Here is a 144,179-nt window from a genome sequence, read left to right on the forward strand (position 1 = left end):
TTCAACCTAGAGCCGGCTCTAGGATCTTAGAGCCGGCTCCATGACACCTAAAGCCGGCTCTCCCCTTTGGGAGCCGGCTCTAAGAGGTTTGGAGCCTTCTCTCATTCCTCTTAGCAGCCCTCGTCCGTTTTAGCTTTAACTGCTTCAATTCTGGTGATTTACAGAACCCTCTGTGATGTTTTTAATCCTTATTCTAAGCTCTAACTCAGTCCTAGGTTCATCTTAAATCTCTTAGATCCAATCCTAACATGTATAGGATCTAATTTTTAAAGTCACGAACACAGAACCTCTGCTAGAAATTTTTAAGCAAGTTTTTACAGATTTAATTCCAATTAATTTTGTGCAATTAAATACTGTTCTATGGACTTGTTTTAGAGTTCAAACTCTGTCCTAGATTAATTACGAGGCATCCAATTATAATACTAAGCTCAATTAGAACAATGCTTAATTGTAAACACAGGAGGAACAGATTACAGAATTTCAAAGATTATGAAAAACGGTTAATACAATTAGACCAAATAAATTCATATATGCATGGAAGACATGTAATTATATTTGTTTCAATCTGTTTTAGCCTTTAATAAAACCCTGGAGTCTAACTAGGCATGCACAGAACACGAATTAAAGGGAATTCAAGAAGAACAGAGACTTGCCTGCAATTTCAGATTTTGAAACTGTAAACCACCGTCTCTGAGTTCTTCATCAACGTTGTTGACTACAGTTCTACACCTCCGGCACTCTTGGTTCAATCCAGAAGCAACCCCTTTCCCTTCTCCTTGAACCTCTCTATTAAACCCTCAAAGATCTCACACTCTGTTGCTCTCTGTTTCTAGGTACGTGAACAAAGGTTTATGTATTTGTTTTTCTAAACCCCTAAACCCACATGCGATATATATTTATAGAACCCTTTAACCTAATTCTAATACGTTTATAACCAAGAAAAAACAAAACCCTAAAATCCACTCCCTAACTATGTCGGCATGTAAAATAACCCTAATAATACAAACACAAATAACATTTAAATGCAGACCCACATAGGCACATAAATAATAAAAACTTAACAATACAATTCAGTAAATAAAACAAACCAAAAATACATTTTAATTTACCAATTAAAACAAAAACAATTAATACAATAAAATGAGCAATTAAACAGATAAAAACAAATAAACAGGTAATTAAAACAATTAACTTAATAAAAACGCAATTAAATACAATAACTAAATTTCAGAACTGTCCTTTTAAAATTAGGGGTATTACAGGTGAAGATTTGGGTGTGCAAAGTTTTTGCCCTTCTTCTTCCTAGTGATAGTTTGCCAATCTTGGGACATTTGTTTTGGGAAGGTTTAATTATGTGAAGTGTTGAGGATGGGCATGAAGACTCATTGTGGTAGAGGGCCTTACATTTGTTACAGTACTTTGGCAGCCATTCATATTTGACCCCAATGTCCACCACCTTGTCAGGCTCCATTTCAGTTCCACTCTTGTCTATAATGGTTTTGTCATATTAACCTCCATGCAAATCCTAGCATATTTTAGCTTACTCCTGCCCTCTGTTGCTTGGTTTGCATATAATAGAATTCCCACAGCACTGGTTAGATGACTTAATTCCTTTCCAGTCCAGAATCTGTGTGGCACATTATAAAACCTCACCCAAGTAGGGACACAACATGGAGAAAGGGTGGTACTGGGTGAGGAAACATTCCATTTTTTAAGAAAAATTGGCTTGCTTACAATTGTCTAAGGTCCATGAGAGAGGATGTTATCAACTACTCTTTGAGACATGAACCTGAAGATGAATTGCCCATTCTCCCCCATGATGGTTGCTTTAAGTCCATGATCACCCCAGATTTTCTGTGTTGCTGACTCCATTACTTTAAATGGGAGTTTCTTGTGAGGGTGGATTCCTAACAGGTGGTGTTTTGACCAGAATAATGATCCCTCCTGGGCAACCTCCATTGGGGGTTCTACAATACAGGAGTTCATTTTGACATATTCAAGTTTTATTTTGCCCTTTGATTGGTCTTGGACCACATCAGACCACCTCTTACTTTGGTTATCATTTTGAGAGTTGCTACAGGAAGTATTAGCATGGTGGTTTGAAGATGGTTCTGTGTGCTGTGTTGGAGATTGTAATGTTATAGGATGTATGTAAGATGGGTGTGTGTTAACCACTGCTTTTGATACCAGCGGATTGTATCAGAATTTTGTGGTAAATGAGGTAAGGGAGCTGCATGTATCTTGGGAATGTGATCTATGTGATTGGATGAGGCAAGGATAGGGTCATGTGGGTTGTGCAGGTTTTCCCCTAAAAAAAGGGGATGGGACAGTTTGAGTTGGTGAAAAGTGGTTCAGAGAAGTACTTGGAAAAGAAACCTTTGAGAAGTTTGAATTTGAATTCAAATTTGGTTGTTCCTCCCTTATGTTGCCATTGTGGTGGTGGCAATGGCAATGAGCTGCGGTGGTGCTATTCTAGAGTGGTAAGGAATCCATGCATTTTTGTGAAGAGGACTGCTCAACACCATCAATAATGGAGCTATGGAGCTGATATGTAAGCTGATCACTCAACATATTGACCCTTTCTCTAAGTTCTTTCTAACTCTACAAGCCCTTCCCTATGATTTCTCGAAGCCATTCCACTTCCTTAATAAGATAAATATATCTGTAGTTGCACTTGAACTCAGCCAACTCAACTCTTAGTCTGTAAATCTCATCAATCATCCCTTGGTTATTGGTAGGATCAACATCAGTCATGATATTGTTATGATTGGCTGTGGTCATTACTGGTGGAGAAGGTAACCCTCATTCCCTTCTGGTGCAGTGGGGCCTTAGTGGTGGAGAGATTGACTTTTGCATTTGGCTGGATTTCCTGATCTTTTGCTTGGCTAGTGGCTGGTCTTTTGAGTATGGATATAGGTGGGGGTGATGGTAAAATTAGATTCTGAGTAGGATTAGGAGGTAGAAATGGAGGCTTGAGATGATTTGGAACGGGGTTTCAAATGGAAGATTTGGTTGGGTGTTTGGTGGAGCTATTGTGGGGAGCTCTCATGGTGTTTCTTTACTTGGTGTGAAGTCTGTGATTTACTTTTAAATCCGTGAAGTAACTTTTTCACATTTGTACTTTTAAATATATGACAGGCCTCTTAGAGAATTTCAATTTTCTGTCTTACATACATGCACAAAGAAAATTCTCTGAGAATTTTGGACAATTTTTTTAATCAATTTTAATAGTACTATAAAGAAATGAGTTTGAAAAAAAAAAAAAATTGAAATTGTGATTAGAATAATTTTATTTTAGTAAAACACTTATATTGTTAATCTTATTATATATATATATATATATATATATATGAATTTGATGATACTAGGACAATATAATAGAATTATTTTATTATTATTATTATTATTATTATTTTTTTTTTTGGTAATTGTGGGTGTCCGGGCTACCTTGCGTGTACCGCGACTAATCTCACGAGACCCTGAAAATATATAATAGAATTATGTTCCTAGATAAGAATTCTTTTTCACTTTCCTTAATTTTTGTAACACATTTTTTAATATCCTACATAAATATTATGTAATTCAAAACACATATATTTTAAATTTTACTTTCTTTAATTTCTGTAACACTATACCTACATAAATGTTTTGTAATCCAAAACCCATAGATTTAAAATTTTCATCAATTATTTATATAATAGAATTTTATTCCTAAATAAGAATTCTTTTTCAAGTATTTTTTTTAACCTTTGTAACACCCTTTCCAATACCCTACCTAAATATTATTCAATCCAAAACTCATATATTTTAAATTTTACTTTCTTTAATCTTTATAACACCCTTTTCGATACCATACATAAATATTATGTAATACAAAATCCATATATTTTAAATTTTCATATTTATTTATTTCATTGAGTGAATGTGGTTGTTTTATTAATATTTTTGTATTATAAATATAAAACTGTTATGAGTATCAGATATTGAGGGCAAAAATGTAATATGTATAACTTTCAGACTTTAACATTTGTATACAACAAATAATCTTAATGAATTCAACAATTAAAATTAAAATGTTACCAAACAGGTTTTCAAATTAATATATTCAGTGCTTAAAGTTTCAGCGCTTAAAATTCAGTACTTGAAATTTTCAGTGCTTAATTTTCAGTTTTATCAAACAACACCTTAGACTCTTTAAATCATGCGTGAAGTCTTATTTTTAAAGATCTAACTAAAATGAACATTTAATAATTTTAATTTCATGAGACGACCATTCTAGTAATTTCAGAATCTTTAAATCAAGCGCAGAGCCTTATTTCTAAAGATCTAATTATAATGGTTATAATAACGAAGACCATGGGATGATGTATAAAAAATTTCGCTCCCACTCAATTTTTAATAATTTATAATTAGGGTTTTCCATTCATTTACGTACATGATATAATGCATGCAAAATGCTTTGATTTTAATTCAATTAAATTTAGAAAATATTTGAATTTTTAAATAATTTACTAATATTTAATTTGAGACACACTTTTAAAAATAATTTTCAAAAATAATTTTTCATTTAAGTGCCTTCTAATTAATTAGTAATCAAATCTAATTAATTTTCATAATTTAATTAATATAAATCAAGTCATTTAAATAAATATCATGGATCCAATGCATGAATAATAATAATTATCAATTATATATTCTATGCATTTCATACATCACATAAATAAATAAATACAGACAAAAACAAATAAATAAAATGGCCAATGAATTTAACTTTTAACATTTAAAAACTAAATAATTAGTAAGTACTACAATTATTGCACCCCTTAAACTCCCACTATTTTTAAGTAGTGGAAAATTACTTTAACATCCACTTAGGGGCTATAATTCACTATTTAATGAGTGAAAACAACACAAAATAATCATAAAAACAAGTCTGGAAGTCCCCATTAGGTTCTGTGCACAGGTAGAAGACAAAACCTGATCTAACACACCCCCCATGCGCCGTCATGCTCTCCCACGAGCCTGTGCAAGGTGGCAGCGCGTGGCATGCGCCTGATGACGCTGGCTTTGGCAGGATCGTGGTCCTTACACGTCTGATGGTTGGCTGTGCATGGAGTGCACGGTTATTGCGGCGCACCAGATCTCTTTACCCATCAGCACTGATCCAATGGTCTTGGATCTGGGGCGCACGGTACGCTGGTGTACCGCACTGCACCGAATCCCTCTTTTTCCCTCCGGCAGCATCATCGCCGTAGGAATCTCACCGGAAATTGTAGAAAAATTAAAAAAAGCCCCAAAAATTCTAGAAAAATTCTAAAAAATCCAGGAACCTTATTTAATACACTTAGACTTTCATCAAGCTTCATAGTACCCATTGATGAAGATTACATGGCTTTAAAATTAATTATACATATGAAATACAATGAAAAATAAATAAATTACATCGTTGAACTTTCAAATGGATAAATCAAAGCCTTAATTACACTCATCCAAAGATAAAATTACATTTAACCTATAAGCTTCATCCATGGCCCAAAAATACATCATCATCATCCATTCACAAATGTACATACATCGTTATCATATATCAATATATATCAACAAACATTAAAATATACATTTGCATATATAAATTGGATCCATGAATGATCATTTTCATAAAAAAAAAACATGATCTCTACTCATGAATCAAACCAAGCTCTGATACCATTGTTGGGAGAATTCGAGTCTTAAAACTTTTTGAGGGATTTTTATACATGTATCTTGATTTATCATATAGAGACCAATTTTATGCAAAAAATAAGACAATGAATCATTCAATTATTAGATTGAAAACTTACATTAAATGTTTGAGTAAATCTTAAATCTTTCCTCTAAAGTGAATGTTCTCACTTATTGTAGACCCTTAGCTGGATCCTTTCTCTTATGATCTCCTTCTTCTTGGTAATGATCTTCCTTTTATGAATCACCCATAAACCTTGACAAATGACCTTGGAGGCAAGACTTGTGGGAGCCTCCTTTAGATGAGAAAGTAAATCCTAAAAATCTAGAGAGAGAAAATATATTTTTCTGTCTTACAAAGGCGTAACCTAAAATATACATGGACCTATGTATATATAGGCAAAATAAAAATAAATATTGAAGACAATATATTTTTCTCAATCTCTCAAATTCACGTGATATCTCAAATCTAATGGCCTCCAATATCAAGTTGGGCTATGGGTGAAAATCCCTTGAATTTACTATTTTATTGGTTATTATGAATTAGTAATTAGACTGGTCCATTATATCATGGACCAAACTCAATTAATTCATAAATTAATTTCTACTCCACTAAAAAAATTAATTGCACTTTAATTAAATAGTAAATAACCTCTAAGTCAATGTTGTATTTTTACCCCTCTATGCATAATTATTTATCAGATTATAAAGCTATCAATCCGACAATATAATTAATATATTTATTTTGGTAACTTTGATTAATTCCGGCTTGATCACAATAAAAATTTGTTTAACAAAAATAATAATTTAGTAAATTAATATACATAAATTTTTTTGTCTAAAATATATGAAGGCCTTCGAATTTACTTTGTGATCAACCATAATCAATACAAAATAAATACAAATAGTAATGATGCAAATATTGAGAATATAATCCTCTAATTATTAATTACATAACTGCTCAAAGTATCGGTCTTTGGATCCCGAAATATCCGCCGAACAAATCAAAGTAATTATTAATTAATAAAAGAGTCTATACTTCTCTCATGCTTGAAGGTCAATTGCCATGACAGTGACAGAGAGCAATTGTATACGACGGCTCTTGCAATATATATCAACTTATCATGAATTCGGTTTAAGTTTTAGTTAATTAAATATCCAACCATAATTACCGATTTTGAATCATTTATGATTATTATTTATAATCTTGTATTAATTGTCATCACATATATATATAAATATATCTTGTAATCTATTGGATATAATTAATTCCATAATGAATAAAAAAATAATACATTATATTCACTAATTGTATAAATATAATGTATTAATAATAATATTTAGATAAGGGACAATGACTTTTATGATCCAAGCAAGAATGGTTATGCACACAAATCCCACCATTGCCAACCTAATACGTGTCCTCTTTATTTAATTATATTTTTATTTGTATTTGTATTTTTATAATGAGCTATCAGACAAAAACAAAGACTTCAAATTTTGAAACTTTAAATCGATAATAATAAAAGAATAGTGCTATTGCAAGTGCGTGCTCGCTAAAGCACTCACGCACTCTACATGTTTAGCCTGGATGTGTTATTCTTGAGATTCGGGAGCACTAAGGAAACTGATCCGTTAACCCTTTACCCAATTTTGTCTTTTTGCTTAACCCTCAACCCACTTTATCTTTCTCTCTCTTATTAGTTTAATTTTTTATTAATTCTTTCTGTGTCATTTGGCTCAGCAGTTCTTAGATTTACTCCCTCTCTCTTATCTCTGAGGCCTGTTTGGAAAAGTGTTCTCAACTGTTTTGTAATGTTTGCAGACCGCTAAGCTCATTTTGAGTCCATAACATATTTGACCTGCCTTATTTTGTTCCCAACAATAACAAAATATTTTCAAAACAAATCCGATTGTTCCAAAAGTTGGATTAATAATTTGGTGTTTTATGATTTTTTTACTGTAGCATAAATAATAATATTTCTTTTTTTTAGGGCAAATCATTTCAGCCACCCAATCGCCTCCGTCTCTATTCTCGTTCTCAACTCTGGAAGTTGCTCCCTCTCTCTCTCTCTGCAATCTCTCTCTCTGCAACTGCAAACACAAAATCTACAAGAATCAGAAGTTCAAAACCCGCCTCCATCTCTATTCTCGTTCTCAACTCTGAACTTGCCCTCTCTCTCTCTCTCTCTCTCTCTGCAACTGCAAACTACAAAATCTACAAGAATCAGAAGTTCAAAACCCATATATTTCAATTTATGCAAGAATCAAAAGTTCAAAGCCTATTACCTATATCAAAATCCCCATATCGGCATATCATTTCAGATTGTTCAAAAAATCAAAACCCATATCTTTCAGTTTCCATCGGCGGCTGTTCCAGTTATGGTTCGCCGTTCGCAAGCTTCAGCCGCTGTCTCTCAACTCTCAAGCTTGCCCCCTCTCTCTCTCTCTGCAACTGCTGTGTGTATGGGTTTTGTTTTAATTTTTTTTTGTAAATCAACTAATCAAGCTCTGTAATCGTATTTGGTGAAATTTTTTATTTGTGTATATTTTGCAAACTAAATCCTATTTGGTGAAATCAAGCCCTGAAATTTCAGATTGTTCAAAAAATCCTATCAGATCGTTGGAAAAACACTACAAAACACAACACTTCGCAAACGGGCCCTAACCTCACTGCAACTCATTTTCATTATTCTCCTTCTCCTTCCTCCCCGAGCGGCCCAACGCCTTTTTTCTCTGTCTAACCTTTTTCCATCTTTCATCTCTTATATATATATATATATATATATATATATATATATACACACACGTGTGTGTCTTCTTTTGCTGCTCAGAGGAAAAAAAAAACAGATTCAAACCAAATTGATTGAAGAAAAAAAAATCTACTACTACTTTAAAATTGTTAGATCGGGGAAAATAATCCATGCAATGGTGGTGTTGGATTTGTTGCTGTGGCTTTTTTTATTTTGATTTTTGATTTTTTTTTTTTTTGTGGGTTTTGATTGTGGTTGTTGTCGGGGTGGAGATTGTGGCGGTGGTTTGGGGTGACCGGCTGAGGATGGTGGTGGTTGGTCGCTGTTCATAGACAGGAGAAAGGGAGGCCAAAATTATTATCAGAAATACAGAGGATTTTTTTCACCCAAAGATAGGTGACTGAAGCAAAACAAAGAGAGAAAGAGAAAGGAGATTGGAAGTGGGTTTTGAACCCAGAAGTGCCATCCTTCAGCTTGTGCCTGACGGATTAATTCTCTCAAAATTTTCAGCTTTTAATCCACGTGCTTAAGCAAAGAAGAGACAGAGAGCTAGGAAGTGACTAGATGGTAAAAAATAGAAGGATTAAATTGGGTTAAGGGTTAACAAAGAGAAAGTTGGGTTAAGGGTTAACGGAGAAAGAACGTTGTGAGAAGAGAGAAAAACTTCTGTTTCGTTAGTGCTCCGAGTCTCAAAAATAATCCATCGTGCGGCTAAAAATAGGGAGCGCGTGAGTACCAGAGGAGAGAGAAAGACACAGACTTTATTGTTCATAGTCCATAAAGTCTGTGTCTTTTTTTTTTTTTTTTTAGGTAAAATAAAGTCTGTGTCCTTCTCTCGTAATATAGTCCATAAAGTCTGTGTCTTTCTTTCTCCTATATGAACAATAAAATAGTCCAAAAAGTCTGCGTCTTTCTCTCTCCTCCGAATCCAATATCAAAAGGGTCCATCCATCGAGGCAGCTCAAAAGAATTTGCTCTGTAGTCTGTAGAGAGAGCGAGAGAGAGAGAGAGAGAGAGAGAGAGACGGGATAGCATGAGCATGGAAGAGAGTTTGCTATTGAAAGATAAGGAGGAGGAAGAGAAGAGAGAGGTGGGTGGACTAAGTACTCTAACATGGAGAGTGTTTGGTCAGGAGGTGAAGAAGTTGGGTTACATAGCAGGACCCATGGTGGCTGTCACTCTATCACAGTACTTGTTGCAAATTATATCGGTGATGATGGTCGGTCACCTAGGTGAACTTTCTCTCTCTAGCACCGCCATCGCCATCTCTCTCTCTAATGTCACTGGCTTCAGTCTTCTTGTAAGTCTCTCCATATCTATATTTCTTGCTTCTTTTTTATTTTATTTTATTTTATTTTTATTTATTTATTTATTTTTTAACTTCTTATTTATAATCATAGTACACATAAATTTGTTGCAATTGAAGTGTTAATTTTCAAATTATTATTTATTATTTATTTTTATTTTTTATGTTACAGGGGATACTGTCTGTGTGTGGAGTATCTTTACTTGTAGTTTTGGTATCAAATTGTCTTTAGGGGGACTTACTCCAATAATGGTCTTGAATTGAAATAGATTGGTGACACTTAATTTTAGTAACCAAAAGCATATTACTTAATCAATTTATGTCCACTTAATTTGCTTCCGCCACTAATCTATCTGCTTTATGTCTGTTAATCAATTCATTTCTATTAAACGCACTTAATTTCCACCTACCATGCATTAAAATATTATCTGCTTTAGCCAAATACACTCAATAATTACAAGTACATCTCCGAACTTTTTAGGGTTAGCCACGTCTATCTTTTGTTGTGGTTTGCGGTAATTATTGTTATTTGCTTCCATTGTGCACCCAATACGGACTAAAAGTTAAGTATTAGAGGAGAGATGACTTATAATAAAAAGGACTGTAAAATGACAATTCATATGATCCACCCCATTCATATGATGAGATTAAGGCAATGATGATAAGGGTGATCAACGGACTAGAGATTTGGTTTGGGTAGCTTTTCTTTGCGATTGCTGTGATAGTTGTAGCTTAAAAACATGCACCGCTACATGATTTTGAGTAAGCCTTTGTCATTAGGTTGAAATAACTTGCATCATAATGAAGAAGGCGAGTAGGGAAGGTGTGGTCCAAAGCCAAAATGTGTAAGCAAATAGACACAGTAGTGTACTGTGTGTACATGTTTATGAATCTGTATTTCTCTGCTATTAGTAATTCTGACAAATTGTTGCGCGAGTAGATACAGTAGGGTCCATGATGTGTATGAATTCTCAATTGTATGCATGTGCTGTCTTAATTCAACTTTATTTATACAATTACCTCTCCGTCGGTCTACATACAACCAGGATTTCTCAAGGTATTCATGACATGAATGATGATTGTTACTCATTCAATTCACTCGAACATATTACTTGCTCAACTATCGAAATGATGAACAAACTTCTGTATCCATAATGGTATAAAATAAATGAAATGTAAGAGGAGAAGAGAGATATTATATTGGATTTGCAAGAAATAGTGGTAATTTAATATGGTTCGGAATTTATTTTATTTTTATTTTTATTTTTCCACAACTAACTAGATTTTGTACTTTCCAAACAGTTAGGAATGGCTAGTGGGTTGGAAACTTTGTGCGGGCAAGCTTATGGTGCTCTGCAATACCAAAAACTCGGTACTCAAACTTACACTGCCATTTTCTCTCTCGTCATCGTTTGTATCCCTCTCTCTGTCATATGGATATATATGGGAAAAATACTAAGTTTCATAGGCCAAGACCCTCTGATTTCCCACGAAGCCGGTAAATTCACAATGTGCCTTGTTCCTGCCCTTTTCGCTTATGCAACTCTTCAACCACTTGTTCGGTATTTTCAAACGCAGAGTTTGGTACTTCCTATGCTGTTAACCTCATGTGTCATTCTTTTTTTTCATATACCTCTTTGTTGGGTGCTAGTATTCAAGTCCGGGTTAGAAAACCTTGGAGCAGCACTAGCAATTAGTATTTCGTATTGGTTAAACGTAATCGTCCTTGGTTTATACATGAGGTTCTCGTCTGCCTGTGAAAAAACCCTTGCCCCATTTTCAATGGAGGTGTTCCAAGGAATTGGAGAATTCTTTCGCTTTGCTGTTCCCTCTGCTGTCATGGTTTGGTAATTTCTCTTCGGTTTTTTCTATTTTTTTCTGCCACGCCCTTAGAAGAATTTCAATATATATATACTAAAATGATACTAGTATTCATTAATGCGTTTTTCTTGATTGTTGTAGTCTTGAGTGGTGGTCATTTGAGCTGCTTATCTTGCTCTCTGGGCTCTTGCCTCATCCCCAACTCGAAGCTTCAGTATTGTCTGTATGGTATGTCTGTGTCGGCTTATTTGATTCTGAACAATCTGGATATCCTTGAAATACAAGATGGTGATTCTAATTTCTTCTGGTTTTTTGTGAACAGTCTTTCAACCATATCTACACTCTATACAATACCATATGGACTTGGTGCTGCTGTTAGGTTAGCTTGAAACCTAATGTATGAATCTTTGTGCATATGTTATATACTAGTTAGGACGGTTCATCTACTCATTGGTGTGGTAAAAATTTATTCACGAATTAAATCCTCATGATTGGATATACAAACATAAATTGCTTTTTTTAACTATCCAATGAAATCTAACGATCAATGAAATCTAACGATTAATATTTGAAGTGTGCCTACATCACGTTATGTGTGTAGTACGAGTTCTGGTGTTGTGACTTTCTTTCTTTTCAGCACTAGAGTTTCAAATGAGTTAGGAGCTGGGCACCCACAAGGGGCTCGTGTGGCTGTCTTTGCTGTGATGTTCCTTACAGTCGCGGAGACAACCATAGTAAGTGCAACGCTTTTTGCCAGCAGGCGTGTTTTCGGATACACTTTCAGCAATGAGAAGGAGGTCGTGGATTACGTCACAACCATGGCACCTTTGGTTTGTCTGTCTGTAATAATGGATAGCCTGCAAGGGGTCCTTTCAGGTTATATATTTTCCTTGCTACGTTTAATCTCTATTCAAGGAAAACAAAAAAAAAAAAAAAAAAAACACCTTTTTTGATGCATAATGCTACATTTTGTTTATTCAAATCAGGTGTTGCTAGGGGATGTGGATTGCAGCATTTAGGAGCTTATGTAAACCTCGGGGCCTTCTATCTTTTTGGAATTCCTATTGCTGCCATATTGGGTTTCTGGTTAGAGCTAAGAGGAAGAGGCCTCTGGATTGGGATACAAGCTGGTTCTATTCTACAAACAATTCTGCTGGCTGTAGTAACAAGTTGTACAAATTGGGAAAAACAGGTGCACTCTACATCTTACTTTATATTTATTTTTATTTTATTTTTTATCGTGGCAAGTAACACATGGTTCCACTTGCTTCTTTGTACTTCATTTGGTTGGAAGGATGAAAAAATTGAAAGGAGGGATGGATGAGGAATTCCTTAGGGAAGGTGTCTCCCCCATTTTTTGTTTGGTTGAAATAGAAAGAATAGTTGGAGTTAATACTTTTTTATATTTGGTTGGAAGTAAGGGAAAAAGAGTTTTTATATATTTTATACTAATATACCTTCACTGTATAAAATAATAAAAGGTAGAAATTCATTTAAATTTTTTTGAAAAGGTTAAAATTGAAAATTGTAGAAGTGTACGTAGTTATTCAGTTTCTCTCTCCTCCCTTTCCCCCCAAAATTGGCTCCCTCCTTGCTTCATCCCTATCTTCCCTTCCCTTCAACCAAAAACGAAAAGATTCATCCATCTATCTTCTCATCCATCCCTCCTCAATCATTCCCTCTAACCAAACATAGCATAATAAGAAATTAAACACAAAACACAAGAAGGAGATCAAACACATGCACAACAAAAACACACAAATTTATTTGGTTCACCCAAAATTCAGGGTTACGTCCAAGGATTGTAGGAATAACACTGTGATAATCAAAACAATAACAGATAAAGAGAGTTCGGAATGAATAAATATCCTTGTACTTGGGTAACTTAACAAGTGCAAAAATTACCAAAATAGCCCCCCCACAATCTGAGGGCCTTGATGTACAGTATCTATCAGACTCCACCCCATCAAACTCCCAACGCTCACCACTAAGCCACAACCTTTGGTCCACTGTACTTATCTCAAAGCCCTATTTGCAACTATCGAGTTCGGCTAGGTTATTAATTTGTTGGTCCATGTTACCTAATAGTGTTTTTTGTGGTGGAATTTTGTTTTGCAGGCAACAAAGGCAAGGGAGAGAATGTTTGAGGGAATATCTTCATCAGATAATTGTTCAATTTGAATGAGCAAAGATTTTCAATAACTAGTTTTGCAATGGTACAAGACAGTTACTACTAATCAAAGATTTGAGATTGTAGATCATCCATCTTGTTTCTTAGCATCAAAACTTCTTAAGCATTGCATTATATATATGTGAGATATATTTTGTAATTGGCTAATTTCGATGTCAAAACGAGTCCGATCGAGTTATAATTTTTGATGTAAAAATATCGAAGATTGAAAATCGGATGCGGATTTGAAGAAGGTTAAGTGTTCATGATAAATTATACTCCGAGATGATGAGAACAATGCTATAAGATGTTTTGAGAGGCAGTGAGAACATTTAGGAAGGGTTTTGAAAGGTTTTGAACAAGATTTTACATTCTGTCCATCTTGAACTGGTTCAAGATTTATCGAACAGGTTCAACTTGAACTGGTTCAAAATTTATCGAATAGGTTCAACTTCAGTAGAGTGGCGATTTTAGAGTCTGTCCATCTTGAACCGGTTCAAGATTAATCGAACAGGTTCAAGACGTCCTGGTACTATTCTAACTTCAGTTTCCTTTTTCTAAAAGTTTCCTTTTTTATCCCAACTTCCTTTTAAGTCCTATGCACGAAATTTATCATATTTTCTAAGGGATTAGGGCTTTCAAAACTCTATATAAACCATGTTATATACATTGGTTTATTTACGACTTGAGGGAAAATCAATTCTATATTTTGATAAAGCCTTTTAGAGAGAGAAAATTCAGAAAATCAAATCTGATTATTTTGAATTTATTTATGAGAGCATACACATATATTCATGAGTGATTTAGTGGTGTTGTTTTCTATCTTATCGGAATCGGAGTTATACTGAAGATTCAGATATTCCAGATGAGAAGCAGGATTTAATTCTTCTACAATTGAATTCAGACGATCGAAGAACAGAAGTAAATGCAGTCACACTTTGGAAGGATTAGAGCATTTGTGGAGTGCTATCTGATCTACCTGCTACTCTTCTACAAATATCAAGTGTAAGCCTGAGATCAAGTTGCTGTTAGACGGGGAGTCGCAAAGGCAGAGAATCGTCAGCGGTTGGTGTGGTGTAGAACAATAGGGTGTGAGCCAGAGTCAAAGTTCGGTATACTTTGTTTTAAACATAGTGGATTAGTTTACTTTAGACTGCATAATCCACGAGGTTTTTCCCATAACAGTTGACGTATTTTATCAATTGGGGTTTACTCGCTAAAAATCCTTGTGCAATCTCTCTAAACTTAACTTACTTTACTTTTCAGTATTTATATTTATGATTGTGGATGTTTAATTGATCATGCAATTTAATTTATCATAAACTAAGCAAGTTGACCTAATAATTAGATCTAGGTCATTAAAGGAGTTAATCACAATTAAAATCAACTGTTTCCACACCCCGCGTAACTCTTGTTTTCACATTTTGGTATCAGAGCGGGATACTCGATATACAGAGTAGATCATATTTGTTGATTGATTGTTGATTTTTTCATCATGTCTGAAAATTCCTCTGTTGTTGAAGTGTTGCCTTTATCTCCTATTTTTTATTCTGTCACAAGCATGCAAAGTGAATGGTCAAAATTTAAAAAGGATTTTGAAAATTTGTTAGAAAAATTGAATCTTGCTGAACTTGATAGAGATATTTATAAGTTAGAAGTTTCTGTTTCTAATAAGAATTTGAAAGAAATTGGCTTTAAGAATTTGAATCTTCTTTATAAGATTGATTTTCTAGAAAAGGAACTTAAGAAGGTAAATTTGTTTAATAAATTACTAGAACTTAAAATTGATAATTTGAGTAGTAAATTTGTTAAATCAAAACAGTCGTTTCAAAAAATTGATATTAACATTTGCAAAATAGATAAGTTGAAAGGTGTGGTTGAGAATATTAGTCATAACAAAGAATTTGTTTCAATTTCAAAGGATTTGTATTTTCAGAAATCTAAAGATATTTTTGTGAAAGTTGAAACCAAGCCTTGTGTTATTTCTAATTCTCTTAAACTTATTTCAACATGTCATTTTTGTAGTGAAAAAGGGCATATCAAGTTTAAGTGTCAGAAAAGGAAAATTGAACTAGGAAAGAAATTGAAAAATTTTGAGAGTTCAAATTTGAGAAAGAAGAGGATTAGGACTGTTGAGCCTTGTGACACTTTGCCTAGAATAATAGGGAAATCATTGCATAATGAATCTAAAATTGTTTGGGTAAAGAAAGAGAATTTTAAATGTCTTGCCATGCACATAGCACTTAGAGCACTTAGTCCATGTGGTTGGTACATTGATAGTGATTCCTCTAGGCATATGACAGGGGATAGAACATTATTTACCACGTTTAAGGAATGCTCAGTTGGTACTGTTACTTTTGGTGATGGTAAGGCTTCTACTGTAAGTGGTAAGGTAAGATCAAATTTTTACGAATTGGGGAGTTAAAAAATGTTCTATATGTTAAAGGTTTAGCTGCTAATCTGTTGAGTATTAGTCAAATATGTGATGAGGAGTTTCAAGTCAATTTTACTCAACAAGGGTGTTTTGTAACTAATGAAAAAGGTGAATGCATCTTGAAATGAACTAGAACTTCTGATAATTGTTATGTTGTGTTTTCAGATCCTTTACTTATGTGTTTTTCTACAGTTACTGATGAGGCTGTTTTATGGCATAAAAGACTTGGACATGTGAATTATAATGATTTAGTGAATTTGTCTAACAATAATCTTGTTCGAGGTTTGCCTATATTGAAAACGCCTAAGAATGAAATATATGGTCCATGTTAGTTAGGAAAACAAACTAGAGTGTCACATAAGAGACTTATTCATAAAGTCACTTCTCGACCTTTAGAGTTGATTCATATGGATTTGATGGGTCGCATAACACCTGATAGCATTGGAGGAAAAAGATATTTGCTTGTTACGGTTGATGATTTTTCTAGGTTTACTTTTGTTGCATATTTGAGAGAAAAATTTGACACTTTTGTGAATTTCAGGTCTATTTGCCAACTTATTCAAAATGAGAAAGGATATCGAATTAATCGGATTAGAAGCGACAATAGAAGTGAATTCGAACCTAATGAGTTTATTGAATATTGTGATAAGAATGGCATTAAGCATGAATTTTCAACACCTAAAACACCACAACAGAATGGTGTAGTGGAAAGGAAAAATAGGACAATTGCAAGTATGGCTCGTACTATGCTTCAGGAGAATAAGATTGTTAGTCACTTTTGGGCTGAATCGGTACGTACTGTTTGTCATATCCTAAATAGAGTTTATCTTAGGCCTGGAACTAACAAGACTTCATATGAATTGTGGTATGATAGAAAGCCCACTGTTAAATAAGAGGTTGAAGAAGATAAGGATGAGGAATTAAAGGTTACCACTGATGAACCTATAGGAGTTCCTGCATCGTCTCTAGATATTCCCACATCTAGCAATTCTAGAGTTAGATTGAGTCATCCAATTGATAATGTGATAGGTCCTTGGAATAAGCATGGTACTAGGAGTACAGTCCGTGATGATGTAAGACACTCATGCATTATAGATGATATAGTTCACTCATGTCACATGTCTCAGTTTGAACCTAAGAATGTTGATGAAGCTCTTCAAAATTCTGATTGGCTTATGGCTATGCAAGAAGAATTGCTTCAATTTGTGAAGAATGATGTTTGGGAATTAGTGCCTCAACCTAGTGATGTTAATATCATAGGGACCAAATGGATCTTTAAAAATAAATTTGATGAACATGGTCTTGTGATGAGGAATAAAGCTAGGTTAGTTGCATAAGGATACACTCAAGTTGAAGGAATTGATTTTGATGAGACTTTCGCACCTGTTGCTAGACTTGAGTCTATTCGACTTCTTTTTGTTCTAGCATGCCACTTTAAATTCAAATTGTTTCAAATGGTTGCTAAAAGTGATTTTCTTAATGGTATTTTTTAGGAAAAAGTTTATGTAGCACAACCAAAAGGTTTTATTGATTCACATAATCCTGATTTTGTTTTTCATCTTAAAAATGCTCTTTATGGTTTAAAGCAAGCACCTAGAGCATAGTATGAGAAGTTGACTTCTTATCTATTGCACAAGGGCTTCAGAAGAGGAGGAGCGGATAAAACGTTGTTTATTTCAAGAAAGGAAAAGATTTTTTTGTTGCTCAAATATATGTGGATGATATTGTTTTTGGTGCTCTTGTTATAACCTTGTTCATAATTTTTCTAAAGATATGAGGATTACTTTTGAAATGAGCATGGTTGGTGAACTAACTTTCTTTCAAGGTCTCCAAGTGAAACAACTTGTGATACCCCCGAATTTCCGAATGTGGGTTGGCCAGGCCCACGCCCGAATACCCGAGGATATCAAAACAAATTGATAATAAACGAACACAGAGTACAAAAGAATAAAGAAGAATAAATAAAATGCTGACAAGAAACTAAAATGATAATCTAATAATAAACCTCATAATATATTTCCATTAATTAATAAACTCTTCTGATAAAACTGATCCTCCAAAATACAACTCGGGAATCCATACTGTGTGGACCCCTAGAAAATCCAAACTAAACAAATGACAGTATTATAAAACAGGAAACTGAATCATAAAGGAACTCCTATGTAGCATCGGAAGAATGAAGTAGATTGATCCCCGCTCAGCACGAACAACCTCTACTCGTGACGAACACCTGAAAAACAATGGTGGGTCAGGCCCACAAACAAGTTCTACTCTACTACAGTCCAAGCAGAGATCCGATACACGTATACATCCTAGTCAATCCAACAGTAACTAGTAGTCCGTATATATATATATACACACTAAAGGAACCTCACTAGACTATAGGGTTGTCTCAACCTGAATAGTAGGCAACATGCAAAACGCACATATAGTGGGCATGAGTACCTAGACCTACCAGGGTACACAACTACACTATATCTAGCTACACATCCCTGGCGATATACGCACCCTAACCACTGATCCTGAGACTCAAGCTCATATCATGGCACCATACTTATATATATAAAATCTAGTGACCATCCTATCCAGTATAAATTAATCCTCCATAAGTCATTCAACTTGTTCAGCTGACCTGACTTGAATATAAGTAGGACTTAATATTTTAGTTAATCCATTCCCTTATATAATAAATTAATCCTCTATAAGTCATTCAACTTGTTCAGCTGACCTGACTTGAATATAAGTAGGACTTAACATTTTAGTTAATCCATTCCCTTATATAAAATAGGTAGGACTTAACTGATAAGTTAATCCGTCCCTAGAATGCCACCGTCCCATACCGGTGCATTAAACCACACAATCCAACAATTGATGTAATAATTAAAGAAATACATCAAACATTCCAGAAATAACTATGATAATATGATATCAAGTTATCACAGAATATGAATGACTTATTATTTATTTAAGCTCATATATCATATGTCCTACACAAACTGAATCTTATACATGATGATATTTTATTATATCGTCAAATAAGCATTCTCCATATCCAATTCATCCTACACATTTATTCTCAATTGCTAAAGCATTTTAAAAGATTAAATCCATTCGTTTGTGTAAACATTTAAATAGCAAGCATCGTTATGATTGAGTGTATTTAAATTTATTTAAACCCAAACCTAGTCCCTATTTAATGTTCAGGAATCCTAGGCATGTTTCTACGTTCCATCATTCCACATATATGAAAAATACATAATTCAAACATATAAAAATTCACACCAGAAATCAAATCAAAATCATGCATTTTTTAATTTATAACACAAGAACAGATATGACCCAATTTCACAAAAACCTATACTTTAATCCAATTAAACATGCATAATTATTTAATTTTCACTCATTTTTCAACCTATAGTTGTGTATTTATAGGCTAAATAATAACCTTATTCCTTTTCCCAATCCAAGTCAACTTAATAAAAAATAAATAAAAATGAAAATATTAAAAAGGTAACTTAAAATATGTTACGTATATAATCTATGTATATCCTTATTAATTAAATAAAATATATACATTAGATTATTTAGTAATACTAAAGTTACCATAATATTAAAAGGTAACTTAAAACATGTTAAGTATATAATCTATCTGTATTCTCATTAAATAAATAAAATATATACATCAGATTATTTATTTATACTAAAGTTACCATAATATTAAAAAGGTAACTTAAAACATGTTACGTATAAAATATATGTATATCCTTATTATATAAATATATAAAATATATACATCAGATTATTTATTAATACTAAAGTTACTATAATATTAATAAATTACTTTCCTTTTTATATATATGTATATACATATATATCTATATATATACATATACAACTATCCATGGATAATTATCCATACCCATCCAACCTCCTATCCAAGCAGTCCATGGGATCCAATTGGTTGGCCAATTACCACTAACCATAACCATAAAAGAAAAATAAAATAAAATAATAAAAGAAATGAAAACATTTAATTTACAATTAATTAACATTAATCAAATACATCATTTAAGCACACAATCTAATTAAACAAATAATACAAATAACACCTAGACAAAATACAAATAACACATAGATAAGTAGCCAATTAATCAAGTAACACTTAATTCAATTAAACACATAAACAATTAGTCAAATAATCAATTAAACAATTAAAAAATATATAATAAAAATAAATAAATAAATACCGAGACTATCCTTTTAAAATTAGGGGTATTACACAACTTGATGATGGGATTTTCATATCTCAATCAAAATATACAAAGGAGCTAGTTAAAAAGTTTGGTATGAAAGATTCAAAGCATATTCAAACTCCTATGAGTACTTCATCCAAATTGGAAAGAGACTTTGATCCTAACAAGCTTGATCATTTCTTGTATAAGAGTATGATTGGTAATTTGTTGTATTTGGTAGCAATTAGGCCAGATATTTCATTTAGTGTAGGTGTTTGTGCTAGGTATCAAGCTGATCCTAGAGAACAACACATCCTTGCAGTCAAGCGTATTATTCGTTATGTCAATAGTACATTGAATTATAGATTGCGTTATTCTTCTGAGTCTAACTCTGAGATTGCAGGCTATACTGATGCTGATTGGGCTAGAAACAAGGATGATAGAAAAAGTACTTCCGGTGGTTGTTTCTATGTTGGTACTAATCTTGTTTCATGGTACAGCAAGAAGCAAAATTGCGTATCTTTATCATCTTGCGAGCCTGAATACATTGCTGTTGGAAATTGTTGCACACAATTGCTTTGGATGAAACAGATGCTTTTGGATTATGGAGTTGATCAAGATATTATTTCTATCTTTTGTGATAATACTAGTACAATAAATATTTCAAAGAATCCAGTTTTGCATTCTAAGACTAAACACATTGACATTCGAAATCACTTTCTTAGGGAACTTGTTGAACAAAATGTCGCGTCTTTGGAAAAAGTGCATACTAATCAAAATTTGGCTGATATTCTCACTAAACCATTAGATGCTCATAAGTTCTCTCATTTTAGGAAATCTATTGGTATTTGTTGTCTTGATTAGATGCATTGCAAAGACATAGTCTAGAAAGGATTTTCATGCATATCTTGAGTGTCTAGATTATATTTTTGGGAAGTTAAGCAAACCATATTGATTGAGTATGTTGAACACAAGGAGTTTAATGACACATGGATTATCTGTGGAAAGCATATAATGGCTATGATTTGATGAAATTGGTTTTGCTTACTTATTTCGTATAGTAAATGAATCATTGATAATACATTTACTTGAGATTTCGTTATTTTGGTCGAAGATAATGTTGATATGATTGATCATTATCTTGGAATTTAAATTTGATTTATGTGTTTTAGACCAAAAGAGTAAAAAGAAAAAGAAAATTGAAAAACAACTTGGAATGAAAAAGTTTTTGAAAAAGAAAGACAAATATTTGCTGTTTTGAAAAAAAAAAGATGGAAAAGGCTACCTTTGGGAATTGTCCGAAAGCTACCTTGACTCGAAACAAATGGGAATAAAGGAAAGAGCTGGCTGCTCATAAGCGTGAATGCCGTCAATGTGCAAAAAGAAAAAAGAAGCACAGAGAGAGAAAAAAAAATGTCTTTTGCACATGTTGATTGTTTGATTTCTAAGGATATGTGATATCATTAATTTATTATCTGAAATTTGAATAATTGACATATCATTGTTTTTGGAACTTGGTGGTGATTTTACTACACTTACTAAGTTTGTGGAACTTAAAGAATTGATCTTGGTTATTTCTGTTGATACATATAATCTTGTGGAGTTTACATTCTCATTGGTTTTAATTTACAAGATTTATATGGTTGGTTTCTTCCTACTTCTAGGATTTTTCTTCCTTCTGACCCTTGTCAATTTGTGACAAAAAGAGGGAGAGAGTTGTGATACTTATCATTGAGAGGGAGATAACTTTTTGCATTGAGGGGGTGAACTATTGTTCAGTGCATTGACATTCAGGCATTATTAGCTTTGCTATTTTGTGCTTGTGTTTATTTTCTTGATTAAGCTTCACTGGTAATTGTGTTTGAGCTAATGTGCAGATTACAGGTTGCTACATGTGTTGAAGCTTCATAAGGTTCAAGAAACTTTCCGCATTTTTTTTCCTTTAACATTCAATGTAATTTACTTTCCTACTCGGGTAGATTGCTGAATTGTTTTAGAGTTTTGTCACGAAATTGCCAAAGGGGGAGATTGTGAGATATATTTTGTAATTGGCTAATTTCGATGTCAAAACAAGTCCGATCAAGTTGTAATTTTTGATGTAAAAATATCGAAGATTGAAGATCGGATGCGAATTTGAAGAAGGTTAAGTGTTCATGATAAACTATATTCCGAGATGATGAGAACAATGCTATAAGATGTTTTGAGAGGTAGTGAGAACATTTAGGAAGGGTTTTGAAAGGTTTTGAACAAGATTTTACATTCTGTCCATCTTGAACTGGTTCAAGATTTATCGAACATGTTCAACTTGAACTGGTTCAAAATTTATCGAACAGGTTCAACTTCAGCAGAGTGGCGATTTTAGAGTCTATCCATCTTGAACCGGTTCAAGATTAATCGAACAGGTTCAAGACGTCCTGGTACTATTCTAACTTCAGTTTCCTTCTTCTGAATGTTTCATTTTTTATCCCAACTTCCTTTTAAGTCCTATGCACGAAATTTATCATATTTTCTAAGGGATTAGGGCTTTCAAAACTCTATATAAACCATGTCATATACATTGGTTTATTTACGGCTTGAGGGAAAATCAATTCTATATTTTGATAAAGTCTTTTAGTGAGAGAAAATTCAGAAAATCAAATCTGATTATTTTGAATTTATTTATGAGAGCATACACATATATTCATAAATGATTTAGTGGTGTTGTTCTCTATCTCATCGGAATCGGAGTTATACTGAAGATTCAGATATTCCAGATGAAAAGCAGGATTTAATTCTTCTACAATCGAATTCAGACGATTGAAGAACAGAAGTAAACTCAGTCACACTTTGGAAGGATTGGAGCATTCGTGGAGTGCTGTCTGATCTACCTGCTACTCTTCTACAAATATCAAGTGTAAGCCTGAGATCAAGTTGCTGTTGAACGGGGAGTCGCAAAGCCAGAGGATCGTCAATAGAATGTGAGTCAGAGTCAAAATTCGGTATACTTTGTTTCAAACATAGTGGATTGGTTTACTTTGGACTGCATAGTCCACGAGATTTTTCCCATAACAGTCGACGTATTTTATCAATTGGAGTTTACTCGCTAAAAATCCTGGTGCAATCTCTCTGAACTTAACTTGCTTTACTTTTCAGTATTTATATTTATGATTGTGGATGTTTAATTGATCATGCAATTTAATTAATCATAAATTAAGTAAGTTAACCTAATAATCAGATTTAGGTCATTAAAGAAGTTAATCACAATTAAAATCAACTGTTACTGCACCCCCTGTAACTCTTGTTTTCACAATATACGCTTGTATTTTATTAGCATGTGTCTAAGGTAGTTGTATGTTCGTTTTTTGGGAAGCAGTCTTAGCTAATTGTGTCTATAAGTTTGTCCTATAAAAGAAAATTCCATATTCAACTCTAATAATGCCAAATATCCATTACAAACGCTACACCTAATGTAACTAACTTGTCAGTTTTAACTTTTTTTTTGGGAGGCAAACTCCACTTGCATTATAATTTTTTAAATGATATAATTGCCCTTTTAAATTTTTTCTCTCTAATTTTTAATATTTTTATTTTCTTTTGACAAGATTTTTTTTTTTTTTTTTTTTTTTACGAGACCAGCAAAAAAAAATATGTTGAATAAATTGTTTCTTTTGACCGGATCAAAAAAAAAAAAAAAAAAAAAAAAAAACTATTCAAAAAATTCTCTCTTTTGGCGTGAAAAAAAAAACCTCCCAAAATATATATTTATTAAAGAAATTATCTTTTTGTCAAGATCCAAAAAAAAAAAGTACGAAAAGAAGAGGATTAAAAAAAATAATTATCTCTAAGACAAAAAAAAAAAAAAAAAATCTTTTGACGAGTTACAGGACCCATCAAAAATTAGCAAAACAAAAAAAATTACCCTTTTTAACAAGACTGAAAAAGTTACCTCTTTTGACTTCTTTAAAAATTTCATAATTTACTACCGAACACAAGTTATCTTTTTGTCTTACATGCACAAAGCAATTGTCGAAAAAAAATTCGAAATTTTTGGACAATTTTTTTTAATCAATTTTAATAGTACTATAAAGAAATGCGTTTGGAAAAAAAAAATTGAAATTGTGATTGGAATAATTTTATTTTAGTAAAACACTTATTTTGTTAATTTTATAATAATGCTGAAATTTGATGATTGTAGGACAATATAAAATACTGATAAAATAATTATTTACGGAGTATAAAAGTAAAAAGATAAAATTGTCTAAATAAAAAATTACCAAAAATATAAGTCCAGAGACTACTCGATTTCATAAGCAATTAAGCAAACCTAAGAGGTAGGGGACTAGGGGTGTATAATGTATATAACGGGGACGATTATTGATCCTGCGTAAACCCAAACCCTTAACGCCTTCTTAGAACAGTTTAGAGAGAGAGAGAGATGGGTAGAGCAGCGAAAGAGCGTCTGAATCGAGCTTTGAGTGAACATCTGAATACCATCCATGAAACCTTTCAGGTTCAACTCTTTTCACTGTTTCAGACTTCAGATTTTATATATATATATATATGTATGTATAACTATGTTTATACATATGTATGCCTCTTTTTTGGGGCTGCTTGATGTAATATTTTTGTATATGTATGTAGGTGCTGGATCAAACACCTGCTTCATCTCTTACTAAAGTCAGCTGGAATGAGGTTATTCAATTGGGAGAACAACTTTCCAAACAAGCTACTACAGGTGTTCTTCTTTCCTTTCTATTTCTTTGGAATTCTTGCAATTTCAAGTTCTATCATTACTTTTTTTATGCTCTCTTATAGTTTTTGTGTGATGGGTTTTCTCAATTTCAACTGTTTATCGAAGATTCTTTATTAATTACATGTTACATGCTTGTTTATCGGTATAGTCTTGTTTGCAATGGGCAACTTGAAGAGACGGAACTTTACGAATTCTCGTGAGCTTTACATATTTTATTTACTAAACACCCAAATTTTGTTCCCAGAAGTGCATTGAAAGGCAATGATTTGTTCCCGAGCAGTGGTTTGAAAGCCAATGACTTACATTGTCAGGCCAAAAAAAAAGAAAAATGGAAAAAGCCAATGACTTTTTTGTTGGTTCTATCAATAATATGAAATAGTATTGGAGTGTTTTCTAATGCCTATCATATAGGGATGGGTGAATAATGTGTTTCCACATACGATGGGAGTTCACGATTGAAGCTTCATACTGCTAGTGAATGAACTTGTGTTGAAGAAATCATAAGCAATGCCAAGGAAAGAAAATGAGTAATCATATGAAATGCTTTGTTAGAAAAGGACAATATTTAAGAAACACGATACAATAAGCAAAACCGAAAAAGCTGAAATTTTGCATCTTTTGGTTGCAAAACCAGAAAAATTTAAGTTATATTTATGATAGGTTTAAGATTCCAATTTTCTTTTATTTTCCTCATTATTTTATAAAAATAAATAAAACATAGAAGAGATTACCTAATGCTGACTTTTGGATTTCCATTGGTAGCTTCCTGCTTGTCAGTCTTGATTTTTCTGGCCTTTGTCTTGCAATGTTTATATGGGGCGTGGCTGTGAAGTTTGGAAAAATTCTAGTGTAACTTAATGATTTTGTCTTCACAACCTTGAAAAATAATCCCAACAATCACAGTCAAGAAGTTTCTTTCCAGAATTAGGTGCTATAAAATCCAATCAATATAATATCTTGATATATTGTATAGATTGTCTCGACTCTAGGAAAGGCTTTTCATGGCCTTGCAGGGACATGGTAGTGTAGGGAACAAAAGGAAAGGTGCTTATGAATGTTTGCCAACTCATAGGAAGTTGAGACATCATTTGTTTATCCATTCTGTGGGGGATACCTTTTTATTATTTTTCAACTTATAGAGCTCCTATTTGTACTTGGTCACACTGACATGTAGTTTGCATGTTCATCTATTGAGCTATTCAACTCCTTGTTTTGTTAAAAATGACTTGAAGCTTTAACAACCAACCTAAGCACTATTTTGGTCGTAATTGTTTTAGATATTAATCACTGCAGCAAAGGTGTTTTTTTGTAACAACAGTGGACATTTGCAAACTCTGAATATTTGTTGAATAAATAGTCTCCCAATTGATAATTTATGCACTTCACAATAATTTAGTTGCATTTATGCATCTTTGAGATGGAAAAGAAGAAGGTAATTCTAAACTCAATGGTCTTTCTTCTTTGCTGTTATTAAAATGCCATATTGGTTTCCAAAAGTTTCTTTCTTTACATCAATGTTGCTTCCATTTGTTAGGGAAACATTAAAATGACAAACTTTTCCATAGTAAATTTGGAGAGCAGCATATTATTACATGAAGGGGGAAAAAAGGAGTCCAGTCCCCATTTTTTTTATCCCGATGGTAGTGTGGTGGATACCAATTACCCAGTGCCCATTTGTCCATGAAGCATGATGGGTGAGGTTCAAGTAATTAATCATGTATTTATATACCTTGCAGTTGGAATGCTTTGGACAGGAGAAACGCCAGAAATTAAGGCACTTGAGGAGAACATGGCAGCATATTTCAATACGCTACAGGGTTTCCTTTTGCTTTCCCATGGAAGTATAGTGGGTGCAGGTCCTACACTTTCTTCTTGCATCCATGCATCTGTGAAGCAAGTTGTTGATTGCAGTTTTATGCTATTTAAAGAGTGCGTCGCTTCTTATGGTACTCTCTCTCTCTCTCACACACACACGCGCGCGCACGACATTGGACATGCAATGCTTTGGATAGTGGGAATAGAAAAGCATTTACAAGTGATAAATGAACCCATAATGTTTTATGTGCATTAAGTTAGGACTTGGTTCTCTTGTAAGAAAGGATAAAGGATATTGAATTTGAATATGAAAGGATAAGACGAGGATTCTGGTTATTACAACATTTTGTCTCTTTTTTATAACTTTCTGAGTGTTTAATTGCTTCATTGCCACGTGGACAGTGAGGCATCAATTGTTGGGAGTTGGACAACTATTTGCTCAAAATAATGAAAATTCAGTAAGGCAAAGTTGGATCTTCTTTGGCCTTTGTCTTGATTTCCTAGCTTGAATTGTGTCTAGTAAATAGCAGGTTTGTAGGCCACAATTTTCTTGTCTTATACAAGTGTATTCGGAATCATTATAAACTCATAAGTAGTGGTAAAAATTTAATACTGTATTGAAATCTATCAGGAGTTAGGAAGCACGGAAACTTCTCCTAGAGACCTAGGAGTGCCGTGGCGGTGTTGGTCCTGTCGGACACTCAAACACACGGTCCGGACATGTGTCCAACACGGCTGTGTCCTAGAATATGAATATATAAATATATTCTGGTTGGATACGGCGGGGACATGTTTGGGACACTTTTAGGACACAATGTGGTAGTTTTGTACTTTGAGTCTAGTATACTCCTGTGCCAGAAATATATCATAGACTGGTTGAAATCCTGAGGACTATCATTCATTGTTGATGTAATTTCCCTTGGTGCAATTTTCTTCTACAAAGAAGAACCTTGTGTGAGGACCAAATAATATAAAATTTCACCGGACCACTGAGTTACTGTTAGGAACAAAAGTATGGTTCTTTAACTAAAATACCAATACAAACTGCTAGGGCTAGGATACAGCACTTTATGCATCTCAATTCAAAAGGACCAAAATGTTCTCACCCATATATTCAACTGCTTTTACAACCATTTCCTAGTACTACGTCCGTCCCAAAAAAAGTGTCCTTAATAGGGAATCGTGTCAATTCAATTTGTGTGAGTCACGGTTTTCCAAAAGTGACACTTTTTATGGGACGGAGGGAGTACATAATAATAAATCCTGATTTAGAATGCATGGAGACACGGTGATACGCAAATTTTTAAAAAATATATATTTATATATAGAGGACACGGATACAGCGGTGATACATAATATAACATATATATTTATAATTTTTGTTCAGTGATACATCAAAAGTAATAATATAACATATATATATAATTTTTGTTCATTTTATTATCACTCATTTGGAACTTAGAGCTAGATGTTTTTTGTTTTTAATTTCTAAAATTTTATATTATTTTTCTAATTTACCTATAATATATTTTAAATGCATCTGAATCACGTTCTTCAAAGAAAAAAGTACATCAAAACTAGGACTAGAATGCTGGAGTGTTTATGTTTACTAGCCTCCATAAAAACTAAGTTTAACAAGTTCAAGCCCTTTCCTTAACCCTAAAAATATCCTGAAAAATAGTTCTAATTCTCCCGGGAATATGTTTTGTCCTGAACAGCTAAATCGACAGTTGTATCCCCCTAACAAGAGCAAAGTACAGGAATGAATTCAAACTTATCAAGATAGATGTTTTGAAGGTGTAAATGAAGGAAAAGAATATGGCATTATAAGAGCTATATGTTCGCATGCTTTTAATTGATATCTATAAGAGCTAAATGTTGGCATGCTTTTAATTGATATCTAAAAAGTTTGTGAAGTTTAACATATTGTCATATGATCAGACCTCTTGGAATAGTACCCTAATAAAGATTGTATCTTTAGAAGTAGTTTCCCAGGTTCCAACTAATTAAATATAATGAATCGGAACATGTTAGTAGAGTATGTTGTGTTCGGCATATTTATTCCATTGAGTCTAAAAGCGAACCACATCCGGTTATATGTTCTGATTTTTAAGATTTCTTGACAATACATATATTACTTTTGCATATATATATTACTTTTGCATAAAGTATAGTCTTGCTAGTGCTTTTGCTTCTTGATTAGATCATTGGCTTCTTGTCACGTATTACAACTCTTTCTACCTAAATAGTTAAATAGGTCTATGCCTTCTTGCTTAATGATCTTTTGATTGCACATCCAGTTAAATCAGGGATTGATCCTGACATAGTTTATTTGTGTTTTAATTGGAATATAGTCTCTCCCTCTCTCATGTGCTAGGTTCTTATATTTAGGTTTTTCCCCGGGGAGCTGTAAAGCTATCAATTGCAAATTATTCATCTCTTATACTGATGTTATTTCAACTCAAAACCAATGTCATGTAATATTGCTTGAATTCTTAATCTTGTGCCGTTACAGAGAACAAAGGCCAAACCTTACACACCGATGGGGAAAGTGGTTGCCAGCTTTTAGACCAAGTTTGTTCACTATTATGCTTCATTAACTCTTCACCTTCACAAAAGTAACTGTCAAGTTCTCTAGTATCACACAGTAGTCTACAGTTTTAATGGCTGTAGCATGTAACAAGAAACAAATGCAATTGCTTCGTCCACTGCAAACACCAGAACCTTGCAACTGTAATTTGTCATAGTACCATCAATACAATCACGGATACTGGTGCCTAAAACAGCAAGATAGAAACAATAGGAAAATCCTAGTTATGTATTCGTAGCTCAGGCATGCTGTTAGGGATTCCTAATGACAAGGAGTAACTAATGAGCTTGGATATGATAATAAATGACATGCATTCGAAAATCTCTTCTCAATGTAAAAGAGAAGTAGATGAAAAGAGAGGGAACGAGGTGGGGGGGTGTTGTGGAGCAAGATCCCTGCAGAAGAGAGAATAACAGTTGTTTAACCTTGCTTCACATTAGTATGTCTACTGTAGCACGGAAAAGTTTGTTGAGAAATGGGTTGCTGGAACTTCAACAACTCCTGTTTGAGGCAAAACTTTCTTTTTTGTCATCAATAACTTTCTTTTCAGTGAACTGGTTTCCAGATATGTTTGGCTTATGCATTGTTCATTCATTTGAATCATTTCATCAATCCTGCATCTTTTAAAATTATCTATCTTGATTATATATTATCTTTTGCAATCTTAATGATGCATGCCTCACTTGAACCAGCAGATTTTTTTGAATCTCTTCTCGCAATGAATGTGCAGGATCTCGGATTAAAGACGGCAAATTATCTATACCGCAGTTAGTAGGCACGATCTGGGATGCTTGTTCTGCTCTTAAGAAGACTCCGGCCACAAATATCACGGCAATAGGTCGTGCAATGACACAAGTTGCAGTGTCCATGAAGGACGTTCTTCGTGAAATGAAGGAGCTCAAGCCAGCTTCTGATCCAGCAGATGAAACTTGTTACCAGGCTTCTGTTAAAGCTGAAAAAAGTCCCCATGACAGTGATGATTCATGTGAAGAAGACGATCTAGGCAATGACCTGTCACCTGAAGAGATGAAAATTGCTCAATTGGCTATGGTGGTGGTGTCTGAAATGCTTGTGCTCATAAAGGAACTTATCCGCTCCATCACGGGTTTGCTTAAACAGGAAAATCTAGATAATAGTAGTGATTCCGTGAATGCTCTAGAGAGATTGTTGAAGCTCTGTCAAGAAATTGGAGAACAGGTCGATGAGCTTGGAGCTTGTCTTTACCCCCCACAAGAAGCTCCTGTTATGAAGGCTGCTTCAGAAAAGATATCCAGCATTGTTGATGAAATGCAGGTAGATGTAGAAAATCTAAATGGCTCTTCGGAAGCTTTCTTTCAAGCATGCATTGCTCTAATGAATTCATTAGAACAATTCAAAACTGAAGTAGAAAGCTCCAGTCCTGCTGATGATCTGATACCCAAAATACAAAACCTTGATGTCAACAATTAGCGCTTGTAATGTTCCCAACTAATTCAGTATCGCAACCTGAAGTTGCTGAATTGATTGCATAGTTTTGGCATGAGGATTTTTTTTTTTTTTTTTGTGAACCATTGTTAATGACAAATATTCCATCTTTTAGTTCAGTAATGTTGCTAAATGGTACCTTTTGAAGAACTAATCTGAGATGGTTTCTTATTTATAATTTTTCTGCATTGTCACATGAATCTTTTTACGGCATCCAGTGCCCTTAGAAATCCTTTACAACCTGCTGTATTGATGACGAACATACCCAAAATCCAGATGGCTTGGCTGCGTTGTGTTCACAAGTTTAACCACCAATTCAAAAAGTGTAAACGTTGTATTCTAATCATACATAAAACAATACAGCACTTCTACAAAATGCAAAACCAGTATGAATAATTTCGTTTGCTTTGCTGTCTTCATAAATTTTATGATACATTGGAGGCATTCTGTATCTTGTCTCTTTTTCCCGAGCTATGGGAACTGCACGTGCTCAGAACTTCAGATGCATACGCCATAGAAAACATATCCCAGGTATTGACACATCAGAAAATCAATCACCGCCCTGTGAGCTTTACCATCCAGGCACCACCCAAGTAGAGACCCAAGAGGGGGCCTGCCAGGAGCACCTGGGTAAGAGGGTCAGTGGAAGGCGTGAGTACGGCAGCTGCAACCACGGCACCAACCACAACATATCTCCAAATTGACAGCATCTGGTCTCCGGACACTAAACCAACTTGTCCCAATAAAATTTGTATAACTGGAACCTGTAGAAGAATAAAAATATGTGATTCAGCTCAAAGACGGACGGCAAAATTGTCTAGATCTATTTAGAGCATTTGCACCGAGAAGTTTGTTGTGCAAATTCAAATATCACTGGAATCCTCGACTTTATTTTCCTACTCCTCTAAATATACCAAAAGGCAGGGGATAAAAGTAATGCAGAAAAGAAAATAAGGGCACTCCTTAGACTTGTGACATTATTGAACTATGCATTAGCTTTTACAAAGGCCACTACTAACCATGGGAAAGAAAACATTTTAAACTACCTCTAGCGATACACGTCCTTAAGAAGCCATACTGACATACACATGAATGCAGACAAGATAAAGAAAACTCATTTCATGCAGTAAAGTTGAAGAAGCTTTCGCTTTGGGAACCATTTGATAGGGTGAATATGAAGTTTACTTCCACAGAAGTCTTTAGAGATCATACTGCAGAACAATAAATTGACTGAACAAAAATCTCAAGAAAGGAAAAAAACAATTTAACAGTTGAAAAAGGCTTTGAATCTTATATAGATACGATATTAGAAATGAAATGCCATTTGTGCAGAACTTTTACCTGGAAAGACAGTCCAGTGCTAAACATGAGCACTAGAACAAACTCAAAGTATTGATCAATGGACCATAATGATTCCACAGCCCCTTCTGCATAACTAACAAAGAAATTCAAGGCTGCTGGAGTGAGAACCAAGTAGGAGAAGATAATCCCGGCATAGAAAAGTATTGAAGAGCCTAACACTATTGGACCCAGGAATCTTCTCTCTGCCCTCGTTAAACCAGGAAGAACAAAGGCTATTATCTCATATAGAATTATAGGGCTTCCTACAAGAAGGCCGCAGTATCCTGATACCTGCAGCACATTGTCAAGAGAAATATATTACCATAACCATCTACAATAGCTTTCTTATAATCATAAAAAGGATGAAGAGGCTCAAGGTTGAAAAGTAATGCACATGACAAAAAAAAACTTGAATGCTCCTGGTTCAGAAATTCTAGCCTTGATAACCCAACTTGATAAAAAATCTTGTCAATAATCTACTTAATATATAAGCTTTGGGGTATTTGAATTTTTTTTTTTTTTTTTTTTTTTCAATAATGCGACTGAATATATAAGCTTTATTGCCCAATATGGGAAAGTTGTGCCCCAGATCTGGGCACATAGGAGGGCAATCAATTAGTGAAAGTGATTCTAACTCTACACCAGAAGCACAATGGTGCAAGTACTATAGATAAGTGCTATCAAAACCATAGCTTTAAATTTCCATCAAACCTTCATGAGTTAGAAGTTCGACAAGAAATCTAAGAACTAAAGAGTTTTTAAGATGAGACTAAAGTGAATATATATTATGCAAGAACCAAAAGTTTTGTGTTCAACTCATGGGTGCATCAAGCCTCCGCTCTGTACAAACAGAATAGTTATGTCCCCACACTCCATAATTCCCAAAACAAAGTGAATATATGATACAGGTTTAACAGCACTAGAAATACAAATAAGGATACAGTGAGATAGAAGATCAAAAATACCAAAGAGTAAACAATTTTGCTAAGTTCAATGAAGGGATAGGAAGTAAGAGATTTTAGATGATGTTACTCAAAAAATTTAAGTAAGCCAGTTAAATGGAATAGTGCTTTTGGCAATGCATACCGCGTGATTGACGCATACTTATAAAGTTGAACGCAAAGTTCTCAAAACATATACTAGACTAGACATACACGATGGAAGAGATTGTCGGGCAACTATGTTCTTAAGTGAATGTGATTGAAATACAGATGTTAAGATCGATATGTGGTGAGACAAAAACGGGTCATATTGAAAATGAACAAATTTGTGAGGCAATAAGCTGGTATGACCCCTTATAACGAAGACTAACAAATTATACCAGAGAAGGAGTAGAATAGTCCAGTACTTAGTACAATTTCAGGAGAAAGGGAAGATCAAAATTTCTATGGAATGAGGTAATAAAGAAAGAGACAATAATTTGTGATTTAACTAAAATTACGACCCTCAAATTTCATAAAACCGCCCCCAAAGTTGACAAGCCTTTGTTGAGTTCAGTTGAGTTACCAAACCTTCAAAATCTAATTCTACTTCTGGTGGGAAGTTTTAGGACCAAGTAGAAGTTAAGGAAGCTTCCTATGATGCAATTTCATAAAATTTTCAAAACATCCACAGATTATCTACCGCAATTTACTGAGGAGAAAATTGCAGGCATTTCACATATAGATTCTTTGGGCAAGCCAGAAAGAAATTTATGATTAACCAACATATTTCCTTACAAGAACAGTACGCTCAGAAGGATTTAATTGCAAGCAAAGCATGAAGGAAAATAACGTACATTACACAAATCTATGACATTAAATATATGTTAGAAAAAAAATTAATAAAAAAAACATATGCCAAATACAAAAGAAAGAAAACTACCAAAGCATAATTGAAAATAATAATTATGCACATAAGTCTGTCACAAATTAAAGTTTGTTAATCTTAGCTTATTAACAATAGCTTCTTTTTTTATGAATAACATACCAGCTAGACATGATCATCGGTAATAATAAAAATTGTATGGTAAAGAAAAGTATAATACTATCTACTTGAAAAGCTAATTTTTAACAATAGTTAATCCAAATAGTATAAATTCTGTAATTTTTTTAACTAATTAATTTAAAAGAACAACTATATATAATCTGACCAATGCAATAATTTGCTTTCTTATATTGGTAAATCAAATAATTTAATCAAAATGAACTACTACGAACTAGTTCAACACATGTGCAAGAGAAGGGAGCTGCAAAAGTACCCATACCAATAGTTAGTATTAAATCAAATAATCTAATCAATGATGTTTCTGTCAGAACACATGTACCATGGAAGGAATGACAGAACTTGCACCTTCACCAATGAAAATAGAAACAATATGTGTGTTTGTGTGTTTATATATACACACATACATATATATTTAGAGACAGAGACTGTTTCTATTAAATCCAAAATGCAATGCGTTCAAATGTAGCAGCTGCAATTTCAATCAATCTGAGTAATCAGAGCAAAATTATACCACTATTTTGCATTTAAAATATTCGAAGTGATAAAATATTGAAATTGAGGATAGTGAACCATATATTATTGAAAAGACAGAAAAATTGTGTCTTTTAAATCAAAATGCAATGCACTACAAGATAGCAGCTGCAGTTTCAGTCAAACAGTGTAATTAGAGTGAACTTTGTCCATCGCATTTTAAAATATTCAAAGTAATAGAAATTGAAATTGAAGAATATGAAATGTATGATACAAAGACAGAATATAGTTTTATTAATTCATACCTTCAAAGTTGTAAAGAAAAACTCGCCAGGGGCTAATTGCAGAAACCGAACACCCTGTTCTTTAACAGGAGCTTCAAGAACAAATATCAGTTCCTTTGAAAATGCAAAGCATCCCATGATGGCAGCTCCAACCGCCAAAACTGACACAAAGATTCTCTGCCGTAGCTCCTCAAGATGATCATATATACTCATTTCTTTATCCTCAGGGAGGAGCTCTTTATTGGGATAAAGAAAATTATAAATAGCACTATCTTTGTTCTCTGCATCATAATTTTGCAACATATCTGCCCTTGAACCATCAGCCACATCTACAACAAACATGGTTAGAATCAGACTGAAAAACATGCAACTACACTCTTTTCATAAAATAAAGAAGAAAGCAAAAAATTAAATAAGATAGAAAGGCCATGTAACCAGAGAGAGAGAGAGAGAGAGAGATCCAATATCAATGCAAAAATATTTTCTATACATGTAAAGTTATACTAGGATATAAGTTGTCCAATTCAGAAATCCAATTACATAGAAAAATAGTCAAGGTTTATGAGATGGATCCAAGTGATATGAGTTTCTAACACGAGATGAGTAAGACTATATAATCATGGAATATAAAAGACACTGAAAATCCTATGGTCATTTGGTATTACACATCAAGAAAGCAGATGCTGGAGATAGGTCATGAACCTAGACTACTACTACATTTTTGCTGCTATTGTTTTGACATATGTCAAGATCATAGAGTTGCATGATTGGACTTATATTTTGAACAGGAGATCCATAGAATTTAGAGTAAGCTTTCGCCACATAAATCGCAAGCCAGAACTCCTCATTCATCTCATACCATGAAATTCATGGTATTTGCCAATTTTCCATATGTATGACACCTGTAAATTAATTAGTAGTTGAACCTTGCTCCCAGCATCATCCCTCTTTGGGATGGCAGGAGATATTAGATACTACTCAACTCAGGCTAATAGCTTGTATGATGGAACTAACATAAAAAACAAATGCAACAACCTTGGCAAAACAAGAGTACGAGAAGAGAATATGAGGAGAGAACACAAAAGAGGCCAACCTTTTTATATATTTGTATTTTCCTTTTCATTCCTTTTCTTTTTTATAATCCCTGAAAGGATCAAAGCCAACCTGTTTATATTTTGCTCTCTGTGGTACGCCCAGTAATTGCCTTAATATTAATCAGAATTGCTGATTTTATTTAATAAGACTCTAAGATTCTGATGCATCAGATAAAAGAAGAATACTTGCATGGAATATCACCTCTCTCTCTCTCTCTCTCTCTCTCTCTCTCAAACAGCACACTCTTTTAGTGACTGGTCATTATTTCTAATATTTTAAATTCTTATTCCATTGTGAGGATCCACAATCACGGATGTTAAGGATCCATACAAAATGTCTTATACAGAAGGATCAAAATTGTACTAAAGTTGGCTTTTTAACAACGAAGTGTGGTGGTTTGGCGTCTCATTCCTTGAGCTTCTTCTAATAAGTCTTGGGTTCAACTCTATGGGCCCTTAGATATGCTTAGCTTAAGTATTTTGAAGGAAATAACTTAAACCTACCAAACTTGAAAGAATATCATAGCTCCGAATAACTCAAATGCTAAGAAGTTCGGAAACTTCTAAGGACGAGTTGTGTCCGTGATACTTATCATACACTCCTGGATACATGTACTTAAAATAAAATTCTTAATTTTGGACAATTGGCGTACACTTCTATGAAATTCACCAACATGTGACCTAATAAACCTTGATCTTGATATATGACTTCCTTTCAGAAAAATAAAATTAACTAAATTATTAAAATCTATAGAAAAGTTGGGCCATATTTAAAACCAAAAGTAAAAAATTCAAACTTCCTATTAAAGGATGAGAAACGAAAGAAGGCAAGGAGTCACATAATTATGCACATAGACATTCATAATCATAGGCAAGGTGCACACATATACCCTGGATCCTTACAAAGCCTCTAGATTATTATGGTATGGAAGTTGTAAGGTATACATATTTGATTATCATAAAATAATGTTGGCAATATAATTTCATATAAAAGGATATATCCTTATCACCATGTTGTATATAGAGACCTAGCTTTTTAAGGATTTTCACTATCGTCATTTGTGTGGTGTACATGTGTCCCATATCCCTATAACCCGGTTGGGTCATACATGCTTTATCTGGTTCACATCCTTGAATGATTAGAATATATAGTTAGGCCAGTCTTTTTTCCAGCTCAGCAAGCCACAAGGTCGACCAGCTAGGACTGGCCATCTGTGACTTGAGGAACTATCTATTTCATAGGTCTGATATCTTCATTTTAATCTGTAATCTTGGGACCCTTGTGGATCTGAAGGCTTTAACATCACTCTCAAGGCCTTTCACGGAAATTCAAGGTATTACCAAGTTATTTGTCCATTTTAAGTTCCATGTTCTTGGTAACTCATTTGAATTTGTTTTGACCTGGGAACTTAACCAACTCCATGTCAAGATACTATTCTAAACAATAGCTAGCATTTAAAGGTTTCAGCAACAGGAAAGACAGAAATATATCATTATCTAGAATATATATATATATATATATATCATGTATAATTTGATGAGTTTGACGCTAATGTCACAATCCTTTAAAAATCTATCAAATAAATTAAATGACTTAGACTTACAACTCTGAGTCATACAAAATATAATGAAGTATTTCCCCCAAAATCATGCCATTCAAAGTGTAAATTAGAAGAATTGTACGATATAAAGTTACAAGAAAGTATGACAGTGCATGCTTCAGAGAAAACATGAAGAACCATTTTGGATGCTGAAAGAACAATGATCAATTACTTGAAGTGATAATATGTAGGATATGACAACTACAATATTTGCGCTCATCTTAATGGTCCTAAATTGTCATTCTCCCTTGAGAATTAATTCAAGTGAACAAAAAGAAAGGGAACTTAATGATTACACTTATGGGATAATCTAGAGACCAGTCACTATGCAAAGGTCTCAACTTTCAAACAAATTAGGGCAATGCCTTTGGATAATAAAGTTAAAGTTAGTTTGTTCTCATGACATGGGGAATACAAGAAAGCATTTCTCTACATTATCTGTGGATCTCTAAAACCAGAAGCAAATAGATCTAACAAAGGGCAAGCTAATCAATCCTCATGTATACAATAATAAATTTCGTGAGAGAGAAAGAGATAACAACTAGGAAAAATTTAAGCAGAGAGTAATAAGATTTATATCTTGTGGTAAAAGCACCAATACATGGTATTACATGATCTGGTTTTCTGAATTGATCAACAAGCAAGATTGAGTGCAAAAGATTAGCTTATTATCAGTGGTTCTATCAATCACACCAGCTGTGTGTTTTGTCAATTATCAGTTGAAGACCACATCTACAGCCCTTGGTTGTTCATTCACTTCTTCTTCTTCTTTATTATTATTATTATTATTTTTCATTTTCCTTTTTCTTGGACAATTTTTTTTCACCTGTAAAGTTTGGACGTCCCTACTTTGAAGACCAGTCTATACTGCCCCAAGGTCATTGGCAGGATACTATCAATTTGGCAGTGGATTTCCTTAAAGCTTAGAAGAAGCTGGTATCTTATTTATTAATGACTTCTACTGCTCATTTAACGGAGGAGAGACGCAACAATATTTTTTTTCAGAACACTTCTCAGTATATTAGATTACAGGCCAAAAGATTGACCTCAACCCGGAGCAGAATGATTATGTGAAGTGTGCAAAGATGTGTCAGTCAGATAAACAGATTCAAAGGGAGTGGAAATCACTAGAGATATCTTATTTGGTAAAATTGTGGTCCTGGTGTTTCTCTGCATCAATTGTATGGGTTATTTTGTGTTGCATCATACATGGATTTGCCAAGGGCAGAATCTATACTGGGTTGGTTCTTTTGAAGGTGATGCTTTTTAGATTTTATATGTAAAAATTAGGGATTATATTATCTACTATTTGTTTCTTTTTGCGTGCTTGAGGAGATGCCATCTTTATCTGTACATAAATGCTTTTTTTCTTTCATAGTGTCGATAAAATTTACTTAAACATGTTGTAAATAAACATCTTATAGAAAATGGATTAGGAATTTCCAAAAAAATGTGGGATTAGTACAAAAGTGATAATACAAGAATACAATATATTGCCTGTATACAGAAACACTAACCAACCCATATCGAGAAATTAATGAAATCATTCAAAATGAAGTGCCAGATAATAATTCACAGTATACACATATCAATATATACATATACACATGAAGAATTTTTTGATGGGTTCGTGATACCTGGCCTATCTTCGATAGCTGAGCCAACACCACCACTAATCAGTTGTTGTTGCTTCTCTGTAACACCATCGTCAACAGCAAAGCAGACAAGCCTACTGAATTTGCTGTAGTCCCTTCTGTGTGAGACACCCAAGTTCGCTCTTCTTCGGTTGAGTGGCAGAGAAGAGCGTTGGCTTCTGTTCGAATTGAGGCATCTGAAGCTGTGGTTGTAGAGCTGTAGATGAGAGGTGAGAGCACTGGTGCTTGTCATCTCTCTGTCTATTTCTTTGGGGCTCTGGGAGCGCTTTCTGGCATCGATGGACGACTGGTCCTTATGTGCCTTGGCGGACGATATTTAGCGTCGCCAGACCTCAGCGCATTTTAGCAAAATATATGCATATTTTGCTTAGAGCTTTGCCACACACCCGGCGCATTTTAGCAACAAATGTATGCATATTTTCTTTAGAACACGTTAACTAATTTCTGGTCTGATTTATATGGTTTTTGAATATTTAACCATTTCTCCGTCTTTATTTCAGAAAAAATCAAACCGCATACATTTACAGGATGTCTCTCTTGGCAAGATAAACTATTAGATGGTTTTCTACTATTTTTAATATTTGGTGGAAGTTTGAATTTTTTTTTAATATATTAATATTTCCTATTTTTTCTATAGAAATTTCTGAATTGAACTATTCCACAGTATTAATGGTTGATGATCATTTAATAATACGTCCTTAGAAAGTTGGAACTCTTAATCTCTATTACTAGTAGGACTAGCGGCCTTATAGTCATCTTATTTATTAGTTCTTCTTAAGAAAAATATAAATAATGTACAAACTTCTTTTCAAAAATTTGGTCTTTTTGTAAACTAGGCAGAATATAAAAAGCATGAATGTGACAAAAAAAAAAAAAAGTGACATTAACGTGGTATGATTAACTTCATTTTTTATAAAAAGAAAATAATAAAGGGAGTGAACTATTAATAGATATTTACATATAAGATAAAACCAAAGATATAAGATAAAACCAAAGATACCAATAAATTAGAATGCAACATTTACCAAAGATACCAATAAATTAGAATGCAACATTTACATGTAGCCTAGTTCCGAAGGAAGTTCATGGTGTCAACTAAAATATTCTAATTTATTTTTCTGGTATTCAATTGGATTGGAATATGTAATATCATAATAATGGTAGAAATATATATATATATATATATATATATATATATATATATTTATATATATATATATATTTTAGTTGACACCATGAACTTCCTTAGGAACTAGGCTACATGTAAATGTTGCATTCTAATTTATTGGTATCTTTGGTAAATGTTGCATTCTAATTTATTGGTATCTTTGGTAATATCTTATATCTATATATATTTATATATATATATATTTACATGTATTTTAAAAAGAGGGTAAAGTACAATGAAACTCTTGAGGTTTGTCATGTTAACAGTTATATACAAGTTGGCTATTTTTTTGAACAATGACGTCCCAAGTTTGAAAAAATTGACAAAAACATCCCTGTAACAACCTGTCATATATGACACGAGGAATTGACCAACTTGCCATTTGATCATTTAGTGGACTTTTTTAACTTTACAACTTAATGTATTGAACCAATCTACCCTTCGTTAACATTTGATACAAAAAAGTTGAAGTTCTTTTGAAATCAAAACGGAGCAAACAATCCACTTCGGATATGGAAAGGAAACAAAAAAAAAAAAAAAAACATCAGCAAACAAATTTTTTTTTGGAAAGTGGACTCATGGAAGTATAAAACTGAACATTTTGGTGATGATCCAATGTCCAGAAGGCTGTCAAATAAATAAATTAAAAACTTGATTTCAAATAGTGAAAAATTAGAGACCGCAGTTGTTGTTGAATTTTTATAAAAATATCTTTTTGGCCAAAAATTATGAAAATTTTCAGAAAGTAACTAGACAGGTAGAGGAATTTTTGGTAAAAATTTCATAACAATCGGAATATTAGAGTAGCTTGGACAATAAATTGGTGCCATTTTGTGGCTTATATTAATTCAAGGGTAATTTCGGCATTCAATATGTCTGAAATGCTAAAATTAAAACTAATTTTAATATTAAGGGGCAATTTCATCTTTTTAAACTATTTAAGGTCTTATTTGGATGACAACTTTCATAAGGTGTCATTGTCTAAAAAAAACAGTTAAACGTGTCATTGCAATTTACCCTTTTAAATAATAAAACATCACACATTCATATATTTTGGTCAGATATATATATAGATATATATATAAAATGTATATGACAACAATATGAACAAGATGTTTAAGAGCATCTCTCACAATTCTGGACTATTTATGTTTAAGAAGATTTCTCACAAATTTCACCATCTACCACTAATCCTATTAGATATATCATAACCAATCTTCTAAGTTACTCCAAATGGCCATATTTATAAGGAAAAGTTATTAATAAATTAACCTCCATCTGACAGCTTCTTACCAAAAACAACAGGTAGATATGATTCATACAAATGTAAGTGGCATTTAGGCGAGTGCAGTTGCCAATAGTCATGAATGTCGCTTATATCCATCTAGAAGGAAGTCCCAACTTTATTCGCTTTGTGTGGAGGAATCACTTTATACGGATCCCGTGGATTCGTCGGGACAAATCCCTTAACACCCCAGTTATCCGAAAAAAAAAAAAAAAAGAGGTTGAAAATGTCAAGAATCATTTACAAGCAGAATGTAAAATCCACTAAATCCTTTGGTTTCACATTATTTAGTCTTTGGCAGCTAATCAGAGGCATCACCACCATCCTATTAGCTGTTCAGAGCAGTGGGAGGGTTTATGGTTTGGAATGGGTTGTTCACTGTTTAGCCAGCTATGTCACACCATTTTAACTCGTTGCTATATTCTAATATTCTGTTTCTAAACTTTTCCTAGTTGTCCACCTCTCTCTTTCTTTCTTGCTTCCTAACTTTTATCGATCATCATTTAATCATGTATATTTTTTTTCTACTTGTTTTATTCTATTTGGAGAAGTTGATGTACATTAGAATTAGCTATTAGTATCTGACCCGGGAATTGATGCAGTGAGATTGGGTTGCAGTGATATGATTACTGGTATTTATTTTTATGGGTGGCAATATTTGATACGACATGCTAACACGATATGAACACAATACGAAATAAGAGGGTTTGAATTTGGACTAATCGTGTTCGTGTCGTAATCGTGTCGATACGGATTGACCATTAACTAAATGTGTCGCGTTACCAACGGGTCAGTGACCTAGCGGTATCAGCATACCGTTCAAAGGGAGGTCAGGAATTCAAGTCTCAGAAGAGACAAGTGTGTGTGAGTACCAACTAGGAAAAAACAAAATAAACGTGTCGTGTTCGCGTTTAAGCTTATAAATACAATTATGACAAGATTAACCCAAACGTGTAGAATAAACATGTCGTACTCGTGTGAAAAGTGACTTAAACGTGTTTTTTCGTGTCATGTGAAGTCTTGACTCATTTATTGAACAGGTTACACGTATCTTGTCGTGTTACACGTATAAAAATCATGTTGTGTTCGTGTCAAAGGTCTTAGACACGATTAATAATCGTATCGACCTTAATCGTGTCGACACGAACACGACATGCCAACGCGAATTGCTACTCTTACCTGATCCCCATGTGTTGCAAACTGCAGTAGCTATTATTTACGGAATAATGTTTTTGATACGAAATTATGAACACATGATGTATGACATAGAACACTTAGTTTCAACCTAAGTTTCTAGGATCCTAACCTACACTTTTTTCACAATCGATCAGAACCAGAAGTCACATGACTCACACCGCTTATTACATAGAATATGTTTCCACATTCCATGATTTTCAACTCCGCGCTGGCACCTTTATTTGGAGCTTCAATTTGCTATCCATGAATTTTCAGAACTCAAACCATGAACAACCTGGGATTCTAGAGCAAATCTGCCTCATGCTCTTAGTATTTTAGCCCATCTCATGCTCGGTTGAAGATGCCTGAACTTTAATAATGTAGGATAGCTCACTAAATTGAAATTCTCTAGGTATCAAATGGCCTGGTGGAGATCTTTCTCTTCCATGTCGTCCTTCCTCTAACGATCTCCTCATATTTGTGCTCCCCTTTAGTTTGGAGGAGATGTGTGTACTTAAATGTCCCTACGTCGAAGGACCCCTTAAGTCCATTGCCCTCCAGAATTCCTGGTGCCACTGAAAATCCATTGAGTAGACTGATGTTTTTGTTTTGCAGTTGGGCTCCATCTTTAAGAATTCCATCATGATGTGGCTCACAGAGGGATTGAACTATATCTGAGCTTCCACATTCTCTTCTATATTCTAGTACAATATTTGACAGTTGATGATCCTCCAAAAACTGGTCAGGGATGGTCTGAAAAAGTAACAGCTTGAAAATTTTAGATTCAGATACTTGCCAGAGCTATGAAAATCGACTCGAGCCAGGAATCATTGTATAGTTTTTTTGTTTACCTCGAGCATCCATCCTACATACTTCACATTGTTTACATGGTGGTTCATGTCCAAATCACCCCTCTTCGGCTGTAGGTAAAAATTTACACTAATCAGAAAATGTGTGTGTTGCAGTACTATGTGGGAAGTCAATAGAAACCAGTTTTACCTTCAAATCAGAGTTCACGAATTTCGCTTTTTCATCCAACTTTTCAATCTTTTCAGGGGCATCTTCTTTGATTGCTTGCTTGTCTATGAACCAAGGCAAAATTTCAGCTCTCACCTCTTCTGGCATTTTCGAAAGTCGCCTAGTTTGCTGGTTCATCATCACCCAGGTACTGTGTCACATGTTTAAACCATTAGTGCAAATGTAAATGATGAAACCCATGATTGGTATGTATCCAGAATAAAACAAAAAAAAAAAAAAAAAAAAAAATACTTGACATGAGATTGGAAAGATTACCTGGTTGCACGCGCGAAAACATGGCCTGTGGCATGACTCCGAATCAGCCAGTCTCGCCTCATGCCATTCTTCCCTGATGCTCCAACCCATGTGTCGATTTCCAGTACTTCACCCCTGTGGAAAGCCCATTAATGTTCTTTAATATTAGAATTTAGAACAACACTTGTATATGAACAAAAACACCAAGATTCTTGCAAACCAATTCTTACTCTAGATGCATATCTAAGCTGGTAGATTTGTTCATTTTAACCTCAGCACAACGGCTGCTTTTCAATATATAGAGGGATTTGTGATCATTTCATTTAATTTTTTTCGAAAATGTTAAAACCATGATATGAACTAAGTATGATTGAACTTTTCATCGACGCAAAGATTCTTGCAAACCAAATCTTACTTATTGTCTGGATACTACTATAGATGCATATCTAAGCCTGTTGATTTGTTCATTTTAACCTTAGCACAATGTCTGCTCTTGAATATATAGAGGGATTTGTGATCATTTCATTTAATTTTTTTTCGAAAATGTTGAACCATGATATGGACAAAGTGTGATTGAACTTTTTATTGACATAAATGGGATGCATAACCCCTGTGATATGACTTGCTAAGCTTGGCTGTGTTGTTTAAACCAGTAATGATGACAAGAATTAGAATTGTGATGGGAGGACTAACCAGATTGGATAATGATCCACTTGAACTTGCATTCTGGACACTACCCATATGAGATTGTTTCTCATCATCCCATGTGTGGCGCCAAATCCATTGCCAAGAAGTCCGGACATCCATACATGATTTAGAGCTGTTTCCTGCATGTTTGTGAACACTACTAATTATGTTCTGCATATAGCTGCGTTCCAATAGACTTTCACAATGAACTATTTATGTGCGGTTATATTGAGTGTTTTTTTGAAAAAGTTCACCTGAAGGAGGTTGAGGATGCTCTCTATTGTTGCAGTTTTGTCAGGACCAACTTCATAGGACCGAGTAACGACAGTCTGCCGGTACCCAACACCCTCTTCAATGATGAGCCCTTGACGAAACGAATCAACAAACTGCTTCTTTGTCGGAATATTTTGGCGAATCTGCTCTGCTGTAACGTGGCCATTTTCAGGCATCGGAGTTATAGACACCCTGTTTACTTGGCTCATCACATTGACCTTGGTGGTGGACACACTAGAAGCTACATTGACTTGGGTTTTATTCAGATTTTGCTTCCCAGGGTCATGGCTATCTCTGGTGGAGGAACATCTGATGGTACTGTAACAGACAAGGTAAGAAAGAGAAGACATTTTTTTTTAATTTTTATATGTATTTTTATTTGTGTTTAGACTTTAGAGAGAGTTTGGAAAGGGGATTTGTGTATGGAAATGTTTTTATAGTTAGTAATGGACGAGAAGTTCAATGCAAAATTGTGAATTGAGAGGACAAATAGAGGGAATTTTTGTTGTGTAATTGGACATATCAAAGGGTGTTTTGTGTCTGCCTTGGAAGTATCTTTAGTCGTGATCGACGGTTGAGAAGGGACAAAAGGGTTGGAAGTTTATTTTTAGCTTCTTTTTGGTGTGTAAAGTACTAAGAATTGGAAAAGTTTTTTGGTTCTCTGCTCTGTTTCTCAGGAAAAAAAACACTTTGGGTTTGGACTTTTCAAATTTGCCAACTATTTGTTTAAACAAACAAACAATACATGGTGAGAGACTTTCTCTGTCTCTCTGGTCTTAGTAAAATGTTAAAATTACTTTGGGAGAAGGTGAAAAAAGATTTGTATTGTTTGGATACAACTAGGCATATATAGCACTCAATGTGAGACATATACTCCTACATCCCTTGTCAACAATTCTTCTCTTCAAGTCTCAACAAAAGGGTTTTTTGGTATTTCAGTTTGGTTAAACTAAAAATGAATGTAAAAAATTTGATTGATTCGTGTGATCTACTGTAAATGAATTTTGATATCAAATTTTAACAATTGTCATACAATCCTCTTTCAAACGATTATGTACACGTCTCAATATTTGTACATGATCACAACAAAAACACAAATAGCTTCATGTCATGAACTCGACCTCATGGTAGTGTTACTCGTGTATGGGTAGTAACATCACTCTGTGTAGTGAACATCATGATATTGAAGCTCAATTTGAGTACCTAAACTGATATTAGGTTTTCATGTTGAAAAAGATTAATGTTGCGTTTTAGAGCACCAAGTCGGTCGAGAAAATTTTGTTAAAATTTTAAAATAAATTTCTTTCAATTTCAAATCCAAATAACCAATTCGATGCTCCAAATATAACCTAAGGTTTCTTTATCCTCTTGATGCTGTGAAACAAGTGTGATGTCTTATTTTAACCTGAATTGGTCAAATATTGAGACTGTTCCATCAGTGTAAGTTGATCACAAGGGAATTGTTTTGTTTGAATTGAAATGGATTATTAATAAAAACACACTTGTGGCATATATATAAGAAATTGTTCTTGTTTTTTTATTTTTTTATTACTACCATTTCTTTCTTGTCTTTGAATTAATTTTAATGATTACTTGTTAAATATGCTGAGGGCATTGTCAATTATGTTGGGAATTAGGGTTTGAGAATGCTTTGTTAGGAGAGGACGAACAAGCAAGTCAAATTAGTTTTCATGGTATCTACAAATTACGTTGAATTGGGTTCCCCCAGAGACATAGTAAGACAATAATTCTTTGTTCTCATTTTATTTTTATTTTACCTATGATAGAGAACTTGGATTTCACCTCAATGCATCACATAGCAATATATATATATAACAAAGAGATACACACGAAACTCAACTACGTAACTTTATATGAAAGGTAGACCAGTTAATTCGCGTAGAACAGTTGGCCTGCTCTTGCATTTACCGGATCTGCTACCGTGTTAACAGAATTTTAGAGTCTTGAGTGAACATTACAAAAGAATAGTTGTTTTGTTTGCAACAAAATTCACTCCTAGGCATACAAGACATGCATTGAAGAGCTCAATAATTGTTCTGTGGGGATACAATAACAGATACTAGTTCTATTCACATTAAACTTACATATGAAATCCATAAAAGATGCCAAAAACCACCTGTTCATATGAATAAACAATGACAAAGACTAGATCTATTTACATTGAACCTTCATATTCCTAAAACATGAAAGATACAAATTAAAACCACCTGTTCTCAGGTATAACAATAACAAAGACTAGTTCTATTCACATTAAACCTTTTTTTTTTTTTTTTTCGTTTTGGCATATGATAAATGAAAGAAACTAAAGAAGGAATAAGTAGTATTTCCAAAGGAAACTTCAGTAGCTTGATCCTCTTCAGCCAAGAAGATCGAACAGCCTACTTTTGGTCTCAGTTTGCATGCAAAGGCTGCAACATTCTTTAGGGAGAGAGAGATTAGTACATACTTCACTGACTTAGCAGAAGATCATCTTCATCGTGGTTTCTCTTCTCTTTTCTTCATCAGAAATTGTTTATTCATCATCATTCCACAATGCTATTCCCTGAATTACTGTAAAACGAAATATTGCATTAGCTGTCTCAGCATCGCTTATGGTAACCAATGGGTCATTAGCCCATTGCAATAAAATATCCTCGCTTTGGGGGGGTGAGGTGTTGGAACCCCGTAGAGGGAAAATTGTGAACGTGTATGAGTACTTAGCTAACCAAAAAAAAAACATCACTTTAGGTAATTGCAAAACAAACTTTTAGCCAAATATAAGATAATTGACCATGAATATTAATTCAGCGAAATTATTGTTTATATCATCTCTTATGAGAAATTCATGACATTCCACGGTTACCTTTCTTTTCAGAATGGTTCGTAGATAAGAGTCATGAAGGTCTGTGACTTGCTGCAGTGCTCCATAATCATCAAGATCAGATACTTCTTGTATCCTCGGCATGCTTATGCGTCCGGATGTGAAAGTCAGCAGTTTGGGGCATCCGTGCAGCCTAACTTCTTTAACAACAGAAACTGAAAAGCATAATTTTCCCGACAAAATTACAAGAGATTGGGCAGATTTTCAAGGTGCAGCAACTCTAACTGAGGGAATCTAATTTCCTCCATTGCACTTATTTCTCCTTGTTCTTGAGGTCTAATTACTATTTCTTTTATAACATTACAACTCCTAATGTCTAACACTAGCGGAATTGTTGTTCCCCACTGTAGTAGCTACTTTTGGAGCTACCTTCTCGTCAACAAGATACGGCTTCCTGAAGAAGGCATCTCATTTTGAAGCTCTGTGCAATCCTCTCAGAAGAGGTGACTATCTAAATATGCATGGGGGTCATTTTGAGTCCCAACGACAAAGGAAGTGGCTAAAGACTTCTTGCCATTGAGAATGAGAATAAATATCTCAGACGTTTGCAAGATTTCAGAGTTCTTCAACAACCTCAAACCTCAGTAGCAGGGTACAGACATCTAGGTCAGTGCAGCTGTCCACCACCAGGACTCCTACATTGCTAAAAAGGCTTGCAGGGTTATTAAAACCATGCCCAATATCTTCCAAGATGCTTTGAGAGTGCCAATTCTTCCTGCAGAGACCATTCACTATGTCAATCATGTTACTATGATCCAATGGAAAGTAGCAGATAAACAATTCCATGCAATCCAGCTAAACATTTGCCATGGACTTTGCATTTCGAAGTGGAAAATTTTGTAATGAAATAGTGATTTAAGTTACCAAGCACAAAAATTCTACATGGCAAATCACCACCTGATTTGTTGCAAATGAGTACATTTAGCCACGAATTATCTTTTAGGCAAGTAAATTGTAATTCATCACGATTTCTTATTTCTCGAGATGGACAAGTGTTATGTTTGGCAATGCAACAATTGACAATGGCAAGAAATTTAAGTTGAAAAGGTGACTTGAGAATAATTTGTAAGTTGGAACCTTGAAAGTAGCTGAACTTTGACTGTGTGTAATTAAGGGATGCCATCTTTTCTTAATCTTGCCAAAACTGTTCAGCAGAGAAAGGTAAGGCAAGATTGATTTTGGTGAATGATCAATCTCTTTCTCATTGACATCTGCATATTATACGTGAATAGACTATTGTGCTTACCCACCTACGGTGATTTATACATAAAGCGTAGCATTGAAGGATATACACTATACAATCAAATACAAAAATCGTTGGGATGTTATATGAATTTGTAACAGATATGTCGTGTAGGGGGTTTGTTATTGAGAACTCTAAAACCGGAAGGGAGTTTGAGAATTCTTATGGTAGGAATCATAATCAAAATATAATCCTGATAATGTCATTTTGTGGATGTATTTGTGTTCAAGTCGTCTATTTGGGATGGGTTTTGGATTGAAAAGTTGGTTGACTGGGATAATTTTTGTCAGTGCATAGTACTTGTTTCGTAAAAGGCCATCGAGGGACCCCAGACCTGGAGGATCTGGCTATTATAACAGTTGACAGATAGATGGACAGAATGAAACATAATTAGAAAATTTCCCATTGTGATGTTAAGAGTTATTTTGGTAGCTGAATTATTCTGTGCTAAATTTGATAAGAGGTGTTTAAAGGGGGAAAAAAAGTAACTAAAATTTTTTTAAAAGCATCTTGGGAATCCATGTTTTCCAAGACATTAGGAATTTTCATTTTATTTTGTTAACAACTATTTACTCCAGAAGCTTAAGCTGTTAGAGAGGGTGTAACTTTAATATTTATATCCTTCAACACGCCCCCTCACGCCTGGCCTTCTTTTTGGTCCAACACGTGTTTTTTCAATTTTAATTTTAAGGGTGACGGTGAGGTTTGAAGTTGAACTCAAGACTATTTGCCCTGATATCATTTTAACCACCATCTACTCTAAAAGCTTAAGCTATTAGAGAGGGTGTAACTTTAATATTTATTTCCTTCAACATATTTCTCAATAGGATTTGTTATGAGCTTAGATAGTTGGGTGGCATTTCTAAGCCTATCCCCACCCATTATGTAAAGCCTCATTAGTCCTACATTGAGTTTGGTGTGGTACAACGATCCATCAGGCGAGGTTGCCTGAATGGGTAATTGAAAGTTGAAACTAACATATATCAACTACAAATTTATGATTAATATTTTGAATACCTGCAAAAGGAGGGTTGCAATTGGCTTACAAATTTGTGAGCTTGGATAAGTAGGAGAGATTTGCATTCCAAACGTACTGATGATTAGATCCTCTACCCAAATGCATCTTGAGAATATTTGAGTAAATGCAAGGGCATTTCATTAGGTGAAGCATTATGTCAGCATATGGATATTTAGAGAAATGGGGAAGGGGCAATTGTTTTAGCGTCCAAGTGCAAAATTTGTTCAGGGTTTCAGTGAGCGCAGATAAAGTTAATTCAAGATAGTAAGTTCAGATTAGGGACTTAGGACATCCGGTGTAGGCATCAATTTTGGCATCTCGTGTCAGTAATGCTAGCAAATGGTCATGGTGTGGAGCTAGTTAAATGGTGGACTCCACAGAAAAAATGTTAGCTGGTGTGTTACCTGTGGCGAGCCTTGTTGCTATTGTGTGTCGGTCCCACTTCAGTTTTCTCTCTTTCTCTCTCTTTCAAAATCGTGAATCCTATACATTAATAGCAATATCTTCCATTACCATACCAGCAAAAACAGATACTTATATTTAGAAAGAGCCACATCAGCCAAATGGGCTGACGTGGCTCTCAATAAAAGTTCACATTGCCAGCCAAATTAGATGTATTTTACCGGATGCCCTTAGAACATATGAATATTGACAGGTAAAGGGATGGAAATGGCAACTCTATGATTAGAATGGGGATTAATATAGCATGCCTATAAGAAATTAAGTTGGTAGGGGAAAAAGTTAGGAAATGTACAAAAGATAAACTTTATTCACAGAGTAATTTAAAGATGATTCTAATCACCAAATTAAAGCATGATGGGTTAATTGCAGTACTTCTGGCATTTTGTGTATAATTGTATACCTCAAAATTGAAAACTAAATTATATTAAACAGCTATTAAACCAGTCATACTTGTTTAATAGAAAGTTGGGTATTAAAAAACAACATAGTCATAAGATGAGCCTGGTGAAATACAAATGTTGAGATGGTTGTCTGGTAAGATAATAGAAAAAAATGAAGTGAAACGGTTGAAGTAACACTACCCGGAGATAAATTGTGAGAAAATTGATTAAGATGGTTTAACCATTTACGGAGAAGACCAGAAGGGCGATGCAGTCTATAGTGATAGTAATGTTAGGAGAAGGAGGAGACCAAAAGAGATAGTATGGAAAGACCTGACAACATGTAGTTTGACTATTCTTATGGTCATGATAGAGTAGTATGGTGAAACAAAATTCAGGTAATTAATTCCAGGTAGTTGGGAAAAGGTTTTATTGAGAAGTAGAATTTAACTGAGTGTCTAACATATGTAATTGCTCATTTACTATTACATATGCATGCAGGTACTATTAGATGTGTTCTTTTGGTTCTTAGGCTCCCTTGCGTTTGGATTCAGTATGGAGTCTTGTGTGTAAGTACTTGTCTAAGTTATACATCAAGTTGATCTATTGCGTGTGTGAGTTATCACTACTGCATATACAAGTTGTATGTTCTAGTGGTTGTTTATGACCAGAGGTTTTCTTTTTTGACATTGCTAGGCCAAAAAAACAGTTGTTGAAAAGGTAGTAAACCCTTTTTATCAAGAGCATTGAATAAATCTGGAGAACACAGTGAATATCTTATATTATCTATTACTATCATATATAATATTTACATGTTATTAAAATATTTTTTTATCATTACTTTTTTTTATTCCCTCTATTTTGTCACTTTCTTTTTCTGCTCTTTTAAAGAGTCAAATACCTAATTTTTACTCCCTTTTTTATATATATTTTTTTTCTTCTTAGACTTCCTTTTTTTTTTTTTCTTTTTTTTTTCTTTTTTTTTTTTTTTTTTTTTTTTTTTTACTAATCATTGTTTGCTAACCACTCTTGACATTAATTTTTTTTTTTTTAACAAAAATTGCATCCTTAATGGATCGGGTTATCAGATTGGATATCCATTATCGAATTGACTGATCGGCTAGAACTCAGATCGAATTCAGTACGTTTGCCAGCCTAATCCTTGATCAGGTAAAAGAAGACACTATTTTGTGTTGAACTTTTAAGGTTTTTGTAAACTTGAATTTAAATGAAGCAACACTAATTGTTTGCGGAGCATGAAAAACTTAATTTGTAGCAACAATTGTCCCACCTCTTAATACCTAGCTTCCATTAATCTCTTTTGTTCAGAGTTATAGGGCATACATACCTTATTTTTGAAGAGGTCTTGCCCTTTGGAAATGTCCTCTTTTTTTCTTCTTCTTGTTTTTTGGATGACTTTTCAAGTCTCGTAGTCTTTAATTGAGGGAAAGTGAGGACCCCATCACTGGCCGCTTCTTCTTTTTTACAGTTCATCAAGTTAGGTAGTTGCTGTAGCCACATTTCTTGTAATCGAGGGAGTATGATTGTTGCAGACCCCTTTTTTTGGTAACAAACATTTCAATTGCAGATATAACTGAATCACACCGCTGAAGTATTTCCAGATTCTGTAACCTTGGGAGCACATATGATGGAATCAAGTTCTCCAGTTTGTGACAATGAACCATTTCCACGTGCTTTAGGTGCTGAAAGGTGTCTTCTGCTTCCAGGAATACAAATAATTGGTTCTCCCATATTGCTGCAATCTTTTCCAATTTTCCAATTGTCAATTCCTCCGAGGCAGGGAACACCACCTGCAAAATTTGATGCATTACATTTTCTTAATTAATGATCATGTATTATTATATATAAATGCACTTTTTCCTTCCAAGACCTTCCAAACCCACTTCATCCTAAGAAATTTGAACACATCAATTCCAAAACATTCTTTAGAATAAGATAAAATTTCAGTATTTCTGGGAAAACTATAGCACAACTGATTTTTGCTGGACATTTAAAGGTCACTATTCTTATTCAAGCAGTTAATATGAACTATAATATAATCTAGAACTTGCAGCATGTTCTTATGGCCTCTCTACTTAAACTTAGTTTGAGTGAATAGCATAAAAGTATTAAACTTCTGAAGCCACCTTCTCTTATATGTTTATAATGGAATTCCTGCCTTGCTTATAACATGAACTGAGTCTTGTACTATCTGTTTTCACTCTCTCTATAATATAATGTATTTCCGCAATTGATGCAGAATTCAACCCTCTTTACCTGCATTTGCGCAGTGTCAGATTCTAACAATGTATTCACTTTCTTGCTATATATCATGGCTTATCTCTTGATGTGCTCTTAGACTCTTGCATTCTTCTTCTTCTTTTTTTTTTTCCTTGAACGAGCTTATTAATGATTATTATTATTATTATTTTATTTAACTTTTACTTTTCCTGCGTCTATTTAGCATCCTTGTCTTTATGACAATTAGCATTTCGAAACATTTCATGGCTTTGTTACCAAGCCTTGTTAACAATGCTAATGGAGTCTTTGGCTCAATGTTCCTCAATACCTTGTTAGGCACCTATATATTGAGGAATTTTTTAATAATTGTGGCTCCAACTTAATAGAGTGTTGGCAATTGCTTTGCTGAATCTTAAGAGAGATCAGGCGACTAATGGCCTGGGACAGGCTTTTTCTTTCTCCTCTTTTTTAAGAATGTCTAACGAGATCTGGATATTGTTAGAAAGAATAGATGCAAAGGTTAAAATTTTCATAATACCCACTCTCAAGTAAGTAGATGGATGTGAATTAAGGTGCTAATTCCAATACTAATAGAGAGTATTGTGTATTACTATTTATTAGCATACATATTACATAATTATGTAAAGTTCGTAGTAATGAATTAGGAGGCTTTTGTTTTTTGGATACGTTGTAAAAACTTTACAGTATTACAGCCAATAAGCATGTTTACGTGATTGATTGTTATCAACTTGATAACAATGGAGTTATGTGGGATGTGCGGTTTAGGCAGCCCTTTCAGGATTGGGAAATGGAGGAAGCTTGTGTTTTTTTGGATACGTTGTATAGACAGAAGGATGTTGGCAGAGGGTGTGATGATATTTTGTGGGTTCCTTTAGCTCATGGTTGGTATGGTGTCCGCTCTATGTTCATCTGTTTGTCCAATTTCGTTGGTCCTGAGTTCCCTTGGAAGTCTGTCTGGTGCTCTAAAGCTCCTCTTCGAATCGCATTCTTCGTTTGGACTGCTACATTGGGGAAGATTTTGACATTGGACAATTTGAGAAAGAGAGGCAACATTATTGTTAATTGGTGTTGTTTATGTAAAGCTGATAGTGAATCCGTGGACCACATTCTTTTGCATTGTCCTGTGGCGTTTGATTGTTGGAGTTTTATTTTTAGCATGTTTGGTGTTTTTTGGGTAATGCCTAAGCACTCCTCTCAATTGATTAACGCTTGTTCCACATTGTGTGTGGTGGTGCTTGTGGCGTGAGAGGAATAACAGATCCTTTGAAGGAAAAGAATCGTCTTTAGCTACTTTAAAAATTCATATTCTTCGTTCTCTGTTCTCTTTTGTAAGAGGAAGTGCATGCTCCTCAATTGATGATTTTTTGATCTCTTAGATTCCATTGGTCCTTGGACCTTTTTTTTATTGTATTAAGGACACGTTCCCCTTTTGAACGTTTTTCTAATATATTTTTACTTATAAAAAAAAAAAAAAAAAAAAAAAAAAAAAATGAATGTAGGAGGCTTTTTCTTCTCTTTTCTTTGAAGGTACTAGGTCTTTTCATAACTGTAATAGGGATCGAGGACTTACCTTCTGATTCAAGTAAAAAGCTCATAGAGGATACACTGTTTTGAGATGAATTTTTTTAGGTTCTGGAAACTTCCAAGCAATTTATGTGAAGCTTTGTGGAGCATGAGACGCCTAATTTGGAGCATCAATTGCCCCATCTACCTCTTAATAACTAGCTTCCATTTTTTTTTTTTTTTTTTTTTTTTTGTTCGAAGTTAGGGCCTACATACCTCTATCTGATAAGGCCTTGTACTTTGGGAATATCCTCCTCCACAGTATCTTCGTCTCTGGATTCAAAACGGCAGCAGAAACTATTCAAATTTGACGAGGCTTGTACTTTGGGAGTGTCTTCATCTGTTGTTTCTTCTTCTTCTTCTTTTTTGGATACACAACTGTAGCAGAAATGTTTAAGATTTGCCAACATTTCAAGTCTCATAGTCTTCCATTTAGAGAACAAAGGATCTCATCATTGACTGCTTCTGCTTCTTCTTCTCCTTGTCTCTTGCAACCATCTATCTCTTCCATCTTCTGACAGTGGCATACTTTAAACATCGGAGTTGAACAAGATTTCTTGCTATGGACGGCAGGATTATCGGGATTATATTTCTCAAACTATCACAACTAAAAAGTTTGAGAACTCTGAGCTTTAAATACGAATGTAGTCTGTCTGAATGTTTCTCTTTATTCAACCCTGTCTGCATCAGTTTAGGTAGTTCCTGTAGCCACATTTCTCATAGTCGAGGGAGTATGATTGTTGCTTCTGCTGGTGCAGATCCTTTTTCAGTGGTAAGCACTTCAACTGCAGATACAACTGAAGAACACCACTTAACGCTCAGTATTTCCAGATTCTGCAACCCTGGGAGCACAATATAGATGGAATCACGTTTTCTAGTTTGTGACAATTCTGCACCTCCATCTGCCTGAGACACTGAAAGGAATGTTCTTGGAGGAGTAATTGGTTGATCCATATCACGGTAATTCTTTCCAAGTTTATAATTTCCAATTCCTCCAAGGCAGGGAATGCAACCTGCAAAATTTGATACATTAAATTTGACAATATAAGAACTGGGGTTACATATACATGTATTCTTCACCAACTGGAAAACGTTCTTTACATCAATTCTAGAACATTCTTTACAAAGGAGATAAAATTTCAGTATTATTCAACCAAAAAAACTATAGGAACTCCTAGGAAACAGTCTAATGGCAAGGCTCTCACCTCACATCTTGGAGGTTGAAAGTTCCAATCTCCTCCGGGCCACCCCTAGGAAAATTTCTGGTAATTGTCTGGTGAATGAGGAATAGGGGATTGCATGTGCCCAGTGTTAGACTATGGGATTCTCTAAGAGGCCCAACACCACTATTGTCAAAATAAAAATAAAAGCATCTATAGCACAAAGTTAGTTCGGAAATGCACTGTCCTAACTAACAGTGAGTTATTTCTTCACCATTTTTTTCCCAGTTATTTCTTCACCATTTCAAAACCCCTAGCCTCAGAAAGTCACATCCACCAATGAATTATTTCTTCAATCCACTGTCCTGTCCTCACTTTCTACATACGAAGACATTGCACCATCGTGACAGTCACAGTCGTCTTCTGATCAATGCTTGGACATCTCAATACAAACAAGACATAATGTCTGGTAGATTTAATAAAATTGAAAATATTTTCGAACACCTTTAAATTTTGATCAGTTAAGTTTTGACTTTTATATTACATCATAAAGTCCTTTTATAATTTATATTGGAATAAGAACAAAATTGCATTTGCTTTTGGATTAAAATCTTAGACTTGATCCTTTTAACAACAGGACTACCCATTCCAATTGTTTTATGCATTATTTTCCCTTTATATATATATTAAGTATCTGCTGTATTTATATATGCATTGCAGTACCTCTTTCACTAAAAACATTGAAGATGTAAATTATCGGTAAGCACCTAGTTAAAACAATGAAGAATGAAATATATAAGAATATGGCCCTACTCTAAGAGTAGGCACTTGGGATAACTTCTAAATCAATCACTTCACAATAGGTATCAAAAAGAAGAATATCCAAATTGAGATTATAATCAATCACTGGTCTACCTTTGTCCCACGGGCTTTGGGTCCTAACTCCAAAGTTCTAGGTCAAGGTTTGGAGACTGATAGAGAGAAGAAAAGAGATTATAATCAATCAATCCTCACTAACTAAACAAATATTATCCCAGCTAACTTGGCAATAAAATAAATAAGAGTAAGGATGGAGAGCTTACTGCAGTACAAAGAGATCACAGTTGTGTCTCCACACACTACCGTAACGTATCAAGAAACTATGGAACTTATTAAAGATCTTACAAGTAATACAACTAGGACAACACTTATGATCTGAATAATCCAACGCATAAATTTCTATATAAATGTGGATTTTTGCGCTTGAAAATAAAGAGAATTTGCATGATAAGCTTCTCAAAGACAAAAGATTATGTCTCAATAAAAAAATCAGCTTTTTTATGGATGAAAAAAAATAATAATAACAGGTACAATATCAAGCCTTGAACAGCATTTGCATCACATAATGTTGAATATAACACAAAAGTTAAAAAAAGTATTCATGCAATTTATGATGGAAACTGAGTTGGTACTTAAATACCATCAGGAATCTAAAAGCAGCTTCACTACAACTGAAAAAAAGTAGTCCTGCAAATTATTTCTCAGTTCAAACAAAAATTTTCTACGACCCCCAAGCTTTTCATGTTTATCTTTCACCACCTCCTATCTGTGACGACCTTTGTGAGCGGGTGTGATGAGGGCGGGTGTGGGACACTTTATTAACACACAAATTCATCAACCCAGACCACCTTCAGTTATTTAAAGTCACATTTGCTAGACTACTATCCATGCCAACTAAAACTGCTTAACTGTGGGATTAATGTATCATCCAAAAGGAGATAGAAGGATTACAATTCTTGGCTTGTCATCGTGCAGCCACCACCATTTCTTTTTGGTGGGGTTAGTTTTAAAAGATACAAACACGGATTAGAGCAAGCTGAGAGGAATTTTTGTCAACAAAAAAAAAATGGTATCCATGAATAGGCTAGTATTACATTATAGAAGAAGATTTTGAATTACGATTGATCACACAGAAAGAAACTATGCAACACGACAAAGCCCCATGCTGGTAGACTACAGGGCATCATGATCCCACATCGCCTGGGAAAGGTGAAGTATTATATGCAAGGTTCAACACCATTCTATGACACAACGCGTTTTAAAGCCGTGATAGCCATGAACCCATTAGAACTCCAAAGTTAAGCGCGCTTACTCTGGAGTAGTACCAAGATGGGTGACTTGGTCCGGGGGAGCCAAAAGCTTACAATATTGTGTCTGGATAGGGTGAAGGTTATTACAAATGGTATCAGAGTCGAAACCCAGCCGGAATTGTGGCCAACGAGGACATTGGGCCCCATGGGGAGTGATTGGGGCGGGTGTGGTGTGGGCAGGTGCGAGACACTGGACGAGCTACCACACTGGCAGGCTACAGGGTGTTATAATCCCACATCGCCTGGAGAAGGTAAAGTGTTATACGTAAGGTTCAACACCCTTCTATGACATAACGCATTTTAAAGCCGTGATGGCCATAAACCGACCAAAACTCGAAAGTTAAGCACGCTTACTCTGGAGTAATACTAGAATGGGTGACCTCTTGTGAAGTCTCTGGTCTAGGGGAGCCAAAAGCGGACAATATTGTGTCTGGGTAGGGTAAGGGTTGTTAAACCAGCAGTTCTATTGACTCAATTTATCATAATCGAACTGAAACCTTAGCGAAAATTAGTTTTTTCAAGCTAAAAGAACCAATCATACATAGTTAAAGAACCCTTCATATCACTTAGGTTTTGGCAAGTTGAGCATTTACCACAAAGATAACTAACGTTTTTTGAGTCCTTTATATAATTACACAAAAGAAAAATTTCTTCAAGAGATATGAAATGCAAACCAGTTATATACTTCAAGTTCAACAAAATGGCTACAACTACATAAAGCTAGTGTGAGTATTTCAGATACAACAATCTTCCCAACAATATTATGAGCTCTTTACGCAAATTGGAATTATAAAGCTATATATGTGTGTATAAAGGTTTATAAGAAATCAAGAACATATGAATAGAAGGAGGAATAGACAAAGAAGAAGTACATGGAATCCTTCACAAGATAAAGACAATCACAAGAACAAAACATAGCATAAAGAAAACAAAACCACCAAAGAACAAGAAAATATTATACTGACATGCTAACATAATAAATTTCCAGGTAGTCAAGTTATAAGATATTACTTTAGCAATAAAAGCATTTCCCCTGAGAGAGAATGAAGAGCAAAATTAAGATTGAATTGTATTTTAAAAATGTGAAACCCCCTAGTGAAGAGGCAAATTGTCTTAATTTCAATTTCATCTAAGGAGGTTCTTTAATTGTACGAAGATCAGCCTCAAAAATTTAAACACCCCTCTCCTCCCCCTCCCTCAACCCCCCCCCCCCCCCCAAAAAAAAAAAAAAGGAGAGCGAGAGAAAGAAATTAATGTTATGATTCCATTTACCAAACTGAACTCACTCTACCTTTTGGGGAAACACAAAAAAACAGATTAAAGAAGATAAATAGAACATAACTAGGATCCAATAATATATGGCAAAAGATAAATGAGTTGCAATAGAGAGAAATGACCTGAAAATGAATAAATCAATCAAATAAGTTTCTAAGTCTGATTTACTGGGGAAGGGAAAACATACCTCTATATTAGGTTGCCAAGAGGCCCATGAAGATGGGGACAAAGAAAACAAAAATTGGAGTCATACAACCACAATTTTAACTCTATGTAATTTCAACATTCCATAAATTCAACATCTCCTTTTTCCTTTATTTTCATGGCAACCAAATAAAGAAAAAAGAGAACCTTTGAGAAATTAAAGGTTTTTTTTATTAGTTTCATCTCCATCATCTACGAAGCCTTGTACCTTCGCCAACAAGTTTGGAACATAGTATATGTTACCCAAGAAGACACAAGAAGGCTTGGTGAATTAAAGGTATATTCCTATCAACGCGTTCTTGATAGTCATCATTTTGTCAATTGGCACGTGCATGAGTACCTACATCTAATGACTTGTATGAAGACTGCCTTCTCCAGAATGGCAGGCCTCTATTTCAGCTGAGTCTTGCATCAAGGAACTCCAGATAATATTCTAGAGAGCCCGTGAACAGTTTTTGTTTGAAGCAACCATAAGGTCAAATGGATGATTCAATAAAAGAAGATCAAGAAAAAAATGAACAGAGGTTACAGCTGCCATAGCACAGTGGTTAGGTGTGGTGACATGACATCTAAGGGAGGGATGGAGTAAACAGTTTGAACATTACTGTTGATCAAATGAAAACTGGAAGAGAGAGAGAGAGAGAACTCCGGGTTTGCTTCCCACTTAGCCACCCGCAGAAAATAGGAGTGAAATTGGTGTCACTCTAAAATTGTGAAAGTTGTTGAATTGCAATTATAAGCGGTATCATGAGACCATTTCCTTCCATTCTTTAAGCAAGGAAGAAAGCTCAAGATAGGGGCTATAAACTAACATATATATCAACCATTCTTAAAGCAAGACAAATGGGAGGGCTAGCTTACTTGGTCAGAAGCAATTTTAATAGTAAAGCACCTAATGTACATATCAACCACCCAAAATGGAAAAAGAAAGAAGACAGCCCATTAATTTTATAACAGGAAAAATCAAGTAATAAAGGGCAGTAAATAATTTGTGTACAGGCAACGATTGCAATTATCTAAAAATATATATATATATAAAATAGAATAAAAAACCTACAAGTAATACAGATATTACACTTGACCAATATATTGGTACTTCACTCTTTTTTTTTTCTTTTTTTTTTTTTAATTTTTTTTCCGAAAGATGGTTGGTACTTCACTCTTTCACAAAATATTACCATTAACTGTTCTTGTTGTTGTCATTGTCATAGTCAGTGCTCAATAACAATATTAATAATTTTATTTTTATTTTTATTGTCTTGTGCTTATCAGTGCAGTTATTGTTGTTAAGGTAAAATGTCTGGTGCTACAAAATTAAGGTTTTCGGGTTTCCCTGCAGATCTGGGGAAGTTCCAGCCTTTCCCAAATAGTGGGACCAGTTACATGAATCCTGTTTTTTTTCATTCTACTCTATCTAAAACCACAACCTCATTCAAACCACATATTATCATATCTTTCCTTACTAACTCCATTCATGTTAATTTTGCACTTCCCTTTCCCTAGCATTACTCACAATGTGGATGGGCAAGGTAAAAGCATAGTCGTATAAAAAAATAAAAAATTAAAAAGATAAGTAAAACTGCAGTCAATTGAATAAATCTTGTTTTAATTACAAAAGATGCATGGAGAGATTTTTCTTGTTAAGATGAAATATGATTTACTGCACGTGTACTCACTTTAGCAGTCATATTTTATATGCTGTGGCATTAGATACCATGCTGCCACAGGATGACTGTATTAAATGTTATTTACAACTAAAAGGATCTTCCCTAGCGTATCAGTTGATTTTGAACACATTGCAATATCAGGCCTTGATGTGCGTTTGAGGGAAGGGGGAAAAATGCATCAAATATTTATACCTGGATTACAAAGAATATTCATTACAACTGGTACATCAAAAAGAAAAAATCAACCCACTCCCCAACAAAAAATAAAAGGTAAAACAAAAACTAATGAACAAATACATACAATGTTGTCAAATGGTTATTTGAAACAACTTAATCCAGTCATGAACTTCATTTGTTTACCTGTCATTGAATTTTTCCAGTGCATAGAAAACGAAGCCAACCAGTCAAATAGTCAATGACACCAAAGGATTGTTTTCCATCTCTCTTAGTTGTGCCCATCAGTAAATAGAACACAAAGGCTTCCCAACCTCTTGAACAACCAAATTCACATAACTGCATCTTCATATTATAAAATAAAAAAAATAATAAAAAAAAAGAGAAGAAACAAAAAGCGGGAATATCAGAACTAAGAGAAAACCAAAATGTAATATTTGATCAAATTAAAGAGTACGTATTCTTACCTGCTGACTCATCCAAGTGAATCTACCAACCAGTCTCCGGAGTAACTTAGTAGTGAAACGAAACCAATTTCTCGGAAAACAGATATTCCACTGTCTTACAGATCATTTGAGAAACCCAGAACACCATCAAAGGCTTTATGAAGCCTTTGCTTCAGCAGATTCTTCACCACCTAGAATTATGTATTTAAGGTACTGGACTACATGCAATTTATATTCTTTGGAAGTGCAATGTGTGTACAAGAATCAGGCTGAATTCCTCTATCTAGCATTTGCTTATACAATCTCAAAACCTCATGCCAATAACCCAAGTCGCAGTTCTCATTAATTAATATAGTGTAGGTAAAATATCTATAAGCCTGATCCATTCTTCGCAATTTGCATAGACCATTCATTAGCGCATTGCAGGTGATCACGTTTGGCAAGACACCCTTCTGATGCGTTTCTGAGAAATATCAGCATGCCCATTAATTAATACTGTGTGCATCACAACTGACGGGGATAAAAGTTTGATCAGCATCTCATAGAATAACTCTCTGGCTTTTCTAACATACCCAGTTTCCAAGTGAGCATAAATGATGCTAGTATATGTCAAATGATCAGCCTCACACACCCACAGCGACCCCCCCCCCCCCCCCCCCCCAATATATATATATATAGTATGATTCAATTTACCAAACCATTATTGTTGTTGCCGTTAAAGTAATTACTCATCACCAATATTTAATGTTGTTGACGTTCTTGTCATTATTGTTAGTTTGTTTTGGTCTTCCCTTCCCTAGCATTGCCTTAGATGAGGCCGAGCTTTTTTTCTTGTTAATATCAAATATAATTTTCGACATGCACGCACTTCAGTAGCATTGCCAGTTATTGTTGTTGTCGTGAAAGGAATTACTCATAACCAATAATAATAATTTTATTTTTTATTGTTATTGACATTGTTCCTATCTTGTTGTTATTATTGTTATCATGGTAAAATATCCGGTGCCATAAAATGAAGGTTTTTAGGCTCCAGTAACAGATATGGGGAAGCTCCAAACAAATAATAATAATAAAAAATAAAATGTACTCATATATGGCAGGCAAGGTGCAATTCAACTAAAAAAAAAAAAAAAACCCTTCTCCACTCTACTCAAAGTGGGATATATAATTTTTATTTTTCCATTATGCTTGATTTAAGGCAATAGCCTCAGTCAACCCGACATGTTATCATATTTTTCTTTACTAACTCAACAAGTGTAAATTTTGGTCTTCTCTTGCCCTAGCATTGCCTTCAATGAGGACAAGCTTTTTTTCTTGTTTATATCAAATATAATGTTCAACATGTACACACTTCAGTAGTCATGTTTTATACTCGGGCTTTTAAATTTGCTTAACAAAGAAAAGGATCTTCTCTAGCCAAACAGATGATTTTGAATAAATCGCAATGTTTGGAATTGTCATGGGTTTGTGGGAAGGGGAAAATGCATCAATACTTATACCTGGAATACAAAGAATATTCCTTACAACTGATACATCAAGAAGAAAAAATCACCCACCCCCACTTCCCGTCAAAGAATAATGAACATGTGCATACAATGTTGTCAAATATTTATTTGAAACAACTCAATACAGTCATGAACTTCATCTGTATACCTGTCATTGAATCCTTGTAGTGTATAGAAAACGAAGCCAAGGATAGAAAACAAAGCCAACCAGTGAATAGACAAGGAAGCCAAGGACTGTTCTCCATCTCTTTTAGTTGCACCCATCAATGAATAGAACACAAAGTAGTTATTGGCTTCTCAACCCTTGAGCAACCAAATTCACATATCTGCGTCTTCATATAATAAAAAGTAGAAGAAGAAACAACATGCGTAATGCATCAAAACCAACAGAAAACCAAGATGTTCTATTTCAATCAAATAAAAAAAGTAATAGTTCTTACCTGCTGGCTTGTCCAAGGGAATCTACCAGCCAGTCTCTGAAGCAACTTGGTAGTTGAATGAGATTAATTTCTCAGAGAACATTTATTCACTCTCTTACAGATCATTTGAGAAACTTAGAACACCATTAAAGGCTCTGTGACGTCTTTGCTTTGGCAGATTCTTCACCACCTAGAATTATGTATTCAAGGTACTGGACTACATGCAATTTATAGTCTTTTCCGAGTTGCTTTAGAAGTGCACTGTGTGTACAAGAATCAGGCTGAATTCCTCTATCAATCATTTCCCTATACAATCTCAAAGCCTCCTGCCAATAACCCAAGTCACAGTTCTCATTTATTAATATAGTGTAGGTATATTTATTTGGGGATATTCCTTTACTTCCCATCTCAGCAAAATATCTATAAGCCCGATCCATTCTTCTCAATTTGCATAGACCATTAATCAGCACATTGTAGGTGATCACGTTTGGCAAGACACCTTTCTCCTGCATTTCTGAGAAATACATAAATGCCAGTTCAAGCTTCCCTTTACGGGCATGCCCATGAATCAATACTGTGTACGTCACAACTGATGGGGATAAGCCTTTGCTCAACATCTCATAGAATAACTCTCTGGCTTTTCTTAGATTCCCCATTTCCAAGTGAGCATGAATGATGCTAGTATATGTCACACGATCAGGAACAAGACCATCACGAACCATCCTTTGCAACAACTCACATGCTTCTTCCAAATTGCACAACTTAGAAAGCCCGTCTACAAAAACATTATAGGTGATTAAATCGGGAGGGAACCCCTTTGCAAACATTTCTTCCTGCAGATTAAAAACACTGGATCTATCACCAAGCTTCACTTCACCCACTATTCTAGTTGTGTATGCAAAGTGGTCTGGCTCCAATCCTTTATGCAACATCTCATTGAAGAATTGCTTAGCCATTGGTAAATTCCCTGACTTGCAAGAACCATTCACTAGAATAGTAAAAGTAAAAACATCAGGAAGAATCCCCTGATTGACCATTTCATCTTTGAGTTTACTAGCATCCTCCAAATCCCCCAGTCTGCAAAGGCCATCTATAATAGTATTATAGGTGATCACGGTGGGAACGAGATTCCTACACCTTAACTCATATAGCAAAGGAAAAGCCTCCCTTATGTTCCCCAATCGACAGTACCCATAAATCAAAGTATTATAGGAAATTATATCAGGTACCAAATTCTTATCAAACATTTCAGAAAAACGTTGTCTAGCATCTATCATTCTTCCCCACTTGCAAAGTCCATACATATATGTATTATAAGTAGACACAGTAGGAGAAGCTCCTTTAACCACCATCTCGTCCCAAATCCCCAAAGCCTCAACAAGCATCCCCTTGTCACAGTACCCATGCAGCAGAGGGTTATACGTGAATGCCGAAACTTTCAATCCCAAATGTAACATCTCTCTGATCAATCCCCTAGCTTGATCGAATTCCCCTTTCTTTGACAACCCATTAATCAACACATTATAGGTAACATCATTTGGAGCACACCCTCTCCTCTGCATCTCAAGCAGAAGGTCTAGCGCTTGTTGCACTTTACCTTCCTTGCAAAATGAATCCAGTAATGTATTATAGGTAACAATGGTGGGCTTAATCCCAATCTCACCCATCATCCTATACACTTCCCTTGTTTTATTCACCAAGTCCTTATCTCTAAGTATCCTAAGAATTCTATTGCAATTCTTTACATCTGGGAATAACCCATTTCTTACCATCTGATCAAAAAGTCTCAAACATTGTTCAAGCATTGATTTTTTAAAGTACACCCATAACAAAAGATCCAGTAACTTAATGGAAACACCTGAGTCCACAAACCCATCAATCAAAACATCCACAATTCCATTCAAATTCAAACTAATTGCCCTCTCCATCACCGAATAAGCCGGTCGCATCAAATTACTTTGAACCAGAATATCAAGAATTGTACAGAAAGCAAATTCCGAGTGCTTAAACTCCTGTTGACCTTCAGCCCATCTGAAGAACCGAAGCGCTATTCTTGGGCGCATCCGAATCAAATTGAGAACTCGTATGAACAATCCTGGGTCCAGAATTAGAGCTCGAAAGTCTTCCGAGACTACCCAGTGAGTGTTGGCAAAAGCCCAGGGTTTTTCGTCAAAGATTTTGAATATTTTCTTCTGAAAATGGGTCTCCGAGTGTGTTGCTGTTTTTGTGGTGGTGTTTTGAAATTCACAAAGAGAAGATGAGAATATTAGGCGTACCTTGAGAGAGACGAAGTTTCTACCAGTGCTGGCAATGGATTTTGAAGCTCTCACACAGAGGGTCATTGAGTGATGGTACAGTATGAGCCACACATGTGCGAGGTAGTGAAGCTATTGCCGCTAATACAGAGGGTTTTGTGTTTTGAGCGCCTTCACAAATAAGCAGACACTACTGGCGGCGTTCTATGGTTGGTTTGATCGCTCGCCATGGATCCGTTTGCGTGAGAAGACCGGAGATTAAAGAGAGACTAATGGGTGCGACTTGACCGGGGACCCGGAACCTATGCACTTTGGATCCTGTACCATCCACTACACCCTAACTCCCAATCCAACTCCCCCGTGATTTTGATCCGAATTCGATCACCGTCTGTGTCTGGCTTCCGAATTAGAATGCCGTGTTCGACTCTCTCCTCCCCCTTCTCTTTTATTAAAAATAAAATCCAAATATACAGTAAATTTTATTTACATTTATATATATATATATATATATATATGCAAGACTCCAACTTTGGACTTTCTCGTTTAAAAATGAAATCTTACTCTATCTACATTAGTGCCCACTGAAAATTTTCACTTTTTATTAGTTTTATCGTTAATTAAGGTCCTGTTTGATAAAGTTAAGGTTTTCATTTTTTGCTATGATTTCATTTACGTGAAAATGGCAAGTTTTGAAAAGTTGTAGTGTCATTTCTGTCCAAACTAAAACACTTTTGCTAATGTACATCTGTTAAATTTTTTTTAAAATAAAATATATTTGGTAAATTTATTTTTTATTTAAAACGGACTCTTTTATTTACTATTGAGTATAATTGAAAAATAATAAAATAATATTTTAATTACTATTTAAGTATAATTAGAAAATAATAAAATTGACTCTTTTATTTACTATTAGAGTATATTTGAAAATAATAATAAAAAATTTTATTTAATATTCAAGTATTATGAAAAATAATAAAATAATTTTTTATTTACTATTCAAGTATAATTAAAAAAATAAAGAATTGACTCTTTTATTTACCATTAGAGTATAACTAAAAATAATAAAAATATATTTTATTTACTATTCAAGTATAATTGAAAAATAATAAAATAATAATATTGACTCTTCTATATACTATTAGAGTATAATTGAAAATTAATAATATAAGAGTAATATTTTATTTACTATTCAAGTACAATTGAAAAATAATAAAATAATAAAATTGACTCTTTTATTTACTATTGAAGTATAACTAAAAATAATAAAATAATATTTTATTAACTATTCAAGTATAACTGAAAATTAATAAAATTGACTCTTTTATTTACTATTAGATTATAATTGAAAAAATAATGAAAATAATAAAATAATAAATAAAGGTGAAAAGTAATTTTGAAGTTGCGGAAATTGTGAAGAAAATGACAACTAGTTTTCAAAAATTTTGAAACGTGAAAAGTCAAAATAGAGTTACCAAACGGATTTTGTTGTCATTTAAAAAAAAAAATGAAAACCACAACTGAAAATCAAAAGGGAAAATATTACCAAACATTTCTTTTGGTCATTCTCTCTCACTTTATTTATTTATTTTTTTAATTTTTTTAACAGAAACTACAAGATTTAACAAATTATGATATATGTCACACGTAAAATAAATTACAAACTCATACATGGATTTGTTGGATTCAATATTATTTTAAATTTATAATTAATGAATCACAATCGAATTATATGTATTTCATATCCTATTAGACTTTGACATTTCCATAATTAATACTTTTGTAATATATTTATATAAAAAATGCAACATTTATCTAACAAATTACATTAAGTTGTAAAATCATAAGTCACAACTCAGATGTAAAAAAATTGAAACTAAGGCTCCATTTGTTTGGATATAAAATATTTTTCAGAAAATATATTTTTTATTTTTTAGTGTTTAGTTGTCGTAAAATATTTATGCAATAAAAATATATTAAATATTAACAAAAATGATTTATCCATTAATTTTTGATAAATTATTTTATACGTCCAGCCCAAGGCTCGTACTTAGATTTTTGCCAAACACCAAAAAGTACAAATAAAAAAATATATTTTACTTAAAAAAATAAAAATATTTTCTAAAAAAAATATTTTACTACTATATTTGAATAATTATATTACGTGGATAAGTTCATCAAAATGGTAATTTTATGTTTTAATATAGTATCTTTTATAATAATATTATGTATATATTCAAGAAAAAAATATAATATATACAACATTTAGATTTCAGCTTTTGCATTTAACAAATAATCTTAATGAATTTAGTGTTAAAATTAATACAATAGCAAACAAGTTTACAGATTAATATATTCAGTACTTAAAAGTTCATTGCTTAAAATTCAGTACTTGAAATTTTCAGTACTTAATTTTCAATTCCATCAAACAGCACCTTAGTCTAAATATGTTCTGTGCTTGACACAATTATAATTCATAACATGTTACAACTTATATAACTCTTTTAATAAATGAATATTGTGGGTTACAAAATAACAAGACATAATTTATAACTTATTTAACCCGTTTAAATTAACTAAATTTTGTACTGTATTTATTAACTCAAGCATAAAATGCAACTATAATGAAACAAAAATGACATATTGAATAAGAAAATTTTGTTTAGTAATTGAGTTAAACAAACATTTGAATTGATGATTTATTAATTATATCTAATTGAGGTCAAATACCAAAGAGATTTCTTTATATGGTGATACTATGCAATCCATACTATCAATTAATTATATTCTGTCATATAAATAAAAATATTTTATTTTAATAAATGTTATATTATTTAATAGATTAGCGATATCATGTTATTAATAAAATACAAATAATAAAGTATTTCTTATTAAATATTTTGAATTACAAATATAACCTAAGTAATGAGTAATATTATTACCAGAGCAAGAGATTTGTTGAACTCTCTTTATTTAATTACAGGATTAAGACATAATTTTTTGAGATATGTAAAAAATTTGATTATTTAATAAATATTTCATTCATTGATGCGAGAGTTTGAGAGGTTAAGTACGAATTCAGACAATTAACACCGAACGCCGGTTAAATTCGTGTTGGGTTATTAATTTTGTCCCCCCACTCACCCGTAGTAACCCCGCACTATATAATCTGTAATTAACCTATCTATCGTCTATTTCCCGCCATTGTTTCTCATCAGTGTCTCTTTGTTAGCAGGAAAGCGAAAAAGGGAAAAATCAAATGGGACGAGAAAATCCAGCTAAAGAAGCCTTAATCCTCCTTCGAAGCAGGCTATGTAACCCTAATTTCATTTTTAAACATTTCTCCGACTCTCCCGGCAGCAATTACAGGTGCAAGTCCCTCTTTGTATACCTTAACCCTGTTTGGTTGCTGAGAAAGTGTTGCAAAAGAGAAGGATTATCTTTCTCAGAAACCAACCGGGTTAACCATTTTCTTCATTATTATTATTTTTTTCTCTCTTCCTCCTTTTCCGCTTATATGATGAGTTCATATGTTATTTCTAATTGATAGATGATAATGAATAAATTGAAGGGTTTTTTGTTTGCAGCAAGTTGAAGTTCATTATATCGAGTTCAATCACTGAGGCATGTAACAATTCAGTATTGCTTCTTGGTCCTCGTGGTTGTGGAAAAACTCCGGTAAATTGTTATTTTAGTGTTTTATTCTTCTTCTATATATATATATAATTATGTTTTTTTTTTTTTGTTTTTTTTTGTTTTTATTTGGCTGTTTTAGGTGTTGGAGCTTGTTCTCGAAGATCTTTTGAAAGAATTTCCTGATATGGTATCTGTGGTATGGTTTTATAATTCAATTATTTCCGCTATCACTACTTTACCTGTTATCATGGTTTCGTAATACAAATAGTTTTGGGTGTTTTAACCAGCAACCTTAAAGAATTGTTTTTTAAAGGTTATGGAATGTTGGAATGTTCTCATGGAATTGAATACTTTGATCATTAATTATATGCTAGTATAAGAAAGTTTGATTATGCTTTTATTGGCATCAAATGGGTTCTTGGCATTGTTACATGCTTAATAGAATCACTGTCTTCATTTGGCATTAACTTTGGTGATTGCAGTGATGTTTCCATAATGCACAGTGGTGCTGTATGTCCATGCGCAGATTCAGTTTCGTTGTTCCATGCAAACATTTTACTTGTTTAATAACTTCTGTGTTTTTTATTTTTATTTTTTTTTATTATTATTTTTTTATATTAAGTAATCTTATGGTGGTTTCAGATCAAATTGAATGGGCTTTTGCACAGTGAAGACAATTGTGCACTTAAGGTTAGACTTCCCAAGTCCCTTTTACTTCCTTCCCTCAATTGTCTGGTAATCATTTTTCTTTCGGAATCATTTGTCTAATTAAAGGGAATTTCCAAGTTGTACAAATTATTGTGGTATTAAACTAATGAAGCACACTATGAAACTTTTGAGGAGAGTGATTCGGTAGCAACTAAGACCATACATGCAAGTATCAGAAAATCAAGTTGGTTTTATTCTGGAGAGGCTAAGTTCAGAATCCATCTATTTACTAAGGAGACAAATTGAACAATGGAGAGAGAAGGACCTTCTTGTGATTTTCATGGACTTTAACAGAAAATTCTAAGATAGAATCTCCAGAGATATACTAATTGCCACTAATATTGTTTTAATTGATGAAACTAAAGCAGGATAAATGTTAAGCTAGAGATTTAGTGAGCAGCTGTATAATCAAGGGAATTTAACATAAGGAGTACCGAGATAGTATATAAGGATTGTAACTTTAGTAAAATTAGGAATGCAAATGAAGATGTAATGAAGGTTGTAGGTTAAGAGATATACCCAGTAACAAACAGTTTATTACTAAGGCTTGATTGTTTATAGGCAGGAGAGACTATACATGATTTTACTCATACAATTAAAGCAAAATGGGCTAAGTGGAGATGTGATTTGGGCATATCGTGTAATCAACATATCCTAAAAATCCAAAAGAAGATTGTATAATACAGCTTCCAAGGCTGCAGTATTTTATGTGAACAAGTTAGGAAGTTAAAGCAACATTCAATAAAGTGAACATGGTTGATATATAGATGTTCATAGTATACGTGAAAAGATAAGAAAGGTAAAATTAGAAGTGAACAAGAATGCTAGACAGTAGAGCAGAACAAATTGGAGATAAAATAAGAGAATTAACCATGATGTTTTAAGCATGTCTTTTATCCGTGAGAAAGAGGGTCATGATTCACATTAAGGGTAATGTTAGGAATGAGGATAAGCGGAAGACCAAAATCAACCTAGTTTGAGATAGTAAGCAAAGATATGGTAACGTGTAACTAATCAAAGTTATTGCTTAGAAAGAGCGAAACAACGAACAAGAATCATGAAATCTGCTTAAACAATTGGGGCAAGACTTTGTTGAGTTAATTGAGTTAGGGATACCCATTAACTAAAGTTAACCTTTGATGTCTAGGCTGTTCAATACATTTAAGGAAAGACAAACTGTAGTGGGTCAACTAATGGCTTATAGCACGGAAGTACCTCAGTTGTTTTATCATGTTTCTGCATGTAAAAAATCTATTTTCAGAGATTTTTTTTTCTCTTTATGTGAAATTCAACTGGAAAGGTTGCAAGGTTGCTTTCCATATATTTTGGAAGGATAAGTGTTCATTTCCCTCTCTCTTTCTGTATGTGGCTTACCAAGATTATTTGATTGCTCAGGAAATTGCTAGGCAGTTATGCGTGGAACATCAATTGTTATTCTCAAAGATGGTAATGTGGCCAATCTGTTGCTGGTTCTGATGATGCATTTGGAACCTTTTCTTCTTCTTCTTCTTCCTCTCATATTTTTATTTATTTATTTTATGGTATTCATGATCTTGAGATGATTTTTGCAGGCATCATTTGATGATAACTCTCAGTTCATGGTATCCATGTTAAGGTGAGTGTTTTAGCCCTTTTGGTTATGTATTCTTTTGTCATTCACAAGTACGATTTAACTCTTGTTGATATGTGTAATTATTTTTGTTGCTTTGTTCAGTTTCATGATATAGTTATTTGTTTTTTGTCACACATATACTCATTTGTGATAACTTGTCACCAGGGAGTGTGGATTAGCACACAAAACAGTTATTTTTGTACTGGATGAGTTTGACCTCTTTGCTCTGGTAAGACTCATTCTTTTCCCATTCCTTGTGTCTCATTGCAGAAGTCTTGAAGTTTGACAAACTCACTTTTTATATTTCTTTTTCGTTCTTCCCACTTTATTTTTCATTGCTAGTGTGTGTGCTTGAGAACGGCTGATTACTTGATGTTATTGATATAGATGATAGGTTTGGATTCCTATATATCCACTCGTGTGGTGTTTCATTAATTATATGATATATATATATATATATATATATATATATATATATAAGATCATTCTGTATATATATCATCATCTACATCTAGAAAGCCGTATGCTTTAGAAGAAACTTGTACACAAAAAAATTCATTTTTTAAGTAAATTAGGGCCAACATGGAATATTCAGGTTATTGAAGACAGAACTTTTATTACTTAATATATACTCTTGAGTTCATATTTCTACCATTAGTATCATATTTTTCTTCTGTCTGATTTTTGGCAGGGTAAGCAACGGTTACTCTACAGCTTACTAGATGCAATGCAATCTGTAACATCACAAGCTGTTGTCATTGGTTTGAGTTGCCGTTTGGTATGTTGCTTTGAACTAATAATTTCCTTTGCCTTGCTTAATTTAATTCTATAATAAACACAAAGATGCATATAACTGGCATCTTCAGGGTACGGTTAATGATGAATTTCAAATATATTGGAATGAAAGTCATTGTGCTATAGGTTGGTATTAAACTTTGCGTTTAAACTGCTGGGAGTTGAGCGAAATTGAAAATTTATGCTTCATCAACTTGTTTGGGTTCAATACTTTGTCGGTGTTACCTGCACTACATTTGGATCACATTTGAGGATTCACAGATTTCTAAATGACTTGAAATGTGTGAAGAATGCTGACAAATCAGGCTATATGCCCTGCAGGATGCTGATCAGCTTTTGGAAAAAAGAGTAAGATCTCGTTTCTCACATCGGAAACTGTTGTTTCTTCCTCCCTCAAAGGATGATTTGCAGAGGTAATTTTTCTTTTTTCTTGACTTAGCGTAGCTTCTGTGGTTTATGCCCCAGAATCGGATGTTCTAGATTTTTCTCTCTTCCTTCTCTTCTTTCCTGTAAGTTGAACATTCTAGATTATTAAATGCTATTGTGCTGTTTTGTGTGTGTGCTGGTCATGCAGACTGTTGGAGCACATCTTATTATTGCCAACAGATTCAAGCCTTCCTCATGACTACGTAGTCGAGTTTAATAAAAAGATTCTCGTATCCTTTCCCTGATCAATGCAAAGCTTTTCTTTATTGCACAAACACATATCTGGGGCTTTGCAGTTGCATACCTTCAGTTGCATACCTTTTAATCATTTTGGGAATAAATGTCAATTTTATTCTTTACAAATTAGGATTTTTTCGACCTTCACTTGTACCAATACAATAATTTCATTTCAAAAATTTAGAAGTATGAGCTTCAGGTAAGAACTTGCATAGAAAAATTGATGAATGAGTTTATTCAGTAATTTAACCTGGTTGGTTTTAAAGAGTATAGGAAAAGCAAGACTCAGACGAGCATAGAAAGAAGACTTCTGAGCAAAAAATTCATATCATTTCGAACTTTCATCTACGCATCTGATAGACTGGTACTAAATGTATCCATAGGATGAGAAAAAATAGTTTCAAACACATCTCCAATTCTTCTTGGATACTCTAGGACACATTTCTCATGTCTTGAACTATGAGATGCGGCATATGTAGTATTGTATCATAGTAAAATTGTTAAGAACTTGCAAAAAGAAAAAATAAAAAAGTGTGAAAAGTGTAACAATAATTTCAAGTACCTGAATATTTCTTAGAGATGAAAAATTGAGGTATGAATCGTATGATGAGTTTAAATCATGCCAAATTTAGTGCTAAGATCATATTCTTGCTTTATAGCCCTTACTTTTCCCATATGAATTTAACATATAAGTTAAAACTATGGAGTATATTATAGATTCTAGAGTAAAATAAAATTTTAATGTATCTTAGTATTCAAAATAGGCATTTAACTCGTTTTGAACCCATAATGTAATAAAATTGAATTATTGGATATGATTTTTTTGGTACATGTCAACCAAATTTGATGGGCACTTATCCCATGGTCTTGTTAGGGTGAAGAGTGTCATACAGGGGTATTTCACATACATTTGAAGGGTCCATGTATCATGGGACTACACTGAAAGGAGGGTCTACATGGTTTGAAGGAAAGTGCTACAAGGACAAAGAGAAGGCAGATCAGCACTGAAGAGGTGCTTATCGTTCAAGTGGAAAGCACTACAAAGTGTCGACTGTCTTCTTTTATTTATTTTATTTTCAATGGAGAACCTAGGAATGATTGACCTATAAGGAGCAGACTGGTGAAAGAGGAAGAGGATTAAAGTCTTATCCAATTGCTTGATATTGACTGCACGATCCTTTCTACCATCTTCCGACATCTAAAGATTCTAGGGCCACGCCCCTTCCCCCCTCCCCCCTCTTCCTCAGTACTGATGTAATTGTATTTACTGGGAAAAAACAGAATTTAGCAAAAGAGAAGACATACAAAGAAGAGAAAGAGATTTCTTCAGAAAGAGAAACTTTGAAGCTGCAATATAGAACAGTAATAAACACTGTTCTCTGCCTAATATAATCCTCTTCAGGAAGCACAACACATAGCTAAATCATCTGCTCCTTCACTGTCCATGCGAGGAATCTAAAACTTTCCTTCTAACAGCAACATTATTGTCTTTAGTACATGACTGGAATTCCATTGACCAACTTTGCCATTTTTACTCTACTCAAACATATTCTTGATATATTCTCTTATGCAATTTGAGATGCCCCTACTTTTTGCCTCGTTGAGGCTACAAAGAAGTGCACCTACCAGGGATGGAGCCAGAAATTATGCTCAGGGGGGGCATAATGTAATAAAAATTTTTGAGGCAGGGCAATTTTAAAATTTTACAGAATTATATAAAAATGATTTTTTTTTTTTTTTTTTTTTTTTAAGTTTAGGGGGGAAAAAATTATACAAAAATGAAAATTTTTAAAGTTGGGTGGTGGTGTGGGGGGGGGGGGGGGGGGTGCGGGGTGGCGTGCAATTTAAATTTTTTTTTATTTAAATTATGCATACAAAAATGCAATTTTTTAAAAGTTTGAGGGGGGCACATCCGTCCCAGGCACCTACCTCTGCGTTGTTTATGATTCGAACCCCAAAATCCTTGGAGAAGAAAAATGTAACTTCACCATAACAACCTAAATATTGTGTTTTACCCAGCTTGCCAAGAGAACAACCGTCAAAGTTGAGTTTGCACACAGCTCATGGAGGACGAGGCCAACTACTTGTGATTCATTGATCTCGGTTTTGGCAGAAGAAACACCCTACCCATCCAATTTGACCACGGAAGATGAAATGCTTCACATATTCATTACATATTTCTCTAGTGTGAAAAAATTATTTGATGCATATTCAGTATCCCTTTATCTGAAACTTATCCCAGTTATATGATCTCATGTAAAATTTGTGCATGATGGGCCTTTTTTATCCCCTTGCAAATAATGCCATGATGGTAGTAAGATGGGCCTATGCCCTTTCAAATATGAGTCAACTAGCTATAAGTGATAAGCTTATATACTTGATAGTTTGCATCAAAGGAGCATTTGGTAGATCATTTGCATGTTGCCCTGGCACATTCTTTTTTCCATTTCCTTTTCCTCTTGGAAATCTTTTTTAAGGCATATGATCTTACACACAGTAGCTGTTTCAGTTAAAACAAAGAATGATGTCTTCTAACCATCTTTCTTAAGTGAATACTTACGAGTAAAGTCAATTCAAGCATCCCTGGAGTGTTTTGTAAATGTTATATGTTTTGGCATTGCCTAAGTAGCTTGGACACTGCTTGCATCTTTTATTAAAATAAAATGTGGCAAAGAAGTCCTTGACATTTTACAGAATGTATTAGCCGAGGAAAGATTCCAAGAAATTATTAGCACATTATCAAATTCTGATTCCACCTTCAACCATTTGTTGAGGTTTCTGTAAGTTTCTCCTTCTCTATCTGGATGTATAGCTGTTATTTCCTGCAAAAAAAGAATACTGATTGTCTGCAACACCAGGTTTTCTGCTGTTTGTTGTATGGATTTGCAATCCGGATTGCTATCACTTGAGAACTTCAAAGCTGCGCTTTTGAGTATTCGAAGGCAACCAAAGCTGGAAAGTTTAAAAGGTATGAAAATTTAATAATTTAATCGGTCATGCATTCTTGCTGATTTCATTATTCTGAATTGTCTTTTTTCACCTATAACCAAAAGTTTACCTGTTTAGGATAATTTATCATCTTGCATGATTTCACTTGTCTCATAATTTATTTTATTTTGTTTTTTTAAAATAGTTGCTAGTCTATTTCTCAAACCCAATTCAACACCCCCCCCCCCCCCCCCCCCCCCCCCCCCCCTGATTATTTGGTTTATGAGTTTGCTACTTTCACCACTGGGTCATTAGACTCATTACCCAGCTGGTATAACCTCTCCTCCCTCAAAGGGGAGGTGAGGGGTTCGAGCCCCATGGTGGGCATTTGTAGATGTGTGTAATTTACCTAACCAGAAAAGATAAAAAAAAAAATGAGTTGCTGCTTTCATGCTCTTATTTTTCCAGTCAAAATGTTTTTATTTTTAATAATAAATAAAGCATAAAATATATATTTTTTATTTTTATTTTGTTCAAGTTTGTTTTGCATGAAATTTTCTGTGAAAGTGGCATATATATATTTATGTTAATTACTCACACCCCCCACTATTGCCCCTATGGAGAATTGAATCCTTAACCTTCTGTTTGGGAGGTGGAGATACCACTTGAGCTAAAGGTTCATTGGTCTGTAGAAGTGAAATTAGTGAGGGAAAGATACCAAGGGTTGTTTTTCCCAGTGGTATCTCCTCTACCTCTCGAAGTGGAAGGTTGAGGGTTTAAGTCCCCATAGGGACAAAGTGTTTGTGTGTGGCGTTTTATTTGCCCGAAATGAATGAGAAAAAAGATGCTGACATTGCTCAATTTGTCATGATCTCACTATACCTTTAATAACACGATTATACATTTTCACATAAGGAAAGAAGTGGGAGAACAATATCGGAAAACAATTTGAGCATTATTTATAGGAGGGGGAGAGTCATAGATTGTAGGTTTATTGTGTGTTACTGTCGATGGTCTCAACAAATTGACTCTTAAGTTCTGTAGGGTCTCAATATCAATAGCCATACCATACCATATTGTCTCTTATGATTGGTAGAAAGTGTAGGTGGAGGCTGTCATGAAAATTCTCACGTTACTGCCTTTTCTTTCTTTATTATTGAGTTGAGCTCTGTTGTTGCTAGCTTAAGCGTTTCGTTGACTGATAGCTTACCTCAAAATTTGTAACTATAACGGAGGTACAAGTCTTTAAAGTACCTTTCCCCCTGGACAAGATTATGAGATGGTAACCCAGAGTCCTCAATATTGACGAGTTCCATAGAAATATAGCATCATAGTTGCTTATCCTATTTCTATAGCAAGCCATTGCATGGATGGGCTCTTAAAGCAAATGCTATCTGGAGATGTTCTTGGATTGTGACCAATAGATAATAGGTGGCGAGTCCAAGGATTTAATAGATGTTCCCAACTCAAAGCGAGAAAGCCCCGTCTCATCTTAGCAGGTTGACTATTCTCAAGTCATGATATAATATCCTCGTGTTTGAAGCCTAGTTACCTCTTGGCCTCCACAAGAAGTGTGATATATTGAAGCAGAAAGTTTGGCATTAAGAGATGAGGAAATCTCATTCAGAATTAAGTTCGGAGTCAACTGGGAATCCTAACGAGAAAATACATATTAAGAATGAAACATTAGTAAACCTCAAGATTCTGTTTCACTTTAATAGAAACCAGTATCATTCATTTCAGAAGCACTTTCCTTAATTCTTGGAAGAGGGAAGTGTGGGATGCTGGAATCTCTTTAGGGAAGATATTTCATTAGGATGGGTTTAGGAAAGTCGCTTAAATGATGCTGACATCAAATCCAAATCAAAGAATTGGAAGAGTATATTAGATATCACAGTGAAGTTACCATGGAACCCACGTAGGGAAAGCTAATGAGGCCTTGGGCGACCACCTTATTCGCCCAATGATGACGCTGTCCTTTATTCCCTTCTTCTTGTACTTATATCCTGTGTGTACAAAATTTTGCTGGTAAATATTTGTTTTTTTGCGGTAAAGATTTTGATAACATTCAGTTCAAATTCAACTTGTTCATGCAGATTGCTCCATTTTAGAACTCTATATTTTGGTTTGTATGAAGAGGTTAGAAGTCAAAGAGCAAGACTCGTACAATTTCATTTCTGTAATGAAAGGTTTGCCTCGTCTATTATTCATACTGTTACTCTATCACCAGTATGTCACTTTTCAATTACTTGTGTTTATCAAATATGACAGAGTACAAGAGCATACATGATGCGTTCCAGACATCTGACTATTATGCACAGAATGTCTGCTTACGGGTTCGTTTGACACTTCATATATGTGAATCTTGATGTGGTGTACCCTTTTAAATTATCTCCAAGCATATTAAATCCTTTGCTCCGAACTTCCGCAGGCATTTGAGCACCTTCTACAACGTGAATTAGTCTCTTTTATGGATAATAGAGGACACAATCAATCAATTGAATTTCGTCCAGTTAAGCTACTAGTTTCGTCTCATGAACTACATCAGGGGTTGAAATCTCATCATTCTTGTCCAGTAAGTCGCTTCAAGACTGAAGAGCATCTTTGCGTCTAAAAGCTCTTAATTTTTTCTAGTATTTAATTTGCTGTTAAAGTCAAATTCATTCAGATTATTGATAAATCATTATACTTTGAGGTGGATTTTATTGGAATGTTTATAGCTGTTTGAGAAATGTCATGCTCATCTAAATATTATAATGCATTGGAAATTTAGGTTTCTAGCATTATCTAAAAAAATAATTTGAATAACAAATTTTCTCACTAAATCTATCAAAAGATGGTGATCAGAGTATTATTTTGGATATGTTGTGTCAGGCAATGCTCCAGAAATTAATTGAAGGTTGAAACAGCGAATGGGATAGTGGTGATGGCTCTGATTAGCTGCTAAAGAGTGAAACCAAAGGATAAAGTGGGTTTTACCTTCAGCGACATTCATCTCCCGCTGACATTCATAACTACTAGTTGTTGGTAGGAAGCTGACGATGGAGGTTAATCAACAGTTACTAAGCAACTGTCAGAGTTGATTTATTATAGAACTTGAGTTGCAGTAATGACTTCTCTTTGGAGTGTATTTCTGCTGTGTTTCTTGAGAAGAAGCATCAAACAATACTACAAAAATATCAACCAATCAATCATTTCTGATATACAGCTCCATCAAAGCATGTCTTCCATGCCTCTTCAACAGTCATTATATCATCTGGTAAGCTTAGTTCTTGGTTATCCTCTAAATGGTCCAGAATTGTGAGATATTTATTAAACTTTTTGTTCAGTCTTCTGATGTCATATATTTGTGATATATCCCATATGTTCTTTTGATGAAAAGAGTGTTGGACCAAAATATATGAATCATGTGATGTTTCAGTGTTTTTAAAAAACGTGTAAATGTTGCATTCTAATTCTCTGGTATTTGATATATCGATGAATGTATATTATCTTCTTCTTTTTCCGGTATTGCTAAATTATTCGCTCCCTTTATTATTTTCTTTTTATTAAAACTAAGTTAACCCTGCCATGCAATAGTCACTATTTTTCATGATATTGTATTGAGAAGATAATTGCTTTTTATTATCATATTTCAGACTAAAACAAAGGGGTTCAATAAAGCAATCTTTGGAAAATTTAAGTACGTTTCAAACGGACTTTGAACCATTCGGGTGTTTGGATCTCGTCTTTCTCACCTACAAAAAGAAGTTTAGAGAGAGAGCCAGAGGTTTTTAGACGATGAAGAAAAAGAAAAAAAAGAAAAAAAGAAAAAAAAGAGATGAGACTAAATAAATCTAGGAGACATGACCAGAGAAGAGAGAAATTTTTTTAGAGAAAAATAGAAGATGGCACTGCCCATTTGTATTATTTTACCCGGAGTAGAGAATTTCTAGAAGATTGGAGTGTTTTGTAGCGTACCTAGCGTTGGAATGTCTTAGTTAGATAGATCTATAAATAGGATTAGGGTCTCATTTTTGTGAGAGTGAGATAGGCTTGTACAACCAACTCTTTGTTTAGTAATAGAAGCATTCTAGTGTCAATCACAAATTCTGTCTCGGATTGTCTCGGATGAATTCATCTGAAGTCAGCAAGAAGGAGAGAATAGATACCGTAATGTTAAGAACCAGCAAGGAGACATTAATACAAAAGATCATGTCATAAATAATAATAACACTATCATTTAAGATAACTACCGTATCGTAAATAATGAAAAGATTCTCCATTCCAACTAGTTGCACCTCTTCCTCCTCCCTATGTCTTGATGTAGACACAAGGTGACCCTCCCTCCCTCCACTGCTTATATCGCCTCTCCCTCCTCTCTAGCTGATAATGGAAAAATTCATGGTTTTTGTGGGTCGAGTCTCACAAAAGGTGACACTCTCTCCCTCTATCCAACGATGTGATCAAACTCGTTAACAAAGACACTATTCATAGGTTCGGTCCTGCTGCCCGAGCCAGCAAGTTCAGGCTTGAAAAAAAATTTATGTGAAAGGTCCCTGTCATTGTAATGGATGTTCTCTTGAATAACACAACATTTGCCTTCGAACTAACCGCAGTGTCTTGGCCGTCCCAATAAAAAATCGAGTTGAAGAAAATAATACTGGTTTGAATTTGAATCTCAATATTGAAATTAATCAAAAAGACTCCAACTAGCAAGGAAAACAAAAAACTATATTCACGCTACACAAATATATTCTGGTGCTCCACTTAACTCATTTAGCAAATATAATTACCAAACTACCCTTTTAGTATTTAATATCAACTATGAAAGTTCTAAAAGCTCTCTTGTGATTTGTTTACTCGGTTTGTTTTTTTGTTTTTTCTGTTATTTATTGAAAATTCCCTTTAAATCTTAATATCATCTTAACGTTAAAAAGTACTGTATTGAATCAAATAGAAAAGAAATATAGTTACAAGCTTGATCCTAAAGAAAAATAATTTCAAAAAAAATTAATTTGGAAATCGCCATTTATTTTCTAATAATACTTTCTTTCCATATTGTGTAGGTGATTTTTAAAAGGTTTTAGAATTGTATTGTGTAGGTGATTTTAAAAAGATTTTCAGAAAAAAAAATATATATACATATAGATTATTTCCTTTTGTCTCTTTCAGACTTTTCGGCCTGTTTTCCCTCGCTTTGGGCGCGAATCACTTGCAATGCAATTCGCATGCTGTTTCCTACGGTGAGCAGTAAGTGGCCTTAGTTTGGCCACGTTTTACTTCACTTAATAGACACTAACACTGTGTTTGGCAATTATACCACTATTTATAAGTAACATTTCACCACTATTTTTAAGTAACATCACAGAAGTCTAAAAGTAATATCACATAATCTAAAAAGTAACATCACCACCATTTCTAAGTATCTTTCACCCTCAAAACGTGGTGATGTTACTTTTTAAACTATGTGATATTATTTTTAGACTTCTGTGATGTTACTTATAAATAGTGGTGATGTTACTTTTTAGACTATTTTTACATTTCACCACCATTTATAAGTAACATCACAGAATTTAAAAAGTAACATCACCATTTGTAAAACGAAACATCACTACTTTTAATTTCAAATAATAACATAAATGATATGTTGAATTGAGTTATGTTTATATGTGACATTACTTTTTAGATTATGTGATGTTACTTATAAATAGTGGTGAAATGTAACTTATAAATAGTAGTGTAATTGGCCAAACACAGCCTTAGTATCCGTTAGCTGAAGAACGATGTGGCCAAATATGGACCACTTAAAAGTTACAGCAGGAACTGCATGAGAGCCTCACTGTAGGTGATTCGCGCCCGCTTTGACGTCCATTTGGGTCAGTTAACAGGTTCGGCCCTTTTTGGTTTTCGGGCCCTTGCCCCGCTCAGTATAAACCCTACCTTGGCTCGTGGACTCGCAGTTGTCAAGGAAGGAAAACAAAGCGGCCAGTCAGATCGATTATGAAGAAGACGACGACAACGACGACTACTAGGGTTTCAGTTCTGCAAGAGCTTATCTTCGAGATACTGAAAGAACTTCCAGTGAAAACCTTACTGAGATTCAGGTGTGTTTCCAAGCTCTGGCGCTCCATAATTGATGATCCACTCTTCGGTCAGTCGCACCATAATCGGTCCATCAATCGGCCTGGCGGTATCAAACTTCTCTTCGTGACTACACTGGGATATCATCATTGGACATTCAACTTCACAGACCCAGAAGGTGGTTCGTCCCTTCATCTTTTATCTAAGCCCGCCGACTTGTATTTTCCTTTGTATTCAGTCAAAGGCTTGGTCTGTTTTCAGAACTGTATCTGTAACCCTAACACTGGGGAACGCCAAACACTTCCGCCCGTAGCAATTCAAATACCAGGACAATTCCATAAATTGACAGTAGCATCCTTCAACCTCTTAGGGTTTGACCGAGCTTCTGGGAAACACAAAGTCCTTAACATAACTCAAATTGATTGTGTGGATGCTGATGATTCTGATAACGATTCTGATGACGATAATGAGGGGCAAACTCAGTTCAAGGTTTTTGACTCTTGGCGGCGCCGCCTCCTCCAAGTGGAGAGATATTGATCATAATAATTATAGTCAATTAGACAGATTGTCAGTTGATGATAGTAAAAGGGCTTGTTCTATCAACGATACTATATATTGTTTAGGTACCAATGGCTTCTCAAACAAACATGTGATCTTGGCTTTCGAAGTTGGACAGGAGAGCTTGAAAATCATGCCATTTCCTAAAGGCGCAGCTAGCGATTCTTTTTTTGCAATACCAGTGAGAGAACGTTTGGCTTTGATCAATTCTAGGGTCACCGAAATTTGGATACTAGAAGACTATGACAAGCAACTCTGGAATAAACAGACTCTCAAGGTCCCATGCTCATGCAAGAGATCTATAGTGCCGTTTTGTAGCTTTGGTGCAGAGATTTTATTTGGATATAACGAAGGAAAGTTCTCATTCTTTTATTATGATCTGAAAACTGATACAGCGGGGAAGATTCACGAGCTATCAAAATTAGAGCTATCAAAATTAGTGTCATCAACTCCCGTCTACTTCACCAACCACACAGTAAGTATATTTCGATTGGAGGGTATCTAATTTTTCGATTGAAGGGTATGGAATTGAAATGGTTGCCATGCTTTTATTAATGGGATGTCTTCTTTAGTTTTGGAAACATTCAAGTAATCTATTTGCAACTTCAAATTTCTAGATAATTTTCGAAAAAAAACTTCAAATTTCTAGATTGGAATTTTTTTTTTTTTTTTTTGGTGCTTACAAAGCAGAGGCAGGCTTAGAAGTCTAAATTAGTGATTCATTTTGGTTCACCCCTCTTTTGGTTTCTATTAATTTTGTTCTCATAAGAAAAACACCTCTATCTAACTGGGGAATAGATATTAGGTGTGTCAAGCATGTCACATCATAACTCATAAGTATAACATATTATCAGTAATTTTAAAAATAGGTAGGTTAATTTACATTTTTTTTTTTTTTGAAATGACAGCATTATCATTGGTCGGGCATCTGTGTGACACACTCAATATTTATGGAAATTTGTATTCTGAATGTTCTGATATGTGATTGTTAAATAAGTGCATACAACTTGCGAATAGATATTGGACGGACTCATCCGAACCGTAAGTGTGCGCGTGTTGTGCACTTACTGCAAATAAAAGATATACATGTTTTTTTCTTCTTTTTTTTTTTCTGTAAATAAAAGATATATATAAAAGATAACTCAATTTTTGTGATTCAATATGAATTTTTTATATGACTGCCTGTTAGATGAAATATATTCTAGAGTTTTATTGAATCTTTGAGTTTCATGTGAAAATCGACATAAAAGGTGTTTTATTCAATGTCAGTTGGAAGGGGTGGGTGATCAGCCAAATCAACTTTGGGAAAGATTGTGTTTGCATTAAATCAAACATAAAGTTTCATGATCACTTGAAGCAGATTTCTGAACAAGGATCCTCTCTCATGAACTCCGCAGGCCTCAATTCTATGCTCATTAAGACCAAGACCGCACGATTAAACCCAAATACTACATCCAAGTAATCACATCAAGCTTTTTTTGCATACCAACGACTCATCAAGATTTTACCCAAGTCTTATGTCCAATTCACCACCATTGACGGTGTAAAAACCGCACAATTTTTTATTTATTTTTTAGTTAAAGGGTAAGCATTTATAGAAGAAGAAAGATTGTACAGTGAGCCCCCAAGTGAGGGGGAACAGAACATGAAACAAAAACAAGAGCAACAACAAGGGCAACCAACCCAAGCTTCAAGTTTAATTGGAGATGCAGTGAATTGTCAATTACCCACCTTGCTTTTGCAGATGATCTACTTCTTTTCTCCTTTGGAAATCTTGCCTCTGTCAATTTATTGCACACTGCTCTAGCTAAGTTCCTTCAGATTTTTGGTCTTTCAATTAATTGTTCAAAAAGCCAAGCCTTCTTCTCTGAGGTTCATAACCAAACCAAAGCTGCCATCTTTTCACTTCTACAATTTGATGCTGGTGCTCTTCCAATCACTTACCTTGGACTACCCTTGGCCTTATCTGCAATCAATGCCACAGATTGTCAGTCACTTGTTCAAAAGATCACAGGTAGAATATCCTTTTGGACATCAAAATTCCTCTCTCATGCAGGAAGAGCTGTTCTGATAAAATCCATACTCCATTCCATTCAAACTTATTGGTCTCAAGCATTTATTTTGCCTATGAAAATCATTGAGCAAATCAACCAAATCTTGAGTAGATTTTATTGGTCAGAGTTGAATTAAAGAAAAGTGGCGCTAAGGTAGCTTGGTCTGCCATTTGTAGACCTAAAGCAAATGGTGGTCTTGGATTTGACTCTATTGATTTGGCTAGGGTTTCAAATCTCAAGCACATTTGGAAGATTTGCTCTAGAAAATGTAGCCACTGGGTAGACTGGTCCTAAATGTAACTAATCAAAGCCAAGAGTTTCTGGACTCTTAAACCAACCTCTCTTAGTTCTGGGTTCTGGAGAAAGCTTCTGAAGCAGAGGGATATGGCTAGGGTTTAATTAATCAAGCATAGAATTGGAGTTGGAACTGATACTATGATGTGGATTGATTTTAAGCTTCCTAATGGTCCATTGTGCTCTCAGCTGGGCCTATCTTCTGAAGCAAAGGGATATGGCTAGGGGTTTAATTAATCAAGCATAGAATTGGAGCTGGAATTGATACTATGATGTGGATTGATTATTGGCTTCCAAATGGTCCATTGTGCTCTCAGCTGGGCCTATCTAAGGTGGAAATTCTTCAACTTCACACAAATGTCAAAGTTGATAGCCTAATTTTCAATTCCCAGTGGGCATTACCAGCCTCCCTTTAACAAATACCTTTTTTCCTATCTAACTATTTTACTTCACAGCTCCACAGCTTGCAACCATCACCTTTGGTTTCTGACTCCATTGAATGGTTACCAAGTATATCCACTGGATTCTCACATAAACACACTATGGAATATTTCAGTCCCCCTTCACAGTCTTTTGTTTGGCACAAACTTCTTTGGTTCAAGCATAATATCCCTAAGCATAGCCACATCACTTGGCTTGCAATCAAAGAGAGACTTTACACTCTGGACACAAAACCAATGTTGCACAAACACTACACCAATGCATGCTATTTGTGTCTTTCTGATTGGGAATGCATTGATCACATTTTCTTCAAGTGTAAATTTAGTAGTGCAGTTTGGGAATTCGTACAGCATGTAGCAGGTTTCTACATTAGGCCTGACTGTTGGAGGGACCTTATCCTATGGTGTTCAAGCAACTGGCATAAAAATCACTTCACTATCCACAAACTATTGCTCTCAGCAGTTGTATATTTCATCCGGCAGGAAAGAAATGCCAGGGCCTTCAGGAACAAGCCCTCAAATGTTCACCACACCATCAACCTTATCAAAAGTCGCATTAGAGCTAAGCTTGCTTCTCTGGTACTAAAGAATAGTGCGGAGATGAACCAGAAAAGTTCATTTGATGATCTTCAAAAGATGTTTTTGAATGGTTATGCTTTTGCAGGCTGCCAATCTTGGCTGCTCACGGATTGAACAGTCAAATGGGTTGCTGCTTTAGAGAGGTTGTTTGGGATATGATCTCCTTCTGAGCTTTATTCTCTCTTTTTCAAGCGTACACTAGTTATCTTTTGGTTGTCTATTAAATAGTTAGGCGCACTATGGGGTCCTGCAATTGTACCCATTGGGTGTGCTTGTTGTTTTGCTTTATGTTATTTCCCTTTCTTTTGGGGCCCTCAATACATTCCTTCTATTTCTATAAAGCTTACCTTTTGACTAAAAAAATAAATAAATAAAACAACAAGGGCAACCCAATGAGCCCTCCAACAAAACGCCAAAACCTTACAGAAAAAACTAGAAGGCACAAGCCTTACACATGAAGTAAGAATGCATTGGAGCAAAGACAAAAGCCTTATCCAATAGACCACCGCAAACAACCTCCAAATGTGACAAGTCATTCCGAGAGAATCCAGGTATGGCACCCAACAAAAACACAACTTTCTAAGAACAACTTCTGAATATCTTCAATTGAACCTTTTTTATTCATCTCAGCTCCACTCTTCGATGTCAGTGATGCAAGTCTTACTCTAATACAACTTTTGATGAGGCTGATGGTGTGCTTAACATTTGAGGATTTGTTTCTGAAGGCCCTAGCATTTCTTTCATGCCATATGAAATAGACAGTAGCTGAGAGCAAGAGTTTGTGGATGGTGAAGTGCTTCAGAAGTGTATATCATTAGCGGCACAACAATAATCAAAGTCTAGAAATGAATCTCACAAACCTTCATGATTAAAAAGCACAAAAGAAATGCCCCAATTGTACAAAAAAAAAAAAAAAAAAAAAAGAAAAAAAAAAAAGAAAAAGGAATGCTATTTTATTAAGAAGTGTTATTTTTTTATTATTATTTTTTTTACTTTATGAATTTTAATTTGTGATTTTATCTTGAATCATGTGTCTGGCTGTTTACGTGTTTTAAAATTAATTTTTTTAATATAGGAAAGATCTATAGCAAAATTATTATTATAGAATCTAAACCCTAATATAACATAATAACTTGAATTCAACTCTGACAATTTTACGTTTGGGACACCCTTTCTACTAAATTTTCAAAAAATTAAAACTAGAAGTTAGAATTTTTACCACAAATGTCCCTTTCTACTAAATTTTCAAATAATTAAAACTAGAAGTTACAATTTTTACCATGAATGAGTGATCTCTTTCTCGTGAATAAGAATCCTAATTTACATAATTCACTTAAAAACTTTTTATAATTATTTTTTGATTTTGTATTTTTTAATTACGATTAAATTTTAAAGAAACACCGAACAAAGAAATAGAGTAGTTGAAAATATAAAAAGTGCAGAAGATAATATATATATATACACACACACATATTTAAATTAGAGATAGAAAGATAAACTTAGTGCAATTGTTCGTGCTTTCATTTTCCTTCGATTGACAATTCCTTTAATTTTCTAAAATAGGAAACACAAATGCATAAAAGAATAAAGTATAATATGTATTGAAATAGAGGACAATATTATCTTTTTAGTTATCGCTACATCAGATTCAAGGTCACATCTCCAATTTTAATAGGGAAAAAATCTTCTCCAGTTACTCTCTCACTGAGTGAGCATCTAACAGTAATGATTAATTAATGCCATCTCACCAACATAGCTTTGTCATCACCAAATCAATGCCAAGTCAACAAGTCCACAAAAAAATAAAAAATATTTTTGTTGTACCATATGTACGAATACCACTCTATACGTTATACTTTATATAATATTAGTATGAAGAGTATAATATTATACAATTTAATTTTACCTTTTCACTGCATGAAATTAAAATAAAATTACCTTTTTGATTGAAATTAAAGTAAAATTAAAACGCAAAATAATCTCACTTTTAAACAATTCAACAAAAATAAAATATATATATATAGATACACATAACATGCTACTTAAACAAAATTACAAAGAAGAACAAATCATATAATTATAAATTATAAGGGTTAGTATACATACTCTTACTTTAAAAATAGATCCAAATCACTCGATTCTCGAGTTTTATCCAATTCGAAAATTTCGAATCACAGTTGCGTAAGATTCAGTCGAATTGAATAGCTTGACAATTAAAGTTTCAATCATCATGTATATCAAATTGTGTATCTATTATATATATATATATATCACATTGCATCTCTGTAAGAACTCTAGAGACACTTACATCTCATATATATAATTACATTGTGTATCTCTTGCTATATATAAAATATTGTGTCTTTGATCATTAATATACATCAATTATTTTGATAGACATTTTTTAATTGTTATAATGATCAAAGCTGATAATCTATCTGACTCCCAGAAACAAAAATAAGGAGAGGAATTTTAAATTTGTTTTGCAAAGAATTGAAAAATTGTATATAAAAAAACATTGTGATTTTTTGTTGTAGATTTTGTACAAATCAAATTCTTTTATTTGAGTACCATGAAACTTGATTTGAAAACGGCAAAAAAAAAAAAAAAAAAAAAAAAATGATGATATTGATGCAACCACAAATAGAAAACTAAAAAGATATGAAAATGGGCAATGAAAAACTGAAAAATAAGAAAAGGAAACGAGACTTATTTTAATAATGTCTATTTAAGTTAAAATTTTAGAATAACCCTTTGTCTGATTATTAAGTTGTCAATAATATCATTTTCTTTTTTTATTTTCTTTTACAGGCCCAGAATCTCACAAGTGCACTGAGGAAGAAGACGACAATCGGACAATGGACCAACGTGTTTCGATGACAAGACGAATCATCTACAGCAGCAACTGAAATGACAAGGAGCGGACTGAACCCGAGAGCACGGACTGAATCGGTGAGAGAATGAACTTACCAGTGAGCAGCCTGTTCGTTTTCTACATGACAAAGCGTCATTCTGCTTCACCTCTTCTGCGAGCAAATTAACCACACTTTTGAAGAACAAAAACAGGGGAAAACCAATTTTCTAAGGATCCAAACATAATCAACCAAAAAAAGCAAAAACATACGGAGTTCATGAAAGTAAACTAATTTTCTACTAATCCAAACACAATCCAAATCCACCAGAAAATGACGAAAATAAGTGGAAAACAGAGGGAAAAAAGGACAATTAGAGCAACCATTTTCAGCCCCAAGATCTATTAGAACACTAAACTGCAATCAGAAATGCCACGCAATTGTTACAACGGCTACAAATAAAATCCAAAAATCAATTCAAGATCTGACTCCGACCTAGCGATCGAAGGCGCCGAAACGGAGACTCCGTCCATGATTCGGAAGAATGTGAGAGAGTGAACAAACACATATAAGAAAGTTTGAGAAAATTAAAAATTTGAGGATGTAGAGAGAGAGAAAGCAGAGGAGTGAGAGAGAGCCACGGGCACATAGTTACCGGAAAAACTAGGAATGTAGGGAGATAGTTTCATTAAAGAAAACTAGTAGCATAGTGACCCGTGGATTTCCCTTTTTGTGTCGGTAGTATGTTCTTGTTGTAAAAAAAAATATCATTGTTTTTATAAAAAAAATATATAAAATAAGGAAGAAAAAAAATCTAAGAGGGGCACCTACTCCCTGCTCCTATATATACTGGCTCCGTCCTTGCATGAGGTTACCCTTGACAAGTCTAAATTGTCAGTTGAAGATACCTCTCCATCCAATGGGAATGCAAAGCCTAGATGCTGTCTGATATGATTCTCCCATATTAGTTGTTCATGTTAAAAATTTTTACTCACCAATTTTTATGTGTAAAAATTATTGAAGTAGACATTTAATATGGGATATAAGTAATATATAAATATATAAAAAGAATATATTTAAAAATGATTTCAAATGACTTAAAAATAAAAATAAAAGATAGTAGTGAATTAAAGTTTTTGAAATAGACCACTAATATGGAATAGGGATAGTATTAGTTATGCGGATACCAAATACCATTGACTAGTTTCCAATTAAATTTAAATACCGGCAGTACGACGAAAATGGACAGACATACATGCTTGGCAAACTCCTCTGTTTCAGATTGTGGGATGGCTCTCCCATAAATGGTTTATCTCTATTTGGGATTTGGGGCCTTAAGTGTTGCTAGCCATTGGCTCTGCCCTTGTACAAGTTCTTTTTCTATACAATACAACTTACCTTCCCAAAAAAAAAAAAAAAATTGGGTACTCCTCAGCCACATTTGTATTCATTTATCATATATTAAAAATGAATAAAAATAATAATAATAATAATAATAATATTAAGAAGAAGAAGAATGGTTAAAACCATAAAGCTCCTTTTATTTTTAAAATTGTGCATAAAACCTAATAGAATTAAAAAAGTGTTCGAACTAACAAAACTTATGAGGCTACCCTCAAACCCATGACCGACCCGTTAAATGGGTTGTGAAATGCCAAATTATTTGACTTTATTATTTAGCATTAAATCAAAAGCTATAATTATTGGTTTAAAATTAAAAAATTATCCTTTATAGTAATATTATTTAATTTTAGACGAGTTGTTATCTTACTAAGGATTGATGATCCATTTCTTGCCCGCAGTATTATTATTATTATTATTATTATTATTATTATTATTTTGAAAGTTGCCCACAGTATTATTTTGTAATTTAAAAATTATAATATACTTTTTAATTTGACCTTGCTATAACTCATTTGACGGGTTGGTTACAATTTGAGGGTAACTTCATCAGTTTTGTTAGTTCAAACTACTTTTTAATTCTAATAAGATTTTATCCACGATTTTAAAATTAGAGTGGAGTTTATGATTTTAATCCTAAACATAACAATAATACCTGGGCCCAAATATTAGACATTCCAACAAGGTCATGGGCTTCGAAAAACTACAAAGCATAGAAGTAATATGAAATATTCAATGAGGGAAGAAAGGGGTTATAATCAAAAGTCATAGCGAACTATCATAGTAAACCATCATTGAGGGTAACTTCATCAATTTTGTTTGTTCAAGCTATTTTTTAATTCTGATGAGGTTTTTTATGCACGATTTTAAAATTAGAGTAGATTTTGTGATTTTAATCCTAATAGTAATAATAATAACTGGGCCCCCAAATATTAGACATACCAACAAGGTCATGGGCTTCGGAAAACTACAAAGCATAGTTTTTAATATGAAATATATGTGAAGCACTTAAGTGCATCGAGGGAGGAGGAAAGGGGTTATAATCAAAAGTCACAAGGAGAATCAAAATCGTCAAATGCAAACCCTAGCCCTAACACCTGTATACATATATAAATATATCGACACAGAGATACCTAGAATACATAGGTGTGAGTAGCGTTCAGAATCACAATTATCATGAAAAACGCGCAGCCACCCACGAAGAAGATGAAGAAGAATAAGAAGGGAAAGGTAAATTATGGGTTTTCAATTATCATGAAACACGCGCAACCACCCACGAAGAAGATGAAGAAGAAGATGAAGATGAAGAAGAAGGAAAAGGTAAATTATGGGTTTTCAGTTCCACAAGAGATTATCCGGGAGATACTGAAAGAACTTCCAGTGAAAACCTTACTGAGATTCAGGTGTGTTTCCAAGCTCTGGCACTCCATAATTGACGATCCACTCTTTGTTCAGTCGCACCATAATCTGTCCATCATTCAGCCTGACGGTATCAACCTTCTCTTCGTGAAAAACCCTTTGAGATGGGCAGCTTATCAGAATTATAGCTGTATTGGAAATCCCATATCCAAATCCAAGGGATTCCAAATTCTGTAAAGAATAAGAGGGTGGATTTGCCCGCAGGAATATTATCCTGTCTTCTGAGCTAAGGATAGAACTGTTGCCGTGGGAGGAATAAAGGCCTCACTGTTTCTGGTAAAATATCCAGATCTGGACCAAATATAGCCTACCAAGGAATAGCCCAATTGGGGAAATCAACCTTAAAAGATTGATGACATATCTTGAAAAACCAAGTATGCTTATGTGTCAGATTCTGATAAAAGAACAAATATGTCCATGCTGAGATATAATCCCAGTAATTATAATTATGCCCGAAAGCAAGTTTTCTAGATAAATTAGGATTTAATCCCCAGTCAGAAGGCTTATAAAGCTTTTTAAAGATAGCTTTACTATAAGTAAGAGGACTATCTTTGGAATTCGAAAATTTCTTTGTGTGGGTAAATTCCATAAAGGAAGTTTCAGTAAGTATGGCTTCATAGACATATCTATGGCGACCATCTGGTGCTACATATTGCTGTGTTTTGAAATATCTAGATTTTACTTCCCAGGGGTCTGGCATCCATTGTTCATCATGAGGATTCAGAATTAATACTGTTTGAAGATACCTTGAATTAGGTATCCATGGAGTTTCTGTAATAAGAACCTCTTTCATTGTTTTCTTCTGTGAGCTTTCTCCTTGAGTAGGAGTCCGAAGCAAGTCAGAGAGATACTCCAAAGCTGGATACTGATCATCAGTGAGTGGTATAACCACTTTGGCTTTTGTCCTGCCTTTGCCACGGCCTTTTGTGGTATTACCACGGCCCTGCCCATTATGGGGCTGACTCATGAACCCTGTAAAAATTCACAGGTGAAAAAATCAGGTAAAGAATTAGAACTGCCTTTAATATATTCAATTGAAAAATCAAAAGCAGATAAATCAGCTTGTCATTCAGCAAATATCTATTTGGAAACTAAATTTTTAACATCTTTTTCCAGTACTTGTTTAGCAGCACTACAATTAATGCGTAACAAAAATTTCTGATTAATTAAATCATCTTGGAATTTATAAATGCATTTTACTAAAGAAAGAATATCCTTCTTAATAGTAGAATAATTTAATTGTGCATTTGTCCAAGCTCCTGAAGTGAAGCGAACAAGCTCCTCTGTTCCTGTTTCTGGATTCTTTTGTTTAAGAATACCACCATATCTAATATTGGATGCATCTGTCTCAACAATTTTAAACCATGAAGAATTTGCTAGGGCTAAGCAAGGAATCTGTTTAGCACGAAGTTTAATCTTCTAGACGGCTCTCGTATGTTCTTCAGTCCAAGGGGAAGGTGACTTCCCGAGCCGTGTATATAAAATTGCTGTATCCTATGCAAGATTCTTGTAATGGTTATGAATATAATTCAAACTACCAAGAAATCTTTGTAGTTGAGTTTTGTCTTTAATTTCATCAGGGAATTTAGAGGCAAACTCAATACTTTGGTCAATGAGTTTGGTTTTTCCATCACAAATTTCATGACCAAGAAATCTTACTTGGGTGAGGAAAATTCATAGTTTAGGAGCAGAAACTACTAAACCACTTCTGTAAATTACATCTTTGAAAATTTTCAAATGCTTATAATGTTGTTCTATTGATTTTGAAAATATTAAAATATCATCAATATAAACAATAGAAAATTCAGTATAAGGATTAAAAATGTCATTCAAAATATGTTGAAATTCTGAAGGGGCATTTTTTAAACCAAAGGGCATTACTGTCCATTCGTACTGTCCAAAGGGTACACAAAAAACAGTTTTATAGCGATCCTTTTTTGCAATCTGTACCTGGTAATATCCTGATTTAAGATCAAACTTAGAAAAAATTACAGCAGATTGTAATCTATCTAACAGATCTTTAATGTTTGGAATTGGATATCGAATCCAGCTCAAAGCAAGGTTGAGTGGTTGATAATCAATAACCAGTCGAGGAACTCCTCGTTCTTTTTCAGAGTTTTTATTGACAATGGGGAGTAACTTGCAGTCACTAGCTTCTTTTCCATTAAAGAGCTAATTTCAGTTTTGCACAATTCCAAATAGTCAGCTTTCATATGGCTGGGACTGGCTTTGGAAGGGATCATTAGATTGGTAAATCCTTTTTCATAAGGCAAAGAAACAATATGCTTCTTTTTGTCCCAAAAAGCATTAGTAACATCACTGCAAATATCCTTTAGAAAACTTTGTCGCATTGACTCAAATTTCTGTTGCTCAGTGGGATGTACCAATCTTTGACTGATTACTAAAGAAGAGACTTCCTTTTGCAAATAGTTCAGTTGCTTTTCTTTAAAGATAATACTATCTTTAAGAGCACTAATATGCTTATTCACAGGTTTGGTCAAAAATTCAAACGTGATTGATTGACCCTGTAGAGTTGAGCATATTCCATGAGAATCAATTTTCTCAATTGGCATAATCAAGGCTAAAAAGGGAGTACCTAAAATAACCTGTTGTGCCATGTTTTTAATAAGTAAAAAGGTAGATGGTAGACAAATACCTTGTTTACAAATAAAAACGTGATTAAGCTTATACTTAATCTGCATCTTACCACCACTTGCACTGGTAAGACCTTGAGTTGTTTTCTCAAAATATTGAGTAGGGACCAATCCTTCTTGAATACAATTCATGTCTGTACCACAATCAACCAAAGCAACAGCATTATTGATAGTATATTCCTAATTGATGACCAAAGTAATGGAGATATACCATTTTTGGTAAGTGACTTGGTTCAAAAGATTAAGATAATCTTTATCTCTAGGCACTTCAATCTGGGATGAAGAAGATTCGGTAGCATGATTTGCCTTGTCCTTTAAAAGCTTAATTTCTAAATCCATATTGGTTTAATGGATCTTTAATTGACGAATTTCAACTTTTAAATTGTTAACCTCCATCCTTAAATCTGGAAGATTAGAAGGATGAGAATTCTGGCTTTGATATTCTAATCTGTTTAGAACTTCTTTCATGCTATAATGATTTTCAGATCTTAGAAAGTCTGGATTATCATTATCTTCTTCTTTAGGTTGTGCAATAGCATAACCTATTTCAAAGATCTTCATTTTAATCTGAGGATCTTAGACTTGATCTATAAGATCCAACAAGGTTTGTTGATGAGCAGTTAAGACATTTAAACTAAGCCCATTCATTTCAACAACAGCCTTGTAATAGTCATTCTTCTGGTGACAGGAACATTCTGGATTACTATTTTCTTCTTCAGAGGAAGATGAAGATTGTAATTCCATGAGTATGTCCTCAGAATCAGAAGATCAATTTTCAGAAGAACTAGTATTAAGCAGTAATCTGCTTCATTAGAGTTTTAACTCTTCACTGATTGGAAGACTGTTAAGTTTCTCCTTAGTTCTACACTTATTGGCATAGTGGCCTATCCATCCACATTTGAAACACTTAGCCTCTGTCTTGGGCTTTCCTTTACCCTTTGCTTTTGGATAGGATTTCCTTTTGGGCTTAGTGTACTGTTTTGAATTATCAACCTTCTGTTGATATTTCCTTCGGGAATATTTCTTTTTATAAGGCTTGTCAACCTTATGTCTTTTCCTAACTTTAGGATAAAATAAAGGAGTCTGATAGGCAAATTGATCACAGAATTCACCTACTTCCTTTTTACCTGTTAGTCTCTGTTGTTTTAACTGAGACTGTAACTTCAGATCATTACAGAGAGCTAAACCTTCTTGGATTACAATGTTGACTAATCCACCATAGGTATAGTTTCTGTAAGGGATAGAGATTCCATTGTTCATATCTCTTAACTTCTTTCTGATTCTTTCAGCAAAAAAGGTAGGAAGACCATCCACAAATTTTGATTTCCAATGTTCATGATTTGCATCACGAAGCTGTAAAACCTTGGCTAAGAAGACATCTTTGTACCACCGGAAATGAGTTAAAGATGGACATCTTAGATTCTGTAACAACTTTCTACTCCGTTCACTGTTAGCTTCTTCTGGGCCAACGAAATGTTGAATAATTGTGGTGATGAGAGTGTAAACTGCATCGGCAGCTGGGCCTTCTTGCTGAGTATTTTCATCCTTGACAATCTTGACAGTTGAAAATATCTCTACCTTCTGAATGTCAGTGAGACCATTATCCAACCATCCTTTAAAGATGCCTGTAAAATCAGCAACAATAAATTTGGCAATTGTTGGATCATTGTTGTGGCTAAGTTTATAGACTTGACTGTACATTGACATTTGATGTACAACCTCATAAATCTGATAGTCAGATTTACCGTCGATGTTCCATTCATAAATGGTTTCCCCATGGAAAGATTTCTGAGTATGAAAATAATTTTCTTCATACAAGATATCTTGAGGGGTTGGTCTAGGATAGTAATAACTACTCGGAGCAGGGGCGGTATTTGAGTGGATATTTTTATCATAGACAATTCTGTTAAGATCAGGCATAGTTGAAAAAGTAGCCTGAAAGCCCTCAATATGAGGAGAAAATTCATTTTCAGAAACAGTGTCAGATTCAGTATGGGATAAAGTTTGGATTTTTAGTCCTTGTATTTTCTGAGTAAGGAATTGAAGAAATTCTTCATTCTTTTTCTGATTAGACAACTTGAAACCTGAAATCTCAATAGCAGGTTGAATAAGAGTTTTTGATAAGGGAGCTTCTGGAGAAGGTTTGACAGAGATGGTCTTAGTATTAAGAATATTTAATACCGTGTCTACACTTGTCTCAATTCTTCCCAATTGGGACCCTATCGTTTGCATACAGACATTAGTATAATTATTCTGTCGGTATACTTTATAAATATCTTCCTTTATAATAAAGCTGGTTTCTTTATCACTGTTTGGAAGATTGGCAGCTGGTTGGCTATAAGCCTTAGTCTCTACTTTGGAACCAGTATCTTGATCTGTGGTTTTCAAAAGTAGAGCTTCAGTGGGGGGATGGACCGAGTGAATAACTTTATGAGTTTTAGTGGTCCATGTTTTCAGAAAATCATCCAAAATATTTAAATTCATAATGGAATGATGAGTCAGACAAAACCAAGAAACAAAAGGTATAACCATTTGTTTTTCTTGAAGATATTCGTAAAACTGTGTTTTATAAAACTGTAATTTTTCTGTATTAAAAGTTTTAAAATACCAATTTCTAAACTTTTGATATTTTTCTTGTTGAAATTCAGCATTAATGGCTTTTCTATCAGGTGTAAAATCCATTAAAACTAATATTCTTCTCTTTTATCACTTCTGTCTTCAGTTTTTTCTTCAACACCCAATTCTGATGGTGTGGGAGTGAAGTCTATTCCAAATTCCTGACGTGATGTATTCTTTGGTGCTAGTTCATAAACAGCTTATGGAATTTTATTCTGTGATTGCTGGATTCCTTTCAGCTTGAGTCAATCAGCCTCTGTGAATTCATCTTTGTCCTTAGACATTCCTGAAACAGAGTTGCGAGAAGGAGGGTAGGAAACCTTATAAGGAAAATTAATTCCTCTAGATGATGTAGATCTGGGTAGATCTAAAGATCTTCTAAAATTAAGAAGAATATCACCATCATGGTCCTGGATAACACAGTCCAAATTCCTATAAGAATAGGTTTTGTAGGAACTGCATTAGGGATTGTCCAATGGTCTGGGAATGTTATTTCACTCCAAGGAATCATCCTTCTGGTGGCAATATTCGAAGTGAACATATTTGTATCCCAAATCGCTGTTACTCCTTTAGAGTCTTTGCGAATGACTTTCGGACAGTAGGTATCAAGTACCTTATAATGGATGCGATAAATTACACTTATCACCTTCGATCCAGGTAAGAAATTATACCCATGAGTTTGTACACGAAGACTAGCTGCTTTGTATATGCTTCTATCTGTCAAAGATAAATTCAGACTAGGATATACATCAATGTAAACCGGTCCATGACATAGACTGGTTTCCAGTGCACCCGTCAAAGAAGGGTGAAAATCTAAACACCTAGCATCCCTAAGTGTTGCTTGAATACAAACATCCATACCAAGTAAGGTTAAAGGTTTAAAAGCAATCTGAATTAAACCTGTATGGACATACTTGTATTTCTTCATGTATCTCTGAAGATCACGTGGAGACAATAATTTAATTATTATGTCCTTGTTGCTCAATTGCATCGTCTGCTCCATGGTTTTAACTGCCCATAGATCAGCGATATTGAGCATCCCGATCTTGTAAATGCTGCTTGCATTTATTGGTGGAATAGTCCACTTGTTTAATTTATTTTGAACATCAGTAAATTCAATTAACTCTGAATTCTTGATAAATTCAGAATCCTGTGAATCATGTTTTGCCATACTGGAAGATGGGTTTAACATATTTGTTAAATATTGTTAATGCTTAAGATCTGTGTAGAAGAATTATTATAAAATTATGTAATGAACAGTAAGTTACTATTCTGTCATCGTGCTGCTTAAGAGAGGCTCTATTACTCGTCTATTAACGGTTTACTGGAAACAACGACCTGTGGAGCAATTTAATGCAAACAGTGGTCTAACTTCCCAACGCGACTTTTGGACGACCCATAATAGAAACTACTTATAAGCAGGATTTAGACAGATTAGTAGTCTCATTATTCGTTACATAATTATCATAAGAATCATCCTACCAGAAACTTAAAACATTAATAATATAAGTTTAAATCCTGCTTATAAGTAGTTTCTATTATGGGTTGTCCAAAAGTCGCTTTGGGAAGTTAGACCGCTGTTTGCATTAAATTGCTCTACAGGTCGTTGTTTCCAGTAAACCGTTAATAGACGAGTAATAGGGCCTCTCTTAAACAGCACGACAACAGAATAGTAACTTACTATTTATTACATAATTTTATAATAATTCTTCTATACAGATCTTAAGCATTAACAATATTTAACAAATATGTTAAACCCATCTTCCAGTATGACAGAACAGGATTCACAGGATTATGAATTTATCAAGAATTCAGAGTTAATTGAATTTACTGATGTTCAAAATAAATTGAACAAGTGGACTAGTCCACAAGTAAATGCAAGCAGCATTTACAAGATCGGGATGCTCAATATCGCTGATCTATGGGCAGTTAAAACCATGGAGCAGACGATGCAATTTAGCAACAAGGACACAATAATTAAATTATTGTCTCTACGTGATCTTCAGAGATACATGAAGAAATACAAGTATATCCATATAGGTTTAATTCAAATTGCTTTTAAACCTTTAACCTTACTTGGTATGGATGTTGGTATTCAAGCAACACTTAAGGATGCTAGGTGTTTAGATTTTCACCCTTCTTTGATGGGTGCACTGGAAACCAGTCTATGTCATGGACTGGTTTACTTTGATGTATATCCTAGTCTGAATCTATCTTTGACAGATAGAAACACATACGAAGCAGCTAGTCTTCGTGTACAGACTCATGGGTATAATTTCTTACCTGGATCAGAGGTGATAAGTGTAATTTATCGCATCCATTATAAGGTACTTGATACCTATTGTCCAAAAGTCATTCGCAAAGACTCTAAAGGAGTAACAGTGATTTGGGATACAAATATGTTCACTTCGAATATTGCCACCAAAAGGATGATTCCTTGGAGTGAAACAACATTCCCTAACCATTGGATAATCCCTAATGCAGTTCCTGCAAAACCTATTCTTAATAGGAATTTAGAATGTGTTATTCAGGACCATGATGGTGATGTTCTTCTTAATTTCAGAAGATCAGATCTTCCCAGATCTACATCATCTAGAGAAATTAATTTTCCTTATAAGGTTTCCTACCCTCCTTCTCGCAACTCTATTTCAGGAATGTCTAAGGACAAAGATGAATTCACAGAGGCTGATCGACTCAAGCTGAAAGAAATCCAGCAATCACAGAATAAAATTCCACAAGCTGTTTATGAACCAGCACTAAAGAATACATCATGTTGGGAATTTGGAATAGACTTCACTCCCACACCATCAGAATTGGGTGTTGAAGACAAGATTGAAGACAGAAGTGATAAAAGAGAAGAATATTAGTTTTAATGGATTTTACACCTGATAGAAAAGCCATTAATGCTGAATTTCAACAGGAAAAATATCAAAAGTTTAGAAATTGGTAATTTAAAACTTTTGATACAAAAAAATTGCAGTCTTATAAAACACAGTTTTATGAATATCTTCAAGAAAAACAAATGGTTATACCTTTTGTTTCTTGGTTTTGTTTGACACATCATTCCATTATGAATTTAAATATTTTGGATGATTTTCTGAAAACATGGACCACTAAAACTCATAAAGTTATTCACTCGGTCCATCCCCCCACTGAAGCTCTACTTTTGAAAACCACAGATCAAGATACTGGTTCCAAAGTAGAGACTAAGGCTTATAGCCAACCAGTTGCCAATCTTCCAAACAGTGATAAAGAAACCAGCTTTATTATAAAGGAAGATATTTATAAAGTATACCGACAGAATAATTATACTAATATCTGTATGCAAACGATAGGGTTCCAATTGGGAAGAATTGAGACAAGTGTAGACACGGTATTAAATATTCTTAATACTAAGACCATCTCTGCCAAACCTTCTCCAGAAGCTCCCTTATCAAAAACTCTTATTCAACCTACTATTGAGGTTTCAGGTTTCAAGTTGTCTAATCAAAAAAAGAATGAAGAATTTCTTCAACTCCTTACTCAGAAAATGCAAGGACTAAAAATCCAAACTTTGTCCCATACTGAATCTGACACTGTTTCTGAAAATGAATTTTCTCCTCATATTGAGGGCTTTCAGGCTGCTTTTTCAACTATGCTTGATCTTAACAGAATTGTCTATGATAAAAATATCCACTCAAATACCGGCCCTGCTCCGAGTAGATATTACTATCCTAGACCAACCCCTCAAGATATCTTGTATGAAGAAGATTATTTTCATACTCAGAAATCTTTCCATGGGAAAACCATTTATGAATGGAACATCGACGGTAAATCTGACTATTAGATTTATGAGGTTGTACATCAAATGTTAATGTACAGTCAAGTCTATAAACTTAGCCATAACAATGATCCAATAATTGCCAAATTTATTGTTGCTGGTTTTACAAGCATCCTTAAAGGATGGTGGGATAATGTTCTCACTGACATTTAGAAGGCAGAGATATTTTCAGCTATCAAAATTGTCAAGGATGAAAATACTCAGCAAGAAAGCCCAGTTGCCGATGTGGTTTACACTCTCATCACCACAATTATTCAACATTTCATTGGCCAGAAGGAGCTAACAGTGAACGGAGTAGAGAGTTGTTACAGAATCTAAGATGTCCATCTTTAACTCATTTCCGGTAGTACAAAGATGTCTTCTTAGCCAAGGTTTTACTGCTTCGTGATACAAATCATGAACATTGGAAAGCAAAATTTGTGGATGGTCTTCCTACCTTTTTTGCTAAAAGAATCAGAAAGAAGTTAAGGGATATGAACAATGGAATCTCTATCCCTTACAAAAACTATACCTATGGTGGATTAGTTAACATTGTAATCCAAGAAGGTTTAGCTCTCTGTAATGATCTGAAGTTACAGTCTCAGTTAAAACAACAGAGACTAACAGGTAAAAAGGAAGTAGGTGAATTTTGTGATCAATTTGCCTATCAGACTCCTTTATCTCATCCTAAAGTTAGGAAAAGACATAAGGTTGACAAGCCTTATAAAAAGAAATATTCCCGAAGGAAATATCAACAGAAGGTCGATAATTCAAAACAGTACACTAAGCCCAAAAGGAAATCCTATCCAAAAGCAAAGGGTAAAGAAAAGCCCAAGACAGAGGCTAAGTGTTTCAAATGTGGACGGATAGGCCACTATGCCAATAAGTGTAGAACTAAGGAGAAACTTAACAGTCTTCCAATCAGTGAAGAGTTAAAACTCCAATTAAGCAAATTATTGCTTAATACTAGTTCTTCTGAAAATGGATATTCTGATTCCGAGGATATACTCATGGAATTACAATCTTCATCTTCCTATGAAGAAGAAAATAGTAATCCAGAATGTTCCTGTCACCAGAAGAATGACTATTACAAGGCTATTGTTGAAATGAATGGGCTTAGTTTAAATGTCTTAACTGCTCATCAACAATCCTTATTGGATCTTATAGATCAAGTCCAAGATCCTCAGATTAAAATGAAGATCTTTGAAATAGGTTCTGCTATTGCACAACCTAAAGAAGAAGATAATGATAATCCAGACTTTCTAAGATCTGAAAATCATTATAGCATGAAAGAAGTTCTAAACAGATTAAAACATCAAAGCCAGAACTCTCGTCCTGCTAATCTTCCAGATTTAAGGATGGAGGTTAACAATTTAAAAGCTGAAATTCGCCAATTAAAGATCTATCAAACCAATATGGATTTAGAAATTAAGCTTTTAAAGGACAAGGCAAATCATGCTACCGAATCTTCTTCATCCCAGATTGAAATGCCTAAAGATAAAGATTATCTTAATCTTTTGAACCAAGTCACTTACTAGAAATGGTATATCTCTATTACTTTGGTCATCAATCAAGAATATACTATCAATAATGCTGTTACTTTGGTTGATTGTGGTGCAGACATGAACTTTATTTAAGAAGGATTGGTCCCTACTCAATATTTTGAGAAAACCACTCAAGGTCTTACCAGTGCAAGTGGTGGTAAGATGCAGATTAAGTATAAGCTTAATCACGTTTTTATCTGTAAACAAGGTATTTGTCTACCATCTACCTTTTTACTTATTAAAAACATGGCACAACAGGTTATTTTAGGTACTCCCTTTTTAGCCTTGATTATGCCAATTGAGAAAATTGATTCTCATGGAATATGCTCAACTCTACCGGGTCAGTTAATCACGTTTGAATTTTTTTACCAAACCTGTGAATAAGCATATTAATGCTCTTAAAGATAGCATTATCTTTAAAGAAAATCAACTGAACTATTTGCAAAAGGAAGTCTCTTCCTTAGCAATCAGTCAAAGATTGGTACATCCTACTAAACAACAGAAAATTAAGTCAATACGACAAATTTTTTTAAAGGATATCTGCAGTGATGTTCCTAATACTTTTTGGGACAGAAAGAAGCATATTATTTCTTTGCCTTATGAAAAAGGATTTACCGATCTAATGATCCCTTCCAAAGCTAGTCCCAGCCATATGAAAGCTGACTATTTGGAATTGTGTAAAACTGAAATTAGCTCTTTAATGGAAAAGAAGCTAGTGACAGTAAGTTACTTCCCATGGAGTTGTAGAGCTTTTTATGTCAATAAACATACCAAATTTGTAGAGGATCGTAAACTGTAATTTAAAATTGTATTTTAAATAACTTTAACAACTTTGAAACACTTACATAAAACTTGCTTCTTTATTGAACTTCGAAATAAAGTACACTGAGAAATATTACAAGAGAGAGAGAAAAGAAAACTAAAAAATACATTGAGGGGAAAATTGCCCTTTATTTATACATAAATTTTGGACTTGAAAATAAAATTTTGTAGTCCGCATAGTGACTGGATAGCGTGTGCTGGAATAATGCAGTTGGGTGGTCCGCCACTATGTTCTGTCTTCTTGTCGCATAGTAATGATCAACTTCTGACAAAAAATAGTACTGTAGAAATAAAGACTTTGGGGAAAGTACTTTGTCATCTTCTGTTGGTAAGATAAGAGAGAATCTCTACTGTTTGGGAGCCTTCATCTTTTCTTTCAAGTGGATGGTTAAAGAATCCCAATAATTTTCTACAGAGGGGTCCTCATCCTGGATAAGATCTTCATTTGGATCTTGTGCTTCACCAGCAAGACAGGAATACTGATTACCATCTTGGCTGGATACTGATACCATGGATATGTCATCCGGAACTGTGGAAGTAGAAGAACCAAATGTATTGACAAATTTAGTTTTCATAAAATCAATGCATTTAACCATTAAATTTGTTTCAGTAATTAATGGCTGCTATTTTCTGATCATATCTTTAATCAATTCAAAAGGATTAAAGATATCAGTGGCATCTAGAAACTGAGTCAATGTCAGTTTAGGAATAGCATCCTGATACTTCACTATTTTCTGTTTAATAAGGGTCAAGAGGGCTATAAGAGAAGGCTCTTGAGACATGCTAGCCCACCATCGGTAATAAAAAACCCTTTGCAAGATGGGCAGCTTATCAGAATTATAGATGCATTGGAAATCCCATCTCCAAATACAAGGGATTCCAAATTCTGTAAAGAATAAGAGGGTGGATTTGCCCGCAGGAATATTATCCTGTCCTCTGAGCTGAGGATGGAACTGCTGCCATGGGAGGAATAAGTGCCTCACTGTTTCTGGTAAAATATCCAGATCTGGACCAAATATAGCCCACCAAGGAATAGCCCAATTGGGGAAATCAACCTTAAAAGATTGAGGACATATCTTGAAAAACCAAGTATGCTTATGTATCGGATTCTGATAAAAGAACGAATATGTCCATACTGAGATATAATCCCAGTAATTATAATTACGCCCGAAAGCAAGTTTTCTGGATAAATTAGGATTTAATCCTCATTCAGAAGGCTTATAAAGCTTTTTAAAGATAGCTTTACTATAAGTAAGAGGACTATCTTTGGAATTCAGAAATTTTTTTGTGTGGGTAAATTCCACAGAGGAAGTTTCAGTAAGCATGGCTTCATAGACATATCTATGGCGATCATCTGGTGCTGCATATTGCTGTGTTTGGAAATATCTAGATTTTACTTCCCAGGGGTCTGGCATCCATTGTTCATCATGAGGATCCAGAATTAATACTGTTTGAAGATACCTTGAATTAGTTATCTGTAATACCCCTAATTTTTAAAAGGATAGTCTCGATAGTTTTGTTCATTATTTAATTGGTTTTTTATTTGTTTAATTATTAATTATTTGTTTAATTGGTTATTCTGGTTGTTTAATTGATTGCTTGCCTTTGTTTATTTATTTGGTGTGTTTAAATTGATTAATTGATTGGTTGGGTTTATTAAATGGTATTTGAGTTAAATTGTTAATGATATTATGTTTTTGTGCATTCACTGTTTTATTTTATTTTTGTAATGATAGTTTTAGGTTATTAACTTAAGTACGTTTATATTGCCGACACTTTAGACGTAGGTTTTGTATATGGGCCGACTAAGGTTTATGTTAGGGTTTTGGCTCTAATTAAACAAGGATTAGGGTTTAGGGTTGTACGTCTATAAATATAATGATTTCGTTGGTTTAGGGTTTGGAGAAAAACAAGTCTTGGTTCTGTAAAGAGAGAAGTTGAGAGAACAGAGCATCGTAACGGTCTGTCAAGGAGAAGAACAGAGAGGACCAAGGGAGGATTTTGGTGGATTAGATCAGAACTAGAGGAGGCTAGAAGGTAGTCAGTGGTTGTAGGAAAGCTTAGAACAACGGCGACAAGGTTTTGTTTATGAAACTGTACAGGCAAGTTCTTATCTTCCTCCTTCCCTCTGGCTTGTGTTTTGTGCACCTAGATAACCTCTAGGGGATTAATTGGCCATTAATTGAACCATGAATGATTTGTATATGTTTACTTGAGGGTCTTTTAACTGTGAAAATTTATCTGTAAAACCATTCTGTCATGTATGTGTTCTATTCTTTGTTTTGGCATAACGTCCCATTGTTCTAATTTTTATTTTGAATCTTACTGAAATCAACTAAGGTCTGAATGGATACGAGATGTAATTTAAGACCTTTAAATTTAAATTAGAGGAAGAACAGAGGGGTTGGGATAGAACTGATGTTGCAAATTAGTTTCAGTGTTGTTCTTCAACAATGCTAGTTTAAACGGCTTTGTTTAAACTCTGTAATTGATTTCAAATTTATTGTAAACAACCTTGGGGATGCTTCTAAACTCAATTAAGACTCCTAAGATTAGATTTAGAAACTAACAGAGTGGTAGGAATTGATTAGAGAGGGAGCAGACGGACTGAAACGAAGCAGAACGGGGACAGAGGCTCTCAAAAGAGGTGAGAGCCGGCTCCATGGATGTGGGAGCCGGCTCCCACAACAAGTACAGCCGGCTCCAAGGACTCCTAGAGCTGGCTCTAGGCTGAAAGAGCCTGCTCCCAAAATTTGGAGCAGGCTCCATTTTCAATTTTTGTTTACTGTTTGTTTTTTTTAGTTTTCTACGTACTGTTTTAATACTATTGGAGCATGGGATTTAATCTGTTGGTTCTGGGGTTCCACAGAGAGATTAGAAGGCAGAATTTGGGTGTTAATAAGACCTTAAATTGATTAAGGGTTAATTCTAAATTGTTGGGACAAACAGTATAAAAATTAAGGCACTTCCTATGTTGTTAACAAATGGAAGATAAATTAATTGTTGAATTAAATTTCAGCAATTTGATGGAATGTAATGTGTTTGTAAACTTGTTTTAAAATGCATGATAAGGTCATTTAATTATTAATTTTGATCTATGCATGCTTAGGAGGCTAGTTGCTGAATTATTAAATCGTTTCCAGCAACTATATGGTTAATGCTTGGATTTAAATTGCTGAAACATTAAACAATCTTCTAAAATTGTTTTAGCAATTTATTGGATAATAATAGAATTATCTAACCTATTCACATGCATGATAGAGTCCTTGACATATTAAATTTGGTCTATGCGGGCTCTGGATGTTAGTTGTTGATTTATTAAATCGTCTCCTGCAACTATATGGTTAAATGCTTGGATTTAAATTGCTGAAGCTTTAAATATTTTTGTGCAATTATTTGGATGGTGGTTTTGGGTCTGTAAATTATTGAACTGTTATATATGTTGTAATTTACATGGATATGGAGGATTGTGTGTACCGGTATGGGACGGTGACATACTAGGGACGGTTTAGCTCAAAACGCATAAACCTAACCTAATGGATTAATGGAATGGATTGAAAGATATTGAATCCTATTTATGACTAAGTCAGATCAGCTGTAACCAAGTTGGATGACTTCTTGGATTAATGGAGGGTAGTTAAGTCACATCAATTGAATAAGTTGAGTGACTAACTAGTGGGTTTGTTGTATGTCAGTTTATTAAATATTTGAACTACATACCCTGGATTTGGACGGACTTTATATATATATTTATGGTACCACGAGCTGAGCTTGAGTCTCAGACTCGTTGGTTAGGGTGCGTATATGCGGTGGATGCGTAGCTGGTTATAATAGGTTGAGGTGTACCCTGTTAGGTCTAGGTTTTCATGCCCACCTTTGGGTGCGTATTCGTATGTTACCTTCTATTCAGGTTGAGACCCCTATTATAGACCAGTGAATGTCCCTTAGTGTGGATATATTTATATGTATGGACTAGATAGATATTGTGAGGTGTCTACGGTGTATCTACGTATCGGGTCACTGTATGGATTACAGTTAGATTAGAACTTGCTCGTGGGTCTGACCCACTCCTTTATTATTCTTTTCAGGTACAGGACGGTTCCAGCCTTAGAGCTTGATCGTGCTTGTTGAGGCCAGTCTCACATTCAGCTGATTACGTAGGACTTCTCTCGATGTTTCTAGCGTTATCTATTTTTAGTTTCAGTTTCAGTTGAACTTTTGGTAAGGGTCCACCAGTGGATTCCCAAGTTGTAACCTTGAAGTTTTGGAGAATTGGAGTTTTATTATTCAGTTATACATGGAGGGTTTTATAATTAATATTTCTTTCATTTTTATTCTATTTTTATTATTTCATTTTGTCATCTGTGTTTGCTTTAAAATACTTGAATTGTTTGATATTCCCTTGGGTTTGGGTCTGGGCCTGATCAACCCGTGTCTCGGATCCGAGGGGTATTTCAGTTGGTATCAGAGCACTCCAGGTTTAAGTGTCTCTAGGGTGTTTCGTATTAAGTCTTCCGCGTAGCGTTATCTTTTGATTAGAGCTTAAGTTTAGGATTCGTTGAATTCCTTTACGGTTCGTTTAGAAGGTACTGATGTCAAGTTTATTCTGTAATTGCAGAATGTTTGGCACTAGGAAGAGAATGAGGGCCGCGATGAAAGCAAAGAAGGGCCCAAGGCCGAGGAAGGTTACTCCGGTGATTCCCCTACGAAGGCCGACCAAGAAGGCGGAATTGAAGACCAGAGAGTTGATTCCAATAGGCGTTGCATTAGAGTACAAGTCAAGGAAAGTTTCTTACGTGCGGGATTGGCTACCATATTGTGGACCTAACATAACTTCGGTGGCACTTGACGGCCGACCAAGAAGGCCGAATTGAAGACCAGGGAGTTGATTCCAATAGGCGTTGCATCAGAGTACAAGTCAAGGAAAGTTTCTTACGTGCGGGACTGGCTACCATACTGTGGACCTAACATAACTTCGGTGGCACTTGAAGCTAAGTCAAGCGGAGAGGAAGACCCCGAAGAAGATCAGGTTATAAGGGATACCGTTGCATCCAAAATGGAGGGCACCAGAGTTTAGGGATGACTGCTCTTTTAAGAGTACTTATAGTTCCTAGCAGTGGAGGAGGTATTAGTAAGAATGTAGTACAGATTTAATCATGTACATTAGGATTCTGTTAAAGAATATTTTATGACTATTCGTTTGACAGTTTATGGTTTGGAAAAGTTCTTAATAAAGTGAACTGGCGGTTTTGGCTATATTTATTGTGTTGTGAGATAGCATTTTGGTTATATATATGGTTTTATTAAACTTTATTAGGATGATTATATTGCATTAATAGATGATTATCTCAGTGGAATAATTTGGGTTTGTGGAACAGGCAAACAAATAATTGCTTTGTTAATACATGGTGTGGAGACAGATTGCTTATTAAAAAGTTTATAAGAGAACTTGAGTCAGTCAATACGGTGGGTTTGGTTTAAAAGGAGGCATTCCCAGGATAGAATAATAACCTAAAAATGGGATAATTGTGGAGCATTACGTTCTACCTTATGTGTCTTACTCTACGGAGTATTTAGAAACATGAGATTTTCATGGATTGGTTGGTGACACATATATGCAGTAGACCTCAGGATATTTCTACATTGTTGGGCAATACTGCCTTTTTTCATGAGGGTGATGTGCCTGTGACATTAGATATTGGTAGACTTAGATTTCTAGCCAATTTTTTATCCTGGACATGCACACTTATGACAGGATACTTGGGATGGATTGGTTATCACTGCCATGCTCAAGTTATTTGTTTTGGATGGGTCTATTGTGATTATCATACCTAGTCCGGATGTTTATATCGTTGCTAAGCCACGTTTTAACGGGGACAATAGCACCTATTTGTTTCGGATAGAGTAGGAAACGGAGGAGGAGGTTACTGTATCGTATACAAATTGTACAGGACTTTCTGGACGTATTTCAGAAGAGTCTAGGGTTGCCACCTAGTCGCGTGATCGACTTTGTGATTGACTTAGTTCCGGGCACTCCGCCTATTGCTAGGGCACCATATAGGATGGCACCAGTGGAGGTGAGGCAGCTGAGAGCTCAGATTCAGCAATTACTCAGCCAGGGTTTTATCCGTAGGAGTACTTCACCCGGGTAGCACCGGTTCTGTTTGTGAAGAAGAAGGATGGTTCGCTCCGCCTGTGTTTAGATTACAGAGTGTTGAACAAGGTTACGATTCGTAATAAGTATCCTTTGTCCAGGATTGATGACTTGGTTGATCAGTTGAAATGAGCTACTTATTTCTCTAAGATTGATTTACGATCGGGGGTATCATCAACTTTGGGTTCGGGAGCAGGATATTCCAAGGACAACGTTTCTCATTAGATATGGATCTTATGAGTTTCGTGTGATGCCGTTCGGGTTGACTAATGCACCGGCGGTTTTCATGGGTTTGATGAACAAAGTCTTCAGGGCTTAATTGGATCAATTTGTCATTGTCTTCATAGATGACATTTTGATTTACTCGAGGTCAGAGGACAACCATGCTAGACATCTACGGATTGTGTTACAGACACTTTATGAACACCAATTGTATACCAAGTTCGAGAAGTGTGAATTTTGGCAGCGGGAGGTGAAGTTTCTGGGTTACGTGGTGTCAGAAAGGGGAATAGCGGTGGATCCGGCTAAGGTTTCAGCGGTGGTTGAGTAGGGCCAGCCTACTTCACCTACTGAGATTCGAAGTTTTCTCGGTCTGGCAGGATATTACAGGCGGTTCATCCAGGGATTCTCAAGAATATCGGAACCACTCACCCATTTGACTAAGAAGGGTGTACGATTCGTGTGGGATGAGATTTGTCAGAAAGCTTTTGATGAGCTGAAGATTAAGTTGACTCCTGCACCAGTTCTGGCTACTCCTTAGGGCGGGATCGAGTATCTTGTTTACACGGATGCTTCATTGTAGGGTCTTGGATATGTTTTGATGCAGGAGGAATGACCGATTTCCTATAGATCTCGAAAGCTTAAGCCTCATCAGCTTAATTATCCAACACATGATTTGGAGTTGGCAGCTGTGGTCTTTGCTTTACGGATTTGGAGGCATTATCTGTTGGGTGAGTCATTCGGATTATTTAGTGATCACAAGAGTCCATAGTATTTGTTCACTCAGCGAGAATTGAATATGAGACAGTACAGATGGTTGGAGTTTGTCAAGGATTATTATTTTTCTATACAGTACCATCTAGGGAAAGCGAATGTGGTGGTAAATGCACTCAGTCGCCGACCCGATGCTAGTATTTTTACTTTATTCACCACTGAGTGGAATGCTTTGAGGAATGTGGATGAGTTATCGGATGCTTTTATGGCTTGCATGGTGGTTACACCTTCTATCATTCGCAAAGTTTTGCAAGCACAACTCACGGATCAGCAGTGTATTGACAAGGTTGCAGAGATAGCTGCTAGGGAAGTTCCATTCTACTATGTTGGGACTGACAGAGGATTTCGGTACAAGGGACGTTTGGTAGTACCTTCTACTGACAATTTGAGGAAAGATGTGATGACTGAGACTCATCATTCTGAGTTTTCTGTTCATCGAGGAGGCGACAAGATGTATCAGGATATGAAGCAGCAGTTTTGGTGGGCAGGTATGAAGAGAGATATTGCTCTTTTTGTTTCTCAATGTAGTACTTGTCAGATGGTTAAAATTGATCATCAGAGGCCGCCAGGAGCTCTACAGCCACTACTGATACCGGAGTGAAAATGGGAGAGCATTTCGATGGATTTTGTAGAGGGTTTGCCTAATTCTTTCAAGGGTCATAACTCTATTTGGGTCATTGTGGATAGGTTAACCAAATCAATGCATTTCTTGCCTATTCGCACTGATTTCACTATGGAGCAATTGAGGAGGCTTTACATTGCGGAGATTGTGAAGCTACATGGTACTTCATTGTCTATTATATCAGATAGGGATTCGAGCTTTGTGTCTGGCTTTTGGAAGAGTTTTAGCAGGCTTTGGGTGCGGAGTTACATCTTAGTACTACTTATCATCCTCAGACTAACGGGCAGATTGAGAGGGTGAATCAGATTATGGAGGATATGCTTCGATCGTGTGTTCTTGATTTCAAGGGCCATTGGGGGGATTACTTGCCACTTGTGGAGTTTGCGTACAATAATAGTTTTCAAAAGACTATTGGAATGGCACCATTTGAGGCATTGTACTGTCGACCATGTCGGTCACCTGTTTGTTGGATGGAGGTTGGAGAGAGCAGATTCTTGGGTCCTGAGTTCATTAAGGATACTTCTGAGAAAATTGCTCTTATTAAGGACCGGATGAGCACTGCTCAAAGTCGGTAGAAGAGTTATGCCAATTGGCGTACTCGTGCTTTGAAGTTTAGGGTTGGAGATCAGGTTCTACTCAAAGTGTCGCCTATGAAAGGTGTTATGCGCTTTGGGAAAACAGGGAAGTTGGCACCGCGGTTTGTCGGTCCATTTATGATTAGGGATCGAGTTGGTGATGTTGCTTATCGGTTAGCACTACCAGATAATTTAGATTGTCAACACAATGTGTTTCAGTTTCCATGTTGTGGAAATTTCTGCGAGATAAGGATCGATATCAGCATATCGATGTTGGGGGGATTGAGTTGCAGCCGGATGCAACTTATTTGGAGCCACCGTGTCGTATTGTCGATCGTCGGGATCAGATCATTTGTAATAAGGTGATTCCTTTGGTGCGTGTTCAGTGGAGTTATCACAATGAGGCTGAGTCCACTTAGGAACGGGAGGATGTCATTCGCTCGCCGTTTCCTAAAATATTAGAAGAAGGTAAGAGCGAATTCCGAGGACGGAATTCCTTTTGTTAGGGGGGAAGAATGTAATACCCCTAATTTTTAAAAGGATAGTCTCGGTAGTTTTGTTTATTATTTTATTAGTTTTTTATTTGTTTAATTATTAATTATTTGTTTAATTGGTTATTCTAGTTGTTTAATTGATTTCTTGCCTTTGTTTATTTATTTGGTGTGTTTAAATTGATTAATTGATTGGTTGGGTTTATTAAATGGTATTTGAGTTAAATTGTTAATGATATTATGTTTTTGTGCATTCACTGTTTTATTTTATTTTTGTAATGATGGTTTTAGGTTATTAACTTAAGTACGTTTATATTGCCGACACTTTAGACGTAGGTTTTGTATATGGGCCGACTAAGGTTTATGTTAGGGCTTTGGCTCTAATTAAATAAAGATTAGGGTTTAGGGTTGTACGTCTATAAATATAGTGATTTCGTTGGTTTAGGGTTTGGAGAAAAACAAGTCTTGGTTCTGTAAAGAGAGAAGTTGAGAAAACAGAGTATCGTAACGGTCTGTCAAGGAGAAGAACAGAGAGGACCAAGGGAGGATTTTGGTGGATTATATCAGAACCAGAGGAGGCTAGAAGGTAGTCAGTGGTTGCCGGAAAGCTTAGAACAACGGCGACAATGTTTTGTTTATAAAACTGTACAGGCAAGTTCTTATCTTCCTCGTTCCTTCTGGCTTGTGTTCTGTGCACCTAGATAACCTCTAGGGAATTAATTGGCCATTAATTGAACCATGCATGATTTGTATATGTTTACTTGAGGGTCTTTTAACTGTGAAAATTTATCTGTAAAACCATTCTGTCATGTATGTGTTCTATTCTTTGTTTTGGCATAAAGTCCCACTGTTTTAATTTTTATTTTGAATCTTACTGAAATCAACCAAGGTCTGAATGGATACGAGATGTAATTTAAGACCTTCAAATTTAAATTAGAGGAAGAACAGAGGGGTTGGGATAGAACTGATGTTGCAAATTAGTTTCAGTGTTGTTCTTCAACAATGCTAGTTTAAATGGCTTTGTTTAAACTCTGTAATTGATTTCAAATTTATTGTAAACAACCTTGGGGATTCTTCTAGACTTAATTAAGACTCCTAAGATTAGTTTTAGAAACCAACAGCGTGGTAGGAATTGATCAGAGAGGGAGCAGACGGACTGAAACGAAGCAGAACGGGGACAGAGGCTCTCAAAGGAGGTGAGAGCCGGCTCCATGGATGTGGGAGCGCGGCTCCCACAACAAGTAGAGCTGGTTCCAAGGACTCCTAGAGCCGGCTCTAGGCTGAAAGAGCCTGCTCCCAAAATTTGGAGCAGGCTCCATCTTCAATTTTTGTTTACTGTTTGTTTTTTTTTAGTTTTCTACGTACTGTTTTAATACTATTGGAGCATGGGATTTAATTTGTTGGTTCTGGGGTTCCACAGAGAGATTAGAAGGCTGAATTTGGGTGTTAATAAGACCTTAAATTGATTAAGGTTTAATTCTAAATTGTCGAGACAAACAGTGTAAAAATTAAGGCACTTCCTATGTTGTTAACAAATGGAAGATAAATTAATTGTTGAAAATTTCAACAATTTGATGGAATGTAATGTGTTTATAAAAATTGTTTTAAAATGCATTCAAATGCATGATAAGGTCATTTAATTATTAATTTTGATCTATGTATGCTTAGGAGGCTAGTTGCTGAATTATTAAATCGTTTCCTGCAACTATATGGTTAATGCTTGGATTTAAATTGCTGAAACATTAAACAATCTTCTAAAATTGTTTTAGCAATTTATTCACATGCATGATAGAGTCCTTGACATATTAAATTTGGTCTATGCGGGCTCTGAATGTTAGTTGTTTATTTATTAAATCGTCTCCTGCAACTATATGGTTAAATGCTTGGATTTAAATTGCTGAAATTTTAAATATTTTTGTGCAATTATTTGGATGGTGGTTTTGGGTCTGTAAATTATTGAACTGTTATATATGTTGTAATTTACATGGATATGGAGGATTGTATGTACCGGTATGGGACGGTGACATACTAGGGACGGTTTAGCTCAAAATGCATAAACCTAACCTAATGGATTAATGGAATGGATTGAAAGATATTGAATCCTATTTATGACTAAGTCAGATCAGCTGTAACCAAGTTGGATGACTTCCTGGATTAATGGAGGGTAATTAAGTCACATCAACTGAATAAGTTGAGTGACTAACTAGTGGGTTTGTTGTATGTCAGTTTATTAAATATTTGAACTACATACCTTGGATTTGGACGGACTTTATATATATGTTTATGGTACCACGAGCTGAGCTTGAGTCTCAAACTCGTTGGTTAGGGTGCGTATATGCGGTGGATGCGTAGCTGGTTATAATAGGTTGAGGTGTACCCTATTAGGTCTAGGTTTTCATGCCCACCTTTGGGTGCATATTCGCATGTTGCCTTCTATTCAGGTTGAGACCCCTATTATAGACCAGTGAATGTCCCTTAGTGTGGATATATTTATATGTATGGACTAGATAGATATTGTGAGGTGTCTACGGTGTATCTGCGTATCGGGTCACTGTATAGATTATAGTTAGATTAGAACTTGCTCGTGGGTCTGACCCACTCCTTTATTATTCTTTTCAGGTACAGGACGGTTCCAGCCTTAGAGCTTGATCGTGCTTGTTGAGGCCAGTCTCACAAGGACTTCTCTTGATGTTTTTAGCGTTATCTATTTTTAGTTTCAGTTTCAATTGAACTTTTGGTAAGGGTCCACCAGTGGATTCCCAAGTTGTAACCTTGAAGTTTTGGAGGATTGAAGTTTTATTATTCAGTTATACATGGAGGGTTTTATAATTATTATTTATTTTAGTTTTATTCTATTTTTATTATTTCATTTTGTCATCTGTGTTCGCTTTAAAATACTTTAATTGTTTGATATTCCCTCGGGTTTGGGCTTGGGCCTGATCAACCCGTGTCTCGGATCCGAGGGGTATTTCAGTATCCATAGAGTTTCTGTAATAAGAACCTCTTTCATTGTTTTCTTCTGTGAGCTTTTTCCTTAAGTAGGAGTCCGAAGCAAGTCAGAGAGATGCTCCAAAGCTGGACACTGATCATTAGTGAGTGGTATAACCACTTTGGCTTTTGCCCTGCCTTTGCCACGGCCTTTTGTGGTATTACCACGGCCTCGTCCATTATGGGGCTGACTCATGAACTCTGTAAAAATTCACGGGTTAAAAAATTAGGTCAGGAATTAGAACTGCCTTTAATATATTCAATTTAAAAATCAAAAGCAGATAAATCAGCTTGCCATCCAGCAAATATCTGTTTGGAAACTAAATTTTTAACATCTTTTTCCAGTACTTGTTTAGCAACACTACAATCAATGCGTAACAAGAATTTCTGATTAATTAAATCATCTTGGAATTTATAAATGCATTTTACTATAGAAAGAATTTCTTTCTTAATAGTAGAATAATTTAATTGTGCATTTTTCTAAGCTCCTGAAGTGAAGCGAATAAGTTCCTCTGTTCCTGTTTCTGGATTCTCTTGTTTAAGAATACCACCATATCCAATATTGGATGCATCTGTCTCAACAATTTTAAACCATGAAGAATTTGCTAGGGCTAAGCAAGGAATCTATTTAGCACGAAGTTTAATCTTCTGGACGGCTCTCGTATGTTCTTCAGTCCAAGGGAAAGGTGACTTCCTGAGCCGTGTATATAAAATTGCTGTATCCTGTGCAAGATTCTTGTAATAGTTACGAATATAATTCAAACTACCAAGAAATCTTTGCAGTTGAGTTTTGTCTTTAATTTCTTCAGGGAATTTAGAGGCAAACTCAATACTTCTGTCAATGGGTTTGATTTTTCCATCACAAATTTCATGACCAAGAAATCTTACTTGGGTGAGGAAAATTCTTAGTTTAGGAGCAGAAACTACTAAACCACTTCTGTAAATTACATCTTTGAAAATTTTCAAATGCTTATAATGTTGTTCTATTGATTTTGAAAATATTAAAATATCGTCAATATAAACAATAGAAAATTCAGTATAAGGATTAAAAATGTCATTCAAAATATGTTGAAATTCTGAAGGGGCATTTTTTAAACCAAAAGGCATTATTGTCCATTCATACTGTCCAAAGGGTACACAAAAAATAGTTTTATAGCGATCCTTTTCTGCAATCTGTACCTGGTAATATCCTGATTTAAGATCAAACTTAGAAAAAATTACAACAGATTGTAATCTATCTAACACAAAATATGGTACCTATGTGAATAAAAGTGGTACTTCTGTCAAAACAAAAGTGGTACCTGCGTGCATAAAAAGTGGTACATATGTGCCTAAAAGTGGTGCATCTATGAGAGGGAACAGTGTTTAGAGCTCAGGAATGACTTTTTTTTTTTTTTTTCAATTTCAGGATTTTTGATAGAAGACTAAACTGATTCGATTTGCTTTTTTTTGGTATTTCGTAATTTTTAGTAATTCAGTTTTTTTACATAATATTCCGAGCAAGTTTGTTTTTGAGCAATTTTTTTGCACAACTAATTTCTTTATGTTTTTAGAATTTCCTTTATGCTATTAAGGTTTTTATATATAATTACACTGTGAAACAAATCATTCATTCAATTGTTAATATACGTACGCTTATGTCAGCAACTTAACAATATATAAAGGCACCATCAAGTATCTAACTCTATATTCTTGAATAAAATTACCTTCTAATGAGAACAATTAAAGAGAGAACAAGAGCATTTTTCCAAGCTCCTGAAGTGAAGCCAAGCTCCAGCTGCCAATCTTCCAAACAGTGATAAAGAAACCATAAATAAATTATTTCCTTTCGTCTCTGTTGCTGGGCTTGTTTGTCAGGCCTTGGGCCTCTTCGGCCTGTTTTCCACTTAGGCTTTGGACCGCTTTCACGTCCATTTGGGTCAGTTTTGGCCCTTTTTCGTTTTCGGGGCCCTTGCGCTGTTTAGTATAAACCCTAGCTTCGCTCGTGGAATCGCAATTGTCAAGGAAGGAAAACAAAGTGGTCAGTCAGATCGATTATGAAGAAGAAGAAGACGACGAGGTCAGTCAGATCGATTATGAAGAAGAAGAAGAAGACGACGACGACTAGGGTTTCAGTTCCGCAAGAGATTATCTTCGAGATACTGAAAGAACTTCCAGTGAAAACCTTACTGAGATTCAGGTGTGTTTCCAAGCTCTGGCGCTCCATAATTGATGATCCACTCTTCGGTCAGTCGCACCATAATCGGTCGATCAATCGGCCTGGCGGTATCAAACTGCTCTTCGTGACTACACTGGGATACCATTATTGGACATTCTACTCCACAGATCCAGAAGGTGGTTCGGCCCTTCGCCTTTCATCTAATATTCTCGCCGACTTGTATTTTCCTTTGTATTCAGTCAAGGGATTGGTCTGCTTTCAGAACTGTATCTGTAACCCTAACACTAGGGAACGCAAACCACTCCCGCCCGTAGCAATTCAAATACCAGGAGGATTCCATAAATTGACAGTAGCATCCTTCAACCTTTTAGGGTTTGATCGAGCTTCTGGGAAACACAAAGTCCTTAACATAACTCAATTTGATTTTGTGGATGATGATGAGGATGAAGGGAAAACCCAGTTCAAGCTTTTGACTCTTGGCGGCGCCGCCTCCAAGTGGAGAGATATTGATCATAATAATACTGATTCCTCCGTTTATATTCCATTAGACAGATTCTCAGTTGGTGATAGTAAAAGAGGTTGTTTTATCAATGGTACTATATATTGTTTAGGTACTATATATTGTTTAGAAAAAAGACGTGTGATCTTGGCTTTCGAAGTTGGACCGGAGAGCTTGAAAATCATGCCATTTCCTAAAGGTGCAGCTAGCGATTCTTTTTTCGTTATACCAGTGAGAGAACGTTTGGTTTTGATAAATTCTAGGGTCACCGAAATTTGGATACTAGAAGACTATGACAAGCAGCTCTGGAAAAAACAGACTCTCAAGGTGCCATGTCCATGCAAGAGATCTATAGTGCCGTTTTGTAGCATTGGTGGAGAGATTTTATTTGGATATAACGAAGGAAAGTTCTCATTCTTTTATTATGATCTGGAAACTCATACAGCGGGGAAGGTTCACGAGCTGTCAAAATTAGTGGCATCAACTCCAGTCTACTTCACCAACCACACAGAAAGTATATTTCGATTGGAGGGTATCTGATTTTTCATGTGAATATATAGCTTATTTTGATTGAAGGGTATGGAATTCAAATAGCTGCTTTGCTTTTATTAATGGTATGTTTTCTTTCTTCTTAAGTTTTGGAAACATTCAAGTAATTTACTTTCTTTTAAATGACCATTATCATTGATCGGGCATATGCGTGACACACTCAAAATCTATGGAAATTTGTATTCTGAATGCTCTGATATGTGATTGTTAAATAAAAAGCATAAAATCTATGGAAATTTGTATTTTGAATGCTCTGACATGTGATTGTTAAATAAAATGCATACTACTTGCGGATAGATATTGGATGTACTCACTGCAAGTATTGTGCATGTACGCATGGGTGGATCTATGTACAAGTTAGTGCGGACAATTGCCCCCACTAAATTTTTTACTTTTAGAAATATATTTTATTTGTTTTGATATATATACTTATAAAATTACATAACTGCTCTCATTAACATTATTAAAAAATTACACTATCGCCCCCTTTCACACAATTTCCTTGCTCCGTTCTTGCATGCACGAACACCTGTTGTGCACTTACGGTTCGAATAAGCCCGGTGTACAGTGAGTTGAGCTCACCCAATACCATCTCATAAACTCGGTATTCTCAGAAAAAGATATACATGCTTTTATTTTTTATTTTTTTCGCGCCATACATAAAAGATATATATAAATAAAAGATAGCTCAATTTTTGTGATTCAATATGAATTTTTTATGTGACTGCTTGTTAGATGAAATATATTCTAGAGTTATATTGAATCTTCACGAGTGTCTATGTGAAAATCGACATAAAAGGTGTTTTAAATGTTTGTTGGAAGGGGTGGGTGATCAGCCAAGGGGTGGGTTATCAGCCAAATCAACTTTGAGAAAGATTATATATGTTTGCATTAAATCAAACGTGAAGTTTCGTGATCACTTGAAACAGATTTTTTTTGCATTAAATCAAACGTGAAGTTTCATGATCACTTGAAACAGATTTTTGGACAAGGATCCTCTCTTATGAACTCCGCAGGCCTCAATCCTACGCTCATTAAGACTAAGACCGCATGATCAAACCCAAATACTACATCAAAGTAATCATATTGAGCTTTTTTTGCATACCAATGACTCATTAAGATTTTACCTAAGTCTAATTTCCAATTCACCACCATTGACCGTGTAAAAACTGAACATTAAAGGTGAGTCTCTGAACACTTTGACACTCCGAGACCTCAAGAATCTGGAGGGTTAGAGATATATATACATGTGAACAACTTTTGCATATATAGAGAGCATTACAGTTACCTTAACAGCATGAAACTTTCCTCCTATCCTTTCCAACCTTCCAAACACAACCCCATACCAAATCATCTCAAATTGCCATTCCTACCCACTCAACCCAATCCCAAGACTCGACCACTACATGCATCAGGAGTGGCAACCAAGCCATCACCGAACCAGAATCCTTTCCCAAGAAAACAGTTACAAGAACACTGCCACTATACCCTTTTCCATCTCCTAAAACACACACAAATACGACTAACAAAGACTTGTCCAGAATCAAAACCTCGCTGCAAAACAACAGCACTCGCAACCCAGGGCATAAAGTCATCACTGAAGTGGATTATCTGCGAGATGGATTTGATGTTGCCATCCTTGATGCGTCCAAATTTGACCTTATCAAAGAGGTAGCTCAACTTAAGATCCTCTTTAAAGCCAAAGAAGAAGAGCTTAAAGCTATCAGGAAAATGATGTTCATTCGTTCTTCGCCCTCTGTTGATACAACAATGGCAACAAGGGACAACCCCATCTTTATTGGTGATTCTCAGCACCTGAAGGGAGACGCCATGTTGGTACCCCACGCGCCACCACCTGTCACCTTGACAGTTTTTCCGGAATTGCAGGTTTCAAATTAAAATTTGAATTTAGATTCAAATACTTCCTTCCCCCCTATTTGATCTGCACTGTTACCCCATATGTCAGGTCTCACATCATCTGTACCACAAACTAAATCCCATATACCCCCTTCAATCCCAACTAACTCTGACTCTTTCTCATTCCATCCCAACCAAACTAACCAACTTATCCAAACAAACCAAAAAAGTTCTACACCTCCCAATTTTCAATTACCTGCTCACTTGTCACAAACCCCAAACCTCCCCACATCCAAACACTTAACCATCTCAGGAGAACTGAACAAAGACATTATTGAGAATGAAGACGGGCATTAGTTGGGCATCAGTGGCTCAATCTCCCTCGGATAACTGGAACTTTGAGTACTATGAACCAGTCTCAATGACTGAGGGCATAGTGGTTGATCCTCTAGATGAAGTTTGCGAGGAAGGTGATAACTATTGGAAAAGCTGTTTACTGGGCTTTTTTAATAGGAAGATGCCCTACAAGGTTGTTTCTAAATTGCATATAGGCTTTGGAAGAGCAGAGGCCTTCTCAAAGCTGTGGTTAGCAAAGAAGGCACATTCTTCTTCAATTTCCACTTTCTTGATGAATGCAGAGCTATCCTTGCAGGTAGACAGTGGACTTTTGTAGGTATACCTATCACACCTAAGCTATGGCAGAGTGAATCACAAATTTCCAATAGTAGTAAATGTAGCACACTCTTGGGTGAAACTCTTTAATGTACCTCTTCGATTGTGGTCACCTAAGGGTCTTAGTTATGTTGCAAGTGCAATTAGAAAACCATTGTTTGCAGATGCTAACACCCAATGCAGAAACATATTTGATTATCTTGAGTAGATTTTATTGGTCAGGGTTGAATTAAAGAAAAGTGGTGCTAAGGTAGCTTGGTCTGCCATTTGTAGACCTAAATCAAATGGTGGTCTTAGATTTGACTGCATTGATTTGGCTAATAGGGTTTCAAGTCTCAAGCACATTTAGAAGATTTGCTCTAGAAAATATAGCCTCTGGGTAGATTGGTCCTACATGTATCTAATCAAAGCCAAGAGTTTCTGGACTCTTAAACCAACCTCTCTTAGTTCTGGGTCTAGAGAAAACTTCTGAAGCAGAGGGATATGGCTACGGGGTTAATTAATCAAGCATAGAATTGGAGCTGGAACTGATACTATGATGTGGATTGATTATTGGCTTCCAAATGGTCCATTGTGTTCTCAGCTGGGCCTATCTAAGGTGGAAATTCTTCAACTTCACACAAATGTCAAAGTTGATAGCCTAATTTCCAATCCCAGTGGGCATTACCAGCCTCCCTTCAACAAATACCTTTTTTCCTATCTAACTATTTTACTTCACAGCTCCACAGCTTGCAACTTTCACCTTTGGTTCCTGACTCCATTGAATGGTTACCAAGTATATCCACTGGATTCTCACATAAACACACTACGGAATATTTCAGTCCCCCTTCACAGTCTTTGGTTTGGCACAAGCTTCTTTGGTTCAAGCACAATATCCCTAAGCATAGCCAAATCAATTGGCTTGCAATCAAAAAGATACTTTACACTCTTGACACAAAACCAATGTTGCACAAACACTCCACCAATGCATGCTATTTGTGTCTTTTTGATTGGGGAATCCATTGATCACATTTTCTTCAAGTGTAAATTTAGTAGTGCAGTTTGGGAATTCGTACAGCATGTAGTAGGTTTCTACATTAGGCCTGACTGTTGGAGGGACCATATCCTATGGTGTTCAAACAATTGGCACAAAAATCATTTCACTATCCACAAAATATTGCTCTCAGCAGTTGTATATTTCATCTGGCAGGAAAGAAATACAAGGGCCTTCAGGAACAAGCCCTCAAATGTTCACCACACCATCAACCTTATCAAAAGTTGCATTAGAGCTAAGCTTGCTTCTCTGGTACTGAAGAATAGTGTGGACATGAACCAGAAAAGTTCATTTGATGATCTTCAAAAGATGTTTTTGAATGGTTGTGCTTTTGCAGGCTGCCAATCTTGGCTGCTCACGGATTGAACAGTCAAATGGGTTGCTGCTTTAGAGAGGTTGTTTGGGATATGATCTCCTTCTGAGCTCTATTCTCTCTTTTTCAAGTGCACATTAGTTATCTTTTGGTTGTTTGTTAAATAGTTAGGCTATGGGGTCCTCCAATTGTACTCATTGGGTGTGCTTGTTGTTTTGCTTCATGTTATTTCCCTCTCTTTTGGGGCCCTTAGTACATTCCTTCTATTTGTATAAAGCTTACCTTTTAACTAAAAAAATAAATAAATAAAACAACAAGGGCAACCCAATGAGCCCTCCAACAAAACCCCAAAACCTTACAGAAAAAACCAAAAGGCACAAGCCTTACATATGAAGCAAGAATGCATTGGAGCAAAGACAAAAGCCTTATCCAATAGACCACCTCAAACAACCTCCAAATGTGACAAGTCATTCCGAGAGAATCCAGGTATGGCACACAGCAAAAACACAACTTTCTAAGAACAACTACTGAATATCTTCAATTGAACCTTTTTTTATTAATCTCAGCTCCACTCTTCAATGCCAGTGATGCAAGTCTTACTCTAATGCAGCTTTTGATGAGGTTGACGGTGTGCTGAACATTTGAGGATTTGTTTCTGAAGGCCCTAGCATTTCTTTCATGCCATATGAAATAGACAGCAGCTGAGAGCAAGAGTTTGTGGATGGTGAAGTGCTTCAGAAGTGTATATCATTAGCTGCACAACAATAATCAAAGTCTATAAATGAATCTCACAAACCTTCATGATTAAAAAGCACCAAGAAATGCCCCAATTGTACAAAAAGAAGAAGAAGAAGAAGAAGAAGAAGAAGAAAAAGGAATTCTATTTTATTAAGATGTGTTATTTTTATTATTATTATTATTTTTACTTTATGAATTTTAATTTGTGATTTTATCTTGAATTATGTGTCTGGCTGTTTGTGTGTTTTAAAATTAATTTATTTTTTATTTTTTTATTTTTTTATAATGTAGGAAAGATCTATAGCAAAATTATTATTATAGAATCTAAAACCTAATATAACATAATAACTTGGATTCAATTTTGATAATTTTACGTTTGGGACACCTTTTCTACTAAATTTTCAAATAATTAAAACTAGAAGTTAGAATTTTTACCACGAATGTCCCTTTCTACTAAATTTTCAAATAATTAAAACTAGAAGTTACAATTTTTACCATGAATGAGTGATCTCTTCCTCGTGAATAAGAATCATAATTTACATAATTCACTTAAAAACTTTTTATAATTGTTTTTTGATTTTGTATTTTTTAATTACGATTAAATTTTTAAAAAATACCGAACAAAGAAATAGAGTAGTTGAAAATAATAATATAGAGAGTGCAGAAAATAATATATATATACACACACACACACACACACACATACCTACACACATATATTTAAATTAGAGATAGAGAGATAAACTTAGTGTAATTGTTCGTGCTTTCTTTTCCTTCAATTGACAATTCCTTTAATTTTCTAAAATAGGAAACACAAATGCATAAAAGAATAAAGTATAATATGTATTGAAATAGAGGACATTATTATCTTTTTAGTTATCGCCACATCAGATTCAAGATCATATCTCCAATTTTAATAGGGAAAAAATCTTCTCCAGTTACTCTCTCACTGAGTGAGCATCTAACGGTAGTGATTAATTAATGCCACCTCACCAATATAGCTTTGTCATCACCAAATCAATGCCAAGTCAGCAAGTCCAAAAACAAATAAAAAATACTTTTGTTGTACCATATGTATGAATACCACCCTATGCGTTATACTTTATATAATATTATTGTAAAGAGTATAATATTATACAATTTAACTTTACCTTTTCATTGCATGAAATTAAAATAAAATTACCTTTTTGACTAAAATTAAAGTAAAATTATAACGCAAAATAATCTCACTTTTAAACAATTCAACAAAAATAATATATATATATATATATACACACACACACACACATAACATGCTACTTAAACAAAATTACAAGGAAGAACAAATCATATAATTATGGATTATAAGGGTTAGTATACATACTCCTACCTCAAAAATAGATCCAAATCACTCGATTCTCAAGTTTTATCCAATTCAAAAATTTCGAATCGTAGTTGCGTAGGATTTAGTCGAATTGAATAGTTTGCCAATTAAAGTTTCAATCATCATGTATATCAAATTGTGTATCTATTATATATATATATATATATATATATATATATATCATATTGCATCTCTGTAAGAACTCTAGAGATAGTTACATCTCATATATATAATTAGATTGTGTATCTCTTGCTATATATAAAATATTCTGTCTTTGATTATTAATATATATCAATTATTTTGATAGACATTTTTTAATTGCTATAATGATCAAAGTTGATGATTTATCTGACTCCCAGAAACAAAAATAAGGAGAGGAATTTTAAATTTGTTTCGCAAAGAATTGAAAAATTGTAAAAAAAATATTGTAATTTTTTGTTGTAGATTTTGTACAAATCAATTCGAAAAAAAAAAAAAAAAAGAAGAAGAAGAAGAAGAAAGAAAGATGATACAACCATAAATAGAAAATTAAAAAGATACGGAAATGAACAATGAAAAACTGAATAATAAGGGAAGAAAAAGAGACTTATTTTACAAAAACAAGCCAGAGTAATAATGATACTTATTTAAATTGAATTTTAAAATAAAAAGTCGTCTGTAATATCATTTTCTTTTTTTATTTTCTTTTAACGGCCCAGAATCTCACATGTGCACTGAGGAATAAGACGACAATCGGACATTGGAGCAACGTGTTTCGATGACAAGACGAATCATCTAGACCAGCATCCGAAATGACAAGGAGTGGACTGAACCCAAGAGCACGGACTGAATCGGTGAGAGAATGAACTTACTAGTGAGCAGCCTGTTCGTTTTCTACACGACAAAGCGTCATTCTGCTTCACCTCTTCTGCGAGCAAATTAACCACGCTTTTAAAGAACAAAAATAGGGGAAAACCAATTTTCTAAGGATCCAAACACAATCAACCAAAAAAAGCAAAAACATACCGAGTTCATTGAAAGTAAACTAATTTTCTACTAATCCAAACACAATCCAAATCCACAAGAAAATGACGAAAATAAGAGGAAAACAGGGGAAAAAAAGGACAATCAGAGCAACCATTTTCAGCCCCAAGATTAATTAGAACACTAAACTGAAATCAGAAATGCCACACAATTGTTACAACGGCTACAAATAAAATCCAAAAATCAATTCAAGATTTGACTCCGACATAACGATCGAAGGCGCCGAAACGGAGACACTGGGACGATGTCTCGAAATTGCAGTTCTTTGATCTCGATCTCGGTATGCTTTTACTGAAAAAGTCAATAGGTCTGCAGACAGGTTTTCCGGCCAAATTGACACGCGACTGGGGACTCCGTCCATGATTCGGAAGAATGTGAGAAAGTTTGAGAAAATTAAAAATTTAAGGATGTAGAGAGAGAGAGAGGAAGCAGAGGAGTGAGAGAGAGCCACGGGCACATCGTTACTGGAAAAACTAAGAATGTAGGGAGATAGTTTCGTTAAAGAAAACTAATAGCATAGTGACCCGTGGATGTCGTTTTTTGTGTCGGTATTATGTTTTTGTTGTAAAAAATATTATTTTTCTATAAAAAATATATATCTAAAATAAGGGAAGAAAAAAATGTAAGAGGGGCACATACTCCCTGTTCTTATATGTACTGGCTCCGTCCTGCATGAGGTTACAAGTCTAAACTGTCAGTTGAAGATACCTCTCCATCTGATGGGGAATGCAAAGCCTAGATGCTGTCTGACGTGATTATTATACAACTAAGTCCGTGCCATATTAAATGTCAATTTCATAAATTTTGTGAGTCAAAATTATCGAAGTAAATATTTAATATGAAATATATATAATATATAAGTATATAAAAGGAATACGTTTAAAAATGATCTCAAAAGAACTTAAAAATAAAAAATAGTAGTGAGTTAAAGTTTTCGAAATGAACTACTAATATGGGATAGAGATAGTATTAGTTATGCTGATACCAAATACCATTGACTAGTTTCCAATTAAATTTAAATACTGGCACTACCACCAAAATAGATAAACATACATGCTTGGCAAACTCCTCTGTTTCAGATTGTGGGATGGCTCTCCCATAAATGGTTTCTCTATTTGGGATTTGGGGCCTTAAGTGTCGCTAGCCATTGGCTCTGACCTTGTACAAGTTCTTTTTCTATACAATACAACTTACCTTCCCAAAAAAAAAAAAAAAAATGAGCACTCCTCAGCCACATTTATATTCATTTATCATATAATAAAAATGAATAATAATAATAATAATAATAATAAGAAGAAGAAGAAGAAGAAGAAGAATGGTTAAAATCATAAAGCTCCTTTTACTTTTAAAACTGTGCGTAAAACCTAATAGAATTATAAAAGTGTTCGAACTAACAAAACTAATGACGCTACCCTCAAACCCATGACTGACCCGTTAAATGGGTTGTGAAATGCCAAATTATTTGACTTTTTTATTTAACATTAAATCAAAAGCTATAATTATTATTTTAAAATTAAAAAATTATCCTTTATAATAATATTATTTAATGTTAGATGAGTTGTTATCTAGCTTACAATGGATTGATGATCCATTTCTTGCCCGCAGTATAATTATTATTATTATTATTTTGAAAGATGCCCACAGTATTATTTTGTAATTTAAAAATAATAATTATACTTTTTAATTTGACCTTGCTATAACTCATTTGACGGGTTGGTTACAATTTGAGGGTAATTCTTCAGTTTTGTTAGTTCAAACTATTTTTTAATTCTAATAAGATTTTATGCACGATTTTAAAATTAGAGTGGATTTTATGTTTTTTATCCTAATAATAATAATAATAATAATAATAATAATAATAATAATAATAATAATAATAATACCTGGGCCCAAATATTAGACATACCAACAAGGTCATGGGCTTCGGAAAACTACAAAGCATAGAAGTAATATGAAATATTCAATGAGGGAAGAAAGGGGTTATAATCAAAAGTCATAGCGAACTATCATAGTAAACCATCATTGAGGGTAACTTCATCAATTTTGTTTGTTCAAGCTATTTTTTAATTCTGATGAGGTTTTTTAGGCACGATTTTAAAATTAGAGTAAATTTTGTGATTTTAATCCTAATCCTAATCCTAATAATAATAATAATAATAATAATAATAATAATAATAATAAGAACTGGGCCCCCTAATATTAGACATACCAACAAGGTCATGGGCTTTGGAAAACTACAAGCATAGAAGTAATATGAAATATATGTGAAGCATCGAGGGAGGAGGAAAGGGGTTATAATCAAAAATCACAAGGAGAATCAAAATCGTCAAATACAAACCCTAGCCCTAACGCCTGTATACATATATAAATATATCGACACAGAGATACCTAGAATACATAGGTGTGAGTAGCGTTCAGAATCACAATTATCATGAAAAACGCGCAGCCACCCACGAAGAAGATGAAGAAGAATAAGAAGGGAAAGGTAAATTATGGGTTTTCAATTATCATGAAACACGCGCAGCCACCCACGAAGAAGATGAAGATGAAGAAGAAGGGAAAGGTAAATTATGGGTTTTCAGTTCCACAAGAGATTATCCGGGAGATACTGAAAGAACTTCCTGTGAAAACCTTACTGAGATTCAGGTGTGTTTCCAAGCTCTGGCACTCCATAATTGACGATCCACTCTTTGTTCAGTCGCACCATAATCTGTCCATCATTCGGCCTGACGGTATCAACCTTCTCTTCGTGAGTAAAAAAAAATCAAAATTGGCAACTCTACTCCCCAGATCCAAAAGGCGGCCCAGCCCTTCACCTTCTGTCTGTTCCCGTCCCTACAGACTAGGGTTTTCCTTTGTATTCCGTCAACGGCTTGATCTGTTTTCAGAACTGCATATGGAACCCTAGCACCAGAGAACGCAGAAAAGTTCCACGCACAACGATAAGCAGTCCAAAAACTATTGATATACGAGTAGGACACAATCCATTGAAAGTTATATCCTTCAATCTTTTAGGGTTTGATCCTTCTAGTGGAAAACACAAAGTACTTAACATAAGCGAAACTATATGTACACCGGAAGAATGTGATGACGATTTTAATGATGATGGTGAGGAGGAAATCCATACACAGTTCAAGGTTTTGACTCTAAGCAGCCATGGTGGCGAAGCCTCCACGTGGAGAGATATTGATATTGATTCTTCTGTTAATGGTACTCTCCCGCAAGAGCGTCAATTAGACCAATTCTTTGCAAATAGATTCTTTTCACCTGACAGATTCGCAGCTGCTGAAAGCGCCTGTTGCATCAATGGAACTATATATTGTCTAGGAAGTACGTTTGACGATCTGAACAATCTGATATTGGCTTTCGAAGTTGGACCTGAGAGTTTGAAAATCATGCGATTTCCCCAAGGAGCCACATCAGATTCTTGTTTTGCAATAGATGTAAGAGAATGTCTGGCTTTGATAAATTTTGAGCTGACCAAAATTTGGATACTAGAAGACTATGGCAAGCAACTCTGGAATATGCAGATTCTCTACATACCACTTTTCTTGAAACAGGCGGTACCCATTGCTACCGTTCGTAGCACGGGTGGTAAGATTTTATTTCAATATGACACATCAAAATTCTTCGATTATGATCTGGAAAGTGAGAAAGTGAAAAAGTGAGGATGATCACCAAGTTATCAAAATTAAAAAAAAAATTCTTAGTCATCAAGCATGTGGAAAGCTTATTTGGATTGATTGGCATGTGTAGAAGTCTAATTAAGTGATTCATTTTGGTTATAACTAGCTCTTGTTCTCTCTTTAATTGTTCTCATTAGAAGGTAATTTTATTCAAGAATATATAGTTAGATACTTGATGGTGCCTTTATATATTGTTAAGCTGCTGACATAAGCGTACGTATATTAACAATTGAATGAATGATTTGTTTCACAGTGTAATTATAAATAAAAACCTTAATAGTATAAAGGAAATTATAAAAACATATAGAAATTAGTTGTGCAAAGAAATTGATCAAAAACAAACTTGCTCGGAATATTATGTACAAAAACTTAATTGCTGAAAATTACGAAATACCAAAAAAAAAAAGCAAATCGAATCCGTTTAGTCTTTTATCAAAAATCCTGAAATTGAAAAAAAAGTCAGAGCCCTAAACACTGTTCACTCTCATTGATGCACCACTTTTAGGCACATAGGTACCACTTTTAGGCACATAGATATCACTTTTGTTTTGACAGAAGTACCACTTTTATTCACATAGGTATCATATTTTGTGTACATAGGTATCATTTTTTGTGCATTAAGTATCATTTTTTTGTACAGCACAAAAAGTGTACCTGCATGCACAAAAAGTGGTACATTTGTGAAGGTAAACAGTGTTTCTATATTTTTATTTTTTAAAAAATATGACGCTTTGACTTTACCAAATAGTAAATATGAGTCATTAACGCTATTTATATTTAATATATATAAATAAATTATTTCCTTTCGTCTCTGTTGCTGGGCTTGTTTGTCAGGCGTTGGGCCTCTTCGGCCTGTTTTCCCCTTAGGCTTCGGACTGCTTTCACGTCCATTTGGGTCAGTTTTGGCCCTTTTTCGTTTTCGGGGCCCTTGCGCTGTTTAGTATAAACCCTAGCTTCGCTCGTGGAATCGCAATTGTCAAGGAAGGAAAACAAAGTGGTCAGTCAGATCGATTATGAAGAAGAAGAAGACGACGAGGTCAGTCAGATCGATTATGAAGAAGAAGAAGAAGACGACGACTACTAGGGTTTCAGTTCCGCAAGAGATTATCTTCGAGATACTGAAAGAACTTCCAGTGAAAACCTTACTGAGATTCAGGTGTGTTTCCAAGCTCTGGCGCTCCATAATTGATGATCCACTCTTCGGTCAGTCGCACCATAATCGGTCGATCAATCGGCCTGGCGGTATCAAACTGCTCTTCGTGACTACACTGGGATACCATTATTGGACATTCTACTCCACAGATCCAGAAGGTGGTTCGGCCCTTCGCCTTTCATCTAATATTCTCGCCGACTTGTATTTTCCTTTGTATTCAGTCAAGGGATTGGTCTGTTTTCAGAACTGTAACTGTAACCCTAACACTAGGGAACGCAAACCACTCCCGCCAGTAGCAATTCAAATACCAGGAGGATTCCATAAATTGACAGTAGCATCCTTCAACCTTTTAGGGTTTGATCGAGCTTCTGGGAAACACAAAGTCCTTAACATAACTCAATTTGATTTTGTGGATGATGATGAGGATGAAGGGAAAACCCAGTTCAAGCTTTTGACCCTTGGCGGCGCCGCCTCCAAGTGGAGAGATATTGATCATAATAATACTGATTCCTCCGTTTATATTCCATTAGACAGATTCTCAGTTGGTGATAGTAAAAGAGCTTGTTTTATCAATGGTACTATATATTGTTTAGGTACTATATATTGTTTAGAAAAAAGACGTGTGATCTTGGCTTTCGAAGTTGGACCGGAGAGCTTGAAAATCATGCCATTTCCTAAAGGTGCAGCTAGCGATTCTTTTTTCGTTATACCAGTGAGAGAACGTTTGGCTTTGATAAATTCTAGGGTCACCGAAATTTGGATACTAGAAGACTATGACAAGCAGCTCTGGAAAAAACAGACTCTCAAGGTGCCATGTCCATGCAAGAGATCTATAGTGCCGTTTTGTAGCATTGGTGGAGAGATTTTATTTGGATATAACGAAGGTAAGTTCTCATTCTTTTATTATGATCTGGAAACTGATACAGCGGGGAAGGTCCAAGAGCTGTCAAAATTAGTGGCATCAACTCCTGTCTACTTCACCAACCACACAGAAAGTATATTTCGATTGGAGGGTATCTGATTTTTCATGCGAATATATAACTTATTTTGATTGAAGGGTATGGAATTCAAATGGCTGCTGTGCTTTTATTAATGGTATGTTTTCTTTCTTCTTAAGTTTTGGAAACATTCAAGTAATTTACTTTCTTTTAAATGATCATTATCATTGATCGGGCATTAGGGTGACACACTCAAAATCTATGGAAATTTGTATTCTGAATGCTCTGATACTGATACGTGTGTTAAATAAGTGGATACTACTTGCGAATAGATATTGGATGGATTCACCTGAACGGTAAGTATTGTGCAAGCACGCAGGGGTGGATCTTTGTACAAGTTAGTGGGGCAATTGCCCCTATTGAATTTTTTACTTTTAGTTATATATCATACTATGTTATTTATTTTGATATATATACTTATAAAATTACATAACTGCCCCATTAAAATTATTAAAAAATTACACTATCGCCCCCTCTCACACAATTCTGTCCTTACATGCACGGACGCCTGTTGTGCACTTACGGTTCGAATAAGCCCGGTGTACAGTGAGTTAAGCGCACCCAATTAATACCATCTCATAAACTCAGTATTCTCAGAAAAAGATATACATGTTTTTTTTTTTTTTTTTCCTTTCGCCATACATAAAAGATATATATAAATAAAAGATAACTCCATACATAAAAGATATATATAAATAAAAGATTACTCAATTTTTGTGATTCAATATGAATTTTTTATGTGACTGCCTAATAGATGAAATATATTCTAGAGTTTTATTGAATCTTTTCGAGTGTCTATATGAAAATCGACATAAAAGGTGTTTTAAATGTCAGTTGGAAGGGGTGGGTGATCAGCCAAGGGGGTAGGTTATCAGCCAAATCAACTTTGAGAAAGATTATATATGTTTGCATTAAATCAAACGTGAAGTTTCCTGATCACTTGAAACAGATTTTTGGACAAGGATCCTCTCTTATGAATTCCGCAGGACTCAATTCTACGCTCATTAAGATTAAGACCGCATGATCAAACCCAAATACTACATCCAAGTAATCACATCAAGCTGTTTTTGCATACCAACGACTCATTAAAATTTTACCCAAGTCTAATTTCGAATTCACCACCATTGACCGTGTAAAAACTGAACATTAAAGGTGAGTCTCTGAGCACTTTGACACTCCGAGACCTCAAGAATCTGGAGGGTCAGAGATATATATACATGTGAACAACTTTTGCATAAAGAGCATCACAGTTACCTTAACACCATGAAGCTTTCCTCCCATCCTTTCCAACCTTCCAAACACAATCCCATACCAAATCATCTCAAACCGCCATTCCTACCCACTCAACCCAATCCCAAGACTCGACCACTACATGCATCAGGAGTGGCAACCAAGCCATCACTGAACCAGAATCCAATTCCCAAGAAAACAGTTATAAGAACACTGCCACTATACCCTTCTCCATCTCCTAAAACACACACAAATGCGACTAACAAAGACTTGTCCAGAATCAAAACCTCGATGCAGAACAACAGCACTCGCAACCCAGGGCATAAAGTCATCACTGAAGTGGATTATCTGCCGGATGGATTTGATGTTGCCATCCTTGATGCGTCCAAATTTAACCTCATCAAAGAGGTAGCTCAACTTAAGATCCTCCTTAAAGCCAAAGAAGAGGTGCTTGAAGCTATCAGGAAAATGATGTTCATTCGTTCTTCGCCCTCTGTTGATACAACAATGGCAACAAGGGACAACTTAAGATCCTCCTTAAAGCCAAAGAAGAGGTGCTTGAAGCTATCAGGAAAATGATGTTCATTCGTTCTTCGCCCTCTGTTGATACAACAATGGCAACAAGGGACAACCCCATCTTTATTGGTGATTCTCAGCACCTGAAGGGAGATGCCATGTTGGTACCCCACGCGCCACCACCTGTCACCTTGACAGCTTTTCCTGAATTGCAGGTTTCAAATTAAAATTTGAATTTAGTTTCAAATACTTCCTTCCCCCTTGTTTGCTCTGCACTGTTACCCCATATGACAGGCCCCACATCATCTGTACCACAAACTAAATCCCATATACCCCCTTCAATCCCAACTAACTCTTGACTCTTTCTCGTTCCATCCCAACCAAACTAACCAACTTATCCAAACAAACCAGAAAAGTTCTACACCTCCTAATTTTCAATTACCTGCTCGCTTGTCACAAACCGCAAACCTCCCCACATCCAATCACTTAACCATCTCAGGAGAACTAAACAAAGACATTATTGAGAATGAAGACGGGGGCATTAGTTGGGCATCAGTGGCTCAATCTCCCTCGGATAACTGGAACTTTGAGTACTATGAACCAGTCTCAATGACTGAGAGATGAGGTTTGTGAGGAAGGTGATAACTATTGGAAAAACTATTTACTGTTCTTTTTTAACAGGAAGATGCCCTACAAGGTTGTTTCTAAAATTGCATATAGGCTTTGGAAGAGCAGAGGCCTTCTCAAAGTTATGGTTAGTAAAGAAGGCACATTCTTCTTCAAATTCCACTCTCTTGATGAGTGCAGAACTATCCTTGTAGGTAGACAGTGGACTTTTGCAGGTATGTCTATCACACTTAAGCTATGGCAGAGTGAATCACAACTTTCTAATAGTCGTAAATGTAGCACACTCTCAGTTTAGGTGAAACTCTTTAATGTACCTCTTCGATTGTGGTCACCTAAGGGTCTCAGTTATGTTGCAAGTGCAATTAGAACCATTGTTTGCAGATGCTAACACCCAATGCAGAAACAGATTTGATTATGCTAAAGTGTGTGTTGAATTTAGCCCTATGTCTCAATTACCTAAAACATTTCAAGTTAGAAACAATGGCAAGATGGTGTCAATTAATGTTCAATATCCCTGGATGCCATTTAGCTGTACCAATTGTGCCACTTTTGGTCACTTTAATGAGTAATGTGAAGCCCCTCACACCAGTGATGAAGGGAATTGTCAAGCCCCTCTGATTGTTAATGAAGGTCCACAATCCCCTACCTGGCAGAAGGTCACAAGGAAGAAAAAAAAACACCATTGCCAATTGTACCCCAATCCAAAATCCCTTTACATAGCACAATAGTAGTACTATTCAACAGGAGGTATCCACGTCAAATGTTCTTGTCCAGCTGGCATCAGACATCATTAACTGTCTAACATCATCTGGTATTTGTAGGAGTGCACTGCCCATTTCAGGTACTGCATTTGATCACACATTGCACAATGAGGTGCAATGCAATCCCCCATTGGAGACTAGTCCCCTAATAATCTTGGATATTATTCCAAGCCAGTATAAAAGAATACAAACCCATGTAGCCTCTGAGGAACCCCCATTACAAACTGAGTGCACACATGGTCCTAATTTAGTTGTTGATCTTTCATGCCACAATATGTTTGATTCCCATGATTATTCTCAGCCACTTGCAACTATGAATACTTCCAACCCCTTTGATACACTGGCTATTGTAAAATCTGCACCTGTACATACTTCCAACTCCTTTGATGCATTGGCTATTATAAAATCTTTTGATGATATTGTTGAGGATGCTGACTGCTGTGAGAGCAGTGAGCCTGAAGAGGAGCACTTATCTAGTACCAATCAATATCCTACCTATTTTCCTATCATGAACAAAGCCCTCAAGTCTAGAAAGCCATCTCAGGGCAAACATTCCAAAATCAATAGAAGAACAAAGGTGTCAAAGCCTTGTTTATCCAATGTTGCTACCCTTGAGGGGTTTAGAGGGTTATGTAAGCTCACCAGTTCTTCCCAATGAACTGGGGTGCTTGAGGGTTGAACTCCCCCCTCAAGTAAGTGGAGGCCAAAAAACTTATTGTGGAAAAGGAGTTATGTTTATTAGCTTTATTAGAAACCAAAGTCAATTGTGACAATGTGGAGAATATACATAGGGCCATTGCTCCCTCTTGGCAAATACAATGTAACTATAACTTTTTAGTTTTGGGCAGAGTCTGGATATTATGGAATCCCTTGAAGATCTCACTACTTGCAATGTCACAGAATAGCCAAGTCATTAACTGTTCAGTTCTACTCTTAGACTTGAAAATTAAATGCTTAGCTTCTTTTGTATATGCTGCAAATATTGCCTTGGAGAGGGTTCCCCTTTGGAGAAGTCTTAACCTACATAGTGATCCTGGAGTACCATAGATACTCATGGGGGATTTCAATGTCCTATTACATGTTAATGAAACTTTTGGAGGTACACTAAGGTGGACTCAAGGGATGGAGGATTTCAAGACTTGTTTATACAATAATGAGTTGGAAGGATATGAAATTTTTAGGAATTTTCTTCACTTAGACAAATACTAGTCTGGGATGCGCCAACATCTCTAGAAAGCTTGATAGGGTCTTGATTAATCAATCTTGGATGAATGTGTTTCTTAATGCAGCCTGTGAATTTTTGACTCATGGTATTTCTGATCATTCACTAATGGTGGTCAAGTTTGGAATTCAAACCAAAAAGAAGAACCTATCCTTCAGATTTTTTAACTTCTAGATCCTCAATGACAAGTTTATGGAGATAATTCAGCAGGGATAGAATACTCATGGACAGGGTACAATGATGGTCTCTGTGACACAGAGATTGAGAGCACTGAAAAAACCACTGAAGATGCTTAATAAAAATGAGTTTGGGGATGCCTCAGCAAAGGTTGTTGCTTATAGAGAGGAGTTGATACAATACCAAACTAGCTTTGATCTCAACCTTGCAGATTACTTGCTAAGGTTGAATGAGATGGAGATTACAAGGAAATTCAATGACTTGTGTTTAGTTGAGGAAATTTTCTTTAAGTAGAAGGCTCAGGTTCATTGGCTAAAGGTGGGTGATCAAAACACAACATACTTTATGAAGTCATTCTCATCCAAAACCAATAAGGGGAAGATTGTTTCAATTGAGGTTCCTAATGGCAATGTTGTATAAGGGCATGAGCTGCAGGTTGAATTTTTGAGGTACTTCCAAAGCCTACTTGGTCAGAGCTACAATCATTATCCAGGTATGTCTTCTTTCTCTCTTTTTTTTTTATTTTTTTTATTTCCAAGTCTGTTCCATCCCACCTTTTACCCCAACTCATAATATCCCCACAGACTTGGAAATTCAGAATTGCATTATCTCATTTCATCGTTACAAAAGCCTTGGACCTGATGGCTTTAACTCAAGTTTTTTCAAGCATGCTTGGCAATCATTGACCAAGATATATATCACTGCTGCAATTAAGGATTTTTTTTGTCTCTGGAGAATGCTTTCTGATGTTAATTGTTCTTACATTGCTCTAGTACCTAAGGAGCCTAATCCTTCTACTACTAGTGATTTTAGACTTATTTCTTGTTGTAACTCACTATACAAATGCATCTCTAAACTCATTGCAACTAAACTAAGTATTGTGCTCCCTACCCTTATCAACCCTTCACAGAATGCTTTTATCAAGAATAAGTAGATTACTGATAATATTTTGCTTGCACATGAGCTTTTGAATGGTTACCATAAGTCCTCACATTCACCATGTTGTGCACTTAAGATTGACCTTAAAAAAGCTTTTGACTCACTGCATTGGCAGTTCATTTTGGATTCACTTCACCTGTTTGGTTTTCCCACTCAATTTATTCATTGGATAGAGTAATGCATTACCACCCCCTCCTACTCCATCTCACTGAATGAAGAGTTATTTGGATTCTTCAAGGGCAATAGGGGATTTAGGCAAGGAGATCCATTATCACCCCTCTTATTTGTTTTGCCAATAAAAGTCCTTTCCCTTGCAATCAGCAATGCAATATCATAGAATCCTAGTTTCAAGTACCATTGGAGATGTAACAAATTAGATATCACCCATTTAGCATTTGCATATGACATTTTACTTTTCTCACATGGAAGTCTTTCCTCTGTTACAGTGTTGTTTACAACCTTAAATAACTTTTTTTAATGCATCTGGTCTGTCAATTAATTGTTCCAAGAGTCAAGTGTTTTTTGCTAGGGTGGATGCATCTACCAAAACAAATATCATTTCACTACTGCAATTTGATGTTGAAGTGTTACCAATCAAGTACCTAGGCCTTCCATTGTCCTCTTCTGCTATAAATGCCATTGACTGTCAAACTCTAGTCTAAAGGATTATATCCAGAATTTTTTTTTTTTTGATAAGTAAAAATAATATAAGAAAAGGCGTTCAAAAAGGGAACGCGTCCCAATTACAAGAGTGGGATTAGGACTAAGGCCCCAACAAATCCAATAAAGTAATTAAATCATCCGAAGAAGAATAAAAACTTCTCTTCACGTAATTGAAAAGAGAGCGAAGAATGTAAAATTTGACCATTGCCGTAGGCGACTCTTTCCCTTCGAACATTCTGCTATTTCTCTCCTTCCAGATGCACCACCATACACAATGAGGTACAATTCTCCAGAAATCGCGGACATCTTTTCTCACCCGACATCCTCTCCAAATATGAATTAATTCCTTAGTAGATTGTGGCATAACCCAACACATGCCAAACAACCCAACAATAAGATTCCAACAATCAGTCGCTAGAGGGCAATGCAAAAGGAGGTGATCAACGGACTCTTCAGTATCCTTGCATAGACAACACCGATTAACAATATAATTACCCCTTTTTCTTAAGGTATCAACTGTCAAAATCTTTCCCCTCATAGCAGTCCAAACAAAGAAAGCCACTTTAGTTGGAGCCATAAACCGCCAAATGGTTTTCCATGGGAATTCTCGATTAACAAAATTAGACAAACATAAGAACAAGGATCTAACTTCAAAACGACCGTGGGAAGAAGGAACCTAAATCAAAACATCATTATCTCTACCAACACCCTCCTGCCGATACAAGAGATCCAGAAAAACACATACCTCGTCCATCTCCCAGTCCTGAAGAGAGCGCCAAAAATACACATCCCACGTGTTCCCACTGCTATCAAGCCGAAAACAATCAACTACGTAGGTGTGTTTATCAACAGCAATACTGAATAATCTAGGAAATGTACGAGAACGTGGTTGATCCCCACACCAAAGATCATCCCAAAACCGAATACGACGACCATCATGGAGTTTAAATCTAATATGGGCAGAAAAAGCATCCCATCCCTTCCGAATAGCTTTCCACATCCTGACTCCTCCTGTGAGGGTAACTGGACGTGTGGACCAACCTCGAGCCTCGTCCCCAAATCGACAAGATATTAGCCTGCGCCATGGACGATGTCTATCCCTCCTATATCTCCATAGCCATTTACCCAATAGAGCTTGATTGAAAGGAACTAAATGTTTTATTCCAAGTCCACCCAATTTCACAGGGTTACAAACGTCCTCCCATTTAACAAGGTGGTACTTGAATTCATCGCCCTTTCCTCCCCATAGGAAATCCCGTTGAAAATTTTCAATCCTATCTGCAACGGAACAAGGAATTTGGAACATAGAAAGAAAATAAGTGGGAAGGCTCGATAACGTACTTTTGATAAGAGTAACTTTACCCCCCTTTGACAAGTATTGCTTCTTCCAACCTGCTAATCTCTTCGCATACCTATCAATCACGGAATCCCAACTCCCCACTAACATTGCAGAAACCCCTAGGGGTAAGCCCAAATAAGGAATAGGGAAAGAACTCACTCTGCATCCAAGGACTGCAGCTAAAGAGGAAATGTCCTGAACATTCCCTACTGGGACAAGCTCACTCTTAGCCACATTGACCTTAAGCCCGGAAACTGCCTGAAAGCAAGTCAAGATACACCTCAAGTATCGAAGTTGAGACACATAAGCATCACATAAAACCAGGGTATCATCAGCAAAGAGTAAATGAGAAATCTCCATCTGATGGTCTAAATCTCTGACCACCCTGAAACCTTTTATAAAACCAAGGTCTCCTGCCCTGCACATAAGTCTGCTTAAGCCCTCCATAACAACAAGAAAAAGGAAAGATGACAAAGGGTCACCTTGTCTTATTCCCCGAGAGCAACCAAAGAAACCAGCGGGAGAACCATTCACAAGAACTGAAAACTTGATAGACGAAAGACAAGTCTTAATCCACTTCCTCCATTTACTTCCAAACCCCATTCTTTGTAACAAATAGAGTAGGAAATTCCAATTCACATGATCATATGCTTTCTCAATGTCAAGTTTGCATAAAACTTCAGGAATACCACTCCGCAATCTGGAATCTACACATTCGCCAGCAATAAGAACTGAATCAATAATTTGCCTACCACCAACAAAGGCATTTTGAGAATCTGAGATGATCCCATCCATAATTTCCCTCATCCTTAAAGCAAGCACCTTAGCAATAAGTTTGTAAATACAACCCACCAAACTGATTGGATGAAAATTCTTGATATCTAAAGTGCCTCCCTTCTTTGGGATAAGGGCAATGAAAGAAGCATTAAGCGACTTCTCAAAGACGCCAAAAGAATGAAACTCCTGAAAAGTACTTATTACCTTATTTTTTACGACTGCCCAACTTTCCATCAAAAATCGCATGGTAAAGCCATCAGGTCCTAGAGCTTTGTCCCCATTACAACTTGATAAATCCTTAAGAACTTCCTCTTCAATGAAATGATTCTCAATCCTATCTTTTTTAAGCTCAGAGATAGCTTAGCAGTTGAACTTTTAGGTTCTTATCATATGCAAGGAGGACAGTCCTAATTAAGTCTATTCTACATTCAATTTAAGCTTATTGGACATAAGCTTTCATTCTAGCTCCCTTTGAAGGTCATTAATCAAATTAATCAAATTCTCAGATGTTTTTACTGGTCTGGTATGGAACTTAGATGAGGAGGTGCTAAAGTTGCATGGTCAGCAATCTGTAGAAATAAAATCAGTGGTGGACTTGGTTTCCCTTATTTAGAGATGACAAACAGAGTTTTTAGCCACTAGCATATTTGGAAGTTATGTATTAAAAAAAGATAGCCTTTGGGTGGTTAGATTTACACCTACCTTATCAAAGCCAATAGTGTATAGACTATCAAGCCTTCCTCACTGAGTTCTGGGTTTTGGAGAAGACTTCTTAAACTTACGAACATGGTTAGGGGCCTTAATTATTAAGCACAGGGTTGGAGCTGGAAGGGACACAAGCATCTGGTTGGACTATTGGCTTCCAAATGGACCTATTTCATCTCAGCTTGGGCTAATTGACATTGAGATTTTGCAACTGGACTACTGTAACGGGTGGGCGCTTGCCCATTTACCCAAAAGCTCGAACTATTGGGTAGTGCTGCATACCCAACCATTTATACCCATGTCACTTCCCATCCGGATTCAATGTGGCACAAGTTTTCCCCTGTAACATTCTCCCCCACCCGAACTCGCAACGCCCTCGTTGCGGTCGGGCCACCCTGCCTACCCGGGGTGGCTCACCCGGACGCCTTCCGGGCAGGGCGCTTGGCGTGGCACCGGATCAAGGACTGGGTTTAGCTCTGATACCAACTGTAACGGGTGGGCGCTTGCCCATTTACCCAAAAGCTCGAACTATTGGGTAGTGCTGCATACCCACCCATTTATACCCATGTCACTTCCCATCCGGATCCGATGTGGGACAAGTTTTCCCCTGTAACAACTACCAAGTCAAAATGGATAGTCTAATTACTAACTCTCAATGGATAGTTCCAAGCTTCTTACAATAGAATCCATATTTCCAGTCACATTCATTCCTATCTCAACTTCAATGTATCCCAACTCCAACTGCAGCCCCTGATGTAATACAATGGCTACCCAGTGCCCCAATGGATTACTCTTAGAAGCTCACAATGGAGTATTATTCACCACTATCACATTTATTTGCGTGGCATCACCTCATCTGGTTTTAAAACCACATACCAAAGCATGGACATATTTTGTGGTTGGCACTCAAGGAGAGATTATATACTTCGGACTCTGTGATAATGAGAAAGAAACATTACACGAATGTTTGTTATTGTGTCTGGCTAATTGGGAATCTTTAGATCATTTCTTCTACAAATAAAGTTATAGCAGTGCAATTTGGGACTTCATTCAGCATACTGCAGGATTCTACATTCAGCCCAATAGCTGGAGAGAGTTAATTGATTGGTGCTCTAACAATTGGACTGACAGTCACTGGCTCACCCACAAGCTTCTCTTTTTTGCGGCTATATATTTTATTTGGCAGGAAAGGAATGTAAGGGCATTTAAAAACAAGGCATCTCCTCCTTACCTCATTATCAGAATGATAAAAAACTACATAAGAGCAAGACTTGCTTCAGTTAAGATCAATTGTGGTACAAATGTGAGGAAAATCAATTCAATGGTGGATTTACAGGAGTTATTTGTACAAGGCTGCTCTTTTACTCATGGTCAACATTTGCTATTGAATTAAGATGGATTGTATGGCTGCTACAACCAGTTTGATGGGTTGGTTTTGGGATAGCTAAATACTGTAAGTAATGGTCACTGTTTTAGGGGTTGTTGTGTTGCAAGTTGTTCATAGATTATAAGGCTGCTACAACCAGTTTTGTTGTTCAGTTGGTAATTTTTGTTTTTGTTCTGATGTTGGTGCCTGTGGAGAATGTTCCTTAGCCCCTTTCTATCCATAATTGGACTGTGTACATATTTTTTCTTATTTATACAAGCTTACCCATTCAACTAAAAAAAAAATCGAACATTAACCTAACAAGAAATTAATAAAACTTAAAAGTTTTTCAGAAGTGTATATCATTAGCTGTACAATAATCAAAATCTAGAAATGAATCTTATAAACCTTCACGATTAAAAAACACCAAGAAACGCCCCCAATTTTACAAAAAGAAATAAAATGGAATGCTATTTTATTAAGAAGTGTTAATTGTTTTTTACTTTATGAATTTTAATTAGTGATTTTATGTTGAATAATGTGTCAGTTTATTAGGCTGTTTTGCGTGTTTTAAAATCAATTTTTTTTTAATATAGGAAAGATCTATAGCAAAATTATTATTATAGAATCTAAACCCTAATATTACATAATAACTTGAATTCAATTCTAACAATTTTATGTTTCAGACACCTTTTTAACTAAATTTTCAAATAATTAAAACTAAAAGTTACTATTTTCACCATGAATGAGTGATCTCTTTCTCATGAATAAGAATCCTAATTTACATAATTCACTTAAAACTTTTTATAGTTGTATTTTAATTTTATATATTTTTTTTATTACGATTAAATTTTAAAGAAATACATAACAAAGAAATAGAGTAGTTGAAAATATAGAGAGTGCAGAAGATAATATAATACATACACACATATATTTAAATTAGAGATAGAGAGATAAACTTAGTGTAATTGTTTGTTCTTTCATTTTCCTTCAATTGACAATTCCTTTAATTTTCTAAAATAGGAAACACAAATGCATAAAAGAATAAAGTGTAATATGTATTGAAATAGAGGACATTATTGTCTTTTTAGTTATCACCATATCATATTCAAGATCACATCTCCAAATTTATTGGATGAAAATCCTCTCCAGTTACTCTCTAACTAGATTATATCCAGTGAGTATCTAACGGTGATGATTAATGCCACCTTTCTAACATAGCTTTGTCATTGCCAAGTCGGCAAGTTTAATAAAAAATTTACTAATCTATATTTTACTTTACCATATATATGAATACTGCTTTATACGATTATACTTTATACGATATATTATACTACTAACAAAAAATATATTATTCAACTTTACCTTTTTATTTAAATTAAAATGCCTTCTTACTTCTTCTTTTTGGTATTGGGAAATCATTCAGATTTGGTACACCTTCTTTTTCATTGTTTTGTTCGAATATCGTTTATTCTTCTTGCCCCAAATCTTCTGTGGTTTTCAAATAATGTAAAATACGTTCCAAAATCTGGTTTTACAGATTTTTTATATTCATCAGACCTAATAACCCAGACTTTAAATTCTTTGGATAACCAAAGTCACCGCTAGGTTGCCTCTAAATAAGATAAAGTTGTTTTATCATTTTGAAAAAATTACAAAAAAATAAAAGTCACAACCTCTCAGTTACAATTGCCAAATGACCAAAATTTTCTTTCCGAAATAAGTATGATTTTGTTTCTTTGAAGAAAGAGCCCGTTAATCACAACGCATCACTTTATGCAATGTGTTCTGAATTTGCTTTACATTTGGTTTGTTTTTGCTTCTTTCAGTCTTAATTTTGATGAGGTGAAGTTTTCATTTCGTTTGAATGCAAAACTAACTTTTTGTGGGGAAGGTTTCTTTTTTTCTTTTTGGGGAAGTTTAATTTTTTCCTTTTTTTCCACTTATTTTGTCCGGTGGGATCCATAAAGTGAAAATTAAATTCATTAAATATTACCATATAAGCTGTATGTATAATTTGTGGGACCCATAAAGTAAAAATTAAATTTATTAAATATTGCAATATATATATGTGTTTTATACGAAAGCTGTTTGTATAAATTGATAGTTTGGTAAATACGAATTTAACTCGAGTGCCAAGTCAGCTTTTTTGCCCCTCACTGGACCAATCTAGGAATTTTTTTT

General features: G+C 34.9%; 8 protein-coding genes and 1 pseudogene across 11 annotated transcripts; 6 read left to right on the forward strand and 3 right to left on the reverse strand.

Annotated features, from left to right (window-relative positions):
* The first annotated feature begins 7,634 nt into the window (after positions 1 to 7,634).
* LOC132302558 (protein DETOXIFICATION 14-like) lies at positions 7,635 to 14,994 on the forward strand. The gene is made up of 7 exons (XM_059799456.1): positions 7,635 to 9,774; positions 11,083 to 11,627; positions 11,743 to 11,829; positions 11,924 to 11,980; positions 12,239 to 12,477; positions 12,588 to 12,793; positions 13,720 to 14,994. The coding sequence occupies exons 1-7, from the start codon at positions 9,508 to 9,510 to the stop codon at positions 13,780 to 13,782; spliced, it is 1,464 nt and encodes a 487-aa protein (XP_059655439.1). The 5' UTR covers positions 7,635 to 9,507; the 3' UTR covers positions 13,783 to 14,994.
* Positions 14,995 to 24,730: 9,736 nt separating this feature from the next.
* On the forward strand, positions 24,731 to 31,192 carry LOC132302559 (uncharacterized). 2 transcript variants are annotated; one of them, XM_059799457.1, is made up of 4 exons: positions 24,731 to 24,926; positions 25,058 to 25,151; positions 26,906 to 27,115; positions 30,305 to 31,192. In XM_059799457.1, the coding sequence occupies exons 1-4, from the start codon at positions 24,852 to 24,854 to the stop codon at positions 31,021 to 31,023; spliced, it is 1,098 nt and encodes a 365-aa protein (XP_059655440.1). In that variant the 5' UTR covers positions 24,731 to 24,851; the 3' UTR covers positions 31,024 to 31,192. The 2 variants fall into 2 exon arrangements, with proteins under 2 accessions (XP_059655440.1, XP_059655441.1); XM_059799458.1 differs by having other exon boundaries at positions 26,906 to 27,025.
* Positions 31,193 to 31,328: 136 nt separating this feature from the next.
* LOC132302560 (sec-independent protein translocase protein TATC, chloroplastic) lies at positions 31,329 to 39,779 on the reverse strand. Its single transcript, XM_059799459.1, has 4 exons — positions 39,453 to 39,779; positions 35,142 to 35,449; positions 32,380 to 32,670; positions 31,329 to 31,802 (listed from the first exon to the last, which is right to left on the reverse strand). Exons 1-4 carry the CDS (start codon positions 39,700 to 39,702, stop codon positions 31,593 to 31,595), a joined length of 1,059 nt encoding a protein of 352 aa, XP_059655442.1. The 5' UTR covers positions 39,703 to 39,779; the 3' UTR covers positions 31,329 to 31,592.
* A 3,728-nt stretch (positions 39,780 to 43,507) lies between these two features.
* LOC132304638 (palmitoyl-acyl carrier protein thioesterase, chloroplastic-like) lies at positions 43,508 to 45,942 on the reverse strand. Its single transcript, XM_059802383.1, has 6 exons — positions 45,313 to 45,942; positions 45,065 to 45,198; positions 44,393 to 44,506; positions 44,099 to 44,267; positions 43,951 to 44,019; positions 43,508 to 43,852 (listed from the first exon to the last, which is right to left on the reverse strand). Exons 1-6 carry the CDS (start codon positions 45,679 to 45,681, stop codon positions 43,508 to 43,510), a joined length of 1,200 nt encoding a protein of 399 aa, XP_059658366.1. The 5' UTR covers positions 45,682 to 45,942.
* A 912-nt stretch (positions 45,943 to 46,854) lies between these two features.
* LOC132302561 (pentatricopeptide repeat-containing protein At1g22960, mitochondrial-like) lies at positions 46,855 to 66,787 on the reverse strand. Of its 3 annotated transcripts, XM_059799462.1 has the most exons (8): positions 64,141 to 66,787; positions 63,849 to 64,032; positions 62,217 to 62,386; positions 61,936 to 62,094; positions 55,357 to 56,153; positions 52,664 to 53,126; positions 48,195 to 48,927; positions 46,855 to 47,902 (listed from the first exon to the last, which is right to left on the reverse strand). In XM_059799462.1, the coding sequence occupies exon 1, from the start codon at positions 66,459 to 66,461 to the stop codon at positions 64,266 to 64,268; it is 2,196 nt and encodes a 731-aa protein (XP_059655445.1). In that variant the 5' UTR covers positions 66,462 to 66,787; the 3' UTR covers positions 46,855 to 47,902; positions 48,195 to 48,927; positions 52,664 to 53,126; positions 55,357 to 56,153; positions 61,936 to 62,094; positions 62,217 to 62,386; positions 63,849 to 64,032; positions 64,141 to 64,265. The 3 variants fall into 3 exon arrangements, with proteins under 3 accessions (XP_059655445.1, XP_059655443.1, XP_059655446.1); XM_059799460.1 differs by having other exon boundaries at positions 61,936 to 62,386; XM_059799463.1 differs by lacking the exons at positions 46,855 to 47,902; positions 48,195 to 48,927; positions 52,664 to 53,126; ... (1 more) ...; positions 61,936 to 62,094; positions 62,217 to 62,386 and adding an exon at positions 62,393 to 62,658.
* Positions 66,788 to 69,499: 2,712 nt separating this feature from the next.
* Positions 69,500 to 80,247, forward strand: LOC132302563 (origin of replication complex subunit 4). Its single transcript, XM_059799464.1, has 16 exons — positions 69,500 to 69,740; positions 69,959 to 70,049; positions 70,147 to 70,203; positions 70,650 to 70,697; positions 72,111 to 72,161; positions 72,287 to 72,330; positions 72,493 to 72,556; positions 73,019 to 73,105; positions 73,444 to 73,535; positions 73,697 to 73,778; positions 76,480 to 76,565; positions 76,644 to 76,753; positions 78,810 to 78,902; positions 78,985 to 79,049; positions 79,145 to 79,288; positions 79,588 to 80,247. Exons 1-16 carry the CDS (start codon positions 69,631 to 69,633, stop codon positions 79,615 to 79,617), a joined length of 1,254 nt encoding a protein of 417 aa, XP_059655447.1. The 5' UTR covers positions 69,500 to 69,630; the 3' UTR covers positions 79,618 to 80,247.
* Positions 80,248 to 82,695: 2,448 nt separating this feature from the next.
* Positions 82,696 to 84,413, forward strand: LOC132304639 (putative F-box protein At1g32420; annotated as a pseudogene).
* Positions 84,414 to 128,267: 43,854 nt separating this feature from the next.
* LOC132304640 (putative F-box protein At1g20657) lies at positions 128,268 to 129,504 on the forward strand. Its single transcript, XM_059802384.1, has 2 exons — positions 128,268 to 128,585; positions 128,725 to 129,504. The coding sequence occupies exons 1-2, from the start codon at positions 128,268 to 128,270 to the stop codon at positions 129,502 to 129,504; spliced, it is 1,098 nt and encodes a 365-aa protein (XP_059658367.1).
* A 1,031-nt stretch (positions 129,505 to 130,535) lies between these two features.
* On the forward strand, positions 130,536 to 131,696 carry LOC132304641 (putative F-box protein At1g50870). The gene has a single exon (XM_059802385.1). It carries the CDS (start codon positions 130,536 to 130,538, stop codon positions 131,694 to 131,696), a length of 1,161 nt encoding a protein of 386 aa, XP_059658368.1.
* The last annotated feature ends 12,483 nt before the right edge of the window (positions 131,697 to 144,179 follow it).

Source organism: Cornus florida, unplaced genomic scaffold, assembly GCF_030987335.1.
Source record: "Cornus florida cultivar Cherokee Brave unplaced genomic scaffold, ASM3098733v1 CherokeeBrave_3.0.0_Hap2_Chr04, whole genome shotgun sequence".
NCBI classification, from domain to species: domain Eukaryota; kingdom Viridiplantae; phylum Streptophyta; class Magnoliopsida; order Cornales; family Cornaceae; genus Cornus; species Cornus florida.

Coding starts and splice junctions, on each gene's coding strand:
- LOC132302558 (XM_059799456.1), top strand. CDS start 9,508: ATGAGCATGGAAGAGAGTTTGCTATTGAAAGATAAGGAGGAGGAAGAG. Junction 11,830..11,923: donor GCTTCAGTATTGTCTGTATG/GTATGTCTGTGT, acceptor TTTTGTGAACAG/TCTTTCAACCATATCTACAC. Junction 12,794..13,719: donor GTACAAATTGGGAAAAACAG/GTGCACTCTACA, acceptor TTTGTTTTGCAG/GCAACAAAGGCAAGGGAGAG.
- LOC132302559 (XM_059799457.1), top strand. CDS start 24,852: ATGGGTAGAGCAGCGAAAGAGCGTCTGAATCGAGCTTTGAGTGAACAT. Junction 25,152..26,905: donor TTCCAAACAAGCTACTACAG/GTGTTCTTCTTT, acceptor TATACCTTGCAG/TTGGAATGCTTTGGACAGGA. Junction 27,116..30,304: donor AGAGTGCGTCGCTTCTTATG/GTACTCTCTCTC, acceptor ATGAATGTGCAG/GATCTCGGATTAAAGACGGC.
- LOC132302560 (XM_059799459.1), bottom strand. CDS start 39,702: ATGACAAGCACCAGTGCTCTCACCTCTCATCTACAGCTCTACAACCAC. Junction 35,450..39,452: donor AGCTATCGAAGATAGGCCAG/GTATCACGAACC, acceptor TGTTTGTTGTAG/ATGTGGCTGATGGTTCAAGG. Junction 31,803..32,379: donor GCACTGGACTGTCTTTCCAG/GTAAAAGTTCTG, acceptor ATTCTTCTACAG/GTTCCAGTTATACAAATTTT.
- LOC132304638 (XM_059802383.1), bottom strand. CDS start 45,681: ATGTCTTCTCTTTCTTACCTTGTCTGTTACAGTACCATCAGATGTTCC. Junction 44,507..45,064: donor GTGGATCATTATCCAATCTG/GTTAGTCCTCCC, acceptor GGCTTTCCACAG/GGGTGAAGTACTGGAAATCG. Junction 44,020..44,098: donor TCGTGAACTCTGATTTGAAG/GTAAAACTGGTT, acceptor TTTTACCTACAG/CCGAAGAGGGGTGATTTGGA.
- LOC132302561 (XM_059799462.1), bottom strand. CDS start 66,461: ATGACCCTCTGTGTGAGAGCTTCAAAATCCATTGCCAGCACTGGTAGA.
- LOC132302563 (XM_059799464.1), top strand. CDS start 69,631: ATGGGACGAGAAAATCCAGCTAAAGAAGCCTTAATCCTCCTTCGAAGC. Junction 78,903..78,984: donor TTTCATTTCTGTAATGAAAG/GTTTGCCTCGTC, acceptor CAAATATGACAG/AGTACAAGAGCATACATGAT. Junction 79,289..79,587: donor AATCTCATCATTCTTGTCCA/GTAAGTCGCTTC, acceptor ATGTTGTGTCAG/GCAATGCTCCAGAAATTAAT.
- LOC132304640 (XM_059802384.1), top strand. CDS start 128,268: ATGAAAAACGCGCAGCCACCCACGAAGAAGATGAAGAAGAATAAGAAG. Junction 128,586..128,724: donor ACGGTATCAACCTTCTCTTC/GTGAGTAAAAAA, acceptor ATCTGTTTTCAG/AACTGCATATGGAACCCTAG.
- LOC132304641 (XM_059802385.1), top strand. CDS start 130,536: ATGAAGAAGAAGAAGACGACGAGGTCAGTCAGATCGATTATGAAGAAG.